This window comes from Lampetra fluviatilis, chromosome 26 (assembly GCF_964198595.1).
Source record: "Lampetra fluviatilis chromosome 26, kcLamFluv1.1, whole genome shotgun sequence".
In the NCBI taxonomy this organism is placed as follows: domain Eukaryota; kingdom Metazoa; phylum Chordata; class Hyperoartia; order Petromyzontiformes; family Petromyzontidae; genus Lampetra; species Lampetra fluviatilis.
The window spans coordinates 11,956,021-12,095,845 of record NC_136300.1 but is presented as its reverse complement, the minus strand read 5'-3'; the positions used below and the strand labels follow the sequence as shown (position 1 = coordinate 12,095,845).

The window sequence follows — 139,825 nt, the reverse complement described above, 5'->3', positions numbered from 1 at the left end:
CGAGATTGGAGCACGGCCGAGATTATAAATCCCGTAAATAAAGTCGAGAAGGCGGTGACCGAGCGGTGGTGGAGCCTTGTCGATACTACGGTCGTGTACTATCAACAAGGCTCGATTATTGCAGCTCACTACAAGGCGAAAAACAAGCATTGCCAAGCTGCAGCGTGTACAACATTCCCTGGCACGTGTCGCGACGGGTACTGCAAGATCCCGCACCGCGTCCGTCCATTGCTCGCTGAGCTGCATTGGTCTCCAGTTGCCGAACGAATACATTGTGAGGTCACACTCATTACACACGAAGTGCTTGGCCACAAATGAAACGCGATATCTTGCTGATCTCCTCAAGCAGCATAAACCATCATCACGCGAATTCCCTTCATCCTCGCTGCGGGTTTTGGCTGGTCATCGAACAAAGACGGTGGTCAACGCATCGCGCGCTTTCAGATGCTCTTCTGCGGCCGTCTGGAACACTCTCCCTTCCGATATTAGGAAGCCACTGGAGCTATGCATTTTTAAATCATCTGGATTGAAAGCTCATTTCTTTATCATAACTTATTGTGTTCAGTTTGTTGCCGATTAACGCGGTATTCTACGTACGGTGCGAAATAATTTCAACATACATATGTAGTGGCATCGGCGGGTGTCAATTAATGTTGTGTGAAGCCGGCCTGTGTGAGGCACGACACACACCGCTCACATCACCTCCAGCACTGCAGTGGGAATGCAGTACCGGCCCGAGCGGGGGCCGGCTGAGATCGCCGATCAAGGATGGATGGCACTGCGCTCCACGTGCAGTGCCAGCCTCTGGGGGTTAGGGGGCGAGAGTGCCAGGGACGGTGCAGGGGTACACAGGGGGTCATGGCACTCCATGTGAACCCGGTGGCCTGGTGACCGGAGGTACCGGTCCGCGGGCCCCAAAGAGGGGGCTGGGGGACCACGGGACCAGGACCAGGTCCCTCTAGAAGGCTCGAGAAGGGGGGCGTGGTTAGGGGCGGAGTCAGCCCCGCCACGGGCAATATCAGCGGGAGCCCTGAACGGGTCCGGCTGGCTGGTGCAAGAATCAAGACCGAGGCCGTCACCTGTAGAAGAGCTGCCCCGACTACAAGACCCGGACTCGAGCCGGCGTCCAGTCCGAGATCGCCACCCCATGTGAGCTGAGGTGAGTCAGGGTGAGCTGGGGTGAGTCGGGGTGAGCTGCGGTGAGCTGGGGTGAGCTGGGGGGAGTCAGGGTGAGCTGGGGTGAGCTGGGGTGAGCTGGGGTGAGCCAGGGTGAGCTAGGGTGAGCTGGGGTGAGCTGGGGGGATTCAGGGTGAGCTGGGGTGAGCCGGGGTGAGCTGGGGTGAGTTGGGGTGAGCTGGGATGAACTGGGGTGAGCTGGGGTGAGCCAGGGTGAGCTGGGGTGAGTTGGGGTGAGCTGGGGTGAGTCAGAGTGAGCTGGGTGAGTTGGGGTGAGCTGGGGTGAGCCGGGGTGAGCTGGGGTGAGTTGGGGTGAGCTGGGATGAACTGGGGTGAGCTGGGGTGAGCCAGGGTGAGCTGGGGTGAGTTGGGGTGAGCTGGGGTGAGTCAGAGTGAGCTGGGTGAGTTGGGGTGAGCTGGGGTGAGCTGAGGTGAGTTGGGGTGAGCTGGGGTGAGCTGGGGTGAGTTGGGGTGAGCTGGGGTGAGCTGGGTGAGTTGGGGTGAGTTGGGGTGAGTGGGGTAAGTGGGGTGAGCTGGGTGAGTTGGGGTGAGTGGGGTGAGTGGGGTGAGTTGGGGTGAGCTGGGGTGAGCTGGGTGAGTTGGGGTGAGCTGGGTGAGTGGGGTAAGTGGGGTGAGCTGGGGTGAGCTGGGGTGAGCTGGGGTGAGTTGGGGTGAGCTGGGGGGATGAGCTGGGTGAGTTGGGGTGAGTTGGGGTGAGTGGGGTGAGTGGGGTGAGTTGGGGTGAGCTGGGGTGAGCTGGGTGAGTGGGGTAAGTGGGGTGAGCTGGGGTGAGCTAGGTTGAGCTGAGGTGAGTTGGGGTGATCTGTGGTGAGTCAGGGTGAGTCGGGGTGAGTTGGGGTGAGCCAGGGTGAGCTAAGGTGAGCTGGGGTGAGTTAGGGTGAGCTGGGTGAGCCAGGGTGAGCCAGGGTGAGCTGGCGTGAGTCGGGGTGAGCTGGGGTGAGTCAGGGTGAGCTGGGGTGAGTCGGGGTGAGTTGGGTGAGTCAGGGTGAGCTGGGTGAGTTGGGGTGAGTTGGGGTGAGTCAGGGTGAGCTGGGTGAGTCGGGGTGAGCTGGGTGAGTCAGGGTGAGCTGGGTGAGTCAGGGTTTTCTGGGTGAGCCGGGGTGAGCTGGGTGAGTCAGGGTGAGCTGGGTGAGTCAGGGTGAGCTGGGTGAGCTGGGTGAGTCAGGGTGAGCTGGGGTGAGTCAGGGTGAGTCGGGGTGAGCTGGGTGAGTCAGGGTGATCTGGGTGAGTCAGGGTGAGTCGGGGTGAGCTGGGTGAGTCAGGGTGATCTGGGTGAGTCAGGGTGAGCTGGGGTGAGTCAGGGTGAGTCGGGGTGAGCTGGGTGAGTCAGGGAGATCTGGGTGAGTCAGGGTGAGTCAGGGTGAGCTGGGGTGAGTCAGGGTGAGTTGGGGTGAGCTGGGTGAGTTGGGGTGAGCTGGGTGAGTCAGGGTGATCTGGGTGAGTCAGGGTGAGTCGGGGTGAGCCAGAGTGAGCTGGGTGAGTCAGGGTGAGCTGGGTGAGTCAGGGTGAGCTGGGTGAGTCAGGGTGAGTCGGGGTGAGCTGGGTAAGTCAGGGTGAGTCAGGGTGAGCTGGGGTGAGTCAGGGTGAGTCGGGGTGAGCTGGGTGAGTCAAGGTGATCAGGGTGAGTCGGGGTGAGCTGGGTGAATCAGGGTGAGCTAGGTGAGTCAGGGTGAGCTGGGGTGAGTCACGGTGAGTCGGGGTGAGCTGGGTGAGTCAGGGTGAGTCAGGGTGAGCTGGGGTGAGTCAGGGTGAGTTGGGGTGAGCTGGGTGAGTCAGGGTGATCTGGGTGAGTCAGGGTGAGCTGGGTGAGCCGGGGTGAGCTGGGTGAGTCAGGCTGAGCGGGGTGAGTCAAGGTGAGCTGGGGTGAGCTGGGTGAGTCAGGGTGAGCTGGGTGAGTCAGGGTGAGTCAGGGGGAGCTGGGTGAGTCAGGGTGAAATGGGGTGAGCCGGGGTGAGTCAGGGTGAGCTGGGTGAGCCGGGGTGAGCTAAGGTGAGCTGGGGTGAGTTGGGGTGAGCTGGGTGAATCAGGGTGAGTCAGGGTGAGTTGGGGTGAGCCAGGGTGAGCTAGGATGAGCTAGGGTGAGCCAGGGTGAGCTGGCGTGAGTCAGGGTGAGCTGGGGTGAGCTGGGGTGAGCTGAGGTGAGTTGGGGTAAGTTGGGGTGAGCTGGGGTGAGCTGGGGTGAGTTGGGGTGAGCTGGGGTGAGTTGGGGTGAGTTGGGGTGAGCTGGGTGAGTTGGGGTGAGTTGGGGTGAGCTGGGGTGAGTCAGGGAGAGTTGGGGTGAGTTGGGGTGAGCCAGGGTGAGCCGGGTGATATGGGTGAGTCAGGGTGAGTCAGGGTGAGCTGAATGAGTCAGGGTGAGTCAGGGTGAGCTGGGGTGAGTCAGGGTGAGCTGGGTGAGCCGGTGTGATCTGGGTGAGTCAGGGTGAGCTGGGTTAGTCAGGGTGAGCTGGGTGAGTCAGGGTGAGCTGGGTGAGTCAGGGTGAGCTGGGTGAGCCAGGGTGAGCCAGGGTGAGCTAGGGTGAGCTAGGGTGAGCTAGGGTGAGTTGGGGTGAGCCAGGGTGAGCCAGGGTTAGTCAGGGTGAGCTGGGTGAGTCAGAGTGAGCTGGGTGAGCTAGGGTTAGTTGGGTGAGCCAGGGTGAGCCAGGGTGAGCTAAGGTGAGCTAGGGTGAGCTAGGGTGAGTTGGGGCGAGCCAGGGTGAGCCAGGGTGAGTTGGGGTGAGCCAGGGTGAGCCAGGGTAAGCTAGGGTGAGTTGGGTGAGCCAGGGTGAGCCAGGGTGAGCCAGGGAGAGTTGGGGTGAGCCAGGGTGAGTTGGGGTGAGCCAGGGTGAGCCAGCGTGAGCTGGGGAGAGTTGGGGTGAGCTAGGGTGAGTTGGGTGAGCCAGGGTGAGTTGGGGTGAGCTAGGGTGAGCTGGGTGAGCTAGGGTGAGCTGGGGTGAGCTGGGGTGAGTTGGGGTGAGTCGGGGTGAGCTGGGGTGAGTCGGGGTGAGCTGGGGTGAGCTGGGGTGAGTTGGGGTGAGCTGGGGTGAGCTGGGGTGAGCTGGGTGAGTTGGGGTGAGTTCGGGTGAGTGGGGTAAGTGGGGTGAGCTGGGTGAGTTGGGGTGAGTGGGGGGAGTGGGGTGAGTTGGGGTGAGCTGGGGTGAGCTGGGTGAGTTGGGGTGAGCTGGGTGAGTGGGGTAAGTGGGGTGAGCTGGGGTGAGATGGGGTGAGTTGGGGTGAGCTGGGGTGATCTGGGTGAGTTGGGAGAGTTGGGGTGAGTGGGGTGAGTTGGAGTGAGCTGGGGTGAGCTGGGTGAGTTGGGGTGAGTTGGGGTGAGCTGGGTGAGTGGGGTAAGTGGGGTGAGCTGGGGTGAGCTGAGGTGAGTTGGGGTGATCTGTGGTGAGTCAGGGTGAGTCGGGGTGAGTTGGGGTGAGCCAGGGTGAGCTAGGGTGAGCTGGGGTGAGCTGGGGTGAGCTAGGGTGAGTTGGGTGAGCCAGGGTGAGCTGGCGTGAGTCAGGGTGAGCTGGGTGAGTTGGGGTGAGTCAGGGTGAGCTGGGTGAGTCGGGGTGAGCTGGGGTGAGTCAGGGTGAGCTGGGGTGAGTTGGGGTGAGTTGCGTGAGTCAGGGTGAGCTGGGTGAGTTGGGGTGAGTTGGGGTGAGTCAGGGTGAGCTGGGTGAGTCGGGGTGAGCTGGGTGAGTCAGGGTGAGCTGGGTGAGTCAGGGTTTGCTGGGTGAGCCGGGGTGAGCTGGGTGAGTCAGGGTGAGCTGGGTGAGTTAGGGTGAGCTGGGTGAGCTGGGTGAGTCAGGGTGAGCTGGGGTGAGTCAGGGTGAGTCGGGGTGAGCTGGGTGAGTCAGGGTGGTCTGGGTGAGTCAGGGTGAGTCGGGGTGAGCTGGGTGAGTCAGGGTGAGCTAGGTGTGTCAGGGTGAGCTGGGGTGAGTCAGGGTGAGTCGGGGTGAGCTGGGTGAGTCAGGGTGAGTCAGGGTGAGCTGGGTGATTTAGGGTGAGCTGGGGTGAGTCAGGGTGAGCTGGGGTGAGTCAGGGTGAGTCAGGGTGAGTCAAGGTGAGTCGGGGTGAGCTGGGTGAATCAGGGTGAGTCAGGGTGAGCTAGGTGAGTCAGGGTGAGCTGGGGTGAGTCAGGGTGAGTCAGTGTGATCTGGGTGAGTCAGGGTGAGCTGGGGTGAGTCAAGGTGAGTCGGGGTGAGCTGAGTGATCTGGGTGAGTCAGGGTGAGTCTGGGTAAGCTGGGTGAGTCAGGGTGAGCTAGGCGAGTCAGGGTGAGCTGGGGTGAGTCAGGGTGAGTCGGGGTGAGCGGGGTGAGTCAGGGTGAGCTGGGGTGAGACAGGGTGAGTTGGGGTGATCTGGGTGAGTCAGGGTGATCTGGGTGAGTCAGGGTGAGTCGGGGTGAGCTGGGTGAGTCAGGGTGAGCTGGGTGAGCCGGGGTGAGCTGGGTGAGTCAGGGTGAGTTGGGTGAGTCAAGGTGAGCTGGGGTGAGCTGGGTGAGTCAGGGTGAGCTGGGTGAGTCAGGGTGAGTCAGGGTGAGCTGGGTGAGTCAGGGTGAGCCGGGGTGAGCCGGGGTGAGTCATGGTGAGCTGAGTGAGCCGGGGTGAGCTAAGGTGAGCTGGGGTGAGTTGGGGTGAGCTGGGTGAATCAGGGTGAGTCAGGGTGAGTTGGGGTGAGCCAAGGTGAGCTAGGATGAGCTAGGGTGAGCCAGTGTGAGCTGGCGTGAGTCAGGGTGAGCTGGGGTGAGTTGGGGTGAGCTGGGGTGAGTCAGAGTGAGCTGGGGTGAGTTGGGGTGAGCTGGGGTGAGCTGAGGTGAGTTGGGGTGAGTTGGGGTGAGTTGGGGTGAGCTGGGGTGAGTTGGGGTGAGCTGGGGTGAGCTGGGTGAGTTGGGGTGAGTTGGGGTGAGGTGGGTGAGTTGGGGTGAGTTGGGGTGAGCTGGGGTGAGTCAGGGTGAGTTGGGGTGAGTTGGGGTGAGCCAGGGTGAGCCGGGGTGATATGGGTGAGTCAGGGTGAGTCAGGGTGAGCTGGGTGAGTCAGGGTGAGCTGGGTGAGTCAGGGTGAGCTGGGTGAGCCAGGGTGAGCTAGGGTGAGCCGGTGTGATCTGGGTGAGTCAGGGTGAGCTGGGTTAGTCAGGGTGAGCTGGGTGAGTCAGGGTGAGCTGGGTGAGTCAGGGTGAGCTGGGTGAGCCAGGGTGAGCTAGGGTGAGCTAGGGTGAGCTAGGGTGAGTTGGGGCGAGCCAGGGTGAGCCAGGGTGAGTTGGGGTGAGCCAGGGTGAGCCAGGGTGAGCTAGGGTGAGCTAGGGTGAGTTGGGTGAGCCAGGGTGAGCTAGGGTGAGCCAAGGAGAGTTGGGGTGAGCCAGGGTGAGTTGGGGTGAGCTGGGGTGAGCTGGGGTGAGCTGGGTGAGTTGGGGTGAGTTCGGGTGAGTGGGGTAAGTGGGGTGAGCTGGGTGAGTTGGGGTGAGTGGGGGGAGTGGGGTGAGTTGGGGTGAGCTGGGGTGAGCTGGGTGAGTTGGGGTGAGCTGGGTGAGTGGGGTAAGTGGGGTGAGCTGGGGTGAGCTGGGGTGAGCTGGGGTGAGTTGGGGTGAGCTGGGGTGATCTGGGTGAGTTGGGAGAGTTGGGGTGAGTGGGGTGAGTTGGAGTGAGCTGGGGTGAGCTGGGTGAGTTGGGGTGAGTTGGGGTGAGCTGGGTGAGTGGGGTAAGTGGGGTGAGCTGGGGTGAGCTAGGGTGAGCTGAGGTGAGTTGGGGTGATCTGTGGTGAGTCAGGGTGAGTCGGGGTGAGTTGGGGTGAGCCAGGGTGAGCTAGGGTGAGCTGGGGTGAGCTAGGGTGAGTTGGGTGAGCCAGGGTGAGCCAGGGTGAGCTGGCATGAGTCAGGGTGAGCTGGGTGAGTTGGGGTGAGTCAGGGTGAGCTGGGTGAGTTGGGGTGAGTTGGGGTGAGTCAGGGTGAGCTGGGTGAGTCGGGGTGAGCTGGGGTGAGTCAGGGTGAGCTGGGGTGAGTTGGGGTGAGTTGCGTGAGTCAGGGTGAGCTGGGTGAGTTGGGGTGAGTTGGGGTGAGTCAGGGTGAGCTGGGTGAGTCGGGGTGAGCTGGGTGAGTCAGGGTGAGCTGGGTGAGTCAGGGTTTGCTGGGTGAGCCGGGGTGAGCTGGGTGAGTTAGGGTGAGCTGGGTGAGCTGGGTGAGTCAGGGTGAGCTGGGGTGAGTCAGGGTTTGCTGGGTGAGCCGGGGTGAGCTGGGTGAGTTAGGGTGAGCTGGGTGAGTCAGGGTTTGCTGGGTGAGCCGGGGTGAGCTGGGTGAGTTAGGGTGAGCTGGGTGAGCTGGGTGAGTCAGGGTGAGCTGGGGTGAGTCAGGGTGAGTCGGGGTGAGCTGGGTGAGTCAGGGTGATCTGGGTGAGTCAGGGTGAGTCGGGGTGAGCTGGGTGAGTCAGGGTGAGCTAGGTGTGTCAGGGTGAGCTGGGGTGAGTCAGGGTGAGTCGGGGTGAGCTGGGTGAGTCAGGGTGAGTCAGGGTGAGCTGGGTGAGTCAGGGTGAGCTGGGGTGAGTCAGGGTGAGCTGGGGTGAGTCAGGGTGAGTCAGAGTGAGTCCGGGTGAGTCGGGGTGAGCTGGGTGAATCAGGGTGAGTCAGGGTGAGCTAGGTGAGTCAGGGTGAGCTGGGGTGAGTCAGGGTGAGTCAGTGTGATCTGGGTGAGTCAGGGTGAGCTGGGGTGAGTCAGGGTGAGTCGGGGTGAGCTGGGTGATCTGGGTGAGTCAGGGTGAGTCTGGGTAAGCTGGGTGAGTCAGGGTGAGCTAGGCGAGTCAGGGTGAGCTGGGGTGAGTCAGGGTGAGTCGGGGTGAGCGGGGTGAGTCAGGGTGAGCTGGGGTGAGACAGGGTGAGTTGGGGTGAGCTGGGTGAGTCAGGGTGATCTGGGTGAGTCAGGGTGAGTCGGGGTGAGCTGGGTGAGTCAGGGTGAGCTGGGTGAGCCGGGGTGAGCTGGGTGAGTCAGGGTGAGCTGGGTGAGTCAAGGTGAGCTGGGGTGAGCTGGGTGAGTCAGGGTGAGCTGGGTGAGTCAGGGTGAGTCAGGGTGAGCTGGGTGAGTCAGGCTGAGCCGGGGTGAGCCGGGGTGAGTCAGGGTGAGCTGGGTGAGCCGGGGTGAGCTAAAGTGAGCTGGGGTGAGTTGGGGTGAGCTGGGTGAATCAGGGTGAGTCAGGGTGAGTTGGGGTGAGCCAAGGTGAGCTAGGATGAGCTAGGGTGAGCCAGGGTGAGCTGGCGTGAGTCAGGGTGAGCTGGGGTGAGTTGGGGTGAGCTGGGGTGAGTCAGAGTGAGCTGGGGTGAGTTGGGGTGAGCTGGGGTGAGCTGAGGTGAGTTAGGGTGAGTTGGGGTGAGCTGGGGTGAGTTGGGGTGAGCTGGGGTGAGCTGGGTGAGTTGGGGTGAGTTGGGGTGAGCTGGGGTGAGCTGGGGTGAGCTGGGGTGAGTTGGGGTGAGTTGGGGTGAGCTGGGTGAGTTGGGGTGAGTTGGGGTGAGCTGGGGTGAGCTGGGGTGAGCTGGGTGAGTTGGGGTGAGTTGGGGCGAGTGGGGTAAGTGGGGTGAGCTGGGGTGAGCTAGGGTGAGCTGAGGTGAGTTGGGGTGAGTTGGGGTGAGTCAGGGTGAGTTGGGGTGAGTTGGGGTGAGCTAGGGTGTGCCGGGGTGATCTGGGTGAGTCAGGGTGAGTCAGGGTGAACTGGGTGAGTCAGGGTGAGTCAGGGTGAGTTGGGGTGAGTCAGGGTGAGCTGGGTGAGCCGGGGTGAGCTGGGTGAGTCAGGGTGAGCTGGGTGAGTCAGGGTGAGCTGGGTGAGCCAGGGTGAGCCAGAGTGAGCTAGGGTGAGCTAGGGTGAGCTAGGGTGAGTTGGGGTGAGCCAGTGTGAGCCAGGGTGAGTTGGGGTGAGCCAGCGTGAGCCAGGGTGAGCTAGGGTGAGCTAGGGTGAGTTGGGTGAGCCAGGGTGAGCTAGGGTGAGCCAGGGTGAGTTGGGGTGAGCCAGGGTGAGTTGGGGTGAGCCAGGGTGAGCCAGGGTGAGCTGGGGAGAGTTGGGGTGAGCTAGGGTGAGTTGGGTCAGCCAGGGTGAGTTGGGGTGAGCTAGGTTGAGCTGGGTGAGCTAGGGTGAGCTGGGGTGAGCTGGGGTGAGTTGGGGTGAGTCGGGGTGAGCTGGGGTGAGTCGGGGTGAGTCAGGGTGAGTCAGGGTGAGCTGGGGTGAGTTGGGGTGAGCTGGGGTGAACTGGGGTGAGCTGAGGTGAGAAGGGGTGAATCAGGGTGAGTCAGGGTGAGTCGGGGTGAGCTGGGGTGAGATGGGGTGAGTTGGGGTGAGCTGGGGTGAGTCGGGTGAGTTGGGGTGAGCTGGGGTGAGCTGGGGTGAGTTGGGGTGAGTCGGGGTGAGTCGGGGTGAGCTGGGGTGAGTCGGGGTGAGTCGGGTTGAGCTGGGGTGAGTCGGGTGAGTTGGGGTGAGCTGGGGTGAGCTGAGGTGATCTGGGGTGAGCTGGGGTGAGTCAGGGTGTGTCGGGGTGAGCCGGGGTGAGTCGGGGTGAGTCGGGTTGAGCTGGGGTGAGCTGGGGTGAGTTGGGGTGAGCTGGGGTGAGTTGGGGTGAGTTGGGGTGAGCTGGGGTGAGCTGGGTGAGCTGGGGTGAGTGGGGTGAGTTGGGGTGAGTTGGGTGAGTTGGGGTGAGTTGGGGTGAGTCAGAGTGAGCTGGGTGAGTTTGGGTGAGTTGGGGTGAGCTGGGTGAGTGGGGTGAGTTGGGGTGAGTCAGAGTGAGCTGGGTGAGTTGGGGTGAGTTGGGGTGAGCTGGGGTGAGTCAGAGTGAGCTGGGTGAGTTGGGGTGAGCTGGGGTGAGCTGGCTGAGTTGGGGTGAGTTGGGGTGACCTGGGGTGAGCTGGGTGAGTTGGGGTGAGCTGGGGTGAGCTGGGTGAGTTGGGGTGAGTGGGGTGAGTTGGGGTGAGCTGGGGTGATTCGGGTGAGTTGGGGTGAGCTGGGGTGAGCTGGCTGAGTTGGGGTGAGTTGGGGTGAGCTGGCTAAGTTGGGGTGAGCTGGGGTGAGCTGGCTGAGTTGGGGTGAGTTGGGGTGAACTGGCTAAGTTGGGGTGAGATGGGGTGAGTGGGGTGAGTGGGGTGAGTGGGGTGAGTTGGGGTGAGCTGGGTGAGTGGGGTAAGTGGGGTGAGTTGGGGTGAGCTGGGGTGAGTTGGGGTGAGCTGGGGTGAGCTGGGTGAGTTGGGGTGAGTTGGGGTGAGTGGGCTGAGTGGGGTGAGTTGGGGTGAGTGGGGTGAGTGGGTGAGTTGGGGTGAGCTGGGTGAGTGGGGTGAGCTGGGGTGAGCTGGGGTGAGTTGGGTTGAGCTGGGGTGAGCTGGGTGAGTTGGGGTGAGTTGGGGTGAGCTGGGTGAGTTGGGTGAGTTGGGGTGAGTTGGGGTGAGCTGGGTGAGTGGGGTGAGTTGGGGTGAGCTGGGTGAGTGGGGTGAGTTGGGGTGAGCTGGGGTGAGCTGGGTGAGTTGGGGTGAGTTGGGGTGAGTTGGGGTGAGTGGGGTGAGTTGGGGTGAGCTGGGGTGAGCTGGGTGAGTTGGGGTGAGCTTGGGTGAGCTAGGGTGAGCTGAGGTGAGTTGGTGTGAGCTGTGGTGAGTCAGGGTGAGTCGGGGTGAGTTAGGGTGAGCCAGGGTGAGCTAGGGTGAGCTGGGGTGAGCTAGGGTGAGTTGGATGAGCCAGGGTGAGCCAGGGTGAGCTGGCGTGAGTCAGGGTGAGCTGGGTGAGTTGGGGTGAGTTGGGGTGAATCAGGGTGAGCTGGGTGAGTTGGGGTGAGCTGGGGTGAGTCAGGGTGAGCTGGGTGAGTCGGGTGAGCTGGAGTGAGTCAGGGTGAACTGGGTGAGTTGGGGTGAGTTGGGGTGAGTCAGGGTGAGCTGGGTGAGTTGGGGTGAGTTGGGGTGAGTCAGGGTGAGCTGGGTGAGTCGGGGTGAGATGGGTGAGCCGGGGTGAGCTGGGTGAGTCAGGGTGAGCTGGGTGAGTCAGGGTGAGCTGGGTGAGCTGGGTGAGTCAGGGTGAGCTGGGGTGAGTCAGGGTGAGTCGGGGTGAGCTGGGTGAGTCAGGGTGATCTGGGTGAGTCATGGTGAGCTGGGGTGAGTCAGGGTGAGTCGGGTGAGCTGGGAGAGTCAGGGTGATCTGGGTGAGTCAGGGTGAGCTGGGGTGAGTCGGGGTGAGCTAGGATGAGCTAGGGTGAGCCAGGGTGAGCTGGCGTGAGTCAGGGTGAGCTGGGGTGAGTTGGGGTGAGCTGGGGTGAGTTGGGGTGAGCTGGGGTGAGCTGAGGTGAGTTGGGGTGAGCTGGGGTGAGCTGGGGTGAGCTGGGTGAGTTGGGGTGAGCTGGGGTGAGCTGGGGTGAGCTGGGTGAGTTGGGGTGAGTTGGGGTGAGTGGGGTAAGTGAGGTGAGCTGCGGTGAGCTAGGGTGAGCTGAGGTGAGTTGGGGTGAGTTGGGGTGAGACAGGGTGAGTTGGGGTGAGCTGTGGTGAGTCAGGGTGAGTCGGGGTGAGTTGGGGTGAGCCAGGGTGAGCCGGGGTGATATGGGTGAATCAGGGTGAGTCAGAGTGAGCTGGGGTGAGTTGGGGTGAGCTGGGGTGAGCTGAGGTGAGTTGGGGTGAGCTGGGGTGAGCTGGGTGAGTTGGGGTGAGCTGGGGTGAGCTGGGGTGAGCTGGGGTGAGCTGGGTGAGTTGGGGTGAGTTGGGGTGAGTGGGGTAAGTGAGGTGAGCTGCGGTGAGCTAGGGTGAGCTGAGGTGAGTTGGGGTGAGCTGGGGTGAGTTGGGGTGAGCTGGGGTGAGCTGGGTGAGTTGGGGTGAGTTGGGGTGAGTGGGCTGAGTGGGGTGAGTTGGGGTGAGTGGGGTGAGCTGGGTGAGTTGGGGTGAGTTGGGGTGAGCTGGGGTGAGTCAGAGTGAGCTGGGTGAGTTGGGGTGAGCTGGGGTGAGCTGGCTGAGTTGGGGTGAGTTGGGGTGACCTGGGGTGAGCTGGGTGAGTTGGGGTGAGCTGGGGTGAGCTGGGTGAGTTGGGGTGAGTGGGGTGAGTTGGGGTGAGCTGGGGTGATTCGGGTGAGTTGGGGTGAGCTGGGGTGAGCTGGCTGAGTTGGGGTGAGTTGGGGTGAGCTGGCTAAGTTGGGGTGAGCTGGGGTGAGCTGGCTGAGTTGGGGTGAGTTGGGGTGAACTGGCTAAGTTGGGGTGAGATGGGGTGAGTGGGGTGAGTGGGGTGAGTGGGGTGAGTTGGGGTGAGCTGGGTGAGTGGGGTAAGTGGGGTGAGTTGGGGTGAGCTGGGGTGAGTTGGGGTGAGCTGGGGTGAGCTGGGTGAGTTGGGGTGAGTTGGGGTGAGTGGGCTGAGTGGGGTGAGTTGGGGTGAGTGGGGTGAGTGGGTGAGTTGGGGTGAGCTGGGTGAGTGGGGTGAGCTGGGGTGAGCTGGGGTGAGTTGGGTTGAGCTGGGGTGAGCTGGGTGAGTTGGGGTGAGTTGGGGTGAGCTGGGTGAGTTGGGTGAGTTGGGGTGAGTTGGGGTGAGCTGGGTGAGTGGGGTGAGTTGGGGTGAGCTGGGTGAGTGGGGTGAGTTGGGGTGAGCTGGGGTGAGCTGGGTGAGTTGGGGTGAGTTGGGGTGAGTGGGGTGAGTTGGGGTGAGCTGGGGTGAGCTGGGTGAGTTGGGGTGAGCTTGGGTGAGCTAGGGTGAGCTGAGGTGAGTTGGTGTGAGCTGTGGTGAGTCAGGGTGAGTCGGGGTGAGTTAGGGTGAGCCAGGGTGAGCTAGGGTGAGCTGGGGTGAGCTAGGGTGAGTTGGATGAGCCAGGGTGAGCCAGGGTGAGCTGGCGTGAGTCAGGGTGAGCTGGGTGAGTTGGGGTGAGTTGGGGTGAATCAGGGTGAGCTGGGTGAGTTGGGGTGAGCTGGGGTGAGTCAGGGTGAGCTGGGTGAGTCGGGTGAGCTGGAGTGAGTCAGGGTGAACTGGGTGAGTTGGGGTGAGTTGGGGTGAGTCAGGGTGAGCTGGGTGAGTTGGGGTGAGTTGGGGTGAGTCAGGGTGAGCTGGGTGAGTCGGGGTGAGATGGGTGAGCCGGGGTGAGCTGGGTGAGTCAGGGTGAGCTGGGTGAGTCAGGGTGAGCTGGGTGAGCTGGGTGAGTCAGGGTGAGCTGGGGTGAGTCAGGGTGAGTCGGGGTGAGCTGGGTGAGTCAGGGTGATCTGGGTGAGTCATGGTGAGCTGGGGTGAGTCAGGGTGAGTCGGGTGAGCTGGGAGAGTCAGGGTGATCTGGGTGAGTCAGGGTGAGCTGGGGTGAGTCGGGGTGAGCTAGGATGAGCTAGGGTGAGCCAGGGTGAGCTGGCGTGAGTCAGGGTGAGCTGGGGTGAGTTGGGGTGAGCTGGGGTGAGTTGGGGTGAGCTGGGGTGAGCTGAGGTGAGTTGGGGTGAGCTGGGGTGAGCTGGGGTGAGCTGGGTGAGTTGGGGTGAGCTGGGGTGAGCTGGGGTGAGCTGGGTGAGTTGGGGTGAGTTGGGGTGAGTGGGGTAAGTGAGGTGAGCTGCGGTGAGCTAGGGTGAGCTGAGGTGAGTTGGGGTGAGTTGGGGTGAGACAGGGTGAGTTGGGGTGAGCTGTGGTGAGTCAGGGTGAGTCGGGGTGAGTTGGGGTGAGCCAGGGTGAGCCGGGGTGATATGGGTGAATCAGGGTGAGTCAGAGTGAGCTGGGGTGAGTTGGGGTGAGCTGGGGTGAGCTGAGGTGAGTTGGGGTGAGCTGGGGTGAGCTGGGTGAGTTGGGGTGAGCTGGGGTGAGCTGGGGTGAGCTGGGGTGAGCTGGGTGAGTTGGGGTGAGTTGGGGTGAGTGGGGTAAGTGAGGTGAGCTGCGGTGAGCTAGGGTGAGCTGAGGTGAGTTGGGGTGAGCTGGGGTGAGTTGGGGTGAGCTGGGGTGAGCTGGGTGAGTTGGGGTGAGTTGGGGTGAGTGGGCTGAGTGGGGTGAGTTGGGGTGAGTGGGGTGAGTGGGTGAGTTGGGGTGAGCTGGGTGAGTGGGGTAAGTGGGGTGAGCTGGGGTGAGCTGGGGTGAGTTGGGTTGAGCTGGGGTGAGCTGGGTGAGTTGGGGTGAGTTGGGGTGAGCTGGGTGAGTGGGGTGAGTTGGGGTGAGTTGGGGTGAGCTGGGTGAGTGGGGTTAGTTGGGGTGAGCTGGGTGAGTGGGGTGAGTTGGGGTGAGCTGGGGTGAGCTGGGTGAGTTGGGGTGAGTTGGGGTGAGTGGGGTGAGTTGGGGTGAGCTGGGGTGAGCTGGGTGAGTTGGGGTGAGCTTGGGTGAGCTAGGGTGAGCTGAGGTGAGTTGGTGTGAGCTGTGGTGAGTCAGGGTGAGTCGGGGTGAGTTAGGGTGAGCCAGGGTGAGCTAGGGTGAGCTGGGGTGAGCTAGGGTGAGTTGGATGAGCCAGGGTGAGCCAGGGTGAGCTGGCGTGAGTCAGGGTGAGCTGGGTGAGTTGGGGTGAGTTGGGGTGAATCAGGGTGAGCTGGGTGGGTTGGGGTGAGCTGGGGTGAGTCAGGGTGAGCTGGGTGAGTCGGGTGAGCTGGAGTGAGTCAGGGTGAACTGGGTGAGTTGGGGTGAGATGGGGTGAGTCAGGGTGAGCTGGGTGAGTTGGGGTGAGTTGGGGTGAGTCAGGGTGAGCTGGGTGAGTCGGGGTGAGATGGGTGAACCGGGGTGAGCTGGGTGAGTCAGGGTGAGCTGGGTGAGTCAGGGTGAGCTGGGTGAGCTGGGTGAGTCAGGGTGAGCTGGGGTGAGTCAGGGTGAGTCGGGGTGAGCTGGGTGAGTCAGGGTGATCTGGGTGAGTCAGGGTGAGCTGGGGTGAGTCAGGGTGAGTCGGGTGAGCTGGGAGAGTCAGGGTGATCTGGGTGAGTCAGGGTGAGCTGGGGTGAGTCGGGGTGAGCTAGGATGAGCTAGGGTGAGCCAGGGTGAGCTGGCGTGAGTCAGGGTGAGCTGGGGTGAGTTGGGGTGAGCTGGGGTGAGTCAGAGTGAGCTGGGGTGAGTTGGGGTGAGCTGGGGTGAGCTGAGGTGAGTTGGGGTGAGCTGGGGTGAGCTGGGGTGAGCTGGGTGAGTTGGGGTGAGCTGGGGTGAGCTGGGGTGAGCTGGGTGAATTGGGGTGAGTTGGGGTGAGTGGGGTAAGTGAGGTGAGCTGCGGTGAGCTAGGGTGAGCTGAGGTGAGTTGGGGTGAGTTAGGGTGAGACAGGGTGAGTTGGGGTGAGCTGTGGTGAGTCAGGGTGAGTCGGGGTGAGTTGGGGTGAGCCAGGGTGAGCCGGGGTGATATGGGTGAGTCAGGGTGAGTCAGGGTGAGCTGGGTGAGTCAGGGTGAGCCAGGGTGAGCTGGGTGAGTCAGGGTGAGCTGGGGTGAGTCAGGGTGAGCTGGGTGAGCCGGGGTGATCTGGGTGAGTCAGGGTGAGCTGGGTGAGTCAGGGTGAGCCAGGGTGAGCCAGGGTGAGTCAGGGTGATCTGGGTGAGTCAGGGTGAGCTGGGTGAGTCAGGGTGAGTCAGGGTGATCTGGGTGAGTCAGGGTGAGCTGGGTGAGTCAGGGTGAGCTGGGTCAGTCAGGGTGAGCTAGGGTGAGCCAGGGTGAGCCAGGGTGAGCTAGGGTGAGCTGGGGTGAGCTAGCGTGAGCTAGGGTGAGCTGGGGTAAGCTATGGTGAGTTGGGGTGACCCAGGGTGAGCCAGGGTGAGTTGGGGTGAGCCAGGTTGAGCCAGGGTGAGCTAGGGTGAGCTAGGGTGAGCTGGGGTGAACTAGGGTGAGTTGGGTGAGCCAGGGTGAGCTAGGGTGAGCCAGGGTGAGTTGGGGTGAGCCAGGGTGAGTTGGGGTGAGCCAGGGTGAGCTGGGCAGAGTTGGGGTGAGCTAGGGTGAGTTGGGTGAGCCAGGGTGAGTTGGGGTGAGCTAGGGTGAGCTAAGGTGAGCTGGGGTAAGCTGGGGTGAGTTGGGGTGAGTTGGGGTGAGTTGGGGTGAGCCAGGGTGAGCCGGGGTGATATGGGTGAGTCAGGGTGAGTCAGGGTGAGCTGGGTGAATCAGGGTCAGTCAGGGTGAGCTGGGTGAGTCAGGGTGAGCTGGGTGAGCCGGGGTGATCTGGGTGAGTCAGGGTGAGCTGGGTGAGCTGGGTGAGTCAGGGTGAGCCAGGGTGAGCCAGAGTGAGCCAGGGTGAGTAAGGGTGATCTGGGTGAGTCAGGGTGAACTGGGTGAGTCAGGGTGAGCTGGGTGAGTCAGGGTGAGCTAGGGTGAGCCAGGGTGAGCCAGGGTAAGCTAGGGTGAGCTGGGGTGAGCTAGGGTGAGCTAGGGTGAGCTGGGGTGAGCTAGGGTGAGCCACGGTGAGCCAGGGTGAGCTAGGGTGAGCTGGGGTGACCCAGGGTGAGCCAGGGTGAGTTGGGGTGAGTCAGGGTGAGCTGGGTGAGTCAGGGTGAGCTGGGGTGAGTGAGAGTGAGTCGGGGTGAGCTGGGTGAGTCAGGGTGATCTGGGGAAGTCAGGGTGAGCTGGGGTGAGTCAGGGTGAGCTGGGTGAGTCAGGGTGAGCTGGGGTGAGTCGGGGTGAGCTGGGTGAGTCAGGGTGATCTGGGTGAGTCAGGGTGAGTCGGGGTGAGCTGGGTGAGTCAGGGTGAGCTGGGTGAGTCAGGGTGAGCTGGGGTGAGTCAGGGTGAGTCGGGGTGAGCAGGGGTGAGTTGGGTGAGCTGGGGTGAGCTGGGGTGAGCTGGGTGAGTTGGGGTGAGCTGGGGTGAGCTGGGGTGAGTTGGGTGAGCTGGGGTGAGCTGGGTGAGTTGGGGTGAGTTGGGGTGAGCTGGGTGAGTTGGGGTGAGCTGGGGTGAGCTGGGTGAGTTGGGGTGAGCTGGGGTGAGCTGGGTGAGTTGGGGTGAGTTGGGGTGAGCTGGGTGAGTTGGGGTGAGTTGGGGTGAGCTGGGGTGAGCTGGGTGAGTTGGGGTGAGCTGGGGTGAGCTGCGATGAGCTGGGGTGAGTTGGGGTGAGTTGGGGTGAGCTGGGGTGAGCTGGGTGAGTTGGGGTGAGCTGGGGTGAGCTGGGGTGAGCTGAGGTGAGTTGGGGTGGGTCAGGGTGAGTTGGGGTGAGCTGTGGCGAGTCAGGGTGAGTCGGGGTAAGCCGGGGTGATATGGGTGAGTCAGGGTGAGTCAGGGTGAGCTAGGATGAGCTAGGGTGAGCCAGGGTGAGCTGGCGTGAGTCAGGGTGAGCTGGGGTGAGTTGGGGTGAGCTGGGGTGAGTCAGAGTGAGCTGGGGTGAGTTGGGGTGAGCTGGGGTGAGCTGAGGTGAGTTGGGGTGAGTTGGGGTGAGCTGGGGTGAGTTGGGTGAGCTGGGGTGAGCTGGGGTGAGCTGGGTGAGTTGGGGTGAGCTGGGGAGAGCTGGGTGAGTTGGGGTGAGTTGGGGTGAGCTGGGTGAGTTGGGGTGAGTTGGGGTGAGCTGGGTGAGTTGGGGTGAGTTGGGGTGAGCTGGGGTGAGCTGGGTGAGTTGGGGTGAGTTGGGGTGAGCTGGGTGAGCTGGGTGAGTTGGGGTGAGTTGGGGTGAGCTGGGGTGAGCTGAGGTGAGTTGGGGTGAGTTGGGGTGAGCTGGGGTGAGTTGGGTGAGCTGGGGTGAGCTGGGGTGAGCTGGGTGAGTTGGGGTGAGCTGGGGAGAGCTGGGTGAGTTTTGGTGAGTTGGGGTGAGCTGGGTGAGTTGGGGTGAGCTGGGTGAGTTGGGGTGAGTTGGGGTGAGCTGGGGTGAGCTGGGTGAGTTGGGGTGAGTTGGGGTGAGCTGGGTGTGCTGGGTGAGTCAGGGTGAGCTGGGTGAGCTGGGTGAGTCAGGGTGAGCTGGGGTGAGTCAGGGTGAGCGGGGTGAGCCGGGGTGTTCTGGGTGAGTCAGGGTGTGCTGGGTGAGTCAGGGTGAGCCAGGGTGAGCCAGGGTGAGCTAGGGTGAGCCAGGGTGAGCCAGGGTGAGTCAGGGTGATCTGGGTGAGTCAGGGTGAGCTGGGTGAGTCAGGGTGAGCTGGGTGAGCTAGGGTGAGCCAGGGTGAGCCAGGGTGAGCTAGGGTGAGCTGGGGTGAGCTGGGGTGAGCTAGGGTGAGCTAGGGTGAGCTGGGGTGAGCTAGGGTGAGTTGGGGTGACCCAGGGTGAGCCAGGGTGAGTTGGGGTGAGTCAGGGTGAGCCAGGGTGAGCTAGGGTGAGCTAGGGTGAGCTGGGGTGAGCTAGGGTGAGTTGGGTGAGCCAGGGTGAGCTAGGGTGAGCCAGGGTGAGTTGGGGTGAGCCAGGGTGAGTTGGGGTGAGCCAGGGTGAGCTGGGGAGAGTTGGGGTGAGCTAGGGTGATTTGGGTGAGCCAGGGTGAGTTGGGGTGAGCTAGGGTGAGATGGGTGAGCTAGGGTGAGCTGGGGTAAGCTGGGGTGAGTTGGGGTGAGTCGGGGTGAGTCAGGGTGAGCCGGGGTGAGCTGGGGTGAGCTGGGTGAGTCAGGGTGAGCTGGGTGGGTCAGGGTGAGCCAGGGTGAGCCAGGGTGAGCTAGGGTGAGCCAGGGTGAGCTAGCGTGAGTCAGGGTGATCTGGGTGAGTCAGGGTGAGCTGGTTGAGTCAGGGTGAGCTGGGTGAGTCAGGGTGAGCTAGGGTGAGCCAGGGTGAGCCAGGGTGAGCTCGGATGAGCTGGCGTGAGCTAGGGTGAGCTAGGGTGAGCTGGGGTGAGCTAGGGTGAGTTGGGGTGACCCAGGGTGAGCCAGGGTGAGTTGGGGTGAGCCAGGGTGAGCCAGGGTGAGCTATGGTGAGCTAGGGTGAGCTGGGGTGAGCTAGGGTGAGTTGCATGAGCCAGGGTGAGCTAGGGCGAGCCAGGGTGAGTTGGGGTGAGCCAGGGTGAGTTGGGGTGAGCTGGGGTAAGCTGGGGTGAGTTGGGGTGAGTCGGGGTGGTTCAGGGTGAGCCGGGGTGAGCTGGGGTGAGCTGGGGCGAGTTGGGGCGAGTTGGGGTGAGCTGGGGTGAGCTGGGGTGAGTTGGGGTGAGTCAGGGTGAGCTGGGGTGAGTTGGGGTGAGCTGGGGTGAGCTGGGGTGAGTAAGGATGAGATGGGGGGAGCTGGGGTGAGCTAGGGTGAGTAAGGGTGAGTCAGGGTGAGCTGGGGTGAGCTGGGGTGAGTTGGGGTGAGCTGGGGTGAGTCAGGGGGAGCTGGGGTGAGCTGGGGTGAGTTGGGGTGAGCTGGGTGAGTCAGGGTGAGTCAGGGTGAGTTGGGGTGAGCCAGGGTGAGCTAGGATGAGCTAGGGTGAGCCAGGGTGAGCTGGCATGAGTCAGGTTGAGCTGGGGTGAGTTGGGGTGAGCTGGGGTGAGTCAGAGTGAGCTGGGTGAGTTGGTGTGAGCTGGGGTGAGCTGAGGTGAGTTGGGGTGAGTTGGGGTGAGCTGGGGTGAGTTGGGGTGAGCTGGGGTGAGCTGGGTGAGTTGGGGTGAGCTGGGGTGAGCTGGGTGAGTTGGGGTGTGTTGGGGTGAGCTGGGGTGAGCTGGGTGAGTTGGGGTGAGTTGGGGTGAGTTTGGTAAGTGGGGTGAGCTGGGGTGAGTCAGGGTGAGTCAGGGTGAGTTGGGGTGAATCAGGGTGAGCTGGGTGAGTCAGGGTGAGTCAGGGTGAGCTGGGTGAGTCAGGGTGAGCTGGGGTGAGTCAGGGTGAGCTGGGTGAGCCGGGGTGATCTGGGTGTGTCAGGGTGAGCTGGGTGAGTCAGGGTGAGCTGGGTGAGTCAGGGTGAGCTGGGTGAGTCAGGGTGAGCTGGGTGAGTCAGGGTGAGCTAGGGTGAGCTAGGGTGAGCTGGGGTGAGCTGGGGTGAGCTAGGATGAGTTGGGGTGAGCCAGGGTGAGCCAGGGTGAGCTAGGGTGAGCTGGGGTGAGCTAGGGTGAGCTAGGGTGAGCTGGGGTGAGCTAGGGTGAGTTGGGTGAGCCAGGGTGAGCTAGGGTGAGCCAGGGTGAGTTGGGGTGAGCCAGGGTGAGTTGGGGTGAGCCAGAGTGAGCCAGGGTGAGCTGGGGAGAGTTGGGGTGAGCTAGGGTGAGTTGGGTGAGCCAGGTTGAGTTGGGGTGAGCTAGGGTGAGCTGGGTGAGCTAGGGTGAGCTGGGGTGAGCTGGGGTGAGTTGGGGTGAGTTGGGGTGAGCTGGGGTGGGCTGGGGTGAGTTGGGGTGAGTCAGGGTGAGCCAGGGTGAGCTGGGGAGAGTTGGGGTGAGCTAGGGTGTGTTGGGTGAGCCAGGTTGAGTTGGGGTGAGCTAGGGTGAGCTGGGTGAGCTAGGGTGAGCTGGGGTGAGCTAGGGTGAGTTGGGGTGAGTTGGTGTGAGTCAGGGTGAGCCGGGGTGAGCTGGGGTGAGCTGGGTTGAGTTGGGGTGAGCTGGGGTGGGCTGGGGTGAGTTGGGGTGAGTCAGGGTGAGCTGGGGTCAGTTGGGGTGAGCTGGGGTGAGTTGGGGTGAGTTGGGGTGAGTCAGGGTGAGTCAGGCTGAGCCGGGGTGAGCTGGGGTGAACTGGGGTGAGCTGGGGTGAGATGGGCTGAGCTGGGGTGAGTTGGGGTGAGCTGGGGTGAGTTGGGGTGAGCTGGGGTGAGTTGGGGTGAGCTGGGGTGAGTCGGGGTGAGCTGGGGTGAGCTAGGGTGAGTTGGGGTGAGCTGGGGTGAGTTGGGGTGAGCTGGGGTGAACTGGGGTGAGCTGGGGTGAGATGGGGTGAGTCAGGGTGAGTCGGGGTGAGTTGAGTTGAGCTGGGGTGAGATGGGTGAGTCAGGGTGAGTCGGGGTGAGTTGGGGTGAGCTGGGGTGAGCTGGGGTGAGCTGGGGTGAGTTGGGTGAGTCTGGGTGAGTCTGGGTGAGTCGGGGTGAGCTGGGGTGAGTTGGGGTGAGTCGGGGTGAGCTGGGGTGAGTCGGCGTGAGTCGGGGTGAGCCGGGGTGAGCTGGGGTGAGTTGGGTGAGTCTGGGTGAGTCGGGGTGAGCTGGGGTGAGATGGGTGAGTCAGGGTGAGTTGGGGTGAGCTGGGGTGAGCTGGGGTGAGCTGGGGTGAGTTGGGTGAGTCTGGGTGAGTCTGGGTGAGTCGGGGTGAGCTGGGGTGAGTTGGGGTGAGTTGGGGTGAGTCGGGGTGAGCTGGGGTGAGTCGGCGTGAGTCGGGGTGAGCCGGGGTGAGCTGGGGTGAGTCGGGGTGAGTCGGGGTGAGTCGGCGTGAGTTGGGGTGAGTTGGGATGAGTCAGGGTGAGTCGGGGTGAGCCAGGGTGAGCTGGAGTGAGCCGGGGTGAGCCGGGGTGAGTCGGGGTGAGTCGGGTTGAGTCGGGTAAGTTGGGGTGAGCTGGGGTGAGCTGGGGTGAGCTGGGGTGAGCTGGGGTGAGTCAGGGTGAGCTGGGGTGAACTGGGGTGAGCTGGGGTGAGATGGGGTGAGTCAGGGTGAGTCGGGGTGAGTTGGGTTGAGCTGGGGTGAGTCAGGGTGAGCTGGGGTGAGCTGGGGTGAGCTGGGGTGAGCTGGGGTGAGCTGGGGTGAGTCAGGGTGAGCTGGGGTGAGTTAGCCCGGAGGAGACACCTCGCTGGAGTAGCTGGTGAAGGGGCAGATATTTCCCTTCGTGTTGAGGGCTTCATTGTTAAATACACGTGTTGCCTCTTTGCCTCCCTGGTGTGAACCACTACACATAACATACAACATACATGCAACATACATACAACATACATACATTTTATCAGCTCGCTTGGAACAGCTGCTGGGATCGCTGTTCCGTGGGCGCAGGACCGAGTGGGGATTTGCGAGAAAATGTATTTTAAAAATGTTATTCATCTTTATGACGCAGCAAAAACCCCTGAACTTTATCCAACTCTCTGTCTCTGTGCAGCCCCACGTGGTGCAGAGCAGCACATGACTGCAGCTTACCGGCGCCCTTGTGGATGGTTCACATCGCAGCAATGTGAGAGATGGCAGCGACCTGGGGAGGCTTTTATCCAGTAGTGAATGTGTAGAGGATGTTCGAGACATCCTCACACACAAACGCCACACAACCACCAGGGGTTAAGGGTCACGGGAGCACTGCCGTGAACGACGCGCGACACGATTATTGAGTGGAGGAACTCTGATCGGGTTGGCCCCAGAAGCATTAACAGAGTGGGGAAAACGCGAGAAGGATTGGCAAAGGGGCGACAACCCCGTAAGGGTTAACAAAGGGCGGAAACCCCGAGTAGGGAATGAGTTTCGATTTAAAGCTTTCGTGATTGCAGGGATTCATCTTCTTGGTTCTTTCGGTAAAGTCACGTAGAAGGGAAGTAATCAAATAATAAAAATAAAACATAATAAAAATAATTCTCACGACGTTTCGGCCACAACGCAAGCAGCCGTCCTCAGGTGAAACCAGGTCTGTCGCCTCGACAGACCTGCGTGACTTTACCGAAAGAACCAAGAAGATAGGGAATGAGTGTGAGAAAGGGGCGAGACGGGTACGTAAGGGAGAGGAGTTGGAGGGTTCGATGTTGGTTTTCGATGATGAGTGCAAGTACGGTGTGAGTTGCTTAACCATCTCAAGTCTCCTCTTCACCTGGTGGCAGCGGTGGGACGTCTCGACTTAGTCGACGCAAACTCCCACGGGGGGAGACTCAAGCCTCGGACCCTCTAGGCGCCCAGGATGAGCGCTGCCCCGAGAAGGACCCGCCGGGTCGGGACTTGTCTCTCGGCTCCTCGACAGGAACAAAAGCAGCCGCTCCCCCGAGATGGGCACCTTCTTCCACCAGCCCAGCGGAGCCGTTTCATTGCCGCCGCTGTAGACCATCCTACAGGGATGGGAGGAGGGAGCAACTACTGGATGCAGTGACATTGCGGCTTCGCCAGCTGGGGGCCGTGAGGGCATGACCGGGGGAAGTCGCAGCGGTCGCCCCACCCCAGCAAGTTGGCGGAAGCCCTGGCCCAGCCCGACAGCCAGCGGCGGGCGAATCTCCATCGACGCCGCCGACGCTGCGTCCAGCGCAGGAGCAGGGAGCGAGTGCTGCCCCGTCTTCCGCAGCCCCGCCGACAGCGGAGCAGCCGAGTGAGCAGGGGCCGTGGGAGAGAGACGGGGCCAGGAACCGAGCTGCGTACCCAACAGAGCGACCCGAAGAGAGTGGACGGGGGTGGGGCCGCCAGTTGGGCCCGGTGGAGAAATTCTCATCCAGAACAGGAGCATGGCGTGCCTTTGTGTGCCGATTTGAGGCCGCGTGCCAGGCACGGAGATGGACAGAGGAGGAGGCGCTGAGGACACTCCCCACCACCCTGGATGACTGGGTGCTGGTGGTGTTCTGCCAAATCCCACTCGTAAAGAGGGGATCCCTGCAAGCGGTCTTCAAGGAGATGGTGGAAGTAGTTTATCCTCCATCCGGGGCTCGTCACAAGTTCAAAAACCGGCAGAGGGACGCGTCCGAGTCGCTCCTGGTTTTTAGAACAGAACTATTGACGCTGGCGGTAGCGGCGTTTCCGCAGCTGGACGAGGCGGCCCCTGGACTCGCTGTTGGAAGAGCGTCTACTCGCCACGGCACAGAAGGTGGCCGGGGCGGAGGAAGAGGCCCGTACCTCCCTTTGGGTTGCACGGCACCTCCGTGCTTCTGAAGAAATGACGGCACCCGCACGAGTTGTGGCACGGGCTGACCGACAAATGAACGACGCCGCCGGATCCCGAGCGGCCGAGACACCGGAAGCCTCTGCGGGGCATGCGCAGCCGACAGAAGTTCAGGAAGGAGAAGCGGTGGCGGTCTTGCGACAACCTACGAGGATGCCCCGGGGGGCCGAGCACCAACGCCGACGTTGGGCACCCAGGGAGGCGGGGGGGGGGGGGCGACGCTCTCGCCCGGGGACGAGGTCATCTTCCATCGCCCGCGGCTGCCGCAGCAGCAGGACGGTGGCGACAGGGATGGCCAACCAAGACCGTCGGTTCTTCCCAGCGGCCGCTCCTCCTCAGGGATGCGAGTGACTGTCGTGCCTGCTCAGAAACGCGACCACAGCCCCGAACGGTCACCCGTCCGAGGCTGGGGGGTCCGTGCACCCGCTCGCAGTCACGCCGCTGTCTTGTCGCAGAATCGGCCCAAGACATTCCTGGGGCTCGCTTGTGTTGGGTTGCGGTCATGGATACTGGACATTTTCGCCAACAGAGGCGGCTCACGGCTTGACAAGGGGGGGGGGGGGATCGGGAAAGTTGTTGTTGTTGTGCCTCCCCCTTGTGCGGTAGACTGCGGAAATTATTGTTACACATGCGCTCGGTTACAACGCTGGATTGTGTGTTGTTCACCAAGTCGGGGAATCATCCGGGCCGAGGACGGCTCCCTCTTCACAGAAAGGGGGGGGGGGGGTGGTGATGTAGAGGATGTTCGGGACATTCTAACACACAAACACCACACAAGCACCAGGGGTCAAGGGTCACGGGAGCGCTGCCGTGTACGACGCGCAAGCCGATTATTGAGTGGAGGACACTCTGCTCCGATTGGCCCCAGAAGGATTAACAGAGTGGGGAAAACCTGGAGAAGGATTGGCAAAGGGGCGACAACCCCGTCAGGGTTAACAGAGGGCGGAAACCCCGAGTAGGGAAAGAGTGTGAGAAAGGGGGGAGACTGACTTTGTAAGGGAGAGGAGTTGGAGGGTTCGAGGTTGCTTTTCGATGACGAGTGCAAGTACGGTGTGAGTTGCGTTGGCAATAAACATCCTGCTTAACCATCTCAAGTCTCGTCTTCAAATGGATGACGTCATCGTGTGTACATTTGTATATCCCCCGTAGTCCAAAGTGGCTTCACAGCAATTATAACAATGCGCATGAGATGATAAGTGGTAGACATACAGTGGGGTTCGTTATTAAAAGTGGAGATGAAGACATGGTGAGAGCAGAAGGGAAAGATTAAAGAGGGTTTAGGATCGGGGTTGTGATAGTGGTTGGGGTAGTGATAGGGGTTGTGATACAGGTTGGGGTAGTGATAGGGGCTGGGGTAGTGATTGGGGTTGGACAGTGATAGGGGTTGGGGTAGTGATAGGGGCTGGGGTAGTGATAGGGGTTGGTGTAGTGATAGGGGTTGGGGTAGTGATAGGGGTTGGGGTAGTGATAGGGGTTGGGGTGGTGATAGGGGTTGGGGTAGCGATAGGGGTTGGGGTAGTGATAGAGGTTGGGGTAGTGATAGGGGTTTGGGTAGTGATAGGGGTTGGGGTAGTGATAGGGGTTGGGGTAGTTCTAGGGGTTGGGGTAGTGATAGGGGTTGGGGTAGTGATAGGGGTTGGGGTAGTGATAGGGGTTGGTGTAGTGATAGGGGTTGGGGTAGTGATAGGGGTTGGGGGAGTGATAGGGGTTGGGGTAGTGATAGGGGTTGGGGTAGTGGTAGGCGTTGGGGTAGTGATAGGAGTTGGGGTAGTGATAGGAGTTGGGGTAGTGATAGGGGTTGGGGTAGTGATAGGGGTTGGGGTAGTGATAGGGGTTGGGGTAGTGATAGGGGTTGTGATAGGATTGGGGTAGTGATAGGGGATGGGGTAGTGATAGGGGTTGGGGTAATGATAGGGGTTGGGGTAGTGATAGGGGTTGGGGTAGTGATAGGGGTTGGGGTAGTGATAGGGGTTGTGATAGGATTGGGGTAGTGATAGGGGTTGGGGTAGTGATCGGGGATGGGGTAGTGATCGGGGATGGGGTAGTGATAGGGGTTGGGGTAGTGATAGGGGTTGGGGTAGTGATCGGGGATGGGGTAGTGATAGGGGTTGGGGTAGTTCTAGGGGTTGGTGTAGTGATAGGGGTTGGGGTAGTGATAGGGGTTGGGGTAGTGATAGGGGTTGGGGTAGTTCTAGGGGTTGGGGTAGTGATGGGGGTTGGGGTAGTGATAGGGGTTGGGGTAGTGATAGGGGTTGGGGTAGTGATAGGGGTTGGGGTAGTGATAGGGGTTGGGGTAGTGATAGGGGTTGGTGTAGTGATAGGGGTTGGGGTAGTGATAGGGGTTGGGGTAGGGATAGGGGTTGGGGTGGTGATAGGGGTTGGGGTAGCAATAGGGGTTGGGGTAGTGATAGAGGTTGGGGTAGTGATAGGGGTTTGGGTAGTGATAGGGGTTGGGGTAGTGATAGGGGTTGGGGTAGTTCTAGGGGTTGGGGTAGTGATAGGGGTTGGGGTAGTGATAGGGGTTGGGGTAGTGATAGGGGTTGGGGTAGTGATAGGGGTTGGTGTAGTGATAGGGGTTGGGGTAGTGATAGGGGTTGGGGTAGTGATAGGGGTTGGGGTAGTGATAGGGGTTGGGGTAGTGGTAGGAGTTGGGGTAGTGATAGGGGTAGTGATAGGGGTAGTGATAGGGGTTGGGGTAGTGATAGGGGTAGTGATAGGGGTTGGGGTAGTGATAGGGGTTGGGGTAGTGATAGGGGTTGGGGTAGTGATAGGGGTTGGGGTAGTGATAGGGGTTGGGGTAGTGATAGGGGTTGGGGTAGTGATAGGGGTTGGGGTAGTGATAGGGGTTGTGATAGTGATAGGGGTTGGGGTAGTGATAGGGGTAGTGATAGGGGTTGGAGTAGTGATAGGGGTTGGGGTAGTGATAGGGGGTGGAGTAGTGGTAGGAGTTGGGGTAGTGATAGGGGTAGTGATAGGGGTAGTGATAGGGGTTGGGGTAGTGATAGGGGTAGTGATAGGGGTTGGGGTAGTGATAGGGGTTGGGGTAGTGAAAGGGGTTGGGGTAGTGATAGGGGTTGGGGTAGTGATAGGGGTTGGGGTAGTGATAGGGGTTGGGGTAGTGATAGGGGTTGGGGTAGTGATAGGGGTTGTGATAGGATTGGGGTAGTGATAGGGGATGGGGTAGTGATAGGGGTTGGGGTAATGATAGGGGTTGGGGTAGTGATGGGGGTTGGGTAGTGATAGGGGTTGGAGTAGTGATGGGGGTTGGAGTAGTGATGGGGGTTGGGGTAGTGATAGGGGTTGAGGTAGTGATAGGGGTTGGGGTAGTGATAGGGGTAGGGGTAGTGATAGGGGTTGGGGTAGTGATAGTGGTTGGGGTAGTGATGGGGGTTGGAGTAGTGATGGGGGTTGGGGTAGTGATGGGGGTTCGGGTAGTGATAGGGGTAGTGATAGGGGTTGGGGTAGTGATGGGGGTTGGGGTAGTGATAGGGGTTGGGGTAGTGATAGGGGATGGGGTAGTGATAGGGGTAGGGGTAGTGATAGGGGTTGGGGTAGTGATAGGGGTTGGGGTAGTGATGGGGGTTGGAGTAGTGATGGGGGTTGGGATAGTGATGGGGGTTGGGGTAGTGATAGGGGTAGTGATAGGGGTTGGGGTAGTGATGGGGGTTGGGGTAGTGATAGGGGTTGGGGTAGTGATAGGGGATGGGGTAGTGATAGGGGTTGGGGTAGTGATAGGGGTTGGGGTAGTGATAGGGATAGTGATAGGGGTAGTGATATGGGTAGTGATAGGGGTAGTGATAGGGGTTGGGGCAGTGATAGGGGTAGTGATAGGGGTTGGGGTAGTGATAGGGGTTGGGGTAGTGATAGGGGTTGGGGTAGTGATAGGGGATGGGGTAGTGATAGGGGGTTGGGCTAGTGGTAGTGATAGGGGTTGGGGTAGTGGTAGTGATAGGGGTTGGGGTAGTGATAGGGGTAGTGATAGGGGTTGGGGTAGTGATAGGGGTTGGGGTTGTGATAGGAGCAGGGGTAGTGATAGGGGTTGGGGTAGTGATAGGGGTTGGGGTAGTGATAGGGGTTGGGGTAGTGATATGGGTTGGGGTAGTGATGGGGGTTGGAGTAGTGATAGGGGTTGGGGTAGTGATAGGGGTTGGGGTAGTGATAGGGGATGGGGTAATGATAGGGGTTGGGGTAATGATAGGGGTTGGGGTAGTGATGGGGGTTGGGGTAGTGATAGGGGTTGGGGTAGTGATAGGGGTTGGGGTAGTGATAGGGGTAGGGAAAGGGGTTGGGGTAGTGATAGGGGTTGGGGTAGTGATGGAGGTTGGAGTAGTGATGGGGGTTGGGGTAGTGATGGGGGTTGGGGTAGTGATAGGGGTAGTGATAGGGGTTGGGGTAGTGATGGGGGTTGGGGTAGTGATAGGGGTTGGGGTAGTGATAGGGGATGAGGTAGTGATAGGGGTTGGGGTAGTGATAGGGGTTGGGGTAATGGTAGTGATAGGGGTTGGGGTAGTGATAGAGGTAGTGAAAGTGGTTGGGGTAGTGATAGGGGTTGGGGTAGTGATAGGGGTTGGGGGAGTGATAGGGGTTGGGGTAGTGATAGGGGTTGGGGTAGTGATGGGGGTTGGGGTAGTGATAGGGGTAGTGATAGGGGTTGGGGTAGTGATAGGGGTTGGGGTAGTGATAGGGGTTGGGGTAGTGATGGGGGTTGGGGTAGTGATAGGGGTTGGGGTAGTGATAGGGGTTGGGGTAGTGATAGGGGTTGGGGTAGTGATAGGGGTTGGGGGAGTGATATGGGTGGGGGTAGTGATAGGGGTGGGGGTAGTGATAGGGGTTGGGGTAGTGATAGGGGTTGGGGTAGTGATAGGGGTGGGGTAGTGATGGGGGTTGGGGTAGTGATAGGGGTGGGGTAGTGATGGGGGTTGGGGTAGTGATAGGGGTGGGAGTAGTGATAGGGGTGGGGGTAGTGATGGGGGTTGGGGTAATGATAGGGGTGGGGGTAGTGATAGGGTTGGGGGTAGTGATGGGGGTTGGGGTAGTGATAGGGGTTGGGGTAGTGATAGTGATAGGGGTAGTGATGGGGGTTGGGGTAGTGATAGGGGTTGGGGTAGTGATAGGGGTAGTGATAGGGGTGGGGGTAGTGATAGGGGTTGGGGTAGTGATGGGGGTTGGGGTAGTGATAGGGGTTGGGGTAGTGATAGGGGTTGGGGTAGTGATGGGGGTTGGGGTAGTGATAGTGATAGGGGTAGTGATAGGGGTGGGGGTAGTGATAGGGGTGGGGGTAGTGATAGGGGTTGGGGTAGTGATAGGGGTTGGGGTAGTGATAGGGGGTTGGGGTAGTGATAGTGATAGGGGTGGGGGTAGTGATAGGGGTGGGGGTAGTGATAGGGGTTGGGGTAGTGATAGGGGTTGGGGTAGTGATGGGGGTTGGGGTAGTGATAGGGGTTGGGGTAGTGATAGGGGTGAGGTAGTGATAGGGGTTGGGGTAGTGATAGGGGTTGGGGTAGTGATGGGGGTTGGGGTAGTGACAGGGGTTGGGGTAGTGATGGGGGTTGGGGTAGTGATGGGGGTTGGGGTAGTGATGGGGGTTGGGGTAGTGATGGGGGTTGGGGTAGTGATGGGGGTTGGGGTAGTGATGGGGGTTGGGGTAGTGATGGGGGTTGGGGTAGTGACGGGGGTTGGGGTAGTGATGGGGGTTGGGGTAGTGATGGGGGTTGGGGTAGTGATAGGGGTTGGGGTAGTGATGGGGGTTGGGGTAGTGATGGGGGTTGGGGTAGTGATGGGGGTTGGGGTAGTGATAGGGGTGGGGGTAGTGATAGGGGTTGGGGTAGTGATAGGGGTAGTGAAAGGGGTTGGGGTAGTGATAGGGGTTGGGGTAGTGATGGAGGTTGGAGTAGTGATGGGGGTTGGGGTAGTGATGGGGGTTGGGGTAGTGATAGGGGTAGTGATAGGGGTTGGGGTAGTGATGGGGGTTGGAGTAGTGATAGGGGTTGGGGTAGTGATAGGGGATGAGGTAGTGATAGGGGTTGGGGTAGTGATAGGGGTTGGGGTAATGGTAGTGATAGGGGTTGGGGTAGTGATAGAGGTAGTGAAAGTGGTTGGGGTAGTGATAGGGGTTGGGGTAGTGATAGGGGTTGGGGGAGTGATAGGGGTTGGGGTAGTGATAGGGGTTGGGGTAGTGATGGGGGTTGGGGTAGTGATAGGGGTAGTGATAGGGGTTGGGGTAGTGATAGGGGTTGGGGTAGTGATAGGGGTTGGGGTAGTGATGGGGGTTGGGGTAGTGATAGGGGTTGGGGTAGTGATAGGGGTTGGGGTAGTGATAGGGGTTGGGGTAGTGATAGGGGTTGGGGGAGTGATATGGGTGGGGGTAGTGATAGGGGTGGGGGTAGTGATAGGGGTTGGGGTAGTGATAGGGGTTGGGGTAGTGATAGGGGTGGGGTAGTGATGGGGGTTGGGGTAGTGATAGGGGTGGGGTAGTGATGGGGGTTGGGGTAGTGATAGGGGTGGGAGTAGTGATAGGGGTGGGGGTAGTGATGGGGGTTGGGGTAATGATAGGGGTGGGGGTAGTGATAGGGTTGGGGGTAGTGATGGGGGTTGGGGTAGTGATAGGGGTTGGGGTAGTGATAGTGATAGGGGTAGTGATGGGGGTTGGGGTTGGGGTAGTGATAGGGGTGGGGGTAGTGATAGGGGTTGGGGTAGTGATAGGGGTGGGGGTAGTGATAGGGGTTGGGGTAGTGATAGGGGTTGGGGTAGTGATGGGGGTTGGGGTAGTGATAGGGGTTGGGGTAGTGATAGGGGTGAGGTAGTGATAGGGGTTGGGGTAGTGATAGGGGTTGGGGTAGTGATGGGGGTTGGGGTAGTGACAGGGGTTGGGGTAGTGATGGGGGTTGGGGTAGTGATGGGGGTTGGGGTAGTGATAGGGGTTGGGGTAGTGATGGGGGTTGGGGTAGTGATGGGGGTTGGGGTAGTGATGGGGGTTGGGGTAGTGACAGGGGTTGGGGTAGTGATGGGGGTTGGGGTAGTGATGGGGGTTGGGGTAGTGATGGGGGTTGGGGTAGTGATGGGGGTTGGGGTAGTGACGGGGGTTGGGGTAGTGATGGGGGTTGGGGTAGTGATGGGGGTTGGGGTAGTGATAGGGGTTGGGGTAGTGATGGGGGTTGGGGTAGTGATGGGGGTTGGGGTAGTGATGGGGGTTGGGGTAGTGATAGGGGTGGGGGTAGTGATAGGGGTTGGGGTAGTGATAGGGGTAGTGAAAGGGGTTGGGGTAGTGATAGGGGTTGGGGTAGTGATGGAGGTTGGAGTAGTGATGGGGGTTGGGGTAGTGATGGGGGTTGGGGTAGTGATAGGGGTAGTGATAGGGGTTGGGGTAGTGATGGAGGTTGGGGTAGTGATAGGGGTTGGGGTAGTGATAGGGGATGAGGTAGTGATAGGGGTTGGGGTAGTGATAGGGGTTGGGGTAATGGTAGTGATAGGGGTTGGGGTAGTGATAGGGGTGGGGTAGTGATGGGGGTTGGGGTAGTGATAGGGGTGGGGTAGTGATGGGGGTTGGGGTAGTGATAGGGGTGGGAGTAGTGATAGGGGTGGGGGTAGTGATGGGGGTTGGGGTAATGATAGGGGTGGGGGTAGTGATAGGGTTGGGGGTAGTGATGGGGGTTGGGGTAGTGATAGGGGTTGGGGTAGTGATAGTGATAGGGGTAGTGATGGGGGTTGGGGTTGGGGTAGTGATAGGGGTGGGGGTAGTGATAGGGGTTGGGGTAGTGATAGGGGTGGGGGTAGTGATAGGGGTTGGGGTAGTGATAGGGGTTGGGGTAGTGATGGGGGTTGGGGTAGTGATAGGGGTTGGGGTAGTGATAGGGGTGAGGTAGTGATAGGGGTTGGGGTAGTGATAGGGGTTGGGGTAGTGATGGGGGTTGGGGTAGTGACAGGGGTTGGGGTAGTGATGGGGGTTGGGGTAGTGATGGGGGTTGGGGTAGTGATAGGGGTTGGGGTAGTGATGGGGGTTGGGGTAGTGATGGGGGTTGGGGTAGTGATGGGGGTTGGGGTAGTGACAGGGGTTGGGGTAGTGATGGGGGTTGGGGTAGTGATGGGGGTTGGGGTAGTGATGGGGGTTGGGGTAGTGATGGGGGTTGGGGTAGTGACGGGGGTTGGGGTAGTGATGGGGGTTGGGGTAGTGATGGGGGTTGGGGTAGTGATAGGGGTTGGGGTAGTGATGGGGGTTGGGGTAGTGATGGGGGTTGGGGTAGTGATGGGGGTTGGGGTAGTGATAGGGGTGGGGGTAGTGATAGGGGTTGGGGTAGTGATAGGGGTAGTGAAAGGGGTTGGGGTAGTGATAGGGGTTGGGGTAGTGATGGAGGTTGGAGTAGTGATGGGGGTTGGGGTAGTGATGGGGGTTGGGGTAGTGATAGGGGTAGTGATAGGGGTTGGGGTAGTGATGGAGGTTGGGGTAGTGATAGGGGTTGGGGTAGTGATAGGGGATGAGGTAGTGATAGGGGTTGGGGTAGTGATAGGGGTTGGGGTAATGGTAGTGATAGGGGTTGGGGTAGTGATAGAGGTAGTGAAAGTGGTTGGGGTAGTGATAGGGGTTGGGGTAGTGATAGGGGTTGGGGGAGTGATAGGGGTTGGGGTAGTGATAGGGGTTGGGGTAGTGATGGGGGTTGGGGTAGTGATAGGGGTAGTGATAGGGGTTGGGGTAGTGATAGGGGTTGGGGTAGTGATAGGGGTTGGGGTAGTGATGGGGGTTGGGGTAGTGATAGGGGTTGGGGTAGTGATAGGGGTTGGGGTAGTGATAGGGGTTGGGGTAGTGATAGGGGTTGGGGGAGTGATATGGGTGGGGGTAGTGATAGGGGTGGGGGTAGTGATAGGGGTTGGGGTAGTGATAGGGGTTGGGGTAGTGATAGGGGTGGGGTAGTGATGGGGGTTGGGGTAGTGATAGGGGTGGGGTAGTGATGGGGGTTGGGGTAGTGATAGGGGTGGGAGTAGTGATAGGGGTGGGGGTAGTGATGGGGGTTGGGGTAATGATAGGGGTGGGGGTAGTGATAGGGTTGGGGGTAGTGATGGGGGTTGGGGTAGTGATAGGGGTTGGGGTAGTGATAGTGATAGGGGTAGTGATGGGGGTTGGGGTAGTGATAGGGGTTGGGGTAGTGATAGGGGTAGTGATAGGGGTGGGGGTAGTGATAGGGGTTGGGGTAGTGATGGGGGTTGGGGTAGTGATAGGGGTTGGGGTAGTGATAGGGGTTGGGGTAGTGATGGGGGTTGGGGTAGTGATAGTGATAGGGGTAGTGATAGGGGTGGGGGTAGTGATAGGGGTGGGGGTAGTGATAGGGGTTGGGGTAGTGATAGGGGTTGGGGTAGTGATAGGGGGTTGGGGTAGTGATAGTGATAGGGGTGGGGGTAGTGATAGGGGTGGGGGTAGTGATAGGGGTTGGGGTAGTGATAGGGGTTGGGGTAGTGATGGGGGTTAGGGTAGTGATAGGGGTTGGGGTAGTGATAGGGGTGAGGTAGTGATAGGGGTTGGGGTAGTGATAGGGGTTGGGGTAGTGATGGGGGTTGGGGTAGTGACAGGGGTTGGGGTAGTGATGGGGGTTGGGGTAGTGATGGGGGTTGGGGTAGTGATGGGGGTTGGGGTAGTGATGGGGGTTGGGGTAGTGATGGGGGTTGGGGTAGTGATGGGGGTTGGGGTAGTGACAGGGGTTGGGGTAGTGATGGGGGTTGGGGTAGTGATGGGGGTTGGGGTAGTGATGGGGGTTGGGGTAGTGATGGGGGTTGGGGTAGTGACGGGGGTTGGGGTAGTGATGGGGGTTGGGGTAGTGATGGGGGTTGGGGTAGTGATAGGGGTTGGGGTAGTGATGGGGGTTGGGGTAGTGATGGGGGTTGGGGTAGTGATGGGGGTTGGGGTAGTGATAGGGGTGGGGGTAGTGATAGGGGTGGGGGTAGTGATAGGGGTTGGGGTAGTGATGGGGGTTGGGGTAGTGATAGGGGTGGGGTAGTGATGGGGGTTGGGGTAGTGATGGGGGTTGGGGTAGTGATGGGGGTTGGGGTAGTGACGGGGGTTGGGGTAGTGATGGGGGTTGGGGTAGTGATGGGGGTTGGGGTAGTGATGGGGGTTGGGGTAGTGATGGGGGTTGGGGTAGTGACGGGGGTTGGGGTAGTGATGGGGGTTGGGGTAGTGATGGGGGTTGGGGTAGTGATAGGGGTTGGGGTAGTGATGGGGGTTGGGGTAGTGATGGGGGTTGGGGTAGTGATGGGGGTTGGGGTAGTGATAGGGGTGGGGGTAGTGATAGGGGTGAGGGTAGTGATAGGGGTTGGGGTAGTGATGGGGGTTGGGGTAGTGATAGGGGTTGGGGTAGTGATGGGGGTTGGGGTAGTGATGGGGGTTGGGGTAGTGACAGGGGTTGGGGTAGTGATAGGGGTTGGGGTAGTGATGGGGGTTGGGGTAGTGATAGGGGTGGGGTAGTGATGGGGGTTGGGGTAGTGACGGGGGTTGGGGTAGTGATGGGGGTTGGGGTAGTGATGGGGGTTGGGGTAGTGATGGGGGTTGGGGTAGTGATGGGGGTTGGGGTAGTGATGGGGGTAGTGATGGGGGTTGGGGTAGTGATGGGGGTGGGGGTAGTGATGGGGGTGGGGGTAGTGATGGGGGTTGGGGTAGTGATGGGGGTGGGGGTAGTGATGGGGGTTGGGGTAGTGATGGGGGTGGGGGTAGTGATGGGGGTGGGGGTAGTGATGGGGGTTGGGGTAGTGATGGGGGTGGGGGTAGTGATGGGGGTTGGGGTAGTGATGGGGGTGGGGGTAGTGATGGGGGTGGGGGTAGTGATGGGGGTTGGGGTAGTGATGGGGGTTGGGGTAGTGATGGGGGTTGGGGTAGTGATGGGGGTGGGGGTAGTGATGGGGGTGGGGGTAGTGATGGGGGTTGGGGTAGTGATGGGGGTGGGGGTAGTGATGGGGGTGGGGGTAGTGATGGGGGTTGGGGTAGTGATGGGGGTGGGGGTAGTGATGGGGGTGGGGGTAGTGATGGGGGTTGGGGTAGTGATGGGGGTGGGGGTAGTGATGGGGGTTGGGGTAGTGATGGGGGTGGGGGTAGTGATGGGGGTGGGGGTAGTGATGGGGGTTGGGGTAGTGATGGGGGTTGGGGTAGTGATGGGGGTTGGGGTAGTGATGGGGGTTGGGGTAAGCCTGGTCCTAGCTGGGGGGAGGGGGAGTGAGCAGCAGTAGCAGGATGGGCCTGGGGAGACGAGATGGGGGTTCATGGGCTGAATGGAGGTAGGTTATTGAAGATGATTGTTTATATATTTGGCTGATTGATGATGACGACGACGACGATGCGGCCAAATAGTCGGCGCTGCATGGAGGAGGGCACTGATGAGCTCCGGAATGATAGCTGATGGACGAGGGCTTCCGAGGCTCCCACGGATGGAGCACCGCGCCCGCGATGATTGCCCCGTAATCACGCGCCGCCTCTTGACTGCGCCTCCTCGCGCTCACTCAACTCCCACTTAAACGACGGCCCGAGCTCAAGTGAGTCGCGCGTGCCCGCCCGTGTCCGCCCTAATGCAGGGCTCTCCGCCTGCAGGCGAGTGCGCCTGGGTTGGGGGTTCTGTTTTGCTCGCCGCCACCACCACGGCGGGGGCGGCGGGGGCGGCGAGAGGAGCTCGTGCGAGGATCTGAAACCGCTCACGGCGAAGTGAGCGGGTCCCGAGCCGGACCCGTGCCGGTCCCAAGCCGGACCCGTGCCGGTCCCGAGCCGGACCCGTGCCGGTCCCAAGCCGGACCCGTGCCGGTCCCGAGCTGGTCCCATGTCCGTCCTGGACTGGTCCCTAGCTGGTCCCGTTGCGATCCTGAGCCGGTCCTGACTCGGTCCCATGTCGGTGTGGGGCGGGGCTGGGCCGATACCGCATCGACTGCAGAAGGTCCGAGAGGTCAAGGGGGTGGGGGCGACGACGACAAGTCACGAGGTAACGTCACGAGGTGACGGCTCGAGGTGACGTCACGAGGTGAGAGCTCGAGGTGACAGCTCGAGGTGATGTCACGAGGTAACGTCACGAGGTGACGGCTCGAGGTGACAGCTCCAGGTGACGTCACGAGGTGACGGCTCGAGGTGACGTCACGAGGTGAGAGCTCGAGGTGACAGCTCGAGGTGATGTCACGAGGTAACGGCTTGAGGTGACGTTACGAGGTGACAGCTCGAGGTGACAGCTCCAGGTGACGTCACGAGGTGACGCCTCGAGGTGACGTCATGAGGTGACGGCTCGAGCTGACAGCTCGAGGTAACGTCACGCGGTTACTGCTTGAGGTGACGTCACGAGGTAACGGCTCGAGGTGACGTCACGAGGTGACGGCTCGAGGTGACGTCACGAGGTGACGGCTAGAGGTGACGTCACGAGGTGACAGCACAAGGTGACGGCTCGAGGTGACGTCATGAGGTGACGGCTCGAGCTGACAGCTCCAGGTGACGTCACGAGGTGACGGCTCGAGGTGACGTCACGAGGTGACAGAACTCTGGCCATTGCCGAGCGCCAGGGGACCAACTCGTGGCTCCCGACGGAGCCGTCTGACACAGTCCGTCCCAAGGGTGTGAAGGCGTCGGCAGGTGACGGGTGAGCGTGGATTCACCGCTGATGGAAACGCGACGGGTGATGTTGAGGGCACCCGAGGATGAGCTCCGCGAGACCGGCGGCTTCAAGTTGCCCCAACGACCCCCCTGTGCGCGTGAACACCTGAGACTGACGGAAAAATAAGAGGCAAATGTTTGACCCTTTCTGGCAATCATCGCCTATTCTTATTTTTGTAATAATTTACAGAAAGGGTAAAACCTATTGGTATTTTGTCATCATTTTTGAAATTGGTAAAAATGTCCCATAGAAACTAAAAAGACAAAAAAAAGGTCCGAGGTGGAGTTCGTGTCTCCGGCTCAGCAGCGAACTCAAGAACGCGGCGCAGCAGGAGGGCAGGACGGGAGAGAAGACGGGACCTTGATCCCTGGCGGCGTCATCCAGCAGTAGAGAGGGGGGGGGAGGCAGCGCGGTGGGGGTGATGGTCGCCCCGGCCGCGTCACCGCGGGAGATATCAGCGCCGCGTCCCTAGGGGGTCGAGGGGGTGGGGGGTACGGGCAAATCGGGACGAGCGCCCTGGGCCCCGCGCTTTGGGGGGGGGGGGCGCTTCGACGACACGGTGTCAGATGTAATACTGACGGTCGAGTTTGAAGGCGTCGAGGAGGGGAGGGGGGTACGCGGTGGAAAGCCCTGGCAGGGATTTCGCGATCTGCTACCGACTTGGCGGAACGCGTCCGGTTCCGCGTTGAGCCGCTGAGCCGGGAGGTGGTGACGGCGCTGCTGCGGCACGCGGCTGCCTCTGACGCAGCACTGTGCTAGGGGCAGCCGCGAGGGTTGCTGGGTCGCACACAGATTGTACAATGTGGTGAGGCTCCCTTCCCGTGGACATCGAGAAGGTGCCATATCCTGGCTCGCCAGCGGGTTGCAGTGCAGAAAAAGTGTGGACTTCTGTACGGAGATAGAGTGTTCCCCCCTCGCACGCGTGGGTTTTCTCCGGGTGCTCCGGTTTCCTACCACGTGCAGTATAAACACCACTCAGCGGATTGGCTGAAAGCCCGCTTGGTGCCGGTTGACCGCCTGGCAGCCTTCGAGCTTGAAAAAGAAACGATTACAACTATTTTATTTTACCAGCTAGGGCCCGCCGAGCTATGTATATTTTTCTTTCAGAAGCGACCTGGCAATCACAAATGATAGCCCAACGAAGTTTCGCTTGTCACGTGGAAATGTATAGCAGCCAAAAATACCCTAAAGCTTGGTCGGTGATGCCGACTCAGCGACTGTGAGAGATGTGATTTGCGCGAACGGCGAGACCGCTGCGATATAAAATTGATCACCGGACTGTGTTTTGTTATTAGCCGAGAGCGGAGGAGCCACCGCTGCGCCTGATCCCCCACTGGCTCCTCCGGTTGCGAGCACACGCGGCACCAAAGGCCGAAAGCGTCATGCGGCCAGCAACACGCAGCACTATCAAAGTTGTACTGCAGAGGCGTGCGACGCCTCTGTGAAGCGCTCGTGGGGAGGGGGGAAGAGACGATGACGGGAGGGGGGGAAAGTCAAAGTGGAGCAGTGCGAGGGCAGAAGCGGAAAAAGAAGGATAGCGACCTGCGGTGTGGGTCAGTGTGTGTGTGTGATGCTGTGTGTGTGTGTGGTGCTGTGTGTGTGTGGTGCTGTGTGTGTGTGGTGCTGTGTGTGTGTGGTGCTGTGTGTGTGTGTGTGTGGTGCTGTGTGTGTGTGTGGTGCTGGGTGTGCGTGTGTGTGGTGCTGGGTGTGTGTGTGTGGTGCTGTGTGTGTGTGTGGTGTTGTGTGTGGTGCTGTGTGTGTGTGGTGCTGTGTGTGTGTGTGGTGCTGTGTGTGTGTGGTGCTGTGTGTGTGTGGTGCTGTGTGTGTGTGTGGTGCTGTGTGTGTGTGGTGCTGTGTGTGTGTGTTTGTGGTGCTGGGTGTGTGTTTGTGGTGCTGGGTGTGTGTGTGTGGTGCTGTGTGTTTGTGGTGCTGGGTGTGTGTGGTGCTGTGGGTGTGTGGTGCTGGGTGTGTGTGGTGCTGGGTGTGTGTGTGTGGTGCTGGGTGTGTGTGTGTGGTGCTGTGTGTGTGTGTGGTGCTGTGTGTGGTGCTGTGTGTGTGTGTGTGTGGTGCTGTGTGTGTGGTGCTGTGTGTGTGGTGCTGTGTGTGTGTGGTGCTGGGTGTGTGTGTGTGGTGCTGGGTGTGTGTGGTGCTGGGTGTGTGTGGTGCTGGGTGTGTGGTGCTGTGTGTTTGTGGTGCTGGGTGTGTGTGTGTGTGGTGCTGTGTGTGTGTGGTGCTGTGTGTGTGTGTGTGGTGCTGTGTGTTTGTGGTGCTGGGTGTGTGTGTGTGTGGTGCTGTGTGTTTGTGGTGCTGAGTGTGTGTGGTGCTGTGTGTGTGTGGTGCTGTGTGTGTGTGGTGCTGTGTGTGTGTGGTGCTGGGTGTGTCTGTGTGGTGCTGGGTGTGTGTGTGGTGCTGAGTGTGTGTGGTGTTGGTGTGGGTGTGTGTGTGTGTGATGCTGGGTGTGTGTGTGTGTGATGCTGGGTGTGTGTGTGGTGCTGTGTGTTTGTGGTGCTGGGTGTGTGTGTGGTGCTGTGTGTGTGTGGTGCTGGGTGTGTGTGTGTGGTGCTGGGTGTGTGTGTGGTGCTGGGTGTGTGTGTGGTGCTGGGTGTGTGTGTAGTGCTGGGTGTGTGTGATGCTGGGTGTGTAGTGTTGGTGTGGGTGTGTGTGTGTGTCTGATGCTGGGTGTGTGTGTGTGGTGTTGGTGTGGGTGTGTGTGTGATGCTGGGTGTGTAGTGTTGGTGTGGGTGTGTGTGTGTGTGGTGCTGGGTGTGTGTGTGTGGTGTTGGTGTGGGTGTGTGTGTGTGTGATGCTGGGTGTGTAGTGTTGGTGTGGGTGTGTGTGTGTGTCTGATGCTGGGTGTGTGTGTGTGGTGTTGGTGTGGGTGTGTGTGTGTGTGGTGCTGGGTGTGTAGTCTTGGTGTGGGTGTGTGTGTGTGGTGCTGGGTGTGTGTGTGTGGTGCTGGCAGGGACGGCCCTAGACGTCAACTGGCGCCCTCGGGCGAGCCGTGCAATCGGCGCCCCCCAAACCCTCAGGGCAGATCTGGGCTGAGGTTTTTGGTAAATTAGGAAATATTTTGCCCCTATTTTCCGTTCAATATGTTTTAAGCGTATTTCTTTTTTAAACAGAGGCATACTTATTCGGTCTGTCCGTCGTTCCGTCTGTACAACCAATATTTCTGAGATTATATAAAATAGAGACGCGACATTTTCAGAATAGATTTTGTACTCGACAACACGGCAATATGTCAGTCCGATTTACGGTATTTATTTCTGCAGCAAATATTCTTTTTTATATTAACACATTCTCAAAAATGTTGAGAAATGAATTATAATTCATATTCCCTCTGTACGCGCACCGGTATTGAAATAATGACATCTTCGTTATTTTATGTGTCTTTGTTTTATTTGAAAATGTTTCCTCGAATTTGGCGCCCCACTTAACTTGTGGTGTGTGTGTGGTGCTAGTGTGGGTGAGTGTGTGTGGTGCTGGTGTGGGTGAGTGTGTGTGGTGCTGGTGTGGGTGAGTGTGTGTGGTGCTGGTGTGGGTGAGTGTGGTGTGTGTGTGGTGCTGGTGTGGGTGAGTGTGTGGTGCTGGTGTGGGTGAGTGTGGGTGAGTGTGGTGCTAGTGTGGGTGAGTGTGTGTGGTGCTGGTGTGGGTGAGTGTGTGGTGCTGTGGGTGAGTGTGGTGTGTGTGTGGTGCTGCGGTGTGGGTGAGTGTGTGGTGCTGGTGTGGGTGAGTGGGTGTGTGTGTGGTGCTGGTGTGGGTGAGTGTGTGGTGTGGAGTGGGTGAGTGTGGTGTGTGTGTGGTGCTGGTGTGGGTGAGTGTGTGTGTGGTGCTGGTGTGGGTGAGTGTGGTGTGTGTGTGGTGCTGGTGTGGGTGTGTGTGTGTGTGGTGCTGGTGTGGGTGAGTGTGTGTGGTGCTGGTGGGGTGAGTGTGTGTGGTGCTGGTGTGGGTGAGTGTGGTGTGTGTGTGGTGCTGGTGTGGGTGAGTGTGGTGTGTGTGTGGTGCTGGTGTGGGTGTGTGTGTGTGGTGTGGAGTGGGTGAGTGTGGTGTGTGTGTGGTGTGGAGTGGGTGAGTGTGTGTGGTGCTGGTGTGGGTGAGTGTGGTGTGTGTGTGGTGCTGGTGTGGGTGAGTGTGGTGTGTGTGTGGTGCTGGTGTGGGTGTGTGTGTGTGGTGCTGGTGTGGGTGAGTGTGGTGTGTGTGATGCTGGTGTGGGTGAGTGTGGTGTGTGTGTGGTGCTGGTGTGGGTGTGTGTGTGTGGTGTGGAGTGGGTGAGTGTGGTGTGTGTGTGGTGCTGGTGTGGGTGAGTGTGGTGTGTGTGATGCTGGTGTGGGTGAGTGTGGTGTGTGTGTGGTGTGGAGTGGGTGAGTGTGGTGTGTGTGTGGTGCTGGTGTGGGTTAGTGTGGTGTGTGTGATGCTGGTGTGGGTGAGTGTGGTGTGTGTGTGGTGCTGGTGTGGGTGTGTGTGTGTGGTGTGGAGTGGGTGAGTGTGGTGTGTGTGTGGTGCTGGTGTGGGTGAGTGTGGTGTGTGTGTGGTGCTGGTGTGGGTGTGTGTGTGTGTGGTGCTGGTGTGTGTGAGTGGGTGTGTGTGTGGTGCTGGTGTGGGTGAGTGTGGTGTGTGTGTGGTGCTGGTGTGTGTGAGTGTGTGTGGTGCTGGAGTGGGTGAGTGGGTGTGTGTGTGGTGCTGGTGTGTGTGAGTGTGTGTGGTGCTGGTGTGGGTGAGTGGGTGTGTGTGTGGTGCTGGTGTGTGTGAGTGTGTGTGGTGCTGGAGTGGGTGAGTGGGTGTGTGTGTGGTGCTGGTGTGGGTGAGTGGGTGTGTGTGTGGTGCTGGTGTGTGTGAGTGTGTGTGGTGCTGGTGTGGGTGAGTGGGTGTGTGTGTGGTGCTGGTGTGGGTGTGTGTGTGTGTGGTGCTGGTGTGTGTGAGTGGGTGTGTGTGTGGTGCTGGTGTGGGTGAGTGTGTGTGGTGCTGGTGTGTGTGAGTGGGTGTGTGTGTGGTGCTGGTGTGGGTGAGTGTGTGTGGTGCTGGTGTGGGTGAGTGTGTGTGGTGCTGGTGTGGGTGAGTGTGGTGTGTGTGTGGTGCTGGTGTGGGTGTGTGTGTGTGTGGTGCTGGTGTGGGTGAGTGTGTGTGGTGCTGGTGGGGTGAGTGTGTGTGGTGCTGGTGTGGGTGAGTGTGGTGTGTGTGTGGTGCTGGTGTGGGTGAGTGTGGTGTGTGTGTGGTGCTGGTGTGGGTGTGTGTGTGTGTGGTGCTGGTGTGTGTGAGTGGGTGTGTGTGTGGTGCTGGTGTGGGTGAGTGGGTGTGTGTGTGGTGCTGGTGTGGGTGAGTGTGGTGTGTGTGTGGTGCTGGTGTGTGTGAGTGGGTGTGTGTGTGGTGCTGGTGTGGGTGAGTGTGTGTGTGGTGCTGGTGTGGGTGAGTGTGTGTGGTGCTGGTGTGGGTGAGTGTGGTGTGTGTGTGGTGCTGGTGTGGGTGTGTGTGTGTGTGGTGCTGGTGGGGTGAGTGTGTGTGGTGCTGGTGTGGGTGAGTGTGGTGTGTGTGTGGTGCTGGTGTGGGTGTGTGTGTGTGTGGTGCTGGTGTGGGTGAGTGTGTGGTGCTGGTGTGGGTGAGTGGGTGTGTGTGTGGTGCTGGAGTGGGTGAGTGTGTGGTGCTGGTGTGGGTGAGTGTGTGTGTGTGTGGTGCTGGTGGGGTGAGTGTGTGTGGTGCTGGTGTGGGTGAGTGGGTGTGTGTGTGGTTCTGCGATGTGGGTGAGTGTGGTGCTGGTGTGGGTGAGTGTGTGTGTGGTACTGGGTCTTCCCTGTGGAGAGCGATGGTGTAGCAGTTAACGGGCTGTGCTAGGAACCCGGCGACCCGAGTTCGATTCCCACTCACGGCCAACGCCAGTACCGGGCCTCCCCTAGGTCGACGCAGCCTTGAATGAGTAGCTTGATAGAGTGTGTGGACATGAACGCTGGGGAAACAGGTGGTCGGAGCGTGGCTTGTCACGCCACCGACTCGTGCGCCAAGTCGACCTTAATAGGTGATCGATAACAGCAATTGCCCCCAAATAGCCTCAAAGGGTGACGGGACGGGGTGGGGGGGGGCTTTGTCTGGGTGGTATCAGTGGATGGTCTCGGTGGTGACCTCACGCGTCTTCATGGCAGGGTCCCCACACCCTCGCGGGCCGCTCTCCGGCTCATTGCGGCTCTGCTGTCATCTCCATTCCTGCGCGTGACGACGGCGTGAGCGCAAGACGCGTTCAGAGCCGAGCGCCAGCGGCGAGCTCCGCTGTTGGCCACGACGAGAGGGCTTGGGCAGAGAGAGAGAGAGGTCGTGTCGCTGTTGCTCCTTCCGCTCTGTTGAAGGAGCGCAGAGCACAGTGGGGTTACCCTGTGGGGTTACCCTGTGGGGTTACCCTGTGGGGTTACCCTGTGGGGTTACCTTGTGGGGTTACCCTGTGGTTCATAGTTTGGGTCGCACCGCCGCAATCGCACGAGTGTGGGCTTGACTCATGGATGTCTGTGTATCTCCTATGGGGTCTCTGTGTGTCTCCATGTATCTCTATGGGTCTCGATGTATCTCTGTGGGTCTCTATGTATCTCTGTGTGTCTCCATGTATCTCTATGGGTCTCTATGTATCTCTGTGTGTCTCCATGTATCTCTATGGGTCTCTATGTATCTCTGTGTGTCTCCATGTATCTCTATGGGTCTCTATGAAATCTCTGTGCGTCTCTATGGGTTTACTGTGTGGTCCGTAGTTTGAGTTGCATGGCCACAACGACCCTGCTCTGGCTTACGTCTTTATTTAATTTTCCCATCGGCCTGCTGTTGATGTTCTCGATACTGTTGATGGCTCCACCACCAGCGTCTTCGAGGAAGAGGAGGGAGAACGTCAAAGCCAGAAGGGGCGATGTTTGGGTCTCGAATGAGGTGTTGATTTTGGACGCCCGCGTTGTTCCGTTCTGTCCGCACAGCAGTAGCGGCGTTCTTCTGGATCTGGGTGACGAGGTCCTCTGCCGTTGACAGCAGCAGCAGCGCAATCCCAGAAGGCACTGGGGTCGGGCTTTGAGTGGGAGGCGATCTATACCCTCATGATCAACTTAGACGCGCGGATTGGCTCAGCGCGTTCGAGTGGCGATTTCCGCTCGCCCACTGCCCCACGTCTCCTGGACTCTGGGGACCCGGAGAGAAACGCTGACTGAGAGAGGATCGGGTGATCGAACTCCATCCAATGTGTCTCGGGGTAGCGCGGGGCCTGAGTGATGCCCCCACCGCGACGAAACGGTCCCCTTCCCGCCACCCTGCGGATCTCGCCGGGCCATGTGAGAGACATCTCCGTGATTAGTGCGGCCGCTCCCGTGCGGCAATTATCGTCATGAACTCATTAGCGACGCGAGTTGTCATGGAAATATCGACCGGGAACAGAAATCAACAACGGAGTAGAGGCGCTCTCAGGTGAAGCCGGCTCCCCGCGGTGTCGGCAGGGAGGGAGATGGGAGGGAGGGACAGGGGGAGGGAGGGACAGGGGAGGGAGGGACAGGGGGAGGGAAGGGCAGGGGAGGGATGGAAGGAGAGGGGAGGGAGGGACAGGGGAGGGAAGGACAGGGGAGGGAGGGACAGGGGGAGGGAAGGGCAGGGGAGGGATGGAAGGAGAGGGGACGGAGGGACAGGGGAGGGAAGGGCAGGGTACGGATGGAAGGACAGGGGAGGGAAGGACAGGGGAGGGATGGACAGGGGAGGGATGGAAGGAGAGGGGAGGGATGGACAGGGGAGGGAAGGACAGGGGAGGGAAGGACAGGGGAGGGAAGGACAGGGAAGGGAAGGACAGGGGAGGGAAGGACAGGGGAAGGAAGGACAGGGGAGGGAAGGACAGGGGAGGGATGGACAGGGGAGGGGAGGACAGGGGAGGGAAGGACAGGGGACGGAGGGACAGGGGGAGGGAAGGGCAGGGGAGGCATGGAAGGAGAGGGGACGGAGGGACAGGGGAGGGAAGGGCAGGGTACGGATGGAAGGGCAGGGGAGGGAAGGACAGGGGAGGGATGGACAGGGGAGGGATGGAAGGAGAGGGGAGGGATGGACAGGGGAGGGAAGGACAGGGGAGGGAAGGACAGGGGAGGGAAGGACAGGGAAGGGAAGGACAGGGGAGGGAAGGACAGGGGAAGGAAGGACAGGGGAGGGAAGGACAGGGGAGGGAGGGAGGGACAGGGGAGGGATGGACAGGGGAGGGGAGGACAGGGGAGGGAAGGACAGGGGACGGAGGGACAGGGGAGGGAAGGACAGGGGAGGGGAGGGAAGGACAGGGGAAGGAAGGACAGGGTAGGGATGGAAGGACAGGGGAGGGAAGGGCAGGGGAGGGAAGGACAGGGGAGGGAAGGACAGGGGAGGGAGGGACAGGGGAGGGAAGGACAGGGGAGGGGAGGGAAGGACAGGGGAGGGAGAGACAGGGGAGGGGAGGGAAGGACAGGGGAGGGAGGGACAGGAGAGGGACGGCCCGAGGAACACGCGCTCCTAATTGGCCGCCGTCCACGGGCCAAAGGTGCGGGGCGTGCAGGGGGTAGTGCAGGGGGTAGTGCAGAGGGTAGTGCAGGGGGTAGGGCAGGGGGTAGTGCAGAGCGTAGTGCAGGGGGTAGGGCAGGGGGCAGTGCAGGGGGTAGGGCAAGGGGTAGTGCAGGGGGTAGTGCAGGGGGTAGGGCAGGGGGCAGTGCAGGGGGTAGTGCAGGGGGTAGGGCAGGGGGTAGTGCAGGGGGTAGGGCAGGGGGTAGGGCAGGGGGCAGTGCAGGGGGTAGTGCAGGAGGTAGTGCAGGGGGTAGGGCAGGGGGTAGTGCAGGGGGTAGGGCAGGGGGTAGTGCAGGGGGTAGGGCAGGGGGCAGTGCAGGGGGTAGGGCAGGGGGTAGGGCAGGGGTAGTGCAGGGGGTAGGGCAGGGGGCAGTGCAGGGGGTAGTGCAGGATGTAGTGCAGGGGGTAGGGCAGGGGGCAGTGCAGGGCGTAGCGCAGGTGGTAGCGCAGGGGGTAGCGCAGGGGGTAGACGTGTGTGGGCGCCGGTCCGCACGTCTCGCGTTTGCGCTGTAAGCCGCCGGCGCTGTGACTCGGGACGCGGCGCGGCGCGGCGCGATGTTCCCCGCGGCATCGATCCTCGTCCCAGAGGCCCCCCCCCCCCCCGCGAGGCGGGGCCGCGTTGCCTGGCGACGGAACGAGGCGCGCGGCGGCGGCGGCCACCCGCGAATCGCGCAGCCGCGCTGGAGCTGTGGAGCACCCCCCCCCCCGCATCCCCCCCCCCCCACGCTCCCCCCCCCGCTCCCCCCCCCCATCTCACCCACCTCACCTCTCTCCCCCCGCACACATCCCATGGCCTCTGAGAAGAGCGCGCCCAGGTCAAAGAAGAGAAAGCGTCTCCGCTCTCGTCCGGCCACACTACAGCGATCTATTTTGAATGTTACCAGGTCAGGCTCACTTGGCTGTGTGGCTCTATCGGAAGCGACCTGGCCACAACTGATAGCTCAACGAAGTGGCTCATCGTGTGGACATTTATAGCAGCCAAATACTCTCAACGCACGTTTCTCAATGTGCAGGGAAAACCCGGAGGACCCTAAGACAAATCCACACGACCACAGAGAGAGAGACACAAACTCCAAATATACAGCAGCAGCAGGCGTCAGGGTCGGGATCAAACCCACGACCTCCTGTAGACCAGGCGAGGTAGTTGACATCTCCCAGCCACTGGGATCACACGAACTCTGACCTTGCCGCCGATGCGCCGTGCAGACGGGCGGGCTCACGCCGCGCCCACGTGACTGGCCTGCTCGCTGCTCCCCAGCGGACTCGCGTCGCCGTGGCAACCACGGTGGTAATTGGACGAGAGTCCGTGCAGGTGAAGCCCCTCCCACTCCCCACCCCCGATTTACTCCCCACACCCTCCCTGCCGACTCTCGCTTCGCGGGGTGTCGCGGGGTTCATCCCCGAGGGACGCCGCTCCCCTCAAATCGCCTCCAACAGCGGGCGCAGCGCTGCAGGTGCGGGTGGTCGCGCTAGGCGAGTGAGCGGGTCACGGTGGGGGCTGGGGTGGTGGCGGGGGGTGAAGAAGGGACACAGGTGAGTTATGCTTTAAGGGTCACGACAGGTGAGGGGTCACGAGAGGTGAGGAGTCAGGGCAGATGTGAGGCTCGGATGATTCATGAGCCTCACGTGAAAATGCCCCCCCCCCATCCCTCCACCGCCTCCACCCCCTCCCGCAGTTCACCACTACGGGTTCAATCGGGCAGCCTGACTGCTGATGAAACACTAAATGGCGAAATGACGTCTCCTCCCAGCAGGCCGCTCGGCTGATGGAATGCGCGACAAGCGACTCTGTGTCATGCACGCGGAGGGACGCACGCGCACGCAGGCGGGCGCGTGCGCGGATCGGCGTTGTGGGAGCGCTCTCGGGATTCGGGACTCCTCGGACCCGGAGCGGGACTTGCGCTGCACAGAGGCGGCGCAACTGTGGACGAGAGAGAGAGAGAGAGAGCGGCGGATCGGGGGATGGGTAGAGGGGACAACAGCGCGCTGGGGGGGGGGGGGAGTCTGCGTGCACCCGAGTGAGTGTGCGTGTCACTGAGTCTGCGTGCACCCGAGTGAGTGTGCGTGTCACTGAGTCTGCGTGCACCCGAGTGAGTGTGCGTGTCACTGAGTCTGCGTGCACCCGAGTGAGTGCGCGTGTCACTGAGTCTGCGTGCACCCGAGTGAGTGCGCGTGTCACTGAGTCTGCGTGCACCCGAGTGAGTGCGCGTGTCACTGAGTCTGCGTGCACCCGAGTGAGTGTGCGTGTCACTGAGTCTGCGTGCACCCGAGTGAGTGCGCGTGTCACTGAGTGCGCGTGTCACGCCTGGCCTGGGGTGCCGTGCACATCGAGACTTGCGAATACTGCTCGCGATTGTGCGTGCTCCTCTGTGTGTGTGTGTGCGTGCTTGTGGCCTTCATAGGTATGCTACTCGCTAACAGCGCTTGCCCCAACACTATGTTCAGGCTACACGGGGGATCTTTGTCTCCGTGGAAGCGATGGTGCAGTGATTCGCGCGCTGCGCTACGAAACCGACGACCCGAGTTCGAATCCCGCTCACGGCCAAAAGCGGTAACGATTATCTGAACCGGTCCTGGGCCTCCCATAGGTCGACTCAGCCTCAAAGGAGTACATGGTGCGGTGTGTAAAGTTCGACACTGGGGAGACAAAGGCGGTCGGGCGTGGTGGCCACCCACCCCCTCGCGTGCAGTCTTAGATTTCATAGATGCTCACTAACAGCACTTGCCCGAATAGTCAGTTGGGGGTTCTTTGTCTTTGTGCGTGTGTGTGTCCTGTGCGTGTGTGTGTGTCCTGTATGTGTGAGTCCTGTGCGTGTGTCCTGTGTGTGTGTGAGTCATGTGTGTGTGTGAGACGTGCGTGTGTGAGACGTGTGTGTGAGACGTGTATGTGTGTGAGTCCTGTGTGCGTGTGTGTCCTGTGTGTGTGTGAGTCCTGTGTGTGTGAGTCATGTGTGTGTGAGTGTGTCTGTGTGAGACGTGTGTGTGAGTCCTGTGCGTGTGTGTCCTGTGCGTGTGTGAGTCATGTGTGTGTGTGCCGTGTATGTGTGTGTCCTGTGTGTGTGTCCTGTATGTGTGTGAGTCATGTGTGTGAGTCCTGTGTGTGTGAGTCATGTATGTGTGTGTGTGACGTGTATGTGTGTGTCCTGTGTGTGAGTCATGTGTGTGTGTCATGTGTGTGTGAGTCCTGTGTGTGTGAGTCATGTGTGTCTGTGAGACGTGTGTGTGTGAGTCCTGTGTGTGAGTCATGTGTGTGTGTGAGACGTGTATGTGTGTGTCCTGTGTGTGTGTCCTGTATGTGTGTGTGAGTCATGTGTGTGTGTCCTGTGTGTGAGACGTGTATGTGTGTGTCCTGTGTGTGAAACGCGATAAACACCGGGAATGCGCGACTCCCAGGAACCGCGCGTTGCCCATGGGGAAGATTCGGGGCGGGCGGGGGGGCGGGGGGGCGGGGGGGGGGCGGGGGGGGCGGGGGGGGGGCGGGGGGGGCGGGGGGATGAAGGAGCGCGGATGGCCGCGACTGCCCGGGAGACAACAATGAGCACGGCCGCCGATTTGCAGGGCAACACAAAGCGCGTTAAATCGCCTCGCGCGACTCCACTCGGCGCCGCTAACCTTGGGGAGGGGGGGGAGGAGCGCATTGAATGCCTTTTGGTTTTCGGTTTCATTTCTACCTGAAAGCTTTGTGCGAGGTCCCAGTTAGGAATCCATTTGCGTGCGACCTTCGCCGGCGCTGATGAAGCCAGCGGCGGCGTCGTTCTCCGGCAGGCGACTCCCGGTCGGCAAAAATGCGCTTCGGATGCAATCAGAGACGTCGCCTTAAAGTCCCCTGCACCACGCACGCTCCATGCTGCTGATGCCTCCCTCCGCTCCCTTCCCCGCCCAGCTCCTCCCCTCCCCCCCAACCCTCCCGCCCCCCCTCGAGTGCCGATGTGCCGAACAAGACCAAGGCTCTGGGATTGCTCGGCTGCTGGCTCCTGGGGAGTCGGGATCGACTCCGATGCGGGGGACGGTGTGGGGGGTGGCCGCGTTTTTAAATTTCGGCACGCGGTCCACCGCAGGTCACGTGCAAGAGAGGAGCGTGGAGCTTTAAAATCTCAATATTTGTTTATTTGACCAGGTAGGGCCCATTGAGCTCTGCAGCTCTTCTCGGAAGCGACCACCAGGCGATCACAAACGACAGCTCGACGAAGTGGCTCATCGTCACGTGGAAACTCACAGCAGCAGACAAATACTCGAAACGCGTGGTGATGTTGATTCTAAATGTGGAGGGGAAAAACCCGGAGGAACCCGGCGAAAAGTCCACGCGACCACGGGCAGAGAGACACACACACTCAAAATATACAGCAGGCGTAAGGGTCGGGATCTAACCCACGTCCTCCTGTATACCGGGCGAGGTAGTTAACAGCTCGCCACCGTGGCGATATGTGAGGAGTGGCATGGGTTGAACATGAAGGGTGAGTGCTGAGTGACGCGGTCAGTCTCTGGGGGGGGTGGGAGGGTGGGAGGGTAATCGAAGTCGAGCGGAAGAGGAAATATCAACCCCCCATCACCCCCACCGCCGCCACCGCCCACCTCCCCCCGTTTCCCGGCGATAAACGAAGAGACCGGCGCCCGAGCCGCGGGCCGACTCGCTGTGCTCTGGGCGCCGCCCCGAGGCTGCCGAGGCCGGCGCAACGGCGTCGTGGGCCCGCGTCACGTGGCCTCTGCAAGGGGACATCACGGAGCTCCGATCTGAGACCCTTTCAATTTCCTCTCGAGATCAAAGCGGCATCGTCTCTCCGGTGACATGGCGCACGGCTGACACCTGGATGCGAGCCCAGGTGTAAGCGAGCGCCGGCTATCGGTGCTCCGACACTGGCTCCGCTGAGCGACGCGGTCTCGCGCACCTTTGATGGAGCAATAGCGGCAGCAACGCGCTGGTGTGTGCGAAGACGTGGGCACGCCTGTGCCGAGACATCCGACGAAAAGCAACATTCGCCATCAGGCGCAAGTGGGCTCGGTATTGCGGCTCAGCCGCGAGCCGTCGCTGAGCGAGGAGCCGCTCTGGCTCACAAAACAGCGGCGCAGAGACGGCAGCGACAGCTCCGCGCGAGCCGCGCGGCCCATTCTGCTCGCACGCTCGCGGGGCGCGCGGAGGCCCACGGCGGCACGGACGTGACATTAGGTGGTGGTGGTGGGTGTTGTATTGCAAGTTCTCTGCAAATACAAATCTCAGGAGGCAAATGTGATGGCAGACACGGGAATGAACAAGACGTACAGCGTGCGCGCAGAGGCACACTCGTAAAACAGCACGTGACGGGACATTAGCAAAAACAAATAAATACCAGACGCCGTAAAGCACGACGGATGGTGGAGAAACGGAATGTTGCGATGGTACGGGGGGAGGGGGTAGGGAGGGGCAGGAGGAGGCGCGGGACACAATGCCTTGTGCTCCCCCCGCCCCCCCAGTGTAAACACGGGGCCGGCTGTAATTGCGGATCTGTGTGCGGCGAATGACGCGGCGAGGGATCGGCGTTGTGTGCGAGCTGCTCGCAGGCTGCGTCTCGCGGGCGATGCGCGCTGAGAGCAGAGACGGGAACCACTCCGCTCTGCGTCCTCAAGGCCACTACGCTCCCCACTCCCCCCCGAGTCTTCCTCCATACCTCGCTCCCGCTCCCTCCCCGGAGGCGCAGACGAGACGCGAATTTCACTCCGCGCTGTTCGCGACCACGGGGAGCAGAATCCTCCGTCATCGCGACATGGAAGCGCGGTTTCACTCACACCCACGTCTCCTCCTCCCGTGTGAGAGTGCGGCACCATTATCACCATCACCCATCACCATCACAGTCACCCATCACCTGTCACAGTCACCCGTCACCCATCAACATCAATCGTGAGTTGCCATCACTCTTCAACCATAACCATCGCACGCCGCCCACTCGCGACCACTCTTCACTCATCGCCACGGAGATGTCGCGCAGCGGCCTGCTGATGTCCCGATGCGAGTGGTGTGGAAGGGAGGGCGCACGGGCCGAGGATGCTGGAGGGGGTTTCGGTTGGTGTTGGGGGTTAGGGGTTAGAGCAGGGGTAGGGGTTGGGGGTACGGGGTTAGCGCAGCAATCGGCCGTGCAAACACGCGGCTGCTTTGCACAGCGCGGCAGCGCAATCTCTGTGCGGGAGTCGCGGGGTCACCGCACGGAGCCCTCCCACTCCCGTGAACGGATTTCATCAGAGGAGCACGAAGACGGAAATACGCGGAATCTCTCCCTGGACGGTGTGGGGGGGGGGGGTGCGTCACGCTGCGGAGAATCTGAACCGTGCGCACTTGCATTGGCGACAGCGTCGCTTGTGGAGCAGCGTGCGCGGCGCGTCTCGACACAGACCCCACTCATCATGGCCGCGTACCGACGAGATGAGTGGTGCAGGGGTGGGGTTTACACACTCTCACACTCACACACTCACACTAACACACTCACTCACACACTAGCACTCACTCACACACTCACACACACACCCTCACTCACACACTCACTCTCACACACACACTCACACACACACACACTCACACACTCACTCTCACACACACACTCACACACACTCACACACTCACACACACTCACACACACTCACACTCTCACACACAAAGACAAAGACACTCGTATAGGCGTGACAGGTTGTTGGGGCAAGTCCTGCGAGTGAACACCTATGGAGGTCGGCACGGCACACCAGGGAATGAATGCACATCGCACCAGGTACTCATTTGAGGATGAGTCGACTTCGGGGAAGTCCAGGGCTGGTTCAGATAAACGTCACTGGTGTTGGTCGCGAGCCAGATTCGAACTCGGCTGGCCGAGCTTGTAGGGCAGTGCACGAATCACCGCACTACCGCTCCCCGTCTCTGATTCTAACAGCAACACAACCGCCGTTCACCACTAAGTGGTGGTTCTGTACACACGCCGTGTGTAGACATACACGGATACAAACACAATCATGAACTTCATAACCAAGGACGAAGCTTCTCCCAACTCGTAACTCAGCGCCTCGCCTGCCCCCCCCCCCCCCCCCAATGGCCACGCAATCGCGTGGCTCACGCGGTGTTGAGCTGCCCAAATCAAGGCGGGTCAGACGCGGCGAGTAAAACACACAAACAGCCGCAGCCCACAACGACGTCGAGTCGCGCGAGGTCCACGCGATCCGCCAGCACAGCACAGCAAAGTGTGACCACACCACCACCACGCCACCACCACACCACACCCCACCAACACCACCACCACACCCACCACCCCACCACACCACCACCCCACCACACCACCCAACCCCACCACCACCCCACCACACCACAACACCACCCAACCCCACTACCACACCATCACCACACCACCCACCACAAAACCACCCCGCCACACCACCACCACACCACCACCACCAACCCACCACCCCACCCACCACACCACCACACCACCACCACCCACCACCACCTCACCCACCACCCCACCACACCACCACACCCACCACAACACCACCCAACACCCACCACCCCACCCACCACACCACACCACAACACCACCCCACCCCACCACCACACCACCACACCATCACCCCACCACCACCACACCACCACCACCCCACTACCACCCCACCACACCACCCCACCCACCATACCACACCACCACCACCCCACCACCCCACCCACCATACCACACCACCACCACCCCACCCACCATACCACACCACCTCACCCACCACACCACCACACCCACCACCACACCCACCACACCACCCCACCACAACACCACCCAACACCCACCACCCCACCCACCATACCACACCACCACCACACCACCCCACCCACCATACCACACCACACCACCACCACCCCACAGACGCATCGGCACCATCGTCAGTTTTCCACGAGGCGTTTAACTCCGCTGGAGGTGGCGCGCCACGGAGGCGAGGAGATGTTAACTACCTCGCCTGGTATACAGGAGGTTGTGTGTTCGACCCTGACTGTGCCCGCGGTATATTTTGAATTTGCGTGTCTCTCTCTCCTGGTGGTCGCGTGGATGTTTTCTCTGTGTCCTCAGGTTCTCCCCACCACGTGTATCACCCACATCACGTGTTGGCTGCGACATTTCAACACCATAAGCCACCTCGTCGAGCTATCATTTGTGGTCAGTCGCTTCTGAAGAGTCGCTTTACAGCTCCGTGGGCTTTACCTGACGAACGAAAATAGCTTCGTTTAGGCGCGGGGACTCTCGGCCGACCGCAACAGTTGCGCTTCCGCAGATTTCTGTGACGACGCGACTCGAACAACGGACGAACGCGCAAGGCCATCACATGATCACAGCCGCCCTCGTTTCGTCAGCGCGGGGAATCGAGCCTCAGCTGCAGCCCGCGAGAGGATGGCGCCGCCGCCACGTGCGTGACGCAGTGCGTGCGATCATTCTGTGCCGAGCTGCCGCGCCGATCCAAGCACCCCCCCCCCCCCCCAGGGCGCATCCCGGGAGGGGGAGGGCTCAGCAAGCCAACGCCGGCACGAGGGGTTTTATTTCTCTGAACAAACACTGCTCGCACAGCAGCGCTGATCCTAATAGCCACAGGCCGAGGGAATGAAATGTGTTGCCTGCGCTTCACGCGAAACGCAAGTTTGGCCTCACACAGAGATCGAGATGAGCGAGGAGACGCCGATTTCTCCGCACGTGGGGTCCACAGCAGCGATACCTGGACGCCCCCTGCTGGAGGAGAGGCGCCACGAGTGACAAGATCGCCTCTCCACCCCCTCGGCCCGTCTCTATCTCTCAAAGCATCGGTGACGATCTGGTTATCGCTGCTCAATCTGAGGAGTTGTAGGCTGCTACTGAACCTGGAGCGTGCGACCTACCGGGATGGGGCCTTAGCTTCAGCCCCACAAAAACAAAGCATCTGCCTGGGTATTTTATGTAATAAAATTCTCAACTCCATTCACTCTCAATGATTGATGGGAAAGTTGTGAAGTTCGCGTGCATGGGCAGTGTGCTTATGACCAGCAGCGGTTTGACAGTGGAGGTCTCCCTCCGAATGAGTCGAGCGGCATGGTCGTTTCATCAGCTGTGTAACGTTGTGTGGAAGCTACCTGGCCTGTCACTCTGTACGAAGCTCCGGGTCTTCATTGCCAGAGGTATACACTCCCCTCTCTATGTCTGCGGAACGTAGAGCCCTTTAAATGAATATCCGCGCCGGTTTGAATCATTTAGGCTGGCCTGCCGTCTAGGGTTGAATCCATCCTGGGTTTAACTAGCCTGGATTGGGTTTGGCGCTCACAATCCTTGAAATATCTGGAGACAAGTCCCATCAGTGATCTCCGGCAGGCGATGCTGCGTTGGCTGGGTCATGTCACCCGTATGCCAAGCCACCGCATGCCCAAGCTGCTTGTTTGGCCGGATAGAAGGGGGTCAAGAGCAGTGTTCTTCACTCATTTTCAGGGGGGGCGGGGCTACATTTGCCGATAAGACATCAGTCTGAGGGCCGCCACACATTTGAAACCATTGGGTTTGGCAGCACGATGGGGGGGGGGCGGTGTTTTCAGATTTGTGCATTGTCAGGGGCCGCACAAAAGGGCCACTAGGGGCCGCCAATGAAGAACACTTGGCTCGAGAAATGGGCTGACGCGGTCAAAAGTGGAGCCGATTGGGCTTGCCAAAGACTGGCACCAGCGGTGTGTAAAAGATCGGCCTCTGTGTCGGAGGCTCGTGAAGGACGCTACTGGTAAGTTGCAGGCAGTCGCCCTCCAAAAGCAGAGGGCAGAGAAGCGACGCTCACAACAACGAGCTGAACGCCGGCCGGATAAAACGCTGCAAGTCAGCACAGAAGGGACAGCAGGTGGTGCATCTGCCAGTCACCGCAGTCGACCCACGGCTTCTGGGTATGGTCACTTGGGAGACAAAGGCGGCCGGCCGTGGTGCTGGCCACCAACCCCTCATGCGCCGTGCCTGCAATCGTGGATGCTCGCGAACCGGTCTTGGCCAGCCTGTGAAGTCTTTATGGGGTATATGTCTTTGCAGTGTTAGCGCGATGCTGTAGCGTGTCGTGAGATATGGAGGGTGTAGTGTTTGGGCTAGAGGGTGTTGGTCAACCTCCAGCCTTGTGTGCCGTGCAGGCCTTCACAGGTGCTCGCTAACAGCACTTGCCCCGACAGTCTGTTAAAGCTGTTTGGGCAAAAACATCACGCAAACTCCGGTCATCCACGCAAGTGGCTTTTGGCTAACCATCGAACAAAGACAGTTACCGCATCGCGGGCTTTCAGATGCGCTTTTGTGGCCGTCTGGAACGCTCTTCCTTAGGAAGCCACCAGAGCTATGCACTTTTAAGTCATCTAGATTGAAAACTAGTATCCTTAGAACGTCTTTTTGTGTTTAGTCTGTTGTCCTTCTCCTGCACCTCCGAATATCACGTTTGGCTACATACGTACGGTACGAAAAAAGATCAAAATACAAGGCTCCCCGGGGGGTATTTGTAGTTTGAGCTGAGCCCAATGAGACTTGCTCCAGCCTCACCTAGTGCCGGAGTTTTGTCACCCTTAATGAGGCGTCTCCCGCACCTGCATTCTCACATGCAACTCATTATCGCTTCCAATGATCGTCCCCCCACGCCCCCCCCCCCCTTTACAAACACCCCCCACTCCACCCCCCGCGCCCCCACTCCCCCACGGCGCAAATCTTTGCAGTGAGGAGGCTTCTGGAGCAATCGTGAGACATTTTTGGCGATGCTCCTGCGTTGGCAGTGGTAACAAACAAAAAAAACTCAGCACATTCGGCAATAACACCGCCGCCTTAAAAAAAAGGCCAGATCGTGGATGAAAAAGAGTTAGAGACAGCACTTAGAACTATTTTAATTTTAGCTACATAGCTCTTATAAGCAACGACCTCCTGCATACCAGGCGAGGTATTTAACATCTCCTCGCCACCGTGGCGTTAACCGAGGGGGCGTCTTTGCCCATATGGTCGTTGTGGATATTGAATGGCGGTTAATTGATCGATTCCAATCAGACGTTCTGGCACCAAATTCAGTCGGTCGGGCAGAAATCTTTAAAATGTACGATTTTATCTTAAATTTAATTCCACGGTTCACAGATACAAAACAAAGGTATTGATGTCCGATTTTACTTAACTTTTTATAGTAGTCGATCAAAGTGCTGTTTTCAACCGCTGTGTAAAAATACCCTTTTTATACTTTAAAATAAATGTTATGCTAATGTATTCTGATGTCCTACTTCATTTTAAACTTCATTCTGAGTGTCAGACTTTGTGTTCAAATTCATTCAATGAGTAATAGCGCCGGCTGGTAGACAGCTCACACTCCGGTGAGCGTGTGCACGGTGCGTGTTGGCAGAGCGGAGGAACCAGGGCAAGGGTCACAGAGGACCCCGTCTGGAGGCCCCTGGGACCTACTCGTGGGTTCGAGAAGGGAGGCGTGGCCAGGGCGGGGCCAGACCGCGCAGGGAGCATAAAAGGAGCCGAGAGTGGGAGCTCGAGGCTGCCGGTTCTGGGATTAGACTCGTCTCGTCGCCGTCTTTGCTGCCGTCTCCGCGAGATATTGCGCTGCAGGATAGTTGTTGGCTGTCTCAGCCAGCGCCGTCAGTGTTAGACGGCTGATGTTGGGGACAGGCTAGGCTAAGCGACTGTGGAGAGAGTGTGGACGAGACCGTGAACGTTTCTAATCAAGGTGCATCCTACAAACCTTGTCTCCAGATCACTGACACAACACATACAAAACCATTGAATTCTGATGTCCTACTTCATCTTAAACTTGATTCTGTGGGTGTCAGATTTTGTATTAAACTTCATTCAGTGAGTGCAAACAATAGCACCTCAAACGGTGCCACACACCCCAGAGAAATAGAACCGCAAAGCCACATGCATAAGGTGTAAAGTCAAAACTTAATTCACGCCTGTGGCCCGATGCAATCCTGACACACGCATACAGTCCACCGACCGAATCCATGTTTTACAGCACATCTGCTCCACTGAACTTCAGCTGGCAGTAGTCTTAGTGAGGGTAGAGGCACGAGCTGCGCCCTCTCCGATCTCGACAAGACGCCGCTCCATGCGCGTTGCATCCGGCTGCTGTGGCTACCCGGTCTGTTTTTGAAATCTGTTGAGTTACAGGTGATTGATGGAGAAGATGTGGTGGTAATGGGACCAGGATTTGTTTCAACACCCCACCTCAGCGTATTTGTAAAAGAGTGCTGTCCAAAATGATGTTTTCTGGCATGTCGAGATACAGGTCTGCAAGTAACCTTTAAGCTGTATAGGTTACAAGTGGAGACCTATGCAACAAAAACTAGAACACTGGAGAACATTGTACACGGGATGAAAATAACGAATGTGAGGTGCCATTGATAAACTGATTTTTGTGTTTCGTTTCACGCGGTTCTGTGAACTTGCACATCACGTGATGAAGAGCAGCAGCCCCGCTTCCTTTGCCAAAGGCCACTCACTAGTGTCAGTGGTGGCCGTGAGTGGAGCCCAGTGCATTGACCGTCGTGGTGAAGCATGGCTAATCAGCCAGCAGAGGCTAGATCATGGCTGCTGCCGATGTATTACTCATTTTATATGGCTGATGTAGATGCAGAGCGACAACTACAATTTCACATTCAGTTGGTCAAGCCAGACAGCTGCGTTAGAAGCAGCGGAGTGTATCGTGGTCACGTCTCCTTCGTATTTGTGGATGGGACATTGCTTCGTCATGTTGTATGGATGACCAGTCGCACACCGGAGAGTTGTTTTATTTTCCACATTATGTGCATCAGGTATCCGCATCTGCCATGGTTTGTGGAGTGGATGCGGTTTAGGGTAAACCATGAGTTTCGTGGAAGATCAAACCCAGGAATTGTAAATTAATGACAGATTAGAAGTTTTCGTGACTGCAAGGATCCATACTCCTTTGTTTTATCGGTAAAGTCACGGAGGTGAAAAATAAACAAAAAATAAATGTTTCACCTACGTGACTTTACCGACAAAAACAAAGAGTATGTTTGCAAGCTCTTTAGAACTCAATTCAGCTCACCAGACTTCATCGGGGTTGCATTTGCATGGTTTAAGGTTAAAGCGCATGGATCCAAACGGGATTGCGTGACTAAGTAATAATTAGGGATGTTATTGAGGTCCTGTATGTATTAGTGAAGGCTTGGGGAGGCATTCATCCAGCAGTGGAGCGGACCCCGGATGATGATGCCGATGGTGCATTAGAAGGGGAGGGGGAAGGGAGGGCTGGGTGAGGCCTTCATCCGGCAGTAGATTAACAAAAAGGTCTGTGTAAACAGAAAAGGCATATCAAGCAGAGGTGGGACAAAGTCATTGTTATGCAAGTCCAAGTCGAGTCGCAAGTCATCAAATTCATGACTCGAGTCTGACTCGAGTCCAAGTCACATGACTCGAGTCCACATCTCATAGGTGGGACAAAGTCATTGTTATGCAAGTCCAAGTCGAGTCGCAAGTCATCAAATTCATGACTCGAGTCTGACTCGAGTCCAAGTCACATGACTCGAGTCCACACCTCTGATATCAAGAACTACAAGTTCTGGAGAGAGTAAATCCCTTACCCCGCAAGTTGTTCTGTATACCCTCACAATCAATATTAATATACAATCAAACGTAAAAATAGCACTGCTTTGTATGCACTCATTGAATGAAGTTTAAGATGAAAACGAAAATCATAATCCAATGTTCATCATTAATATAGAAACGGACGTAATAGAACATCAAAAATACCGGCTTCATCGTAATTTGTGAGTTAATCGCTGTCTATTTTATGCCAATCGATCCATGGATCGAGTAATGATGTGACACGCCCCTTAATTTGATTCGCTAACATCAGCAAGATCGGCGATTCCGTCGCAGTCCGCTTTAATGATATCAGTGCCACTTGATATACCATTGGGCCCTGATGAGAATTGCATTTCATTCAATGTTTATTGACGACCAGTTTTTTAATTGGGATATGAAGTTACCAAATAGCTATTGAATAGAATTAGAATCGTTATTTATTCTGGAGGAATCCTTTGAACTATGAAGAACTTTTTCACAGATGTCCAGGCAGAGCCGATAACTCTTAAATAATCAAGAAGTATTACTACTCAATGATAAACTAATGTATGTTAAAAGTCAAATGAGAAAGTTGTTTGCACAGTGCATTGTGGGAAGATTTGTTCTTGTCAGCACAAGGCACGATCCACGTAGGAATGCATTCCTGGGCCCGATTACCACCATCACCGAATGGGCACAGATGGTAAAGACGCCACATGGCCCAGCATGTCGCATCGTTGCATATTCAGGCAAGTGTTATTTGGGCGTTTTGTGCTGTGTGCGCCAACGCACTTGTGTATAAGCGCCAAGAGATCAAGAAAACATTTCAGGAAATAACGCAGCCCGGGACGACGAATCCCCGTGGTGATGACCAACAGCAGCAAGTCCACTGCGTGGTTTTCAACCACCCACCGTGCTCAACCACCCACTCCAGCTGAGGTCTCGGGAGAAGTGGGAGACCGGAGCGATGCAGGTCGGGCCACTGACAGAACTACCTCCCGCAAACGTGGCGACCCCTTCACGGGCAGCAGGCGCTTCACCCTGGGCTTCTCAGCTCCACCCGGCGGCCCGCCAGCCCCTCGCCACACGCCTTCAGTGGGCAACGCGGCCCCGGCGGTGTCCCCCATCGCGATTTCATTTCACTCCCCCATCTCACGCGCGGCCCTTGCCTCGCCCCCCTCTCCCCACCTCACCCCGACCCCCAGGGCCGTTCATAGGGGGAGGGCATGGGGGGTATGGGGCCCGGGGCAAATCACAGCGCGTGGGTCCCCCCTCCCCAATGACTTCAAACTAAACCAGAAGTATTACATCTGACACCCTGACGTTCAGACGCGCCCCCTCCGCCCGCCCCAAAGCGTGGGGGACGGGGCGATCGCCCCAATTCGCCATCGCCCTAAGAACGGCTCTGCCAACCCGCACAGCGATCTCAACGCCGTCGTCCCACCACTCGCGAAGACATCGCGGTCGTACCTCAGCCGATCTCCGAATCTATTTGTATTCTGTGAAGGCCTCACCATCTGCTGTTGCCGTTGCATTCCGAGGATTATCCGGTGTTTGGTCATCCCGGCCGCTTCCCCGCTCGCGCCGCTCAACGTGAAATCGTTCAGAGTCGTGGTCGATCAACGGAGAGTGGGGGAGGGGGGCAGATGGGTATGGGAACCGACTCATTCAGGATGTCCGAGAACACACATCAGTCCTTGACGCGATTACACTTTACTTGCGTAATAAAAGAAAACAACTCAACTGTGCAGATATTTGAACCCAAACGCAAAATCAGTGGTAACAGAGCACTACGTGTTTTCAAACTGCGACTAACTTATAAAACAAAACAAGAAACGTATGCAGCACTCGCCAGCTCGTACGTGAGCGACTGTATAAAACTGGGGTGGTGGCTTCCTGTCGCTCAAAAACGCTCAAGACTTAACCACTAAGACTAAAATAAATGCCACAGCCAACGAGAGCTCAAGGCTGGGGGGGGGGCGGACGGAAGGGGGGGGGGTCTGAATGTAGTTTGACGTGACGCACGTGGGACCTGGAACTCTGGCTCGACTACCGCTAGAAGTCGCCCACCCAACCATTCGACTTTTGAGCGAGCGATCGCCGACCGCCCCCGAACGCTCCTACATGCGGCGATGCACACATCCTGCCAAGCCGGCTGACCTATCCAGCACTTCGGCTGTTTTCACAGCAGAGTAAGATGCTCAATTTTTTTAACGGTGTTCCCAACCAGACGCGACTGCATTTTCGGCAATGAAACTCAACGTTAAGGCTTCCATGGAACCTAGGCAATGTTTTTACCCCTGGTAACCACCCGATTGTAACCTCATCAGGTATAGACACCTACATGAACGGCATCAACAACATTCACATCTTCCACAAACAAAGGAAAACTGGCTGATTAGCGACACTCACCAACACGTGCTGCTGTGAAGACAAGGGCGTGCGAGTCCGCCCATGGTAGTTCAACCATCTCAACTATTTTATTTCACCAGGTAAGGCCCAGTGAGCTATGTAGCTCTTTTTTAGAAGAAACCTGGCCACAAATGATAGCTCAACGAAGTCCCTTATCACGTGGAAATGTATAGCAACCGAATACTCTAAACGCACGTCTCGAAATGTGGAGGGATAAAACTGGAGGACCCGGAGAAAAATCCACGCAAGCACGGCGAGACAGCCATGCAAACTCCAAATATACAGCAGGCGTCAAAAGTCGGGATCGAACCCAAATACCAGGCGAGGGAGTAAACATCTCGCCACCACGGACTTTGAGGAAGCCCTTTGGTCGTCGCGTGAGGCCGTGCTCTCTCAATCCAAAAGAATCTTTAGGTCACATCAGGCCGGTGAGCCATGAAAATTGGACACGGAGCCACTCAAAACATTCTTTTGACACAGCCACCCCCTGGGTAATGGACGGCAGGACGCTGCTCAGGACACTCTTGCGAGAGAGAGACTCTGACCCTGGTCTCTCTCGAGTTCTTACCCGGGTTAAACAAAACGTGACCAAACCCGACCTTGCTCGTGAGCAGAACTACGTTTCGTTAACCGCAGTCGGGTGGGACCGCAGGAGGAAGAAAGGAGTGAGTGAGCCGGGTTGTGTGCGGGGCGTGGTGAGGCGGGAAGGCGGTGGTGAGGGTGGTGGGGTGGGAGGGTGGCGGTAAGGGGGGTGGGGGTCAGGAGTGGCGGTTGAGCAGGGAGCCGACGGCCATGAGCAGGATGCGCGCCTGCTTGGAGAACTGTCCGCGCTGGTCGGCGGCGAGGAAGGCGTGCATCTTCTGCTGCACGGGCACCAGCACGGTGGCCGAGTGCTCGCGCGTGATCGAGTGCTGGGGGTCCAGAGACATCACCGCCTCCTCCAGGAACCTGGACGCGGACGCAGAAAGAGATCAGAATTATTATTATCGTTGTGCGTGTTTGCCTAGGAACGCTTCACTGAGTGTCAACTCTTTCTCATGAGAGCCCTGATAGAGGGTGAGGTTGCTGCGTTTATCAATCGAGTAATTTGCAGTCGATTTTTTGTTTTACTATTTACCGAGTTAAAGCAGCTCCTTTATTTTTGCATACCGTATGCCTCTTACACGGGGTGTCATGCACGAAAAAATACTGCTTCTAAATCCTTTCTGAGAGCAAACAATTGATGATATACAGAGGTGTGAGGCTTAATTGCAATGATGAATTTTGCAGAATCGAGTGATATATTTTAACTGTGGCCGTGACTTCAGTATGCCACGGCCTATAGTCTTGCTGCTTCACTGCACGCCGCACCACAACCTCCGTTGTTGCACATTCGCCGGCTAAGGCTGTGTTACAAGCACTGTAGAGAGCAGCGCCCTTCAGAGCAGTAGCAACAGCCAACAGGCAGGCGTGGAGACAGGACGAAGAGCCGGAGGGGGGTGGGGGGGGGAGTCGGGGGGGTTGGAGGGTGGGCAGCGCACACCCACCGGAGTTTGGTCTTGGTGTGTACGGCGAGGTCCATCGACAGCTGTTGCACCAGCGACAGAAGCACAGGCTGCGTGAGGGGGCACGACCCAGGTATGAACACCTGCGCCGGGTCCACCGTCTCGCACACAAACAGCACCAGCTCCAGATCTGCGGCCGTCAGAGCCTGAGCGCGGGAGAGAGACGCAGCAGGGGTGAGAGCTGCCTGCGAGGGCGTGACACGCACAAACGTACAAAGATCCCCTCCTCCCCCGCCATAGCTTTGATCGACTGTTGGGGCAAGTGCTGTTAAGCGAGCAACTATAAAGGTCGGCACAGCACACAGAGAGGGTGGGGGGCCAGCACCACGTCGCGCCACATTTGTCTCCCCAGTAGCGATGTTTACGACACACCACACCAGGTGCTCATTTGGGTCGGAGTTGATTACTCACGCACACCCACGGGCACACTGTGTGCTGTGCGATCAATTTTTATTGCACCGTTTTCGATTTGAACCTCTGTAACGCGGTTGTTTTTCCTCCTTGATTGCTTTCGTCATTTTGGTGACGCGGGTCACTCTTGTAAATGAGACTATCTATCCCCGCGTCTTGCGTTCTCGCACCGAGTTACGCAAAAACGAACTTGAAACTTACGACCCAATCAAAATTTGTCTTTTCCCACAGATTACCGACACTGCAAATTGGCATCGAGGGCGAGAATCGCACAGCAAATAAATCGTCGTCGCGGGCAGTGGCCGGTCGGTCGGTTGTCCTCACCTGCTGGAACGCCTGGTTAATCTGTCCCTGCTGCAACAGCTGCATGATGTGCTCCTGCTGCACACGGAAGTCGATGGGGGGGTGGTGCGCGGACGGCACGGGCGTGCTCGCCGCGGAGCGCACAGCCTGCATGATGCTGTTGGTCACGGTCGCGTGCTGCTCCTTCAGCGCCAACGCCATTTCCTCGCGCACCACCCGGCGCACCGTCCCTGTTAGGCCCTCCTGCAGGCTGCACGCACGCACATGGTTACACGCACACACGCACACATGGTTACACACTAGTGCATGCACACTGGTACACACACATGGTTACACACACGGGTCGGGTGCATGCACACACATGGTTACACAAACAAGGTTACACAGTACACACACGGTTACACGCACACACACACGGTTACACGCGCACACACACGGTTACACGCACACACACACGGTTACACGCGCACACACACCCACAGTTACACACACACACACGGGTACAGGCACATAGACAAAGATCCCGTATAGCCTGAAACAGACTTTTGGGGCAAGTGCTGTTATAGCAAGCACCTATGAAGGCTGGCATGGCACTCAAGGGGCGGGTGGCCAACACCATGGCCAGCCGAGTGTTTCCCCAGTGGCGATGTTTACACACCGCACCAGGTACTCATTTGAGGCCGAGTCGACCTATGGGAGGCCCAGGACCGGTTCAGATAATCGTCACTGGTGCTGGCCATGAGCGGAAATCGAACTCGGGTCGCCGGGTTCGTAGCGCAGCGTGTTAACCGCTACACTACCACTCCCCGCAGTTACACACACGCGGGTACACGCACATATGGGGTTACTGGCACACCATCGGAGTATACACGCATGGGTAGGCACACACACAGAATACACAAGGCTTCATATCAGTATACATACAAAGGGGCACACACAGGAGACCATACACAGAATTCATTCCACATGAGCCACAGATTGGGGTACAGATACATACAAGAAAAAGATCCCCCATACAGCCTTAACAGAGATCTGGGCCAAGTGCTGTTAGCGAGTAGCACCTATGAAGGCCGGCACGGCACACGAGGGAGTGAGTGGCCAGCACCACGCCCGGCCGCCTTTGTCTCCCCCAGTGGCGATGTTTACACACAGCACCAGGTACTCTTTTGTGGCCGAGATGACCAATGAACACCAAGGCACACGCGCACGGGAACATCGTCGAACTTGACAATTCATGGTGAAACGCACCGACCTATTTGATTGTCTGTAGCCACCTACCTGCACGATACGTCACGCATCTGCGCCTGTATATCCGTATGCACGCTGGCAGACAGCGCTGGTGCCAGCTGCTGCGTGGAGGCTTGCATGGCCATCAGGGCCTGCTGCAGCTGCGTGCCCATGCCCTCCAACGCACCTTGGTCCGCCTGCCTCCGCGCCGCCAGGTGGCTCTCCAGCTGCTGCACATCTGAAACCGTGACGACGAGCAGGCACATATTGTAAGGAACAAGAACGAAGCTCACGGGTGATCGGACCTTGGCTTCTGTAGAACCCGGTCTGTGGGACTATATGGGCCTTCGTTTCCATGGTACCCGGACCGTGGAATTCTCTGGACCTTTGTTTCTGTAGTACCCGGATTGTGGAATGGTCTCCTGAAGGTTGTTTCAGGGAGTCTGGTTAAGTTGGGATCTTCAAGTCCTTCTGCCAAAAATTATTCCTCTCCCTGAAGGTATTGCTTATTTTAATTGAGCCACTTCTTACCAAAACACCCCTTAATGTAGAGTGCCTTGCGGTTTTAGGAAAGGTTCTCGATACAAGCTGTAATTATTATTCACGCTTGAGAATATTTTATCACGCGAGTACAGCGTCGTTCAAATGACGTTGAAAAAAATTTCCGCCGAATTTCCAACGCGCGCACTGTCCGTTTTTCGCAGAGGCTCCACGACAATAGCCAGAAGCAGTGCCAACAAAGGCTCAAGCTCTGTGGGCCTATCGTGGATGTTGATTTTATTCTATTAACGAACGGTTAAATAATGCATGGGAGGAAAAGAGAATAACTAGAGAAGAACTCACGAGTGCAGGGGATTGGGGCGGACTCAATCCCTGTACACGAAAGTAGACTTCGATTATCCACGCTAATGACGGGGAGGCCAGCCACGGATAATTCAAAATCGCGGATAAACTAAGAATATAACATTTTCCTCGGATCTCTATGCCAAGAACCACAAATATAGGGAAAATTAAGTTTCAGTAAAGAAAATAATTTCTTAATGAACAAAACAAAGAATAGGAGAGCCATGCCAATCAAAATCAATCAAACTCCGCCCACTGTTTTATAAATATGCAACTACTGTACTGTAGAGGTGATCACGTGGATTTCGGATTAAACACATTCCTGCGGAGGGAGCTGGTAGGAACGTTGGGTTGCTCGGTCAATGGCCAGTGTCAACGGCGGCGTGGTGTATTCCGCAAATATGGCCGACTGTGAGGGCGGGCACAAGCCGGCGTGAGTAGGTTAAACGCTGAGTTTTATAAGGGCACCACGGGGTGACCAGCCCCTCCCCACCAAGCCCCACCCCTCCCACCCAGCACCACCCGCCCCACCCAGTCCCTCTCCACCCAGCCCCACCCCTCCCATTTTTGGATACACGACGGACGGACACAATAATCCCCTGTGGGCTGGTGGAACCAGGTGATTCCTACCAGTACCAGAGCACATATTTGTACGGTTTAAGCACGTGATTTGTACTATACATTTCCAAGAATAAAAATGTACAACTATTTTTAGATTGTTAAATCGGCTTTCAGGGAAAATCCATGAGTTATTAATTCATGTCAAAATCTCAGGTGCGCGGTTAATCCGCAAAATGGGTAAACCGCATAGGTTATGCAGCATGCAGTTACTGTATTTTCCCGCATATGCATATAACCCGCAGACGCATATACCCCGCAAAAAAAGCTTTTTGTGTAAAACAAATTTCAGATAGCCCGCGCCTCCATATACCCCGCATGCATTCATATCTTTAACGTCGTTACCGCAGCTTAATTCCATCATATTAATACGAAGTTTACATTTGTAATACATTCCACTATCAACTGTTAACGTTAAAATCATAACGTGCACAAAGAAAACAAACTAACTGGAAACGAGTGAACGTAAAACAGTAAATAAGTAACAAAGGTAAATATCCAATAAATAAGTAACACATAACTGGTAGATAAGTAAGTACAGTTTTAGCACTGGTAGATTGCGCACTGCGCAGACAATAGCGGCACTACGGTAACGCCGTTGCCTCGCCCCCAACCCCCCTATACGGGGAACCTTTGTCTTGTCTTTGCGTGTGGGTGCGTGTGTCTGCGAGTGTGCGTCTGCGTGTGTAACGAGGGCCACTGACATTCATGGGTGCCGCGGTGGAACACTTCGTTGATCTGCTGCATCAGGGCCTGGCAAGCGCGGTCGAACACCGGGGCGGCCGAGCCCTGGAAGGCCTCCCTGAAGGCGACCTGCATGGGGCCCTGGAGGCACTCCGCTGCTGCCTTGCCGATGGCATCCGAAGTTGCCTGGGAGATTCACGCGCATGGAAAAACAAGGGCGGAATTCACAGTCAAGTTCACGAGCTTCGTGCTTTCGGCTTAATTTCCTCCTCATTCCCTGACCAATTTAAACTCCTTCCTTGATCGAAGTTCTCTCAGATGCCGACGTGCGAGTTTGTGCTATATCTGTGTTAGCTGCCAGTGTTACTTGAGTGGTGCAGGGGCCAAATGTTGTTCTCCTCCTCGAAAGTGTCTGCTACTGTGTGTCCGCAGCTCCGATGAGCACGGTTGGCTACGTACGGTGCGAAACAAGTTAAATATACGTTATGATTTATTCGCTGGTGTAACTTCCTGTCTTTTCACTGCGGTAACGCCACAGGGCCACTCGTAAAACCGCTCAGGGACGAATATTTCTCTCCCACGTAAAAGAATAAAATCAATAAATTCACTGAAAAAAGATTCATGTTTAAGTCACCGTAGTGCTTGTACAGCCACCCCTCCTGTATCCCTTAACCATGAGTGCACCCGTTGGCGCTAAAATACAATATCACACACCTGACAACATCATTGATGAGAGATTTGCCCATGTATGAAAGTAGGTGTGGTGTTTGCCAAGATATGGTACTGTGGATCATGAATCAAGGTGAATTTGTATTGATTCAGCTCAGTCGATCCGGCACCCAGTTCAAAGTTGATCGGACAGCCATCTTGAAACGGTCGATTCACAACAATTCATGGGCAATAGAATCACTGGCAATTTAAATAATTGGCAATCGATTCATTGGCAAGCAATACTTTGATAAAGTAGTTGTGTGACATGCCCCCTTTATTCGCTGAGCTAACATCAGCAAGATTGGCGATTCCGTCGCAGTCTGCTTTTATTGTACCAGAGCGCCCATCAGGATGGAGGAGGTACACACCTTGGCCTTGACCATCTTGGCGATGCCATCTCTCGTGGAGACCTCTGCTGCCGTCAGCTTGGCTGCCATCGTGCTCGTCAGCTGCGCTGCCAACGGCTCCACCGCTTTTGCGATCGCTGAGATAGAGAGGCATTTTTACTCGCCAATCGCACATCCCTCCACCCCACACCTTAAAAAAAGTCCAAGCGAACATTCAACAGCGAGGGCATGAATAACACGTGAAGCGATACCAGACCCTGGTTTTGGCTTCAAAAGGCTCCCAGAGCCCAGGATCAGTCATCGCCCAGAGACGTGGCCGTGCCGAGGCAGCGCGGTCGTGCGAGTGGACGAACGACGCTCACCCTGGGGGAAGAGCTTCTTGACTTCATCACGCATTCCCTTATCGAGGCGGGCTGCCACCACGCCGGACATGGCCTGCGTCAGGTTGTGCTGCAGCTGCTGCTGCAGCGCTCGCTCGCGGTCCTCGTGCTGCTGCAGCTTCGTGGTGAACCAGGCCTCTGGGTCACACGTCAAGGGAGCAACTTCTCCAGCAGGGACGTCCTGCCTCCGCACGACAATTCACTCCCTCGCCTGGTAAGCAGGAGGTTGTGGATTCGATGCCGACCCCTGATGTACATTTGGAGTTTGCGTGTTCTATCTCTCGGTGGTCGCGTGGATTTTTATCCGGATCCTCCGGGTTTACCCTCCACATTTAGAAATATCCATTGAGTATATAGCCTTAACAGACTGTTGAGGAAAGTGCTGTTAGTGAGCACCTATGAAGACTGGCTCGGCACAGGAGGAGGTGGGTGGCCAACACCACGCCCGGTTGGCTTTGTCTCCCCAGTAGCGACATTTACACATCAGACCAGGTACTTATTTGAGGCCGAGTCGACCGAAAAGAGGCTCGGGATGGGTTCAAATATTTGCCCCTGCTATTGGTCGTGAGCGAGAATCGAATCGGGTCATCGGGTTCAAAGCGCAACGCTTTAACCGCGACAGTCACACTCTCCAAATCACTCACTCACCCACTCGTCTACTCAACCACACCACTGCAGGTAAAAAAACGTCTCTTTCTGCTTATTCCCATCAACTGCTGGCCTCTTTTCCCAAACTCCTGTATAAACTTGGGTCACTTCAACAAATGGGTCAACTCCCAGCTCATAAAAAACTAGCAATCGGCCCAACTCCCGTACATGAGGATTAGAATCACGACCATCGGTCCCCGTCACCCTGATGAAGCAAACGCAGGCGAGAATGAATCGACGCTCGAGGCATGGCTACGCGTTCATTGTCTGAGGACTAAACGAACGGTGTGCGCTTGAAGCGGACGTGACGTGGCAGCACCCCGACGCAGGATACGGTCCTGCTCTCGAGACTTGGCCAGCGAGGCCTCCATGCGGCTCAAGAGGGCGTTGTTCAGCGCCTCCCCTCGCGCCTCCATCCCGCGAACCATCTCCTCCTGCCGGCTCCAGATGGCCGCCAGCTTGGTCTGCAGCGTCGTGAAGCACGCCAGCATGGCCGCCTGCCCATCCTCCCTCGCCTGGAATCACCACACGGCAGGGACGAATTACACCCATGGGTGTTCGGGAAAAAAAGCATTTGTAATGCAGCCTCCGAGCGTCAACGGTGCTACCGGCACCTAGAGGAGGCCGCTCTCCCCTGAATTTGCCCTCGCTTTTTTGTATTGTTTATTATTGCAACTTTCTAACCTACCCCCACAATGGACATCTGTGAAAAAGAGCTTCATAGCTCATCGGATTCCTCCAGGATAAGTAAAGATGCAGATTCTCATCGACTAATCCCGAGTACTGAATGCGCGCACCCTTCAATGCGTCAGTGCCAAGAGGCGATCAGCGACTTAACAAACGATGAGATGTATGCACCCACCTGGTCAGAAGCTGATGGATGAGATGCTCTTTCACTGCAAAGTACAAAAAGAAACACAAAACACACACTTTTAGATGGAGACCATCGTCCTATTCAAGTGAATGTGTTTCTCTGGTGCGTGGCTCCGCTTGGTCGCGCTGCTCAAGGAGCTGGGGCGGCACCTCTCTTCGCGGGTGGCCCTGCGTCGCGACTTTGGAGACAGGCGAGGGGACACGCGGCCCTTCTGGTCGCGGAAGCCCGGCTGAGACGGAGGCCCCCGGTGCGGCCCCGCAATGACGGCCGCCCCCGCGCCGGCCACAACGCCCGCGGGCGATGACAGGAAGGCAACCTCCTCATCCTGATCACTGATGACGGGGAGAGGAAAGACTTTGTTTCGTCATCATCATCACGATCCATGGGCAGATGGCCCACAGGTGTCCACTGCACATGTTGTCATTTGTTTCCACTTTCCTCTGCCTTGTGCCATTATGCTCAAGCAGTGCCACATCTTTCTGGCACAAATCTCTTGTCCTCAAGCCATTCTGTTAGGTCTTCCTCGACTTTCCAGTTCCTTCCATTTTTCCTAACAACAAACTTTGAATTTCCTGTTGTTATCCATCCTACATGTGTCTAAACAGTGCCAGTTTCCTTCTCATCACTGCCTACATCAGGTCTTGATGCAGGCAGTGCATCATGTTTAGCGATGTTGACCTTCTACCGTACACACCAGGCCCTTTGTGTCCTCGCCGCACGGCGGGATGACGAGAGCTCTCAGTACCAGTGCGTTTGGCGCAGCACGAGTTTACTACCGTGTCCAGGCATCACAGCACGAATAGCGGGGATTCTCACAGGGGCTGCCATACATTAAACAAATATATGTTACAAGAAAACACCACATACTGAACATATGTTAGACCTGCAGCAGCAAGTACTGCAAGCTATGCAGCACTTTGGTCAGGCTGGAGTGAAAAGTGACCGGTAAGCATGTAGCACAGTGCTAACCAAAAGAAAAAGCAAGATTTGTTTTTTTTACCGGGTAAGTCCCACTGAGCTGTGTAGCTCTTTTTCAGAAGTGACCTGGCCACAAATGACAGCTCAACGAAGTGGCTCGTCATGTGGAAATTTACAGCGGCCAAATACCCTAAATGCACGTTGATTCTAAATGTGGAAGGAAAATCCAGAAGACCCGGAGAAAAATCCACGCTACAAATATATAGGCGTAAAATATACAAAATGTGGGGATAGAGCGTTGCACCCTCACGTGCCACGGTAAAGACTCATCAGTAAATTGGCTGAAAACTTCTGAAAATAAAATCCCCAGGGAGCAGAAACCTCCTGAAAAAAGAGAGTCCTACGACTCAGCGTGGTTCTCCTGGATAAACAAGTCAACTATTATAAATTATAATAACCGACTGGCCCGCACGGTAAATAATAAAGCGTTATTAAAACGGCAGCGCGACACGCGGCTGCTGGCGGGGCGTCTGCGCGGAGGCACCTGTGCTCCGAGCTCGCGTCCTGACTCTCCTGCTGCTCCGCCGTGAGGTGCTGGCGCTCGCGCGATGGCGACGCTCGCTGCCGGCGCATCGCCAAGTCCTCGTCCGAGCTGAAGCGACAAAAAGCACAAACGGCCGTGGAGCCGACCTTGTTTCCTCCGCGAACGATCCGCCAGCTCTAGCGCGGCCCCGAAAGCCACCGCAGCCGGGCCAGTGGGCGGGCGTCACACCGACGAGGAATGGTTCGCGTCTTATTTTCCCTAGTTACACCGTGCAACGCAAAGCTCGCTGCACTCATTATGACAACTTTTGACTTTTACCGGCGGTGGTGGGGGCAGATGCGATATTTGTTGAGTGTTCGTACGTGTCGTTTGGGAGGTAGGAGGGAAGAGGACTTGGATCTGGGGAGTTCCTGCCAAATGGCCGTTTGAACTCTGGAGCCTTCCGATGGTGCGGTGCCGACTTACCTGACTTTGACTCCACCCCGGGTCTCTCGCGTGAGGTCAGGAGCCGCCGGCCACGCGGGGCTGGTGGACGCGGCGTTCTGCTGCTGCTGCTGCTCCTGCTGCTGCTGCTGCTCCTGCTGCTGCTGCTGCTGCCCGTAGAGCTGCCGCGGAGGATCCTCCTTCTCGGCTGCCCGCTGCGGCCCGACCACCTGGCCCGGGGCGGCCTGCCTGGCCAAGGGAGCGAGGTGCCCCCCTGCCTCAGATGGAGAATGCCGACCGAGGCTGTAGGTGCCCCTGAGCACGTTGTCGGGCATCTGACGCTGGCCGGCGACGGTCCCCAAGCTGCTCTGCCCGAGTGGGGAGACCAGGCGAGGTCCGGCATCCAACGGGGGTACTTCCATGGAGCCAAACGACCCCCTGCTAGGGGCGTCGGGGGACCGAGGACGGCTGCCCGCCTGCCCAAGAAGGCCGCTCTGCTCACGCGGGGAGCCCAGGCGGGCGCCCGGCTCGGCCGAGTCCCGCATGCCCCTCTGCACAGCTTCGGACGCCACCTCGGGGATGACCTGGGGCAGGGTGGAATTGGACGAGGCCGAGGAGATGACGTCGGGCGAGCGGAGCTCTCGCGGAGGAGACGCGTTGGTCAAGTCGGCCATGGCGAGGGGAGAGGCCTGCGAGGGGGGGGCGGGGAAGAGGCACACGGCGCGCCAGCGCGATCATCACGCGCTGTCATCGCGTGCACGAGGCCGACGGTGCGCGGGAAAACAAGAAAGCAACGGCGGCGTCACTCACCCCGCAGTGTGAGCCCCCCCCCGGAGGCATGCTGAGGGAGCTGTGCAGGCTGCTGCCAGGGGTGAGCGTCATGCTGCTCACCGGTGACATGAGGGGGCTCTGAGAAAGGCTGCAAGACAAGGATGATGACGTCAGCCGACCACGTGCCGAGCGATGCACCGCGTCCTTACCTCAAAAAACCTTTATTGTGATTATTGGTCGCGAAAGCCTACGTGTTAAACTCCCCCAAAGTTGTCGTTACTTTAGACTGTGAGCACTTTCGGTACAGCGTGTCACAAAAAATGACAAATATCAAGCCGCCTCCTACAGCCAGTGCCGTGAAGTCTGTTAGACAAAATGTGTGTCACAAGCGAGAGCTGCACACAGGCACTACTCACACATTGCTTCCAATCACCGTCACTGCAGTCAGAGAACTGCCACTGCCCGTTGGAGAGCCAAGCCCCAGCTGTAACACAAGGAGTGCGTTTGTTGGAATTGTAAAACAGAAAACATTCAGATCTACCCATCATCTTTCTAAAACATGCTTTGTAAACCCAGTAGAGTCTTAATTTTTTGGTTGATCTCACGTTTGTTATGCCACAAGTATTTTTTTTATAGATTTTAATTTTATAATGTTACCATCATCACAGGAGTAAAACTCATTTACATATGGTTTGGCACTCTTGAGCTGGCTTTGTGCTTTTTGCCAAACTAATCTATTTATTTCACGAATGCTTTTGGATGTGGCTTTCACACGGAGCACCAAATACACGAGGAAATTCATAATTTAAATAAGCAGGTATATCAATGTTACGTGAGTAGACATCAGCCAACGTAGCCACAGAGGCAAACTACAGCCAACTAATCTATAAACAACACAGCCAGAGAGAGTCGGCGGTGGCTCGCTGGTGGTTATTGTGAACCAGGGCAGCACCTGCTTGGGGACCAAGCTGCTCATGAAGTCGTCGGGGGTCTTGAGCTGCAGCTTGGCGTCGTCGGGCAGGGCCCCCGCCGGCGTGAGTGGAGACATGAAGTCCTCGGGGCGGGCGAGCTCTCCCGCGCTGCCTCCGAGTCCGGGACTCAGCAGGGCAGCGCCCCCACCCAGGTCCACCCTTCCCAGGATGTCCTCCCTGTACCCACGAGCCATCGACGGAGTCAAGATTGTGTATTGATCCCGGAGGAATCCGCTGAGCTGTTAAGCTCTTTTTCACGGCTGTCCAGTTGAGGGCGGGTCAGCAAAAGTTACGACAAACAATACAACAAACGATAGGAGTGTAAAATAGAGAAAAGGTAAGCAAGTCATGGTAAATAAATATGTATGTAAATAGAAATTGCATAAGTAAATACATTTTTGCTGATCTGTCAACACCCAATGCAAGCTTTGGGCAAGGGAGCAAAACAACAACAAAAACAGTCCCAGACTATACCAAGGCAACACAAGAACTATCAAAGTTACAAATCACAAATATGGCTGTAATACTGGATCCCTTGCAATAGGTGTCCATACGTCGTGTCTGCACAGGTTAACACCTCCTGTATTAATTTTTAATTTAAAGCTTTCGTGACTGCAGGGATTCATATGCTTGGTTATTTCGGTAAAGTCACGTAGAAGGGAAATAATAAGATAATAAAAATATAAAACAATAAAAAATCTCACGACGTTTCGACTGTAACACAAGCAATCGTCATCAGGTGTGAAATCCACAGCAAGAAAATTTGAAAAAAGTGGCGGTTTTTCCTGTCAGCACCACAGACAGCGATTTGGCAGTTGGCCAGATGGACGAGTCCATCTATGTTCAGAAAAGAGGAGGGGGGGGGAAAGAAAATGGAATGCGGTCTGAAAGTCACCGTAAGCGTGAACACAATCAATTAAGACCCAAAATGATTTTATCAAATCCTTCCAATGATTGCTAAGCCAGAATCCATCTTCTCGGTTGAAATTGTCTCTGTGTTGTATATATGTGAATAGCCTCACATGACATTGACTTCTCCAAGACAGAGGTTCTCTGCAAGCCATCTGGCTACCATGAGATTCGTTCATGAGGCTATCCACATATACAAACACAGAGACTATTTCAACCGAGAAGATGGATTCTGGCTTAGCAATCATTGGAAGGATTTGATAAACCATTTCGGGTCTTAATTGTGTTCACGCTTAAGGTGACTTTCAGACCGCATTCAATTTTCTTTTCCCCCCTCCTCTTTTCCGAACATAGATGGACTCGTCCATCTGGCCAACTGCCAAATCGCTGTCTGTGGTCCTGACGTTAGGAAAAACCGCCACTTTTTCAAATTTTCTTGCTGTGGATATCACACCTGATGATGATTGCTTGTGTTACAGTCGAAACGTCATGAGAATTTTTATTGTTTTATATATTTTTTATTTTATTATTTCCCTTCTACGTGACTTTACCGAAAGAACCAAGAATATACCTCCTGTATTACTGCCGAGAAGGGTAAAACATCTTTTTTATCATCTTGAAACCGGCAAAAAGGGTCTCATAGATATACCAACAGCACAGTCCAAAAGTTAATTTTGCCAGCTATGAGCTGGAGTCGACATAGGCCTCGGCAAGGTAAGGTAATTTACCCTTTTTACCAGGTAAAAGGGTAAAGGTGTTGACATTCCAAAGGGGTAAGGTAAAGGGTAGGGTAAAGGTAGCACGAAGTATTACCCGGTAAATACCGTTTACCGCTTGCTAAAAGCTCCGTGGCGCAGTCCGTGGCCTCCATTTAGAATTGGAATCATCGAGAGTATTCTATATGAATAAAGCACTCTACCTAGCATTTACCTGTTATAAACCTTTTTCATGTATAGTACCCCAGTAATTACCCTGTAATTGGGTAATTTGTATGGGGTAAGGGTAAAAGTTAGGGTAAAGGTAGGCTCTCATTGTTTTTACCTTTTACCTTACCTTGCCGAGGCCTAAGTCGACATCAGCGAGTTATCATGAACGCAAATGCACGGTACAATGAGGTGAATAAAGATGCACAATATAGCTGGCGATGCAAGAAAACGAACACATGGAAATGACAATAACAGTAAATTTGCTGAGGGCATTGCTTGAGGACTACTACTGCCACACTTGCAAATGCCATCAGCGAATACATTTGTGACTGCAGCTTTATAAACGCCACTTTTATAACAACTTAATTCAAAACAGGACATGCAAATGTTAATTCGTGCCGTTATTAACGCCACATGAGAGCTCATCTCACTTATGTCATGCATAATGTTACATTTGAATCGCTCGCTGGATATCCATTGTACATAGTTCTGGTTGTTCATTATTATTTAAATTTTCTTAGTCATGTTTATAAAATGTCCCTGCTTTTGTCTGATGCTATCTTTGTAAACCCTCCCTTCCCATGTAACATGCTGGCTACCGTTGTTATCAGCCGTGCGATGCAGTCCTCTCTAAGCCCTCCCTTCCCATGTAACGTGCTCATCCGTTGTGGCCGGGTCGTCATTGAAAGAGAGCTTCTTGGCTGAAATGACTGCTAATGGACCGCAAAGGATGGAAGTTTTACAATTACAAAAATCGAAAGGAATGTATGTTTAACTTCTTTCGCACTGTATGCAGCCAACCATGCTAATCTGAGGTGCGGGAGAAGGGCATAAGTCTAGTAAACCCTTATTAATTCGACACATATGGGGCTTTGGCCTTGCCGAATTATCCAATATTCTGAATAATGTGCAATGGAACCCACCAGTGCCTCTCCTGCCCCAATAAAAACAAATCCTAATTTGTTTTCCAGAAATTATTCTCCCAAAAAAGTAACATCAGTAACCAGCACTGCAGGGGAAAACTAAGGGATTTGTCTCCAAGACTAAGGGGTTTATACTTCATTATATTTCTATTACTTCTTGATGTAGGTGTAGACGACATTTCTGAGAGGGTTGGCTTGTACAGAGTGCATAAACAAGGTAAAGTCCAAAGCAACAACAGGTCTGCACTAACGCTCACCACACTCACCAAGCTCACCACGCTCACCACGCTCACCACGCTCACCAGGCTCACCACGCTCACCACGCCCACCACGCCCACCACGCTCACCACGCTCACCAGGCTCACCACGCTCACCACGCTCACCACGCTCACCACGCTCACCACGCTCACCACGCTCACCAGACGGAGTCATTGTTTTGGTCGTGGTGCGTGGCGTCGCACAACGTGCATGCCGAAATTAGACCATTCGGTACGGCAATACGGCTCATGGCGAATTACTAATACTGCATATATTCCGTTCCGAATTATCCCAATTACGATTGATCAAATAGCAAAATAACGAGGTTTTACTGCATAGACTTTATTTCTATTCAATTACATTTAGTGATTTTCATGCCTTTTCTCTATTTTGCACTCCTATAGTTTTTGTATCGCTTGTTATTGTAACTTGCTGACCCGCCCCTACAGGACATCTGCGAGAAAGAACTTCATAGCTCATCGGATTCCTCCAGGATAAATTACAATTCTGATTCTGAACAGCCGAAGTTAACGGTGAAAGTAACGAAGCCACAAGCACGAGCAAAATATTTTTTTCTCAAAAACTGTACCAAATCATACAACAAAAGCAGAGAACAGAAAACGCTTGCTATTTTCAAGCTGCAATTCAGTGGTGCTGTTGTTGTCGTCGGCGTTATATTCGCTTATTTTACCTGCGGTTGTCATCAAATGTGCGCTGGAAGTCAGATGACTGGGAGCTGGTCTCTTCGATGGGAACGTCAGAGCTGATGTCCGAGAGCCGGTCCCGCAGAACTGGAGCAGCCACGGGGGAAGACGTTGCATTTGCAAAAAATCCCAAGCACTCACGGAATGGACAAAATCTCAGCCGGTCGCCCTTGCGTCCCTCACATTGTTATGGGCAGCTCAGAAGACACATTGCCGACGTTAACCACAAATGGCTCGGTAAAAGTCAAGCTCGGCCCTCACTCTTGTTTGCTGTGTAATGCCCAAGCAGTTGGAAAGACGTTTGAGTAGAGGTGTCTAGAGAGACAGTTTTCTGGGATTTCATGGCAAGACAGTCAACAATGCACGAGTCTGGAAGAGAACGTGGCCAGGGAGTTTTGTAGATATGACCGATTTCTGAGACAGGAATTGGAACAGTCTCTACGAGTCCAGCGACCTAGGGGAAGAGAAGGCCAAAGGGCAGATGGTGGGAGACTTGTTAGGGCAGATCGATGGGTCTCCGTGTGAGTCTATAGCTCTCTGTGATTCTATGCCTCTCTGTGAGTCTATGGATCTGTGTGCAAGTCTATGGCTCTATGTGTGAGTGTATGCGAGTCTATGCGTCTCTGTGTGAGTCTATACAAGAGCAGATGATGAGAGATCAGGGCAGATGTTGGAGGTGGCTGCAGGTTTTCTGTGCAGCAGCTGTAGGATCTAGCGCTGGTGAAGTGTGGTGGCATCAACGGCTTTCTTTGACCACAATGACCTCTTGACAGCGAGTGCCGAAATGACTGACGGTGCAAGCCCTACCCATGTCTTCGTGCGAAGCAGAGCTGGAGACCGAGAGCGCCGGAGGAGCGGCTCCAGACGTGGAGGGAGGGCAGAAGAGAATCTGCACGTTCTCCAGGGCTCTGACACAAAGACAAACATCCCCCATGTAGCCTTTAACAGACTGTTGGGGCAATTGCTGTTCGCGAGCACCTATGAAGGCCAGCATGGCACACGAGTGGGTGGGTGGACAGCACCACGCCTGACCGCCTTAGTCTCCAGAATAGCGATGTTTACACATCGCACCAGGTAATCATTTGAGGCGACTTAGGGAAGGCCAAAGACTGGTTGAGATAATCGTCACTGTTTGACCGTGAGTGGGAATCGAACCCAGGTCGCCGTGTTCGTAGCGTGGCGAGCGACACTACCTCTCCTCGCTCTAACAGTCACACACAGCGAATCATCTTGGAGTTCTACTAAGCATACCCCCAATTAAGGTTGGTCAATGAGTTGAATATAATCTCCACAAAAGGTAATCCATCCATCCAACTCAACCGATCTGCTAAAGATGTGGTCGTGAAAAAGCCACGCAGTCCACACTCATGCCAACTGTGGCTGACATTAACCTTCAGAATTAAATCTTAACAATAAAATACCAAATCTTGACTTAAAGCTTTCGTGACTGCAGGAATTAATATTCCTTGGGTCTTTCGGTAAAGTCACGTAGATAGGTTCAACCGATCTACGTGACTTTACCGAAAGACCCAAAGAATATAAATAAAACACCACATTAGATTATTCACCAAGACTGTAAATGGTTTTGCTTGAGGACGATAAGTTCACACTTTGTGACTGTTACCTTGTGTGTACACAGTTGATCTTAATGAGCACGCCGCCAGTGACCTCTGCCTCATCTTCCACACCATCTGGCAGAGGATATAAAGCACAGCTTGGTCACAAGTTATACATCGTCCAGGTCAACCAAGGTTCGTGGATCACCGCACAGGTGAGGCCATCGAGGAGATGCTCACCAGGAGAAGGCTGTACAACAAGTGTACTAATTGCCATCTGTTTCCATCTGTACAGAGATAGAGCGTTGTCCCCTTTGCACACGTGGGTTTTCTCCGGGTGCTCCAGTTTCCTCCCACATTTTTAAAGACTGATGAATTGACTGCAAACATCTTAGAACAAAAAAACCCATGTAGCAGGACCCTCCTGAGAAAGTCATACGACTCAGGGTGGCTCTGGTGGACAAGTAAATAATTTTGACCGCTGAAACCCACTCGTACCACTATTTGTAATTTTCAGTAGCAGAGTAGAATTATGCTTATACACCTGCTTACGACAAACCGCACCTTACTGACGTCATGCCTAACCAGACAAATATGTGCAGCACCATCCCGTGACGCTCTACAAAAGTGTGCAAGATAATCACGTTACAAACAAGTAAGAAGCATTGTTTTGTAGTCAGGTGCCTCTCCAAAATTCAGTGGGATCGAAAATTCTCATAGCTACAGTCCTGTCTAAGTTGTGAAGGCTCCAAGGGATCGTCATTTAGAGATTGTAATGGGCACAACTTTGCTCTCTGCGAGTAGGAACGATCCAAAGAGGACTTCAGATGCACGATAAACTACGGACGAATGGGAAGCCAGAATCGGCACGAACACAAATTGTCAAGCTCTGTGGTCCCATATTGGGTTGTTGTCCAACTCCACTGATGAGTGTTTATACACGAGGAAGGAAACTGGAGTATCTGGAGAAAACCCACAGGTGTAGGGGAGGGGGTTGGTAACACTCAATCCACGTACAGATGGAAACGAACCCACTTGCCATCATACCCTGGGCAAGCCAGGAGATGGTGAGCTCAACGCCCATGGAGAGAGGGGGAGTTTAATGAATGTGTGTGAACCACCAACCCTCAATGCCTCCAAGGCGTTGCATTACAGACGTGTAGCATAGCCACCAGTACCTGGTTGTGGGTACGACCAGGCCTACCCCCCCTCATGTCACCATAATCACACCACCACTTTTCATGACCCACTCTTTATTTTAACCACTATCATCTTATGTATAATTTTTGAATTGTTGTAAAGTGCCTTACGATAAGGCACGATATAAGATCCCCCGATACAAGATCCCCCCCAAACAGCTTTAACAGACTGTTGGGGGCAAGTGCTGTTAGCGAGCACCTATAAAGGCCAGCACGGCATATAAAGGAGTGGATGGCCAGTATCTTGCCCAACCGCCTTTGTCTCCCCAGTGGCAATATTTACACTCCACACCAGGTACTAATTTGAGGTTAAGTCGACCTACGGGAGGCGATCCAGGAACGGTTCAGATAACCATCACTGGTGTTGGCCATGAGCGGGAATCGAATTCGGGTCGCAAGATTCGTAGAAAGGCGCGCTCACCGCGACACTCCTGCTCCGCACACACACACCGGTGCACACACACACACACCGGTGCACACACACACACACACACCAGCGGCGTCCACCTCCCCATCCTCCTGGTGCTCGCTCTGCCGGCCGGCACGATGCGGCGTCACTTCCCGGATGCCGAAGCTCAGCATGGGGTGCGTGAGCAGGTACTCAGCCAGCGAACTGAAGTACGCGTGTCCATCCTTGTTCTGGATCAGCTCGAGTACATACAGCACCTGCACAACATCAACAGCAGCAAATAACACTGCTTCATCATAACCACACATAGATAACTAGTGGCAGTGGAAACTTACGTGCTAAACAACACATTAACCCTTTCCCATTCCAAGGACGTACGTGATAACGATTACGTATGTATATGTTATTGGAACAGAATGAGAAGAACGGAACGTCTTCAGGTCAGAAGATGTAGTACCGAGGCTCCCACTAGGCCATGTAGGAGGGCGTGTGGCACAGTTTGGCGCCAGCTAACAGAGTGCGGTCGTGTCGCTACAGTTCTCTGCGGTGAGTACAATGTCTTTGAAAACAGCAGCGCTACGCCTCTCTAAATAAGACTAACGTGAACTGTTTGCGCGTTCTGAGATTCAGCGGAGAACGGGACACACCCTGCAACTTGCAGACGTCTCGGAACGGAAAAGGGTCAACACTGCACACCACGGTAAAATTATTAAAATGGGAAAAAACCCACATCATTGTATAAAAGTTACCACATTGTTATAAAGCTTGTGCACGTGTTGGACTTACCTTGCGCTGCACGTCTGAAAGAACCAGATACTGGGCGGTGATATCAAGGCTCAGTTTTATTGCCGAGTCTGGTGAGAATCTGCAACACAGAGATCCAAGGCATCACCATTATACTTCCAGTTACGTTTGGTGAAACAATTCGGCAAAAATCAGTATTTGTTTAACACGTACTAGGCTTTCACGACCAATATCATCCATAAGAGGCTTTTTGGGTTCAATCGCTTAAATATAAATGTGTCATTAAATCCGCCATTACTAATTAGTAAGGTTTGTCATGTAAAACATTCATTACTAGTTGAGCACAACGGGGTGTTGGAGAATTGTAAATGCTGTGGGTTTACTCTCCCACAGCATTCCCCTCTTGTTTTGGATATTAATACATGTTTTACTTGAGGTTAAGTACCCTGATCCTAAGATCTAAATGTCCCCCATATAAAAAAAAATCTGATAGCGCCATTGACATGTTTTTTTTTATGTTACGGTAATATAAATCATGTTGTGGTATTACTGGTATTTATATAAAAGTAAATGCGTCTTGTCGCCAGGGGCAGGGGGGGCTGTGTGGTCCACGGAAACGTTTGCAATGGCCGAGTGGTCCGCGGGACACAAACGTTTGAGAAACACTGCTCTAGAGGATTGAAAATTATCCGATTGAACAGAAGGAATGCTGTGAGCGCTTTGTAGAAACAGCGCAAACTCTTAGCACCGTTAGTTTCCGTACGACAGGGAAAGGACGCTCGGGTCAGGAAGGTCACTGACCGCAGCGTCTGCAGGCACGTCCACGTCACGGTGCACCAGACCTTCAGCTCCTGGTTCTGATTGGTGCCCGTCAAGACGAACCGCCAGTACTGTTCACTAAAAATGGCAAGCATCATCATCATCAGAGAAGAGTGTATGGAAATAACTCAGGCTCTCTTCCTGAATCCTTCTAAACACATTACATCGACCATGTCTAGCCTTATCAAGTAGTAGTACCTCTACAGTGCACTGGGGGCACTGCTGCGTTTTATTTGATCTCGCTGAATGGAATGTGCAAAAATGTTGAAGTGAAATGCCGCCACGACGTACCCTCCCTCTTTCTTCTTGTAGTTGTCACAAAAGACCAGGCACGAGACGGGCATGCCATTGTGTGGCTCCCACTTGTGCAGACAGCTGTACAGGAAAGACAGCGGGGAAACACGACAATTTCAACCGCCCGTCACACACGGGCAATGTACGCCATCAATCGATCAAACTTTACTTACATAACACAACTCGTGCAAAGAACTAAATGAAGAGGCTGACACGATGTAAACAACAATAAAATAAATAAAATAACATCACATTATAATGAACTAAAAGTATTATAAAATGCATGATTAAAGCATCTTAATTAAAAGCCAATCTAAAAAGGTATGTTTTAAGATTTCGTTTAAAAACATTCACTGATTCTGATGCCATGAAATCTTCATGCAAGCTCTTCTAAAGGTGAGAACCATCGCAGCTGAAGGCTGCCTCCTCATAAGTTTTGGTCCTGGCCTTTGGCACAACCAAGAGACCAGTGCCAGAGGACCTGAGGGATCTACTAGGTTCATACCTTAAACACATCAGTGAGCTGCACTCCCTAATTAACCCATGCGATGAGGGCGGGCGACTGATATCTGGGCGAATGAGAAATGGAACTCCCTGGGCGAAAGGGCACATGGCGGGCGGGGGCGTGCGTGCGCACCTGGGTGTGTCCTGAGACTCTGCATACATCTGCCAGAACTTGACCAGCCCATCTTGGCCGGCGGTGGCCAAGATAGCTCCGTCAGGAGACAAGGCGCCCGTATTCACAGCCTGGCCGCACACAACCACGGGGGGGGCAGGGGGGGGGGGGGTTGCCGTCACCTCCATGTTCACCAAGAGCACCAACCACATCACGACTTGTCACGTGACAAAAAAGCGCAGGGCAGCAGGTTTATGTCAGAGATCGCCCCGAACAAGCGAGTGTAACTTTTCGGTTGGTGCTGCTGTGGTGAAAATGTTTTCACTCACCCCCTGGTGCCCTCTCACAGTGGTGATGCGATTTTTGATGTCGGTGACGGCCACCGGTTTGAAAGGACCAGAAGTAGGGACGATCACGTCCTGATCCCACGCTTCCGCCTGTGAACAAAAAAAACTCTTTGTCAACAACAACTCTGGTTAACAACCAAAACTCTTGCTCGCATTACATCGACTGTCTGCAACGCAAAACGGTGCAGACGTCCATTCTTATCACTGTTGATCTTGCAAGAGCAATAATAGCTCGGTTTTCCACAAAACACAGAGACGAAGCTATTCCTAGTAGAGGCTAATTCTTTTTCGTTTCTACATTAAGACTCATATTTTTACGACTTGCTGTCCTTGTCCTGAGAACATTAACCATCCTCCCACTACCCCTTCTGTAACCTCGCCCCTCCCTTTCTCTATTATCACCCTTCCTTGCCATCCCTTCCCCTCCCCAACACTCAAACCCCATCCCTTTTTCCCCATCAACCAATACTAATGTACAATTTTCAATTCTTGTAAATATGGGAAAGGTCAATGAATGGAGTGCTCCGTCAAAACATGAGCACACTACAGGCGTTTGAAGCCCATTTTGTACAAGCAACTTTGTCACAAGGCAACCTTAGTTAAACCTTAGTTAAAACTGTTAAGTTCACCAAATTTTAATATATTTTTAACACCATTGCTAAGCACAGGCACATAACGTTCAGCGACAAACAACATGATAAAAGTTGCAATAAAAGAGCACGTTGCTTGAATTTATAGGAAAGGCTTAAAAAATATCGTGATCACCATAACATTGAGAAAGTTATAATGGCTCCCAATGAGCAAATTTGTTCTTGCCTTGCATGCGCTAGGGTAGCAGAACATTGACAAGTCGGAAACATTCATTCGAAGACGTCACCAGACAACCGAGCCATCAACACTTCGGATAGAGCGCGCAGGCCTCACCCTGTCGGGGTGGAAGAGCGCGAGCATCTTTCCCACGTCCTCCTCGCCGTCGCTCTCCGACTCGCGATCGCTGTTCCCGTAGATGAAGGGACACCACTGGATGCGGCGCAGCTCCGACAGTGGCGTCCCCACGGGCCGCATCGCCTGTAACAGCTGCTTCGTTCTGACAGCCAGTTAAGGGACAACGCCAGTGGGATGCGGTGAGCCGACCCCAACACATGAAAACGAGCGTAAAGTGTGGCGCGAGCGACGATATGCACACGCCCGGTTTTCCAGGTTGGACTGCGTAGTGAGCGATGATTGTCAAGCTCCTGAAGATACCCGTGGGAGTGCAGCCCAAACCCACACAACTGCATTTGGATCACAAGCAGCTGTGAAAACATACGTGAACCGAGCGAGTAATGTAATTGACTGATGCAATACGATTACAGCGACATGTCCTGAGTAACAAAATAACTAAGCAGAAAACACACCCCCTTCCCATATTTGTCCCTCCAGATAAATATTTAAAGTATTTATTTGACATGCCATCAGCCGTATGACCCTTCTGGGAATGCATAATTTCAGCAGAAATGGTTCAACACAAGCAAACTCTGGACCGGTTTCAACATTCAATGTTTCGTCAGCACACTCAGGGTCGTCAAAAGCATACTCAGGGTCGGTTAAAACAATGCCGGTGAACTGCCAAATGTATATAGGCAAGGATCCTCTGTCATTTTAGGGTCCTAGTGAATAGGTAGTGTTTACTTTGAAACACAAATTGAAAACTAAGAGGTGAACGATTTCCAAGGCCGGTGCCAGCAAGGATACGCTATCTTCCCGCAGGAGTCCTGTGAGAACTGCCACACAAAGAGGTTCCCGGCCTCGTCCACGCACGCGAGGCGGCTGGAGCCCAGGTGGGCGAAGGCGAGGTCCGTGACGGCGCCCGTGAAGCCCTTCAGGAGGGTGCGCTCGGCCGTGGGCGCGTGCAGCACCCGCACCATCGCCTGGGGCTCTGCTCCAAAACACAAACGCGGTGCAGAGGCGTACAGAGCAAACGCAATCGTGATTCGATCTTAATCTTGTGCGTGATGGCAGAAATGTGTTTCAGGAGCTAAATGTCAATGCTGAGGTCTGCCAGCCAACGAGAGAGCAAGAAAAAGTTAATTCTAGATTTGAAGCTTTCGTGACTGCAAGGATTCATATTCTTGGGTTTTTTCGGTAAAGTCACGTAGGTAAAAAATTTAAATTAATAAAAGTAAAATAAAAATCACGACATTTCGGAGGCAACACAAGCTTCCGTCTTCAGGTGGAACTGTCACAGCACGCTTGCTGTATCAAGTAAAAACCCAAGAATATGAGAGAGTTAGTGTAGCTTTGCTATTCCTCTATTTGCGATGAGCAAAATAAATGAGCGGACAACCTTCCTCCACAACTGTGTAGTTTTGGTAAAAAAAAGTCCAAGCCACTGGTAGAGTATCTAGATTTAATTATTCAGATTTCATTATTATGGTTGATGTCAGAATGAGCCGCGGGGTTCTTTCACAACCACAACTTTCGCAGAAACTCAAAATATTCATTAGTGCCGTTGTGGAGACCATAAGTAACACATATAATAAAGCAGACAAATCGCCTCCTTCCCATATCTGTCCAACAACATGAAGATATTGTACACATGCTATCGGCCACACAGCCTTCGGGGAGTGTTTTTTTTTAGCAGGATTGGTTTAACGTAAGCAAACTCCGGATTGGTTCCAACATTCAGTGTCGCAGCAGCAGAGTAAGCCAAGCTTAACCCAATGCCGGTCCATAAGTCACTCGTATTCAACTAATGCTGCTGAAAAAAAATCACTTCCATAAACTGAACTATTTTAATTTCATCAGGTAAGCTATATAGCTCTTTTTCGGGAATACCCGGAGAGAAAAAAATAATTCAACCACAGGGAGAGCATGCAAACTAATATACAGGCGTCATGGTCGGGATCGAACCCATGACCTCCTGAAACCACAGGCAAGGGAGTTCACATCTTCGCTACCACGCCACCACATTTGGCCAATGAAATGTGTAAAAATAAATATTTCTTACTATTGTGTTAAGTACAATGCTTAAGTGACCCGTCATGCAAGCCTGTTCTCCTGATTGGTAATGAATCGTGTTTTTTACATTAAATTCGTAGAATGCATCAATGCATGTGTTTATAAAAATATATATTGTTTACTGAGTAAAAAGGGTGTTGTGACTCACTGGGGATGATGTAAGCGAGGTAGGTGGAGGAAACAGCAATCATGTTGCCAGGGTAATAGCGATGCTCCCAGTCATAGCGCGTCACTGGCTGAATCTTGACCTGGCCAAACAGCCACACCCACATAAGTCATCACATGTAGCATTGAGCACGCACTTTCAATTATAGGTTATTATTTTAATAATAACAAGACATTTTAAACTTTGCTATCATTCCGAACAGTAATGACAAGTGAAGCGATTGAACCCCTAATGCAATCAATGATATTTAACAGCTACATGGACTCCAGAGAACAGCAAAGTAGTTGGTCTGCAAAAGGACCAAAGCACACTGAATACATCCAGGTGAGTGACAGCTGGAGACATTTTTATTGGAATTGAAATTCATAGCATAAAGTAAGCTAGCAAGGTGTCTAAAGAAGTGTTAACTCAGTGTAGATAACCTCTTTAAAAAAAAGGATTAGAATGTGGAGTGGCAACTAAAATGCAACCAAATCTAAAAAAGTTCTCAGACAAGCAGACAGATGCATGCTGGGATTAACGCTGAGAAACAGAAAGACCACACGGACCAGAGAGCAATCTTAAATCAGAGTGATGTCATAACGACCGTGAAGAAGCGTAAGTGTGGCTGGGCAGGTATACTGCTGATGGATGACACTGATGACAGAACGACAGCCAGAGGAACGAACAAGCCCAAGAGGATGAACACTGAGGAGAAATTATCTCGAGTGAGATGGATCCCGGGATCTCAAGACCATGACATATGACCGCACCGGTTGATTTTTGACATCACTGAGGCTTTCGTGGTTAAATGAGGGACATCACTTTTGACAGCAGCGAGCCCACACCTGGTTGCTGCCAGAGGATGGACTGGAGAGGCTTGAGGCATCGCTGGAAATCACCACGACGTCACACGCATTCACCGGCACCGCACCCGCCTTGTCGTCCCCTGTCAGGGTGCTACACACACACAGAAGTCGTGCCCGCCATCGACACATGCCTTGCACACTCGCCTAATCACATGGCACAATAAAGCATATTTAATACAGGGAGTCGGTGTTGTCCATTAATATGGGCAAAGTGCAATGAGCACAGTTGGCTACGTGCGGTGCGAAAGAAGTTCAACATACATATGTTGTCTGCCGTCCAAGTCGCCCTTGAAAAGGAGCTTCTTAGCTCAATGGGCTTTACTCGAGAAATAAACTTCCGATTATATTTATTTTCGTGTCACGTTCCACGGTAGGCGAATCATTCATTATTCATGAATGATTGTATATTTAAAGTGCTCCGCACAAACTTTAGAGCAACGTAGGCTGACCGTTCCACAGGGGAAAAAAACAATCAACCTCCAGACCATAACAATTTAAATAAAAATAGTTTCAAATGTTTGCATTTACGAGCATAAACTCAATTATATGGCAGATTTCTACCCCGTGCGGAATATTATGAAACGGTTACTAATTCATGATCGTCAAAAAGTGCCGCATGGCGCTGTATCAATGACATTTCTGCACCACGGTCTGCATTTATTCTCTAATGTATCTTCTCATAACACTCATTACTGAAGCTGTAAAGACTCATGCACAACCATTTCAAATGAAAAGGCCAGAAGCAAAACTTTATAAGCAACCAAAATAGCCAGGGCAGTCCATGCGGCACACAATGTGCAACACCAACAGTGACACCGGCTAGCAATCAAGTGAATCAAATGAAATGGGCTCACTGAAACTGCACTTGTGAATAAACTGCACTGATTACAGTGACTAGCAATATTCACTTACAATTAACGATAGTTGCAGAGGTGTTGTAGAATCTTCTTACAAGTTACTTCCCCTTAAATCGTTTGGCAACAGATTTTTTACCGAATGGTTTGGTGTAACATCGTCATCGTGTGTGCCCACAAAACACGAGTAATGCCCGGACCTTGCTTACAGTTGCCTAGCACGCAGACCCCCAACATTTAAAGTGCTCAGCAACAAACAGCAATGGCAACGTTGTAAAAGGTAACATAGAAACACACACACACATCGCATTTCTTCAATAGAGCAGGGTAATAATACCTTCTTGGATAAACAGAGAGGAACGACGGTAGAGAATCCGTGGACAACGAGAGAAAGACGAGAACTTACATCTGCTGCGAGTCGACGAGGTGCGGAGCGGGGCCCGGTAAGACCACAGCCGCGTCCACTGCGCCTCCAGACGTGGCGCACGCAGGTTCCGCCCCGGCACCCTCGCTCATGGCTGTCGCTGCCATCCCATTCAACTGCCCATTGTAGGAGACTACGGCAGGGTCAGCCGCGTTCATTGACGGATCTGTAAAAAAATTTGGTGAAAGTAAACGCGCGCTTAATTGTTGCGGGGTCAGACGGTGAATCGGTGGTACGCATCAACAAGTCGGCACAATGCTAATGAGAGGCTGCTGGTCAAGGGGACACACACACGAACCAGAGATCAGCAGAAGTATACACCAACAGTACACACGAACAGATGAAGCGAGACGACCAAATGTATGAGAAATTACCCAACGATCAACTACATTGTAACATCGCAATGGGTGGTTACACTTTGACGCGATAAGCAGGTGAAAGGTGCAGAGGCGGGGGAGAAATCGGCGGCTCATCTTGCCGACGAAATGAGAAGTGAGAGGCGAGTCGTCTAGTAAAGAAATCGCGGCCAGCAGGGGCATGGACGGTCATCAAATCGTATCGACGGCAATACACACAGACGATGCACGTGCACAGTGCCCATTGACACCTATACACATCAAAAATAAGGATGAACAGCGGTACACGCAGTGCGTACGAACAGTGCACCGGAGCAGATGAACGTGTTAGTGGTAGACACGGGACGTCTGGAACGCTCCTCATTCCGATATTAGGAAGCCACTGGAGCTGTGCACTTGTAAATCATTCAGATCGAAAACGAATTCCTTTAAAACCGCTCGCCGTGTTTAGTTTCTTGTCCTTCACCCGCCCCCACCACCTCCGATTAGCGCGGTTGGCAACGTACGGTGAGAAAGAAGTTCAACAAACGTCCACACCGACGAGTTGCGACTCGGCGCGAGTGATGCATCACGCCGAGCGCACACGAAGCGGCGCTGCACGCCTCGCTATTTAAAACCTCGCGCGCCTCAACCCCACGGCAGGAGCGAGCCGCAACATCCCTCGGGGAAGGCCTAGCGCCGGGCATGGCGGCCCGCCCGCCCGCCTGACACCGCAGCCGCAGCCACTCACCGCGCTGCTCGGGCTGGCGGTCGAGCTTGAGGAGGTCGCGCAGCTGCTGCGTCGCGTCGCTCGCGTTCACTCCGCCGCGCGTGGCCATCGTCCCCCCGTGGGCCGCCGCCTCCTCCTCCTCCTCGGCCTCTGCGTTTCCCCGCTTCGTGAGCTCCGCTGCCTCCTCTACCGACGCCTCTGCGCGAGTCTCGAGACACCAGCAACGCGCCACGCGATTGGCCGAGAGGGGGATTGGGGGGAGGGGCAACCGACCCGCGCTGAGTAAGAGCGCGCGCGATTGGCCGTGAGGGAGCAGGGCGCGCACGCGCGAGCCCTGGAATGCGATGCAGCGCGCGCGGACCTCGTGACGTCACGCGGAAAGCTGAGTGCGTGACGTCATGTCCTCGAGCGCGCTCCATTGCGTCATGCGAAACGCTTGTGGACGTGACGTCACCGCCGTGAGAGAAATTGGATATCTTTTAAATTTATCTCGGAGAAATCCGATGAGCTTTGAAGCTGTTTTTTTTTACAGATGTCCAGTAGGTGCAGGTCATGTTACAGCGAAAACAACTATAGGAGTGTAAAGTGTGTGAAAGGCACTCAAGTTACGAAAAATGACAAAATAACTTTTTTTGAGCGCATAACATGTGAAACATTACTATTTAATTAAGTCTTGATTTGAAGCGTTTTTAAATCTCAGTAAAAATGTCGACTTAATGTTTGGGACACATTACAACCGGTTTACGACGGTCCAATTTGCGACACATGCTTACGACGTCTGTATAAGGCCCAGCATTGTTCGTTGTATTGACCTGGTAAAGGTCTATGACACTATCAACAGCCCGGGGCTGTGGCCAGTTCTTCGTGCTTTCGGAGTCCCTGACTCTGCTCACAATCATTAAGGGCCTTCATTATACTGGTAGGAACGAAGTGGACCAGACCACCAATAGATTATATCGTCCGTCCGTCCGTGTATCAACATCGACCCCTACTGCAAACACTTGGCAGGACCCTACAAAAACCTTTTGACTCAGTGGGGCTTTCCTGGCTTAACAAGTGTAATAATACATTATGTTTATATTCTTTGGTTATTCGTTCCTACCAGCCCACCCCGCAGGGTCCTGTTGGTGGGCAGGCCCAGGTAAAGCTATGTGGCCAGGAATCGGAGCCATTCCCTGTTCACCTTGGGGTACGACAGGGATGTCCTCTGGCTCCCACATTATTTAACACCATATTTGACCACGTAGTTCGAGAAGCTTTCGATGGCTGTACCGGAGGAATTTCCATCTGGTACAGATACAACGGGAGGCAGATCCATACCCGGGTGCGGCCGAGGGATGGCTCCCTATTTGGCCAACCATGTTACGTATCCTGGTGATTGTTGCTCACTCCGAGGAGGAGGAGTTAGAGGCGCTGCTGCTGAACCTGGAGTGTGCCACTACGAGGGGGTCTTATCATCAGCCCCACTAAAACTAATCACCTGCCTGGGTATTTTGTGCCACCAAACACTCCACCCCCTCAGCTCCCTATTGGTGATGGAGCAGTTGTGGAGAGTTTCCCATACCTGGGCAGTGTGCTTATGACCAGCTCCGGTTTGACAGCAGAGGTCTTACTCCGAATCAGTCATGCTCCCCCTTCTCTATGCTTGTGAAACGTGGACCCCCCTTAATGGAACATCTGCGCCAGTTAGAAACATTCAGACTGGCATGCCTACGATCCATCCTGGGTTTAACCAGGTTGGATTGTGTGAGGAGCCCACAAATCCTTGAAAGATCTGGACACATTTCAATCAGTGAGCTCTTCCGGCAAGCAAGGCTGCGCTGCCTGGGTCATGTAGCCCGCATGCTCAGCCACCGCATGCCCAAGCAGCTTGTTTTGCCGCATAGAGGGGGCTAAACGGGCACAACATGAGCTGGAGAAGAGATGGAGTGATGCGGTACGGGAGGATGTGGAGCTGAGTGGACTTTCCCACGACTGGTATCAGCGGTGTCAAGATCGACCTCTGTGGAGGAGGCTCGTGAAGGACGCTACGGGGGAGTTGGAGGCAGTCACCCTCCAGCAACAACGGAGGGCGGAGGAGCGACTCTCACAACAACGAGCGGGGCGCCGGGTGGCTAGAATACAGCGAGTTGGCACAGTAGGGGGCGCAGCTGGTGCATATGTCGTGGGTTCCACGGAGGCACACACTTGAACTGGGAAGCAAAACGTTTATTCTAACACCCCAACAGGGTAACTGCGTAGACGTGCGGGATAAAGACATCGGTGGTGACTACCACGAGTAACTCAGACCACAACGGGTAACTGCATAACCTTGTCAGTCAGTAACGCACTCAGACCACAACGGGCAACTAGGTTGTCAGCAGGAAAATGAAGCATTGTGCTGTTGCTCCCTCTACCGACCCGACGTGGACCGGCGTGGTGAAGTATGGTCAAATAATCCCCACGAACCCGCATCATCCAGTAGATTTCTGCTCCCGGCACCACACGTCCAGTGCAGGGACTCCTTACGAACTTTCAGAGATACGAACAAACCTGTCCCGTACGTCCAGTTGCCTGTTCGGATCGAGAATCGTAAGTTCAACCGCCGCCCAATAGATGGCGGTAGTGTCATCGGCATCTGCAGAACGTAAAGAATCAGTGGCGTCTACATATGCAGACCGTGAAGAACCAGTGGTATCTGCAGGAGATTATACAACTTTTAAAGCCAGTCCCCGTCTTTAGTGTGCATGCCGTTCAACATGTTATGGAATCGACAGGAGTAATGTGAACAAATCGACTTATGAACAGACCTCTGGAACCTAACTCGTTCGTAAGTAGAGCAGCCCCTGTATGCCTCTCTCTACGCTGTGGCTGCAATCACGTGCCAGCACCCGGGGTCACGCGTGACAGAGATTGGTATCGAACTGGGACTCGTATTTAACCAAGAGTCCTCACCTATAAACATCTGGCAGTTCACCAGAATTGGTTCAAACGAGCAGCCTGACTGCTGATGAGACGTTGAAATATCGAATCCGGCTCAGAGTTTTGCTTGTGTGTTGAACAAATGATGATGTAACTCTCCACTCCCAGAAGACTGTGCGGCTGATGGGATGTGTTAAAATATATACTTTGTTTTGTGTGGGGACATATATGAAGGTGGCGAATATCCTGCTTATTTGCATCCATAATACAGAAATAAAGCATAACGCTACTTTGGTAAAGCTGCAACAGATAGACGGGGCGCCGCAGTAGCGAGATGTTAACTACCTCGCCTGGTATACAGGAGGTCGTCTGCTTCGATCCCGACCCTGGTGCCTGTATATTTGGAGTTTGCGCTTTCTCTCAGTGGTCGCGTGGATTTTTCTCCGGGTCCTCCTGTTTTTCCCTCCGCATTTAGAATCAACAGGCATTTAGAGTATTTGGCTGCTATAAATTTCCACGCGATAAACCATTTCGTTGAGCTATAATTTGTGATAGCCAGGTCGTTTCTGAAAAAAGAGCTCTACTGTATCGCTCAGTGGGCCTTACCTGATTAAATAAAAGAAAATTAGTTTAAAGATTTTAATGTATTTTGTTACGGAAGATATTCTTTCAGAAATGGAGCCCCGTGTGTATGGCTCTGTGCATTAACTTTCACAACGCCGTGTAACGCATACGTTGGTGAGAGCTCGCGGACACAGGGGGAAAACTCCTCCGTTTATTAAGCATTGAGCAATCGTCACATCATCACAGAGGCCCGCAGCAGGTGAGCGTGTCGAGGGGCCGCGGCTGCCGGGGAGACGGAACGTTTGACGTCTGCTCCTCCAGCGCCGACCCCGCTCCCGCCCAAAAAAAACACACCCGACACGCCATTAGAATCATTCAACGTTTCACCAATCCGATACGATGTGGATTCCACGAGAGAGATGCAATGCGAAAGCTCGATAGAAACTCGATCGTGGAGACTAAGACACATTACGCAATGCGATTATTGTTATTTTTGTAACATTTTGCCATTTTAATGTGCATCCATAATACAGAAATAAAGCGTGAAGCTACTTTGGTAAAGCTGAAACAGATAATAGTGTATGGCCCAACACAGATATAGAATACGACCCAACACAGATATAGTATATGTCCCATCATAGATACAGTGTATGTCCTAGCACAGATAATAGTATTTGGCCAATCACAGATATAGTATATGGCCCATCACAAAGTGATAGCAGATGACAACAGAGTTATTATTCCATTATAGTTTTAGAGAACCCCATGCTTGCATGTTATAGTTGCACAAGAACATGATAGGATGCTCACAAGCCACAATGTCAACGGAGAAAAACGAATCTCATGAGTGCTGTAGGGATGGACTTTCACAAAGTTCTAATGTCAACTGGGCCGCCACCTACTGTAAACCCGTCAACCCCTTATCAGCGCCTACCGTATTAAAGACTCATTCGGGCCTTATAGGTCACCCCGTGCCCTTATAAATCTCAACGTTCATCCTACAAAGTCCCATCACAAGGGAGATACACAAACAAATAGACAATTTTTTTTGCCCGTATTGAAACGACTGTACGCCGTATGGACCTGAAGGCTCAATTTCCCTGCTCAAAAAGACGGGGGGTGAACCGTGCGGGTTGACACGGCGTGTACCTGGCTCTGCGTCGCCAACTCGGCGACTTGACCGCTACACGTGGCGGAGACTCTGTTGGGTTTATCTCGCGACAAAATGTCAAAACGAACACCCGACACTTCGAGCCAACCTGGGAGGAGAACGGATGGACGCAGCGGCGATGCCCGCTAAGTTTTACGAATTCCGGATCAGTCGACTGTAATCAATTTGATAGTGACATCTTTGGTGACTGGAGGTTCCAGCGAGTGGCTTCTGGGGACTTTTTCGAGGTTTGTTTGTCAGCTTATTTTCTCCTTTGAGGACTTGGCACCACCGGGGTGGATGTGGCCACGAGTGATATTGGGACAGCGCCGCACGACTGCCGGTTTTAAGTGCGTGTGGCTGTCCTTAGTTGCCCTGCGCCTCCCGGCATCGTGTTACGCGTTAAAGAGTTCGTCCGAAAGTGGAAAATACATGCGGGTAAAATATTAATACGGTAGCCGTCTGCTGTCGCACGTGACTGCCATGTCACCGTTGCACGACAACTGCAAGTACGGGGGGGGGGCGCCTCTGCGCCCACGGCAATGCGGTGCTGGGCGGATGCTGCACTTGGTGAACCTCACACGCATCACATTGTCACGTTGGGTGAAATAATCACACTTTTGCAAAGTGGACACGTGACTGCAATGTGCTGTATATATATACAAAAGTTTCTACCCTAAATTAATATGATGCACACACGTCCCCCCGGTTAGCGCCCCCCCCCCTCCCCCCTGAGACCCTTGCCTGCCTGGTCAGGCAGTGTTCCCTTCCGTTGTGAGAGTAAGCTCCCCAGGGCCCTGGTGTACTCCCCTCTTGTGATGCCACCCACCCCGCAGAACTCTCCTGGATGCCCACAGCTCTGGCATTAACGAGGGAAATGAATGCACTGTAAGAGAAAAAGCCACGTAAAACATTCCGGGACGGCCGTCATGTAAAAGGAAGCATCTGCCGAGGATTTTGCCGAGCGTCTGCCGCGCTGCGTCTTTGCTGCTCGGTGTGCCGTGCGCTGTTGTGTCCGGTTCGCGTGCGGTCGTGAGTCGGTGTGAGGCATGGCAATACGGCCAATGACCACTGCAAAAGGGACATTCGGAGTGGCTCCCTGCAAGTGCTGGTAAATTACACGCGAAAACGATCATCTGCACTGCGGTTGGATGAACCGTCATGACGGACAGATTCGGCAAGAGTGGCCACATTGTCAGGAGCACGTGATCCCAGTTGAAGTCACGATGGGATATTCTGATCGCTGGCGCCTTTACGATGTCCACGCAGATAGACAACACGAGCTCACGACAATATGGACGTGACGTAATGACAGCGGCGAAACCTTATCTAGTGTCAAAATGTTGGCTGTGAGCCCCCACCCCCCAACCCCCGTGAGCGGGGGGTGCTCACGGGCCCGCTCAGTCCTGGCCGCTGGAGTACATGTCGGCGAGCTTGTTGAAGCGAGGCCCCCAGTCGGACAGGTGGTCGTAGTCCTGGTCCCCGTTGGTGGAGGACGACTGCAGCGAGCTGAGCGAGCCGGCCGTGGATCCCTCTCCCTCGTAGTCGTAGAGGAGGTACGAGTCGTAGGGGGGCGCCGTGGGGTCCCCGTCTGCCGTGTCCAGGCTCTGGAGACGTTAAAACCTCCGCGTCAAGGCGTCTCCCGCTCGACTGAGCATCGAGGCGGTGTCATTTCACAGGCGCGGCGGTCGCCAGATGTTAACTACCTCGCCTGGTATGCAGGAGGTCGTGGGTTCGATCCCGATCCCGACCCTGACTCCTGTTTTCTCTCCACATTTAGAAACAACGTGCGTTTAGAGTATTTGGCTGCAATAAATGTTCACGTGATAAGCCACTTCGTTGAGCTATCATTTGTGGCCAGGTCGTTTCCGAAAAAGAGCTATATAGCTCAGTAGGCCTTACCTGGTAAAATGAAATAAAATAAATCATAGTTTTAATAGTTCATAGTTTTAATGCGTTTATTCTTTTCTCCTGACCGTGCCACCACCCCGTCCTCTGCCAGCATTACAGCCAGCGTGTTCAGTGTGAGGTCGTGAGGGCTCCAGGTGCCACAGTGCTGAGCTGGTGGTTCCTGTGGTGCTGGGCAATTCTACCCGTAGGACAGCGACAGTCCGCTTCGCCACAAATTAGTGCCGGAGAGCTGATGGGTTGAGTCAACCCCTCGACCAAGATTTGAACTCGGACACTTCTGACTGCGAGCCGCTCGCTCTACCGCTGAGCCATCTGGCTGGGTATGTTTGGCCGCGCCGATTACGGGCCGTGACTCGTCTGTTTACATACGAAGGGCAGTCATCACCGGGGACCCATGTTGATGTTTATGTAAATGTAATATGGCAGTTAAAAAAGTTATGAAAAACTTTCAAAAGTAATTTATCCAATCTAAATTTCGTGATAAGAAAATAAATTTACTCTAAATTGATGAATGTTTGTCCACTGTTTTTTTAATGTCTTCTGTAACGCAGTTGCTTTTGTGCTGATTTATATTTGGTAGTTTGCTGCCCTGATCTCTATTTGGTTCATTGCTATACTTTGTGTTTACGTAATTTTGGTGATCGTGGTCACTCATGCATGAGACTCTATTCTGTTTTCTAAAGCTCTCAGTTCGTTAAAGAAATAAAACTTGAATATTGACCGCAATACCACATATTTCTCCCTTAGTTAAAACTCGTTTTTTTTTGTTTTACAAGTTTGTAAAGCACAACAGACCACAAGACGCAGTACAAAAATTGGGAAAGCGGGGAGATGCACGCTTGGCCAAAATACACGCGAGGGATGATGGTCACGGGAAGACACGGAGAAGCAATTAGTGTGGAGCCTGCACTTTAAAGGAAACGGGGGGGGGGGGCAGCATTGATGTGTGGGGCACAGGGTTCCACACGCTCGGGACATTAGCAGCAGAGAAGGAGCAACCTCCCATTGGGAGGATTTACACAGAGGGGAGGAGAGTGAGATCAGAGGGGAGAGGTAGGAGCGTGATTGGGGGTGAGTAGACTGAGATGAGAGGTAGGAGAGTGCGTGGAGGGGAGTAGAGTGGGATGAGAGGTAGGAGAGTGCGTGGAGGGGAGTAGAGTGAGATGAGAGGTAGGAGAGTGTGTGGAGGGGAGTAGAGTGAGATGAGAGGTAGGAGAGTGCGTGGAGGGGAGTAGAGTGAGATGAGAGGTAGGAGAGTGCGTGGAGGGGAGTAGAGTGAGATGAGAGGTAGGAGAGTGCGTGGAGGGGAGTAGAGTGGGATGAGAGGTAGGAGAGTGTGTGGAGGGGAGTAGAGTGAGATGAGAGGTAGGAGAGTGCGTAGAGGGGAGTAGAGTGAGATGAGAGGTAGGAGAGTGCGTGGAGGGGAGTAGAGTGGGATGAGAGGTAGGAGAGTGCGTGGAGGGGAGTAGAGTCAGATGAGAGGTAGGAGAGTGCGTGGAGGGGAGTAGAGTGAGATGAGAGGTAGGAGAGTGCGTGGAGGGGAGTAGAGTGAGATGAGAGGTAGGAGAGTGTGTGGAGGGGAGTAGAGTGAGATGAGAGGTAGGAGAGTGCGTGGAGGGGAGTAGAGTGAGATGAGAGGTAGGAGAGTGCGTGGAGGGGAGTAGAGTGAGATGAGAGGTAGGAGAGTGCGTGGAGGGGAGTAGAGTGGGATGAGAGGTAGGAGAGTGTGTGGAGGGGAGTAGAGTGAGATGAGAGGTAGGAGAGTGCGTAGAGGGGAGTAGAGTGAGATGAGAGGTAGGAGAGTGCGTGGAGGGGAGTAGAGTGGGATGAGAGGTAGGAGAGTGCGTGGAGGGGAGTAGAGTCAGATGAGAGGTAGGAGAGTGCGTGGAGGGGAGTAGAGTGAGATGAGAGGTAGGAGAGTGCGTGGAGGGGAGTAGAGTGAGATGAGAGGTAGGAGAATGCGTGGAGGGGAGTAGAGTGAGATGAGAGGTAGGAGAGTGTGTGGAGGGGAGTAGAGTTAGATGAGAGGTAGGAGAGTGCATGGAGGGGGTAGAGTGAGATGAGAGGAAGGAGAGTGCGTGGAAGGGAGTAGAGTGAGATGAGAGGTAGGAGCGTGATTGGGGGTGAGTAGACTGAGATGAGAGGTAGGAGAGTGGGTGGAGGTGAGTAGAGTGGGATGAGAGGTAGGAGAGTGGGTGGAGGGGATTAGAGTGAGATAAGAGGTAGGAGAGTGGATGGAGGGGATTAGAGTGGGATGAGAGGTAGGGGAGTGTGTGGAGGGGAGTAGTGATATGAGAGGTAGGAGAGTGTGTGGAGGGGAGTAGAGTGAGATGAGAGGGGAGGGGTAGAAGAGTTGGTGGAGGGGAGTAGAGTGAGATGAGAGGTAGGAGAGTGCGTGGAGGGGAGTAGTGATATGAGAGGTAGGAGAGTGTGTGGAGGGGAGTAGAGTGAGATAAGAGGGGAGGGGTAGGAGAGTGGGTGGAGGGGAGTAGAGTGAGATGAGAGGTAGGAGAGTGCGTGGAGGGGATTAGAGTGAGATGAGAGGTAGGAGAGTGCATGGAGGTGAGTAGAGTGGGATGAGAGGTAGGAGAATGCGTGGAAGGGAGTAGAGTGGGATGAGAGGTAGGAGAGTGCGTGGAGGGGAGTAGAGTGAGATGAGAGGTAGGAGAGTGCGTGGAGGTGAGTAGAGCGAGATGAGAGGGGAGGGGTAGGAGAGTGCGTGGAGGGGAGTAGAGTGAGATGAGAGGTAGGAGAGTGCGTGGAGGGGAGTAGAGTGAGATGAGAGGGGAGGGGTAGGAGAGTGGGTGGAGGGGAGTAGAGTGAGATGAGAGGTAGGAGAGTGCGTGGAGGTGAGTAGAGCGAGATGAGAGGTAGGAGAGTGCGTGGAGGTGAGTAGAGTGAGATGAGAGGTAGGAGAGTGCGTGGAGGGGAGTAGAGTGAGATGAAAGGTAGGAGAGTGCGTGGAGGGGAGTAGAGTGAGATGAGAGGTAGGAGAGTGCGTGGAGGGGAGTAGAGTGAGATGAGAGGTAGGAGAGTGTGTGGAGGGGAGTAGAGTTAGATGAGAGGTAGGAGAGTGCATGGAGGGGAGTAGAGTTAGATGAGAGGTAGGAGAGTGCGTGGAAGGGAGTAGAGTCAAATGAGAGGTAGGAGAATGCGTGGAGGGGAGTAGAGTCAAATGAGAGGTAGGAGAGTGCGTGGAGGGGATTAGAGTGAGATGAGAGGTAGGAGGGTGCGTGGAGGGGAGTAGAGTGAGATGAGAGGTAGGAGAGTGCGTGGAGGGGAGTAGAGTTAGATGAGAGGTAGGAGAGTGCGTGGAGGGGAGTAGAGTGAGATGAGAGGTAGGAGAGTGCGTGGAGGGGAGTAGAGTTAGATGAGAGGTAGGAGAGTGCGTGGAGGGGAGTAGAGTGAGATGAGAGGTAGGAGAGTGCGTGGAGGGGAGTAGAGTGAGATGAGAGGTAGGAGAGTGCGTGGAGGGGAGTAGAGTGAGATGAGAGGTAGGAGAGTGCGTGGAGGGGAGTAGAGTCAAATGAGAGGTAGGAGAGTGCGTGGAGGGGATTAGAGTGAGATGAGAGGTAGGAGAGTGCGTGGAGGGGAGTAGAGTTAGATGAGAGGTAGGAGAGTGCGTGGAGGGGAGTAGAGTGAGATGAGAGGTAGGAGAGTGCGTGGAGGGGAGTAGAGTGACATGAGAGGTAGGAGAGTGCGTGGAGGGGAGTAGAGTGAGATGAGAGGTAGGAGAGTGCGTGGAGGGGAGTAGAGTCAAATGAGAGGTAGGAGAGTGCGTGGAGGGGATTAGAGTGAGATGAGAGGTAGGAGAGTGCGTGGAGGGGAGTAGAGTGAGATGAGAGGTAGGAGAGTGTGTGGAGGGGAGTAGAGTGAGATGAGAGGTAGGAGAGTGCGTAGAGGGGAGTAGAGTGAGATGAGAGGTAGGAGAGTGCGTGGAGGGGAGTAGAGTGAGATGAAAGGTAGGAGAGTGCGTGGAGGGGAGTAGAGTGAGATGAGAGGTAGGAGAGTGCGTGGAGGGGAGTAGAGTCAAATGAGAGGTAGGAGAGTGCGTGGAGGGGAGTAGAGTGAGATGAGAGGTAGGAGAGTGCGTGGAGGGGAGTAGAGTGAGATGAGAGGTAGGAGAGTGCGTGGAGGGGAGTAGAGTGAGATGAGAGGTAGGAGAGTGCGTGGAGGGGAGTAGAGTGAGATGAGAGGTAGGAGAGTGCGTGGAGGGGAGTAGAGTGAGATGAGAGGTAGGAGAGTGCGTGGAGGGGAGTAGAGTGAGATGAGAGGTAGGAGAGTGCGTGGAGGGGAGTAGAGTGAGATGAGAGGTAGGAGAGTGCGTGGAGGGGAGTAGAGTCAAATGAGAGGTAGGAGAGTGCGTGGAGGGGAGTAGAGTGAGATGAGAGGTAGGAGAGTGCGTGGAGGTGAGTAGAGCGAGATGAGAGGGGAGGGGTAGGAGAGTGCGTGGAGGGGAGCAGAGTGAGATGAGAGGTAGGAGAGTGCGTGGAGGTGAGTAGAGCGAGATGAGATGTAGGAGAGTGCGTGGAGGGGAGTAGAGTGAGATGAGAGGTAGGAGAGTGCGTGGAGGTGAGTAGAGTGAGATGAGAGGTAGGAGAGTGCGTGGAGGGGAGTAGAGTGAGATGAAAGGTAGGAGAGTGCGTGGAGGGGAGTAGAGTGAGATGAGAGGGGAGGGGTAGGAGAGTGGGTGGAGGGGAGTAGAGTGAGATGAGAGGTAGGAGAGTGCGTGGAGGTGAGTAGAGCGAGATGAGATGTAGGAGAGTGCGTGGAGGGGAGTAGAGTGAGATGAGAGGTAGGAGAGTGCGTGGAGGGGAGTAGAGTGAGATGAGAGGTAGGAGAGTGCGTGTAGGGGAGTAGAGTGAGATGAGAGGTAGGAGAGTGCGTGGAGGGGAGTAGAGTGAGATGAGAGGTAGGAGAGTGCGTGGAGGGGAGTAGAGTGAGATGAGAGGTAGGAGAGTGCGTGGAGGGGAGTAGAGTCAAATGAGAGGTAGGAGAGTGCGTGGAGGGGATTAGAGTGAGATGAGAGGTAGGAGAGTGCGTGGAGGGGAGTAGAGTGAGATGAGAGGTAGGAGAGTGTGTGGAGGGGAGTAGAGTTAGATGAGAGGTAGGAGAGTGCATGGAGGGGAGTAGAGTGAGATGAGAGGTAGGAAAGTGCATGGAAGGGAGTAGAGTGAGATGAGAGGTAGGAGCGTGATTGGGGGTGAGTAGACTGAGATGAGAGGTAGGAGAGTGGGTGGAGGTGAGTAGAGTGGGATGAGAGGTAGGAAAGTGGGTGGAGGGGATTAGAGTGAGATAAGAGGTAGGAGAGTGGATGGAGGGGATTAGAGTGGGATGAGAGGTAGGGGAGTGTGTGGAGGGGAGTAGTGATATGAGAGGTAGGAGAGTGTGTGGAGGGGAGTAGAGTGAGATGAGAGGGGAGGGGTAGGAGAGTGGGTGGAGGGGAGTAGAGTGAGATGAGAGGTAGGAGAGTGCGTGGAGGGGATTAGAGTGAGATGAGAGGTAGGAGAGTGCATGGAGGTGAGTAGAGTGGGATGAGAGGTAGGAGAATGCGTGGAAGGGAGTAGAGTGGGATGAGAGGTAGGAGAGTGCGTGGAGGGGAGTAGAGTGAGATGAGAGGTAGGAGAGTGCGTGGAGGTGAGTAGAGCGAGATGAGAGGGGAGGGGTAGGAGAGTGCGTGGAGGGGAGTAGAGTGAGATGAGAGGTAGGAGAGTGCGTGGAGGGGAGTAGAGTGAGATGAGAGGGGAGGGGTAGGAGAGTGGGTGGAGCGGAGTAGAGTGAGATGAGAGGTAGGAGAGTGCGTGGAGGTGAGTAGAGCGAGATGAGAGGTAGGAGAGTGCGTGGAGGGGAGTAGAGTGAGATGAGAGGTAGGAGAGTGCGTGGAGGGGAGTAGAGTCAAATGAGAGGTAGGAGAGTGCGTGGAGGGGAGTAGAGTTAGATGAGAGGTAGGAGAGTGCGTGGAGGGGAGTAGAGTGAGACAAGGGGGAGAGGGAGGCAGGGGAAGTCCTAGAAGATCTCAAAGACGGTGATGATGATGATGACGACGAGGGGGGCTGGGAGTCACCTGGTTGATGAAGTCCTCCATGTCCGAGGGGTCGGAGGGCGGCCGCCGTGGGTGCTGCGGCGGGGGCGCCGTGCTCGGGGTGTCCTTGCGCTGACGCGGTTGCCCCGGCATGGGGGCGTCGGGGGCCACCGCATCCGGGTTGCGCAGCTGGTCCACGTCAAACGCGTCCTGGCGGGTCGGGGTCAGGGTCGGGGTCAGGGTCGGGGTCAGGGTCGGGGTCAGGGTCGGGGTCAGGGTCGGGGTCAGCGCTTCCGAGTTTCGCACAAGTGCAGCGGTCTGCCGGTCGAGGCTCGTAGACACGCGATGAGCGTTTCACGGCTCCTTCACCCTCAGGGATGACGCGTGCAGAGGGTGCGACTAAAGAGAGACAATGCACCCTGTGAACCTTGCAATGCCCCCCCCCTCATCCCATCCCTCTCTTCCGCTGCCTCCCTTCCTCTCGTGCGTCGCCAACCCCTCCCCGCGCTCACCTGGTCCTCCTCGCCTCCGCCCTGCTCGTTGTAATTGAGGATGTTGTCACGGATGTCATCGTCCGACGCGCCGAAGAGACGGCTCTTGCCCAGGGGCAGCCGGTCCCGGAGGCCGTCCACAATGAAGATGCAGAGCACGAGCACTGCGGAGGGGGGCGTGGGGCGGTGACACGGAGCGGGCACGCGGCACGCGGCACGCGGCACGCGCAGATGCGGCGAGATCATCGGAACGAAACAACAGAATCACAAGCGCGGCTCGTAAATGCCTCACTGTTTTACTGTTGCCCAGGGCAGCCTACGCGACGATTCGAGCTTCCTCGTCAGCAGGGTGCTGCTGAATGTCCACGGCAAGCGGGGAGACGACGCTCTGCTGTCGCTTCCCGACTCAGTAAATCTGGACGGTGGAGGCGGCACACAGGGGCCTCGTCCTCGTCGAATGACGTCACACGATCTTTGGACACCCACCACCGTGGAGGGTGACGTATTGCACGGTTAAAACACACAGTGCAGTGTTAACCAGGGCCGCCTGCCGGATTCGAACCTCTGCAACAACAAGCCGGGTGACTGCGGCTACCTGTGGGCCACCGTGTCTCACCTCCACCCCGGCCGCCAACCCCCCCCCCCCAGCTCCCCAGGGTGGTCTGAGTGGAGGTTGTTCGTCAACAATCGAGGCTGCAAACTCACGCAGCAGGGCGATGATGGAGAAAATGATGGCGAGGATGGCGGGAGTGCTGAGGCCCATGGCCGGCCCCCCCACGATGAAGGCCTTGACCACGCAGTCGCCGAACGCGTCGCAGGTGCACACGGTGAGGTTGAGTGTCGGCGAGTCGGCCAGGGCGGGCGAGCCCGAGTCGGAGAGGACGAGCGGCAGCTCGTAGTCGCCCTCCCTCACCTGCTCCACCCGCAGCTGCAGCAGCGCGTGGGTGCCTGTGCGGACACGACGCGGTGGCGCGGCCACCCACGGGCGCAGCCACCCACAGACGCAACCACTTGTCAGGGGAGACGACGCAGTCACCCACAGACGCAACCACTTGTCAGGGGAGACGACGCAGTCACCCACAGGCGCCACACGCAGACACAATCACCCACAGGACCCCGCGTTCACACTGCAGTAGGCTAACCACTCTGCCACCTCTCCATCTCCTACGTAATAATAACAATGTTGTTATTTTATTCAGTGTCATTCATGAAAATTACAGCGCCAAAATGAGCAAATGTTTTCGCATGGAGGTGGGAATACATCCAGCACCGGTGTCACAAGGCGGTCTTCGAATCATCGCCATCATCGCGATCATCGTCACCGTTCCGCTCGTTTACCCAGAAAAGCCTCGCCCAGTCTCATGACTCTTTTTGGCGAGTTGTCCTGCATGTATACAAGGGGAGCCGCGGTGGCGACATGTTGACTCCCTCGCCTAGTATACAGGGGGTCGTGGGTTCATTTCCGACCCTGACGCCTGCTGTGTGTGTGGAGTCTCCATGCTCTCACTTTTGGTCGCGTGGATTTTGCTCCGGGTCCTCCGGTTTTTCCCTCCACATTGAGAATCAACATGCACAGTGTCTGCGGATCGTTTTTGTTGTTGTTGTTTAATTGACTGGTCTGTGACGCCGAAACAAAACGGACAACTCTTGCGAATAATAATAATCCTCAGACAGCGCGTAGTATTATTATTAAAATAGTTAATACTCTCAGCCGCAGTATTAACAAGGGCGGCCGCTTGAACCGAACCGTGAACCTCTGCAACAGCGCGTGGCGCTACCGCCGGGCCTCCCTATTTTGGGACGTTTGGCCATCTCTGTTCGTGAGTGCTCACAGCTGCACGTGGGGACAGGAAGCCGGAGTAGCGGCATGAAACTGCACGTGTTCGAGGGAGGTGAAATTACACTCAATCCCCCGTACAGATGGAAATGCATCCACTTGCCGTCTGAGCCATGCACGAGTCAGGAAACGGTGACAGACATCGAGCAGGGAGGGAGCATCGTGATGTAGAGATGTTAACGACCTCGCCTGGTATACAGGACGTCGCGGGATCGATCCCGACCCTGACGCCTGCTGCTGTATATTTGGAGTTTGCGTGTCTCTCTCATCATCCTCACGGTGGCTGGGAGATGTTAACGACCTCGCCTGGTATACAGGACGTCGCGGGTTCGATCCCGACCCTGACGCTTGCTGCTGTATATTTGGAGTTTGCATGTCTTTACCCCGTGGTCGTGTGGATTTTTCTCCTAGTCCTCTGGTTTTTCCTTTCCAAGTTGAGAATCAACGTGCGTTTAGTGTATTTGGCTGCTATAATTTTCCACAAGGTAAGCCCATTACTACGTTGGGCTATCATTTGCGAGCGCCAGGTCGCTTCTGAAACAACAGAGCTACGTGGCTGAGTAGTGGGCCTTACCTGGTAAAATAAAAATAAAGTTGTTTAGCTTTTTCAGTTGTAAAATTTTGACTTAAAACTTTCGTGACTGCAGGAATTCATATTCTTTGGTTTTTTTCGGTAAAGTCGCGTAGATAGAAAATAAAATAAAAATACCAATGAAAAATAAAATGAAAAACTCGATCGCAACACAAGCGGCCGTCATCAGGCGCAGAGAAAAACAAATATTATTTCAGTTGTATTTGCGCCATCTACCACAACCCTCGCTGCCTTTCGCGGTTTCGGATCGCGGTGGCGCGAGCCCGGCGTCGGCACCCCACCGTTGACGGGCGTGATGGTGAAGTTGTCGGCGAACTCGGGGAAGTCCGGGTGGAAGGCGAAGTGGAAGGGTGCGGCCTGTGGCGCCAGGTCTGCGTCCCAGCCCTGCAGCAGCAGCCCCTCGCCCTTGGCCCGCTCGTGGCACAGCACGCCGGCGCGCGGGGACAGCGCGGGCGCGAAGTCGTTCTGCTCCAGCAGCGTCACGTGCAGCGTGCCCGTGGCCGTGTGCGGCGGGATGCCTGCGCCGCCGCGGGGACAGAGCGCGCCGGGCAGCAGCGGCGTCACCAGGGGGGAGGGGGGTGATAGCGCACGGCGTGGTGCAGGCGGAGATGTTGTCACGTCCAACAAGATCGTGCGTGCGCGTGCCTCTCCGTGTGTATGTGTGTGTGTGCAAATGTAAAGATCCCCCCAAAAGCCTTAGCAGACTGTTGGGCAAGTGCTGTTAGCGAGCACCAGAACAAGCACGCGATCGTTGTCTTTCTATGTATGTATGTGGAGGCGCTCGCGATCAGCACTTGCCCCAACAGTCTGTTAAGGCGACACGGGGGATCTTTGTATGCGGAGCTGGAGTGCAGCGGTTGACGCACTGCGCAACGAACCCGGCGACCCGAGCTCGATTCCCGCTCGCGGCCACCAACACCAGTGACGATTATCTGGACCATTTATGGTCGATCTCAGCCTCAAAATTAGTACCTTGTGTGGTGTGAAAATATCGCCACTGGGGAGACAAAGGCGGCCGGGCGTGGTGCTGGCCACCCACCCATTTGTGTGCCATTCCGGCCTGCATAGGCGCTGCTGCTTGCTAACAGCACTTGACCCAAAAGTCTGTTAAGGCTATACAGGGGGGGGGGCATATTTTTCTTTGTGTGTGTCACTCACCATCGTCCTCTGCCATGATCACAGCGGAGTAGACGCCTCCCTCCAGGAATCCCGACATCTTGTCGAAGTCCCGCTTGGCGGCGATGTCGCCCGTGTCCACGTCCACGTCCAGCCAGCCCGCCGGGTCCCACGCCACCGAGTAGCTGCAGGCAGGGCCGTCGGGTGGTGCGGGACACAAACACAAAGATCCCCCCGTGTAGCCTTAGCAGACTGTTGGGGCAAGTGCCGTTTGCGAGGAGCGCCTATGAAGGCCGGCACGTCACGCGTGAAGGGGTGGGTGGCCAACACCACGACCGACCACATTCATCTCCCCAGTGGCGGTCTTTTGTATACACCATAACAAGGGTCTCATTTGACACTGAGTCGACCTAGGGGAAGCCCAGGGACCGGTTCAGATAATCGTCACCGGTGTTGGCCGTGAGCGGGAATCAAACTCGGGTCGCCGGGTTCGTAGCGCTAGCCGCGACACGCACGCACATCCCCGTCTGTCCACACGCTTGCGCAGTCATCGCCGTGAACCGAATTTACTGTTTCAGATTCATAGTTAGTTTCCTGTGGGTTGGATCGTCATGTGGGTACAATAATAATAATACAATAATAATGCCAATGTTCAGTTATAATCGCCGCCACCCAGTGACAGATCCAATCAAATCACGTGGTCAAGTGGGCAATGTTGCTTGCTTTTCAACATCCCTCCAGGATACAGCTGAACGTTGGCACTGTAGCTACGCGATGATGGAACCCACATTTAATTATGAATCATAATTTTGGTCGTGGAAGCCTACGTATAAAATGTAGCGTTTCCAGGACTACATTTTTATGGAAGAGTATTTTAAGAAATGTGTTCTCCGCCAACGTTTTGTCACAGGAAGCTTATGTACGTGTGTGCGTAAAGTATGTGTGCGTACGTGCACCATATATAACACACTTTGTGCATATGTAGAGCATGTGTGTGCGTGGGGAGCGGTGGAGCATTGCTTAGCACACTGCACCACGAAACCGGCGATCCGAATTCGATTCTCGCTCGCGACCAATAAAATCGGCATATAAAACCCATGAAAAAATAGGTCCTCCGCTCGGTCGACTCAAACTTAAATGATTCCCGCTCACGGCCAACACCAGCGACGATTATTCGTTCCGGTCCTGGGCCTCTCCTAGGTCGACTCAGCCTCAAAATAATACCTATTGCGGTGTGTAAACAACGCCACTGGGGAGACAAAGGCGGTCGGTCGTGGTGCTGGCCACCCACTCCCTCGTGTGCCGTGCCGGCCTTCATAGGTGCTCGCTAACAGCACTTGCCCCAACAGTCGGTTAAGGATATACGGTGGATCTTTGTCTTTGGTGCAGCGGTTCGCGCGTTGCACTACGAACCCAGCGACCCGAGTTCGATTCCCGCTCACGGCCAAAAAACACCAGTGACGACTATCTCAACCGGCCCTGGGCCTCCTCCCCTAGGTCGACTCAGCCTCAAATGAGTACGCGGTTGCGGTGTGTAGAAAGCATCGGCACCGGGACGTGGTGCTGACCACCCACCCCCTGCGTACGCCACTCAGTGCCGGCCTTCGTAGGCGCTGCCCGCCGCCAGCACTTGGCCCCGACAGCCTGTCACAGGCTACGCCGGGGTGGATGGGGCAAGGGCGGGCGGGGAACCTATCATCTGCGCGCGCGTGTGTGGGCGCTCACGTGATCTTCTGGTTGGCGATGTGGTCGGGGTCGGTGACCGCGTAGCGCGCGACGGCGTCGCCGCGCCGCGTGTGCTCCCCGAGCGCCACGCGGCGCGGGCTCTCGGGGAAGGCGGGCGCCTCGTTGCGGTCCTGCACGTAGACGGTGACCGTCGCCGCCGACGACGCCGCCGCCGACGCCCCCTCCTCCTGGTCCCCGACGGCAGCGGCCGTCTCCAGCGGCGCTTCGTTCTCGGCGACCACCGTGAGCACGTAGCGCGTGCTCGTCTCGTAGTCCAGCGGCTGTCGGCGCAGACGGGGGGGGGGGGGGGGGTCCACCGCACGCACGTGAACGTGTCGCAGTGACGGACAGAAGAACGAACGCTGAGTTGTTGATGATGCTGGCGATGATGGACTCGTGGTATACTTGACTGTCACTTTATATTTCACACACGCTGCCCCACATCCTTCCTCTAGTGCATTTCAAACTTTCCAAACGTCTGGATAAACTTGCGTCTCACGAGTGAACCAAAGCCCCGTTAGGCTATTCTCTCGTCTCCCCCGTGCTGTATTGAAGTCCTGGCCAACCACAAAGACGACACGCAGACACACAACACTACACACTCTACAGGAATAATGCATTGATACGTTTCAGCCTGGGATAGTGATACTCGCTGGCCGGGCGGCGGTGGCTACGCTGCTGCACGCGACTGCCTGTGCTAGCCCAGCGCTGTGGAAGCAGCAGCAGCAGCAGCAGCGAGGGTTGGTGGATCACGCACGGATGGGCTGTGGAACTTCCTTCCCGTGGGCGTCAAGGAGATGGTCGCCAGGAGAAGGCGGCACAGATAAGTGCGAACTAATCGCCTGCTCCCACCTGTTTCCATCTGATTGTAACTAAGCTCTCTATAACATCTGCGCCATCGCAGAGTGTCGATGGAACAAAGTCCAGCTGCTGAAGTAAATCAAATCTAAATAAGAATAAATAATCTCAATCTGTGCAGGGCTAGAGCGTTGACCCCTCGCTTTCGTGGATTTTCTCCAGTGCTCCAGTTTCCTTAAAATGAGAACCCAATGCAGGAGCCTCATGAAGAAGAGGCCTACTTTAGCGTGGCTCCCCTGGAAAAATAAATACACTTATAATTATCATCGCATCGATGATTGTCTTTGTATGTCCAGTATGTTGAACTTCTTTCGCACAGTACATAGCCAACCGTGCTGGGATCAAAGCTCATAGTGGCGGTGGTGGTAGTGGTGGTGGTAGTGGTGGTAGTGGTGGTGGTAGTGGTGGTGACGGCGGTGGTGGTAGTGGTGGTGGTGGCGGTAGTGGCGGTAGTGGTGGTAGTGGTGGTGGTAGTGGCGGCAGTGGTGGCGGTAGTGATGGTAGTGGTGGCGGTAGTGGTGGTAGTGGTGGTAGTAGTGGTGGTGGCGGTGGTAGTGGCGGTGGTGGTGGCGGTAGTGGCGGTGGTAGTGGTGGTGACGGCGGTGGTGGTAGTGGTGGTGGTGGCGGTAGTGGTGGTAGTTGTGGTGGTAGTGGCGGCAGTGGTGGCGGTAGTGGTGGTAGTGGTGGAGATGACGGCGGTGGTGGTAGTGGTAGTGGTGGTAGTCGTGGTGGTAGTGGTGGTGGTAGTGGTGGTGGTTGTGGCGGTTGTGGCGGTGGTGGTGGTGGTGGCGGCACCTGAGTGATGGTGAGGATGCCGGCGTTGGTCTCGGGGTCGGTGTCCACGGTGAAGAGGCCGCCCGGGTCCCCGGCCGCGATGCGGTAGCGGGCGCGCCACGCCGGCGTGCCGGGCACGTCCTCGTCGCGCACGGCGAGCACCGCGGCGCGGCCCACGTCCCCCTCGCCCACCACCGCCATGAACTACACAGACAAAGATCCCCCCCCCACCGCGTAGCCTCAACAGACTGTTGGGGCAAGGGCCGTTGGCGAGTAGCAGCGCCTACGAAAGCCGGCACGTCACACGCGAGAGGGGCGGGTGGTCGGCGCCACGGCTGGCCGCCTTTGTCTCCCGAGATGTTTACACACCGCACCAGGTACTCATTTGAGGCTGAATCGACCTAGGGAATCCCAGAATCTGTTCAAATTATCGCCATTGGTGTTGGCCGTGAGCGGGAATCGAACTCGGGTGACCGGGTTCGAAGCTCAGCGCGCCAACTGATGCTCCACCGCTCCTCCCATACACACACACGCGATCTTCTTCGTCGTGTTCCCTGTGCAACCTCCACGGGTCTTTTCTCAACATGTTTGCACAGGCCACCGCTTCTGGCGTTGGCATTGCCAAATATTGAGGAGTGGTGCATTGTGGCGCTGCGGGGCATCTCAGGAGATGATCCACGTGGTTTGTTTCTCCTGACGAGCACCATTGTTCGGTTGATTTCACGAGTGAGTTGCGTCTGTCGCAACCCACTCTGAGCCTGTGTAGGCTCCGCCATGTGAGCCATTTGGAATTGGAGCCAAATGCGAGCTCCTCAGTGCCATGCACGACAATCGCTGCTCGCTCTGAGAATGAGCTGGAGTCCCGCTACGAAAGCCATTGTTCCCGCAGTTCCACGCTCACTGCCGCTTCCCCTCTGCAGAAGCACACAGCGGCGTCGGCATGGGAGCCGTGATGAGAAGGTGGTGGCTACGCTGCTGCACGTGGCCGTCTGTGAGCCGGCGCTGTGGAGGCAGCAGCGAGGGTTGGTGGATCACCACTCACACACACACATCACAGCACACACACACACAGGTTGCGAAACTCCCTCCCACGTGGGCATCGAGAAGGTGTCCCTACACTCGCTCTGCCAGGAGAAGGCGGTACAGCAATGCCGTGGAGCTCACCTGCTCCGTCTGTTCGGGGATAGGTGTTGCCCCCTCGCACGCGTGGGGGTTTCTCTGGATCCTCCGGTTTCCTCCCACGGGTAAACTCGCCCATTAATTGGCCGATAAGGTATGGCGAGTACTGCAAGTGGACTAATCGCCACCTGAGTCCATCTGTACGGGGGCTAAGCGTTGCCATCTCGCGCAAGGCGTGGACTTTCTCAGGGTGCTCTGGTTTCCTCTACCCACGTGTATAATAATAAACACAAGTCATGCCTCATCGGCTGACAACATCTGAAAATAAAAACTCAACGTCCTAGCAGCAACAGCAGGACCCTCCTAAAAAAAAGTAATTCTACTCAGTGTGGATTTCCTTGGATGAATAAATAATAATACATCTCTATGGGACCGTTTTGCCGGTATCAAAATGATTTAAAAAAATAAGTAGAGCTTGTACCCTTTCTGGCAATCAAACAGGTGTTAAGATGTTCAAACTCCAACAAGATACCTTTAAATAATATTTTCTATTAGGCGCTCGCTAACAGCACTTGCCCTGACTGTCTGCTAAGGCTATACGGGGCGAAGGATCTTTGTCTTTGTGTGTGCGTGCAGTGAGCCGCGGGATGAGGAGGAGGAGGAGGAGGCTGAGGCCACGTGGTGGTACCGAGCTCTGCGTGAACCGAGGGCCGTTGTCGTTGACGTCGTCCACGTGAACGATGGCCGTCGCCGTGGTGACCAGGCCCGCGGGGCCCCCAGCCATGTCCGACACCTGGAGGGTCAGGTTGTAGCTCGCCACCGCCTGGTGTGAGCGTGTGTGTGAGCGTGTGTGTGAGCGTGTGTGTGCGTATTTGTGTGAGCGTGTGTGTGCGTATTTGTGTGAGCAAGTGTGTGTGCGTATTTGTGTGAGCGAGTGTGTGCGCGTGTGTGTGTTTGAGCGTGTGTGTGTCCGCGTGTTTGTGCGCGAGTGAGCGTGTGTGTTTGTGTGCACATGCGTGTGAATGAGTGTGAGTAAACGCGCGCACAGACATACGTGGGGACGATGAGATGATGTTCTCAGCGGCATCCTGGACACAGCATCAATGTTACGGAAGCACGCACAGACAAAGATCCCCCGTGTAGCCTTAACAGACTGCTGGGGCAAGGGCTGTTCGCGCAGCAGCGCCAGTGAAGGCCGGCACGGCACACGAAGGCCGTGGGGCGACCAGCGCCACGTGCCGGCGCTGATGTTGACGCATCGCCACGCGGACTCGCGCGAGCGGTGACCTCTCACCTCTCGGTCGAGGCCGACGGTCACGGTGCGAATGTCTCCCGTGTGGGGGTCGATGCTGAACATGGAGGCTTCGGGCTGCTCCGGGGACTGGTCCGAGATGGAGAAGCGCAGGTCGCCGTTGTCCGTGTTGGGGTCGTCCGCGTCGAACGCGCCGACGCGCATCACGAGAGCCCCTGCGGGCCCGGCGAGCCGGACAGCGGAGCGGGGGGGGGAGGCACCGTCACGGGCGCAGCGACGCATCCGTTGCTGCGTCCGGCCGCTTTTGTCTCCCCACTATGTACTGTATGCATGTTGAATTTCTTTCGTACCATACGTAGCTAACCGTGCTAATTGGAGGTGCTAATCCCCAGTGGGCAGACCCTCCTCCCGGACCCAACCCCAGCCACCTCCACCTCGGTAGGCAACCAAAATGTCCCCGTTTCCATACTTAATGAATCAATCAACTCGAACATATTTTCACCTGCGTCGACAATCCCTTGTGAGATGGCACGGCCCGAGAGATAATCTCGGTGAAATGTGTTAATTTGAAAGAACAAAAATAAAATGTTGAATAAAAACGGGAGCACAACTTTGACCCCCGCAGCCCTCGGCAGACGGCGCGCTTTCATGGCGGACAGATGTCTTCTTGGTTCTTTCGGTAAAGTCACGTAGAATGGAAATGATAAAATAATAAAAATAAAACATAATAAAATATTATATTTATTTTATTATTTCCATTCTACGTGACTTTACCGAAAGAACCAAGAAGATAAATCCCTGCAGTCACGAAAGCTTTAAATCGAAAGGCGGACAGATAATTGAAATGCCTCGTGAACAGTTGGCCACGCGGCTGCTGTTCTTGATGCGTGCACCCTCCCAGCCCCCCCACGGCGCTGTCAGTGGCCTCCCCTGCTATGTTTAACTCGTCATGGGCCTGTGTGTGTCCTGTGGGTGTCTGCGCGTGTGTGGGCCGCTGGGCCGCCGCTGCTCCGTGGCGAATGGGGTGCGCGCCGCGCGTGCCTCGCGCACCAACCAGGCGCATGCCGGAGACTCGTCATCGCGTGACCCCAGGAGGTTCGTGTTGGGCCACATGGCGAGGGGTGCGCGCATCGCGGAGATGCCGCGGCGGTAACGCTCCGTCCCGAAAATACGATTAAACCTAAACGACTATTTTTATTTCACCAGATAAAGCCCACTGAGCTATACATCCCTTTTCTCTTAAGTGACCTGGCCGCAAACGATAGCTCGACAAAGTGGTTTATCGTCACGTGGAAATATATAGCAGCCAAAGACTCTAAAACGCACGTTTCTAAATATGGAGGGAAAACCCCGGGGGACCCGGAGAAAAATTCACGCGACCACGGGGAGAGAGACATGCAAATTCCAAACATGCCGGCGTGAGAGCAGGGGTCGAACCTCCAACCTCCTTACCCCAACCTCCTGTATACCAGGCGAGGTAGTTGACATCTCGCCACCGTACCAGGCGAGACCGAGCTCGCCTCGACGAATGAATACCCACGCGCGCGCAAATCCATGCGTGTAATAGAACTATTGCAAACATTCCCAAATGTCCCAGATGAATTGATGTTTGAGTCTTTCGTGGATATTCCTCCTCCCCGAGTCACACGCCAAGCACTCGTATCTCCGTCTCGTCATCTGCATCGCTTTGCTCCTGGGGTTTTATGTTTAAGACGCCTCGCTGGCGTCCTTGTTGCTGTACTGCTGTTGCATTGAAGTGTCACGTAAGTTTGTGTGATGGGAGTGAGTGCGATGGGAGTGAGCGGGCGAGTTGAGAGAGGGCGAGTTGGCAACGGGCGAGGTGGCAGGAGGGAGTCACCGGGTTCCGAGTTCTCCCTGACGTGCCCCACGAAGACGCTGCTGTTGAAGACGGGACGGTTGTCGTTCATGTCCACCACGATGATGTCCAGGTCCACGGCTTCCTCCACGGACTTGCCGGCCGCGTCCAGCGCGTACGCCTTGATCTGGGAACGGACACGCACGCGCACCATCACCGCACTACACACACACACACACCTCGCACGCACACGCTGCACTACACACACCTTGCACACACACACTGCTACTGCACTACACACAGCCTGCACACACACACTGTTACTGCACTACACACACCCTGCACACACACACTATTACTGCACTACACACACCTTGCACACACACACTGCTACTGCACTACACACAGCCTGCACACACACACTGCTACTGCACTACACACACCCTGCACACACACTGTTACTGCACTACACACACCTCGCACCCACACACTATTACTGCACTACACACACCCTGCACACACACACTATTACTGCACTACACACACCCTGCACACACACACTATTACTGCACTACACACAGCCTGCACCCACACACCGTTACTGCACTACACACACCCTGCACACACACACTATTACTGCAATACATACACCCTGCACACACACTATTACTGCACTACACACACCCTGCACACACACACTATTACTGCACTACACACACCCTGCACACACACACTGTTACTGCACTACACACACCCTGCACACACACACTGTTACTGCACTACACACACCCTGCACACACACACTATTACTGCACTACACACACCCTGCACACACACACTGTTACTGCACTACACACACCCTGCACACACACACTATTACTGCACTACACACACCCTGCACACACACACTATTACTGCACTACACACACCCTGCACACACACACTGTTACTGCACTACACACACCCTGCACACACACACTGTTACTGTGTTTGTCTTCGTCATTCTCTACGCCGGAATGGAGCATCGTGGCGAGGGGAGCATCAGAGGGAGGTGAGGTGAGAGGCGATGCGAGACGAGGGGGGTAGGACGAGGTGGGGGGGGGGGAGACGAGGGGGTGTCAGAAGCAGACACAGATGCAGCTGTCAGAGGAGACCGCTTCCACCGGGCCGGACCCCATATCATCGTCACCTGCTGCTGCACGTGCAGCTGCACGGCGCTGGATACCTGGAGCCCTCCCGGCCTCACACGCAACGCGCTGTCTGTAAAGCTGGCAGAGGGCGGGCGGTGGCACGGTCCAGAGGCAAGTGGTGGGTTTGCCTGTCGCTGCATAATTTCGAGTTGGAATGCTCAAAGGCGGCCCTGGTTAATACAGCGGCAGTAGTTTCGGTCAATCACTGCACGCGCGCGCGGCCCACTCCACAGATGACGTTTCGGGCAATGGACCTTCTTCATAGGCCAGATAGTCGATGGAAAGAGTTGGAGACTTCCGTAAAACTATTTTTAAACTGTTTTCTTTATACCAGCTGAGGCCCGCTGAGCTCGATAACTCTTTTTCAGAAGCGACCTTGCCACAAACGATAGCTCAACGAAGTGGCTTATCATGTGGACATTTATATTAGCCAAGTACTCTAAACTCACGTTGATTATAAATGTGGAGGGGTAAAACCGGAGGACCCGGAGAAAAATCCACGCGACCACCGGTAGAGAGAGAGACGCAAACTCCAATTAGACAGCAAGCGTCAAGGTCGGGATCGAACCCACGGCCTCCTGTAAAGCAGGCGAGGTAGTTCACATCTCCTAAACCACCGCGGCGCCCCCACATCAACTAGTGATGCCCCTGCTTCTGCATTGGCAGCGGTGCACAGGCATAGCTAACAAAATAAAATCAAACACTTTCGTCAATAACAGCACTGCGTGCCATTAAATATACGCACTCAACACATTTATATATATATAACTGGTGACGTTACGGCAAATGCCTTTTACTGAAATGGTGATTAGGCCCAGGAATGTGAATCATCGTCACTTGTGCTCACCAGAACAACTATTCCCACAATGCAAAGTGCCAGGGACATTGATAATTTACCTGTGAATATAAATGAGTTTATTGAGTTAGTGATACTTTGTGATTATTGAAGGGTCTGTCTGTTACTCAATCCTGTTTATAGTATGACTATTCATATGCCAATTTAAATAATCAGGATTTTTTAATTTGCAATTTCCATCAGGGCCTCATGGTGTAAACAAGTGGTCGTCTCCACCTTGTCTCATAGACTCTGCCTCTCTGTGTATGGGCTACGAAGAAGATGCCGTTACCCGAAACGTCACCCGGTTGATATTTTTTGTTAGCGAGCTGCACTACGAAACCAGTGACCCGAATTCAATTTTCGTTCAGGGTCAACACCACTGACGATTATCTGCACCGGTTCTGGGTTTCCCCTAGGTCGATTCAGCCTTAAATGAGTACTTGGTGCGGTATGCAAACATCGCCACTGGGGAGACAAAGACGACCGGGCGTGGTGCTGGCCACCCACCCCCCTCGTGTGCCGTTCGGGCCTTCATAAGTGCTGCTCAATTACAGCACTTGCCCCAACAGTCTGTTCAGGCTATACAGGGGATCTTTGCCGTTGTATAGCACATATATATGTGTGTGTGGGGAGTGGTGGTGCAGCGGTTAGCGCGCTGCGCTACGAACCCAGCGGACCCAAGTTCGTTTCCCGCTCACGGCCACCAACACCAGTGATGAAAATCTCACCCAGTCCTGGGCCTCCTCCCCTAGGTCGACTCAGCCTCAAATGAGTACTCGGTGCTGGCCACCCACCCCCTCGTGCGCCATAGTGCCGGCCTTCCTAGGCGCTGCTCGCTCACAGCACTTGGCTCGACAGTCGATGAAGGCTACACGGGGGACCTCTGTCTTGTTTTGTGGTGGTGGTCTCCCTGCAAGGGTTCGTGCCGCGTGTGTTTTGGTGGGGGCTGGCGCGAGGTCACGGAGATCAACGCGCCGGCTAATTCGGGCCCTCGGGAGAACCGCGTAGCAACAGACTCTGCCGGTGCCCGTTTATAGAGGTACCAAAACGGGAGGTTGCCCCCCCCCCCCCCCCGTGCCACGAAGGTGATCACCGCACGTCTGGCGCGACACTCTCCACCCTCTCTAAGCCAACCGCCCCACCCCCTCCATCTACCCCCCCCTCCATCTACCCCCCCTCCCCCCGATGACCGCGAGCGCCTGGCGCACCGATTCAGTCACGGCCACTGGCCGGTGCCGGCGCGTTGGGCGGCACCGTCACGCACAGCCGCTCAGCACGGAGGGGCGCGCTCTGCTGTCCCAGCTGCTGCTGCTTCTGCTGTCCCAGCTGCTGCTGATGATGCTGTCCCAGCTGCTGCTGCTGTTCTATGAGCGCGCAGCGCGATCTCCAAACTCTTCCGAACACACCGAAGGCCCCGAGCACGTTAGCTGTGCATCATGCGCCATCACCCCCTCTCATGGATGATGATGTTGCTGATGTTGCTGATGATGTTGCTGATGATGTTAACGTGATTTCGTGCTCAAATGTGCAGAGAGCCAATCATACAAATTTCACATTCCCATCGCGGTGATCTGTCTATGCAAAAGACAACCACTGGCAGCCTTCCCCACACGATGGTACTAATTTTAAACCACCCGGACGGATGATGGGCTGAGTCAGCCACCCAACCAGGATGGAACTCGTAGCAGTGCGAGCCGCTCGCGCTATCGCTGAGCCACGGTGTGGACATCTACCTCGCCTGGTGTGCAGGAGGTTCCCGGTTGGATCCCGATCCTGACACCTGCATATTTATTTGGAGTTTGTGCGTCTCATCTCCCCGTGGGTCCTCCACATTAATAAACGTGCGTTTAGAGTATTTGGCTGCTTTAAATTTCCACACGATGATGAGCCACTTCGTTGAGCTGTCATTTGTGATAGCCAGGTCGCTTCTGAAAAATGGGCCTTATCTGGTAAAATAAACCAAAAACATTGTTTATTTTAATAATTTAGTTTAGAGCCGCGTGCTCCGATTGATGATGACGATGCGATGACCGTGATTGACGATGGTGCGACGTGCGCTGGAAAACGGACGGTGCGGACGGGAGCCGCTGCCTTCACTTACGCGGAATTGGGGCCTCTCCTCCCGGTCGAGCGGCTTCTCCAGGTAGATGTTGCCAGACGCCTTGTCGATGCGGAACACGCCCGTGGGCGGCAGGTCGACGCCCACGCCCTTGACGCTGTAGATGATGGTGGTGTTCGCCTGCTTGTCCGACTTGATCTGCGTGCACCAAGCGGACGCGAGCGCGATGAGAAAACTCGCACACCCAGAGCCGCGGGAAGCTTCTGCGCACAGCCTGCTGCTGTAGCCGCTGCTGTAGCCGCTGCTCAGACTCTGTGGGTGCAGACTGCGTTCGCAACGGTGTTTGCGGGGTTGAGCAGCGCGATCGGAGAGCCGGCGCGCGCTCAGTCTACGGACTCGCCCTCGCGTCACGAGCTGGACGCTTTCTCGCCGTCCCAGCGACGACTTCTCGCGGCCGGCCTCTGTGCGCCACGTTCTGCGGCCCTGTCTGCGGGCGCTCTGTAACACCTCGGCGTTTCGCGAGCGGCATGCGTGCGTCTGTCTGTCAGTGTGCTCGGTGCGCTGCTGTCGGGGAGCGGTGGTGTGGCGGTCGGCGCGCTACGAACCCGGGTTCGATTCTCGCTCACGGCCACCACCGGTGACGATTATTTGAACCGGTACTGGCCCTCCCCTAGATCGACTCAGCACTTAAATGAGTACTTGGTGCGGTGTGTAAAATAATCGCTACTAGGGAGGCAAAGGCGGTAGGGCATGGTGCTGGCCATCCACCACCTCGTGTGCCGTGCCGGTCTTCACAGGTGCTCGCTAACAGCACTTGCCCCAACAGTCTGTTCAGGCTATTCGGGGGAATCTTTGTCTTTGGTGGCTGTGTGGTACTACGGGAGGTCGCCTCCCGCATGGGGGCATCACGGCGATGCCCCGTGCCGCGATCCCAGCGCTACAGGAGGGGCCCTGAGCGAGCGGCGTCTCTGTGAGCGTCCTGTCCCTCTGTGTGCGTTTGCGTTGAACTTCTTTCGCACCGTACGTAGCCAACCGTGAGCGAACGCCCCCCCTCAACCCCCCTACCTGCACCAGGAACTTGGGGAGGCTGCGCTGGGGCAGGTTCTCGGCGACGCTGATGGGCGGGATGACCCAGGCTCTCTTCACGCGACCCCCGCCGCTCACCGACGTGGCCGCCACCACGACATCTTGGGAGTAGCGCAGCCACCACCCGTCTACGCCGGACTGCAGCCACTCATCGGAGGCTCCGGCCTTCAGCGCGAAGCCCTGGCGGGAGGGGTGGGAGGTGAAGAGACACGCGAGAGGCAGACGTAGCTTGTGTAACCCCCCCCCCCCCATTGAGTGACGGACGGGGAGTAAACACAACAGCGGCCGAGGCGTTTGTAAACACGCGGCCCCCAAGTTGCAGTGCGATTATCCGCATTTTGGGGGGCCGGGTCCGACAGAGATTAAAGGGGCAGGTGAGGAATCATCTTTGGGATTTCACGCCAACTGTGAGCTTTCATATAAGCAATGAAACGTACACGTTTGAGGTGCAATAACATTTTAATTACAAACAAAATTTATACAATAAATATATAAATGCAAAAAATATTTTACAAAATAAATGATATATGATATGAGATATTTTAATATATGTTTTTATATAACATTTTACTGGTAGGAACCTCCTGGTTACACCAGCCCACAGGGGATTATTGTGTCCGTCGTGCAGGGAGGGGCTGGGTGGGGAGGGGCTGGGTGGGGAGGAGAGAGGCTGGGTGGGGAGGGTGGGGAGGGGCTGGGTGGGGAGGGGCTGGGTGGGGGGTGGGAGGGGTGGGGCTGGGTGGGGAGGGGCTGGTCACCTCGTGGTGCCCTTATAAGACTCAACGTTTAACCTACTCACGCCGACTTGTGCCCGTCCTCACAGTTGGGCATATTTGCGGAATACACCACGCCGCCATTAACCCTGGTCATTGACCGAGCAACCCAACGTTCTTACCAGCTCGCTCCGCAGGAATGTGTTAATATATTTGTTTTACTCTGATCACATTTGCAATTTCCCCACACAGACCGGCCCACCGGGCATTTGCCCTATTGACTGCTGCCCTATGGACTGCTGCCCCCATGGCCAGTCCGGGCCTGCCCCCATTGACCCCCCCCGCCGGCCCCCACTGCCCGGGATAGAAGTTCAGTGCGAGCGGTGGCTGTGACCACGTGATCCGGCAGCGGTCACCTGCAGCGTCGCCGCTATTGTGTTTTTTAAAATCACAACAGTGAGGGCGATGTAAATGTGAACTTGTAACGCCACAAACTACCCGCTCGCTCCCGAAGAGAGGAGACGACTCAGAGACGCCAGGAGGAGGAACCACGACAGACGAGCGGGAAGGCGGCAGCGGCCACGCGGCGAGGCGGCGCTACGAGCCACTCGCTCTACCCACCGCTGAGCTCTCTGGCCACTCAGAATCCACGCATGGTGACCGGTGAACGATGGCTTCACAGTCTCGATTTGAAGTTTTCGTGACTGCAGGGATCCATACTCTTTGGTTCTTTCGGTAAAGTCACGTGGGTATAAAATACAATAAATAAAATCACGACGTTTCGGGCGCAACACAAGCGTCCGTCATCAGCTTCACAGCTCATCGGATTTCTCCAGTACAAATACAGATTCAGAATCCGAGGAAGAGGTCCGCACGCTGCCCCCGTACGCGCCGAGCTGCAGAGCGCGTGCCACGTGGCTATTATGAAATACGCGCCCCTTGAGATACAGGTCCAGTCCACGACGGCACTGTTCGGGGGAATTGAAATGTGGTTTTGTTTTCAACACACGGGGATGTGGAGAGAGGCGAGGTGCCGGCACGAGTGCGCTCTGCATCGCCCTCGTCTGGACTGGGGCCCTGCGCTGGGGTCTGTCTGCAGTGGCCACGACCAATCGCACCGCGACTGATGCTCTAAGGGTCGATAGCGCAAGCGAGGGATTGCGTTTTCCTTCAGCAGAGACATTTCGCGCAGGGTCCTCACTACTGAGTGAGCCGTAATAGGAAAGCGAGAGACTCCTCGCGACCGATGTCGAGATCCTGAACGAAGTTAAGGATGAGGTTGTCACCACCACCTTGTTATTAACACGTTAACATTGTTACTATTAACACTATTATCGCTGCTGTGACCAGTGTCCTTCTGTGCAAGAGCCGTGGCGACGCCCTGCGCCGAGAGCTGTTGTCGCGATGGCCTGGGAGGCCAGCTGTGCGTGCAGAATCACCAGGCGGGCGGGCGGGGGGGGGCTGCAGGGGTGGGGGGGGGGCACGGGGGTGGGGGTTGCGGCGCGGGCCCAGCGAACAGATTTGAGACAGGAGCACGATTTGGCAGCGTACGGCTGCGGTGGGGTGCGGGGTGGGGGTGTCCGTGCGTGGCATGGCACCCACCTTGTCCAACGTGATTAAGGACAGTGACGAGGGGTGAGGTTTGTTGTTAGTTTGCTGAGAGCAATAAGATTTTAAAAAACTCACTGCCCTGCCAGAGATTAAAGCCCCCAGACCCAGAGCCCCGCACTTGCATGGCCCGCGCGTTCTCACCACCCTGACCCTCCCTGCGCCGTGGGAACGCAACCCCGTGGCGCCCACGGGATCTCTGCACCTCGCTTGGAGCTGCTGCTGCTGCTGCTGCCGTCGTGGGACATGAGCTGGAGGGGACGCGTGCTGCTATATTTAGATGCTGTCGCAAGGCACGAGTGAACGCGCTGCAATGTTTCTACATTCGCGATGGCGCAGCCATCACTACCTGGCCTTGTGTCACCTCCTCCGGATCCCCTCCGGCGACACCTCGCCAGCTGTTGCGCGCAGCACGCCGCATCGCGCTCGGCGCGCCGATGCATTTTGCACGAACTCGGAGGGCCGAGAGCACACGCGTCCACGGCCAGCCTTCCTCGCAAGTTCAGTTTCGGTTTCATGAAAATAAATGTAATCTCGGGTAATATTTCAAGGCGACTATGTGTTTCCGTGTGTTTATTGTCACAAAAGAAAATGTGTCGGAGAAGCGCTGCATGTTTGGTGTTTCAGACGCACTCGGGGGAATATGTATGCCCTCCCCTCTGTGTCCCTGCAATCTCCAGCCCTCCCACGAATCTCTCCTTCCCATCAGTCAGCAAACCTCCGAGACAAACCACGAGTGTGGCAGCAGTCGCCCACCACCACCACCACTACCCTCCCTCGCACAATACTCGTCCGCCTTAACGGCCATCTCACGAGCCATTAGCTGCTGTCGGCATCGTGATTCCGCCGCGTGCCATCACTCCGGCAGGAAGCGCACGCGGCTAAAGCGCCGCTCGGGGGCTTCGATCCCGCCGGCAGTGGTGATCACGCTGAGCGCATTCGCGCGTCGCGTTCCACACACGGAACTCGCGCCCGCCCGCAAGACGCGACGGGGCGTCCTGAATGTAACGGCCTCTGTCCGCCTAGAGAGGTGGGACGTCCACGTGGAGAGGCGGGGCAACTCCTTTTCTGCTGAACCCGCGCGCTTCCCAGGTTGTAAAGGCGCGCGGCGGGCAATGCCCCAGAGCCACCTCACACCCCGCAAGCCCCTCCTCCTCCACCGCCCCCCATCCCCGCCCTGAGCCGGTGGGTGGCAATTCCACTTTACTATGATGGGGGTCGGGGGGTGGTGGCGGGTCCATCTGCGCGACTTTTCCTCCCTTATAGATGACATTTTTTATCAGATGTTTTTAATTTCGGTCAGACGGACCGTTCGGAACGCGAGAGATGAATGTCACCGCTATCGTGAGCAGCGCGCGCTGCCCCCTAAACGAGGTGCTGTTGTGACAGGCAATGGCTGTTCTTCTTATGATGGGAATTATTTTTGAATTACCCATTTGCATGTCGCTCGAAAATCCTCGGCATCACCTCGGGCTGCACATTTTGAGAATGTGAATCTGTTTTTATCCTGGAAACATCCGATGAGCTTTGACGATATTTTTCACAGGTGCACGGGGTCAGGACTTTACAACAACAAACAACCAACAGTACACGAACACGATAGGAGTGCAAAGTATAGGAAAGGTAAACAAATCACTTCAAAAATATACAAATAATAATTCACTATTTTTTTATTTACCAGGCAAAAGCCACTGAGCTATGAGATCCTGTGTGACCTGATCACAAATGATAGCTCAACGAAATGGCGGCTTATCACGTGGAAATGTATAACAGCCAAATACTCTAAACGCGTGACGTTGATTCTAAATGTGGAAGGAAAAACTGGAGGTACCTTAGACAAATCCACGTGACCTCGGGGAGAGAGACACGCAAACTCCAAACATACAGCAGGCGCCCAGGTCGGGATCGAACCACGGACCTCCTGCATACCAGGCGAGGTAGTTAACATCTACGAACCATCGTGGCGTCCTCCCTCTGGGTACCTTGGCTCCGCTAGGGCCCTGGCTCCCCCTGACGTCACCCTTCCCACTCCACTGACCTCAGCAGAACCGACCTGCGGAGCTCGTCTAGCAACCTGCTCGTCGCACTCAGAACCAGCACCGTCCTGGCTGAGTGGGGGTTTCTGTAGCTGCATCGGAAGTCGTCTGCACCTCTCTCTCCCACTGCACACGCAGCAGCGACCAAGCAACATCCACCTTCAAGCAACAGCTCAAGGCTCTCACCTGTCTCGGCTCTCACCTGTCCAGGCTCTCACCTGTCCAGGCTCTCACCTGTCCAGGCTCTCACCTGTCCAGGCTCTCACCTGTCCAGGCTCTCACCTGTCCAAGCTCTCACCTCTCCAAGCTCTCACCTGTTCAGGATTTCATCTGTCCAGGATTAACCTATTCCTGTTCTCATCTGTCCAGGCTATCTTCTATTCATGCTCTCACCTGTCTCGGCTCTCACCTGTCCAGGCTCTCACCTGTCCCGATCTGTGTATTGTGGCGTTAGTAACCTTAATTTTGTGTGTGGGGGGGGGGGGGGGGGGGCACGGGACACAGGGCGGAGAACATCTCGTCTGGAGCCACAGTCGGACGCTGCGGTGGCTAGGAGATGTTAACTCCCTCGCCTGGTCTACAGGAGGTCGTGGGTTCGATCCCGACCCTGACGCCTGCTGCTGTATATTTGGAGTTTGCGTGTCTATCCCCGTGATCGCGTGGATTTTTCTCCGGGTCCTCCGGCTTTCCCCCTGCACGTTCAGAATTAACATCGCCACGCGTTTGCAATATTTGTCTGCGGCTAAACATTTCCACGTGATGATTAGCCACTTAGTGGGGCTATCATTTGTGGCCAGGTCGCTTTTGAAAAAAGTGCTAAATAGCTCAATGGGGCCTTTCCTGGTAAAATGAAAAAAAATATTTTAAAATACAGGGTGCTTCTAAACATGTTCAGCACTTATATGGGAATATTGTTTTTATTAGAAAGAGAACGGATGATACACTGTAACATGATAACAAATGTAATGATGTGCGCCATCATCGTCAACGCGTGCCTGGAATCTTCTCCGGGCGGTCTCTAGAGCCGGGAGGCGGCACGTGTCTCGTGCTTGTGTCGTGGGTTCAATTCCGGCGCACACTGGGACTCTGGGAGGCAACACTTTTCATTATTAACACAACGGGTGACTCTTAACATCGGGTGGTGACCACCGACCCATCCTCGCTAACACACACAACGTCACTCGCTAACACTCGCCAACACTGACGCCCTGGTACGACTGGCGTGGCCAAGCCAGGAGGGCTCCTGCTTGGCCACGCTGACTCGAGGCTTGACTCATCTTCTTCTTCACGAGGCGTCTTCATCCCGGACCCGAGCAGCTTCGCACCAGGTGCGGAGGCCGCTTATATCCGCCTCCGCGTGCATGCGACGCAAACAAGGGGTCGGTAATTCGGTAAATCAGCAGAGGAAGCGTCCGAGAGCCGTGTCCTCTCCACCCCCTTCTCTCCCTCCCGGAGACTTGGGGGTCATCATCCAGCTCGGTGCGTCTGGGTGGTGGAGGGAGCGTGCGGGCCGCTGAAACTCAAGATGGACACTATTTTAAAACCGAATGCCTCCGATTTCACGGGGAGCTGGAGGGGTGAGCGGGGTCGCCGCTGCTTCGTCTGTTTTTACCAGAACTGTAGGAGGCAGTGCCAGGCAGCGTTAGTCACCGGGCCGAGTGAAGGGCGGAGGCGCTGCTCCTGGGCAGGGTTTACCTGTGTCAATCTGGCAAGTTGATGGGTTCGTGGCGTTGGATGGTGGTGGGAGCACGATTGAATTTGGGGGTCCGGATGTATGAGACTCCTGGGTCAGAGCCGTCCCTTGGGTGTACGGCGAGTCGGGGTGACTGTCCCGGGCCCCGCGCTTTGGGGGATCCCGCGCGTAGACGTCACGGCGTCAGATGTAATACTTCGGTTTACATTTGAAAGCGTCGGGGTGGGGGGTGCCCACACGGTGTAGTTTGCCCCGGGCCCCGCATCCCCTCTATGGACGACCTTGGGCCTGCTTTTTAAAAAGAAAATCATCTGTTCGTGATATCCCACTTTGACTGCACGGTAACACGGTGACGCTCACCTCACTGATCTCACTCTCAAACACCGATCGGCCTCTCACCCAGTAATCTCGCTGTCGCTCCCATCGCGTACGTTATGTTTATAATCGCATTGTAAATACTGAGACGAAAAGGGGAAGCAGTGTAACTTTAAACGGCAGCAGACGCGTCTATAAATGTTGCCACAAATCACAACTGTGGCGTGTGTCTAGGCCGGCCGGCACCCAGCAGGGAGTGTGGTGAGTGTGGTGTGTGTGGTGTGGGTTGTGTGGTGTGTGTGGTGAGTATGGTGTGAGTTGTGTGGTGAGTGTGGTTTGGGTTGTGTGGTGAGTGTGGTGTGGGTTGTGTGGTGTGTGTGGTGTGTGAGGTGAGTGTGGTTAGGGTGGTGTGGGTTGTGTGGTGTGTGTGGTGTGTGTGGTGAGTGTGGTTTGGGTTGTGTGGTGTGTGTGGTGAGTGTGGTGTGTGTGGTGAGTGTGGTTTGGGTTCTGTGGTGTGTGTGGTGAGTGTGGTTTGGGTTGTGTGGTGTGTGTGGTGAGTGTGGTGTGTGTGGTGAGTGTGGTTTGGGTTGTGTGGTGTGTGTGGTGTGTGTGGTGAGTGTGGTGTGGGTTGTGTGGTGTGTGTGGTGTGTGAGGTGAGTGTGGTGTGGGTTGTGTGGTGTGTGTGGTGTGTATGGTGAGTGTGGTGTGGGTTGTGTGGTGTGTGTGGTGTGTGTGTGGTGAGTGTGGCGTGGGTTGTGTGGTGTGGGTTGTGTGGTGTGTGTGGTGAGTGTGGTGTGTGTGGGTTGTGTGGTGTGTGTGGTGAGTGTGGCGTGGTGTTTGTGGTGTGTGTGGTGTGTGTGGTGAGTGTGGTGTGTGTGGTGTGTGTGGTGAGTGTGGTGTGTGTGGGTTGTGTGGTGAGTGTGGCGTGGGTTGTGTGGTGTGTGTGGTGTGTGTGGTGTGTGTGGTGAGTGTGGTGTGTGTGGTGAGTGTGGTGTGTGTGGGTTGTGTGGTGAGTGTGGTGTGTGTGGGTTGTGTGGTGTGTTGCGTGCTATGTGGAGCGTGTTGTGTGGTGTGTGAGTCTATTGTGTGAAGTATTGTGCAGGCTGTGTGTATTGTGTGGTGTGTGCTGTGCAGCGTGTGTATTGTGTGATGCGTGTGTGTTGTGTGATATGGGTGTGTGTTGTGTGATGCGTGTGTACTGTGTGATATGGGTGTGTGTTATGTGATGCGTGTGTACTGTGTGATATGCGTGTGCTATTCGCCTCTGAAAAAAAAATAACTTTTCAGTTTAAATTGGGCGCTGTGTAAAGAATGTAGCGTGCTCTGTGTGGTGTGTATTGTGTGGGTGTGTATTGTGTGGGGTGGCAGTGGGTGTATTGTGTGGGGTGGCGGTGCTGTGTGTATTGTGTGGGGTGGCGGTGGTGTGTATTGTGTGGGGTGGCGGTGCTGTGTGTATTGTGTTGGGGTGGTGGTGTTGTGTGTATTGTGTTGGGGTGGCAGTGGGTGTATTGTGTGGGGTGGTGGTGCTTTGTGTATTGTGTTGGGGTGGCGGTGCTGTGTGTATTGTGTTGGGGTGGTGGTGTTGTGTGTATTGTGTTGGGGTGGCAGTGGGTGTATTGTGTGGGGTGGTGGTGCTTTGTGTATTGTGTTGGGGTGGTGGTGCTGTGTGTATTGTGTTGGGGTGGCAGTGGGTGTATTGTGTGGGGTGGTGGTGCTGTGTGTATTGTGTTGGGGTGGCAGTGGGTGTATTGTGTGGGGTGGTGGTGCTGTGTGTATTGTGTGGGGTGGCAGTGGGTGTATTGTGTGGGGTGGTGGTGCTGTGTGTATTGTGTGGGGTGGCGGTGGTGTGTATTGTGTGAGGTGGCGGTGGTGTGTATTGTGTGAGGTGGCGGTGGTGTGTATTGTGTGAGGTGGCAGTGGGTGTATTGTGTGGGGTGGTGCTGCTGTGTGTGGTGTGTATTGTGTTCTGTGGGGTGTGAGTGAGTATTGTGTGTGGTGCGAGTGTGGGAATCCACCACCGTGTGAGTGGTGAAAGAAGGAAGCCAACAATCATTGCCTCTGATGGGTGAGCTAATAGGGCACAGCAGCGAGAGGCAATCACATTCTCATTAGGAGCGCTCACAATTATTCCCAACGACGCCTCGAATAATAAAGCCACGGCGTTCTCCCCCCTCCCCCGCCGTCACAAATGGCTCTGTGAGTCTCTACGCCCGGAGGGAGAAGTTGCTGCTCGTGCCACTGAGCCGCACGTCCTCTGCTGCTCGTGTCTCATCGCCTACAGCTGAGCCGGGGACCGTTCCGTCTGCGGTGGCTAGGAGATGTTAACTCTCTCGCCCGACATGCAGGATGTGGTTCAGAGTATATCTGGCTGCTATACATTCCCACGTGATAAGCCACTTCGTTCAGCTATGATGTGTGGCCAGGTGGCTTCTTCAATATAGCTACGTAGCTCAGTGGGCCTTGCCTGGTAACATCCAAAAAAAAAATACTTGCAACGTTTCGTTCCGTCCGCACGGCTGTGGTAGCTGCCGCTCTTTCGCACGCTCGTTACATCGTCGCGGGCGTGGAGGCTGCGCTGCTGATGAGCGGGGCGAACGGCGAAGGCCACGCGAGCCATCGAGAAGTGGCCTCTACATTAGTACGGGAGTTGCACCGAGCCAGGATCTGAATCTTTTGGCGGGGGTCTTTTTGAATCCTGGAGGAATCTGATGAGCTATGAAGCTCTTCGGTTTTTTTTGTTTACAGATATCCAGTTCCACGGCACGCCAGCCGGTGTATCTGGCCGACTGAATGAGTGGCAGCAGCCCCAGTGGCTCGGCGGTAGGCGAGCCGCTCGCGATCGGAGTCGTGCGAGTTCTAATCCTGGTCGGGACTTGACTCAGCGACCCTCCGGAGTCAACAGCAGCAGCAACGCGCTTTGAAATACCACCGGTGGGTGGTCCCGCCCATAGGAATGTGGAATTTCCACCACCGACTCAGGTCTGTGAGCACCAATGCTGCAGTGTTCGCTTGAGTGGCAGATCACTGCGGCTCTCGCTCTTGCCGTGCTCATGGCGGCTATGAATAGCCGCGGGTAAGGCGGACGAGGAGTTTGTTTGCGTGAGATGGACGGGACGTCTGGATCACGCCTCATCCAAAGGCAAAGATCCCCCGTACAGCCTCGACAAACTGTGCTGTTAGCGAGCACCTATGAAGGCCGGCACGGTACACGAGGGGTAGGGTCGCCAGCACCACCCCCGGCCGCCTTTGTCTCCCCAGTGGCGATGTTTACTACACACCGCACCAGGTGCTCATTTGAGGCTGAGTCGACCTACGGGGAGGGCACAGGGACCGGTTCAAATGATCGTCGCTGGTGTTGACTGTGAGCGGGAATCGAACTAGTCTCTCTCGGATCGTAGTGCGAGGCGCTAACCGCTGCACCACCGCTCCCGACACGGGTACGGCACGAAGACAAAATCCACCACGACCATCATCTCGGCGGAAAGCTGCTGCCACCCCCCAGTCATGGGAGATCACGTGTCGAGCGGAAACTACTCGGGGCTACGGCGACGGTCGCTACGGGTTGGATTCCTCCGCTCCCCCCCCCACTCCGCCCCCCCCCACTCCTCTTCCCAGCGAGCGCTGTGAGAATCCGACCCCGGCCCCCAGCCCGGCTGCTCCAGGGTATCAGCTGTTGCGCATCAACAATGGATGTAGACATTGCGTTCATTCCTCTTTCTCGCTCGCGTCAATCCACATACTCATCGATTGCTTTCTCGTCTACTTTTTGTGTTTAGCAGCCCTCAGCCAAAAGTCGTGGGAATTCCACATTCCTATGGCCGGGGTATCGTCCATTGCTTTTGCATGTCCTGAAGCAATAAGAAGGTGGCGGGTGGGGGGGGGAGGTTGGGTAGCGAATCTCTGTCCATGGCACAGCCACTGTTGTCGTCCCCAAAAAGTGGTATCAATTTTAGCGACCGCAAAGAGACGATGGGCTGAGCCCCCCCCCACCCCACCACGACCAAGGATTTGAACCCGCAACGCTGCCGACTGCGAGCCCCTGTCGCCCCCGTGGCGGCCACAGCGAGACCACGCGCGCTGCTTCTCTTCGCGAATAAAACCGCCGACGAGGGGCACCGCGAGGGAGGCTGATCTCAGTGCAAGCGGCTCTGGGCAGCTGGCGAGTTGCAACCGGCGCACGTTGAGCGAGAAGCTCCAGGATTGATTGCGCCACTTGTGCGCTCGGAATTGAATGTGGGAACAGGAGGGGGGGGGGGCAACTCAGCTGCCCTCGGCCGCTGCCCCGCGCGTGCCCCGCGTGCTACCCGCGCGCCGTGGAGGGGAGGCGGTGGTGGAATGCGCCGCCAAACCGCGCCACCCCCCCGCTCCCCCGCGCGCCTCCGTCATCCGCGGCTGCTCCTCCTCGTCTCGTGCTGCTGCTGCTGCTGCGACAATAGCCGCCGCTTGACGCGCGACGACGTCGACCAAAAGCCTCGCGGCTGAAACGCGTCGACGTTTGACGGGCAGAGAGCATCACGACGACTGAGCTCGCCAGAGACGGGACGAGCGGCGTCCTGGCTGAGCGGGGCGTTCTCTGTAGCTGCATCGGCAGCAGTCGTCTGCACCTCTCGCTCGCTCGCTCTCACTGCACTCGCAGCAGCCACCAAGCAACAGTTCAAGGCTCAACAATGTCACCGACACCTTCCCGGGCACCACGCGGCCTGGCCTGGTCAAACAACGGCGGCGCTTCTGGTTGTCCACACGGTGGACCCGGTGGTGGCCACAGGGCGACGAGAGGCGGAGCGAGGGAGGAGAGCGAGAGAGGCAACCGCCCCCCCCCCCAACAGATGATCGGCACGCAAAATAACAAGAAGCGAATTTTTTTTGTTCGAATTCCGCGAAATAACTCAATGTTCAAAGAGCCGCAGTGCCACGTGAATAACGGCCACGAAGCAGTCCTTCAAGAGCCGCATGCGGCTCCGGAGCCGCTGGATCGAGCTAGTTATTTATTTATTTATTATACCTTGGGGGGGGGGGGGGCGCGGCTGCGAGCCAAAGTGCGCGCGCGCGTGTGCAACAGAACGTCGTGGAACTGTGCGTCCCACACGTGGCACCCGTCTGACCCTGAGCGGGGTCCCACGTCCGTCCGTCCCCAGGGCAGAGCACACCTCTAGAGCGGTGGCATCCCTCGGGGGGGGACGGCGGGGGGGGGCTGTGCCCTTGGGGCAGGGCGCGTCTGGCGGCTGAGTGGCACTTAAGAACGAGCTTCTAAGCTCAATGGCCTTTTCTTGGGAAGTAAACTTCTTCTGAACTTCTGCTCACACGAGGACGTCGTGGTCAGAGTGATCTCCTGCTGCTCAGATGATCAGTGCAGCGGTTCTCATCTCTCGTCCACAGACCTCAGCCTGTGCTGGACATATGGCGGGGGTTACAATCAGTTCTACAGGACCACTCCTGATTACTTTCCCCGCAAAGTGGCGCTCATTTTTACAGACCCAGAAGGAACGGTGGGCCGAGTGACCCCCCAACCAGGATTTTTATTTTATTTTCAACCTTCCGAGTATGAGCCACTCGCTGTACCGGCGAGGCGCCTGACCGGTTCGATGTGGAGGGTGCAGTCCCCTCCACATCAAACCGGCACCCCTGCTGCTTCAACCAAAGTTGCTGGGATAAATCATCCCTCCCAGAAGGGGTCGTGTGGCTGATGGGACGTGTCAATTATTATTGTTTTCACTTACGTACAGGGATATGCGTTTGTTTTACACTCGGACGATCATCAATGTTTCGTGCTGCGCACAATCATGACGAGGCAGCCCTCCATCCACCCCTTCACGAAAGGCCTCCTGAGTCTCACGGCTCTGGTTCAGAAAGGGGGGAGAGGTGTTGCATGGCGGTGTTCGGCCATTCCCATTCACGAATGTTTGGCGGGTGCGGTAAAAAAAAAATCGGAATCATCATTTTCATTCCCGTCATCATCATCAGGCGCCGCCATGGTCAATCCACTGCTGGACGAAGCGCCTCTCTCAGCTGTCGCCATCCGTCACGGCGGAGCGATGTAATAATTAATCACGCGGCAGCTGTGGACGCAAACTACATTCGCCGTTCTGTCTCCTGCTCGGGCGGCCCCCTCCGGCGCGCCGCGCGGCTGCCGCTCCGTGACTCACCCCCGTGAGCGACCGCTCCGTTTGGCTCCGTCACGACTTGTGTCTGTGTCGCCGTTCCATGTTTGGCAACGTTTTTTTTTATTGTTACTCGTATGTTGTTGTTGTTGTTGTAATTAGGCCTTCGGTTTTGTAGCGCTTGAATGACTGAATCGAATCCCGCTGCGTCGCGTGCCTCCTCAGTCCAGGTCGGGGCACAGCGGCACCTCAACTGATGTTGTCTTCATCAGAATCAAAATATCGGGAACGCGCGCGTGTGGTGGATGATTGAGAAAGTGGGGAGCGGTAAAACAATTGGCATTATTATTGTCGTATTGTTGTTGTTGTATTTTCTATTGTACCCACATGACGATCCAACGCGCAGGAAACTCACTGTGAATCTGAAACGTCGAAGTGGGTGCAGGGCGATGGCATCGCGCGAGTGCGAGGACTGGCAGCGGTCGCGGGCGTGGAGAGCGGTCAGCGCGCTGCGCTACGAACCCGACGGCCCCGAGTTCGATTCCCACCCACGGCCACCGAACATCGGTGACGATTCACCTGAAACCGGTCCTGAGCATCCCCGTGAGTCGACTCGCACCTCAGACGGGTACCCGCGGTCGGTGCGGTCGTCTAAGCATCGCCACCGGCGAGACGAAAGGGGCGCACGGGCGTGGTGAGATTTTGTTTTTTTCCCCGGCGCATTCACTCGGCGTGATTTGCGGAGCGGACAGTTGTGCGGCGAGGAACGGTCGAACGGCGCTGCGTATTCGGATACGGGAGCGTTGCCGCATTCGCACGGCGAGACAGCCCTTCGTCGTGAGCAGCAGGCCGACGTGCGGCACGCCGGCATCGTTCGCGGCCAAGGCATTCGTCTGTCACGGGCCATTAAACCGCAGGGCGCTTCATTAAAATGTTTAATGCCCCTTTTAAATATAAACGTTTTGGCAAATGGCCCAAGACAAGAAAATCAACAGGAGCAGATGTGAACGCTTGTTTTTGGATCGACGCACACACACACACACACAATATCACCGCTTAAAAATCTCACCGATATAATGACAAAATCTCGCGGTAACCCGCGTGGCTGGAGTGCCACTCGGTTACCACTCGAGCTCGCCGAGCGCGTGCACGAGCTCGCCGAGCGCGTGCACGCGCGCCTCGAGAGTGCGGCGTCCAGAAGCGGAATCTTCATCTGATCCGGACAAATCCGATGAGCTTCGAAGCTCTTGTTCACGGATGTTCGGTGGGGGCGGCCACGGTGGTCACGTGGGTCACGGTGGTCACGTGGGTCACGGTGGTCATGGTGGTCACGTTGGTCACGGTAGGGGCGGCCACGGTGGGACTCTGTCTGTACTCGCGGACGCGGAGTGAACCGCTGTTGTTCTGTGCTCCTGCGACAGAGGAGGAGGAGGAATAGCAAAACTACTCACATTGTTTAATGTTGTAGGTTTACTCCCCAACACTAATTGACACGTTTTGTTGTACGTGACAAACCTTACTAATTGGCTGCGTCGTGTGGTGGTGGTGGGTTGATGGCACATTTATATTTACGCGATGTTTACCCAACAAACCCTTTATTATGGAAAACTACACCAACTCCCTCCCTCCCTCTCTCTCACGTGCAGCCCGCTCGCGTGGCCAGCAGCCCGACCTCGACATTGGCTTCGACCTCCCTAGGAACTCATTGCTGCTGCTGCTGCTGCTGCTGCGACCATCGGCGCAAGGGGTGGAACGCACGCAGAGCCTCTGCGGTGCTGAAGGATGCGTCGATACTTCACTGCTCTGTTCTCTCCCCCCCACCCCGCCATCGCCGATAATTATTTCCGCGTCTAAGCGATGTTTGCCGTGCGAAAGCGTTTATCGTCAGTAGCGAATAATCAGCTGCGCCGTCTCGCTCAAAGTGTTCGCTCTGCGCAGAGCAGGTTGAGCCACCGCGGTGGGCAAGTCTGAAAACTGACCCACGGCGCTGCGCAACGGTGCCAGGTCATCTGCCCCAGGGTCGTCATCTGACACAAAGGTGGACTCCGCATGGGATTGTCACGATCGCGTGATGCGACGCAGATAAAAAACAACGGAATGGAATTAACAAAAACAACTTTAAAAAGAATGTACCGGGTGAGGCCCCACTGAGCTACGCAGCTCTTTTTCAGTAGCGACCTCGCCATCACGAATGAGAGCTCAACGAAGTGGGACGTCATCACGTGGACATTGAATGCAGCCAAATACTCTAATATAGCGTGATGTTCATTTTAAATGTGGAGGGAAAATTTTGAGGACCCGGAGAAAAATCCACGCGACCACGGAAAGAGAGAGAGACACGCAAACTCCAAATATACAGCAGGCGTCAGGGTGGGGATCGAACCCACGACTTCCTGCATACGAGGTGAGGCAGTTAACTTATCGCCACGCAGCGCCCCTGAAGTAAAACGCAAATGCAGAGGCGCATTTCGATAACCAACCACAAGCGACTGGCCAGAGCCTTGGCACTGAAGGGCTGGGGGGGTCTCCCAGGGGGCCTCACAACGAGATTCCAGCGTCGTCGCTCATTAATGACCCCCCCACCCCCCTCCACGTGGGATTCGTTCTGCCCCGGGGCCCCCGGGAACCGCTGGGCGGCCTTGGCCTTGGGGCCACGCGGCTGCTCGCGGGGCCAAAGCGACGGGGGGAGTTGAGCCGCGCTCAACCCAGCGTGGAGCGGCCCCCGCGGGGTGACTCAGAGACACCGGCAACTTCGCTGTCCACCCACCCCTGAAGGCGCAGTGACCACGCGTGACGCGACACACGGGGAGGGGGGGGGGGGGTCATCGTCCGTGTGAACACGGCGCGCTGCGGGACACTAAACGCTGCGTGTTCAAGTCGACGTCTTGTTGTGCTATTGTTCTTTTTTTGTTACAATGTGTCGTTTCTTCATTCATAGCAAACGGCACCCACGTGTTTTACCTTACCGTGCAGAAAACACGTGGTCGATGACGAGAGATACGGAGCACAAAGTGTCAGGCGCGCAAAGAGGCACGGGGGGGGGGGGGCGGGGGAGCGATGCACGCTGGGAACGGCATTGGGAGTCAGGAAGAGGAGCACGTGGATGAGAGAACGTTCGCACGTTAGCGACGCGTCCGAGAGACGAACCCCCACCGAGGAGACGGAGCGATGAAATCGGCTCACGTGCAGGTGCTGAGCGGATCGTTGCATCGAGAGATTATAACAAGAATTGGCGGCGGTTTGAAAAGGGTCTCATCCATCAGTGGATCGATCGTAGCTGATGATGATGATAGCAGGCAAACAAATGTTCACTCCTCACGGAGTGCTTCGTCGCACACCAGAGGCACGCGTGAGCACGTGCCCTTCATCCTGCGTCGAGTAACCGCGATTGTGACGCAGCGATGACGTATGGGGTCGACAGCTATCACATGACGGTTCGCAGCCAATCACAGGCGGCTATTCCTGACGCGCCACGGGAACCACAGCGCGTGAGTCACGGAGCGCGACGCGAGCGGTGGCCGCTGCATGGAACCGACTCGGTGTTGGGGCACGTGCTGGGGTGGCTCGACTTAGAGGAGGGGAACACTGCGGGTGACACGAGCGGCATTACCGGCAAACCCCAGCGGAACCCAGTAGAACCCAGTAGAACCCAGAGGAACCCAACGTAACCCAGTGGAACCCAGTAGAACCCAGAGGAACCCAACGTAACCCAGAGGAACCCAGTAGAACCCAGAGGAACCCAACGTAACCCAGTGGAACCCAGAGGAACCCAGTAGAACCCAGCGGAACCCAACGTAACCCAGTGGAACCCAGTAGAACCCAGCGGAACCCAACGTAACCCAGTGGAACCCAGTAGAACCCAGAGGAACCCAACGTAACCCAGAGGAACCCAGTAGAACCCAGAGGAACCCAACGTAACCCAGTGGAACCCAGAGGAACCCAGTAGAACCCAGCGGAACCCAACGTAACCCAGTGGAACCCAGTAGAACCCAGAGGAACCCAACGTAACCCAGTGGAACCCAGTAGAACCCAGCGGAACCCAACGTAACCCAGAGGAACCCAGTAGAACCCAGCGGAACCCAACGTAACCCAGTGGAACCCAGTAGAACCCAGCGGAACCCAACGTAACCCAGTGGAACCCAGTAGAACCCAGCGGAACCCGGACGAACCCAGAGGGGCCCAGCAGAACCCAGCGGTGTATTCTGCAAACTCTTTATACACACACACACATATATATGATATCGTAAACTTGGACGTTGCTTTATATCCAAGGCAGACTGCGCGTGAACACGCGTCATTAACTAAGCGGAGCGAGGGAGGCGGCTGTCGAATGACCGAGGCGACCGCGCGCTCCGGGGTTACCTGCCCCGCCACGACGGCGAGAAGGACACAGACGCTGGGCAGCATGGCGAGGGTGGTGGCGATGATGGTGGCGGTGGTGGTGGTCGCCTTCTGCGCCACGCAGCAGCAGCAGCAGCAGCAGCCGCCGCGCACTCGGCAGAGTTGCGAAGCGCTCGAAGCCGCGCTCCTCCGCGCGAAGCGAGGCTGGAAGGTGGCGGCGGTGGCGGTGACGACGACGACGAGGAGCAGGAGGAGGAGCAGGAGGAGCAGGCGGAGTGAGCGAGTGATCGAGATGGCACCGGGGCTGGCACTGCGCTGGGCGTGGAGTGGGGGGGGGGCACGCTGCTCGCGGAGCGCGCGGCTCTCTGCTCGTGTGAAGGGGAGGGACGGACGAGGGTATTATTCGAGGTATTTTTAGTCTCCCGACAGCGGGCTAAACGGACAGTGCCAGCTGTTCCGCGAGTCACCCGCGCGCCCACCACAGCTGCCCCCCCCCCCCCTGTAGCCACCGCCCACGGGGCGCGAACCCGCGCCACCGGCTGGGTGCGCGGGCGGGCGATGCGTGGCCGCCGACCGCGGCTTTGCTGAGCGCTGGGACCTCGGTGGGAGAGCTCCCTCCGCGCTGGGACGGCGATCCCGAGCTGAGCGGCGGCTTTCTGCGCCGTCGGAGACGCAGCGGGAAGCGGCAGTGCAGCACGCGAGACAATAGCAACACGGACAGGGGGGGGGGGGGCGCGTGCCTCGGGCGGCCACCGACCATTGTACAACACGCACAACACGTGCACGCGTCGCTTATAATTGGCCTTTAATAGTTAACGACGAATGCAGAGTACACGCACCGTGGATAATAGCGCACTGTATTACAGGCGTTACTGACATCTTCGCTGCGAACATAAGAGGGGGGGGGCACCTAAGCCAGAATGTGTCACAACGACGACGATGATGATGATGACGATCGTTGTCACGGCCACGCACATGAGCGCGCTAACGTGGCTAGCAGGAGGACGGCCCGGACACGGCGTGCCGTGGTGGAGGCCCCGTGCTCTCTGCAGCTTCAGGAGCCGACTCCAACACGAGGGTGACTTTTGCCGCCCCGAGTTATAAATTCCCGCCGTGCCGAGAGAGAGAGCGGGGGGCAGTCGGCGTCGTGCCGAGAGAGAGAGAGTGGGGGGGGGGGAAGTCGGCGTGGTGCCGCGCACGCGGGGGGCGCACAACGGGGGGGGGCGGGGGGGGGGTACAACGGGGGAGGGGGTGCCCCTAACGCGTGCCACGTGCAGCGTCTGCGTCAGTTCAAATTCACGCCCCGACGTGAGAGTGAATGTCACTCATCTTGGCAATGCGCTTATTTATCCAGCGGAGCCACACTGCTGAGTCGTGTGGCTCTTTTTCAGGAGGGGCCTGCTACATTGGGGTTTTTTAAACTTAATTTAAGAACAAATGTTTCCAGCAAACGAATGAAGCGAGAGGAAACCCGAGCAACCCGGATAAATCGCACGCGCGCGAGGGGGCAACACGCAATCCCCGCACAGAGAGAACAGGCGGTGTCCACACCTTGCGCTGTACCACATTCTCCTGGCGAGCCACGGAGAGAGGAAGAGTTTCGCGACGTGTATGCATGTACGTACGTTGCACTTCTTTCGCACCGTACGTAGCCAACCGTGCTAATCGGAGGTGGGGATCCGCGTGTGATCCACCAACCAGCGCTGCTGCCTGCACGCTGCAGGATGATCACGGGCCGCGTGGAGCGTGCCCACCACTCAACTCCCGACTCCGTGCCCAGGCGGTGACGCGACCTCGGACTCGAACCGGCGTCTCGCGCCTGCAGGGCGGCGCTTCGCGGCCGGGCTGGTGGATCGCGCAGAGATCGCGCGAGACTGCCCGCCCGTCCGTCCGTGTGTGCGGCGTTGCCGTGCTTGCGCGCGCTTTCTCCTCCTGCCACTCCGATGAGTCCTCCGGGTTTTTTATTTTAACCTCCGCATTTAGAATCAACGTGCGCTTCGAGTGTTTGGTTGCTCTACATTTCCACGTGATGATGATGATGATGAGCCACTTCGTTGAGCTGTCATTTGTGGTAGCCCAGGTCGCTTCTGAACAAGAGCGATGTAGCTCTTGGGGCCTTCTTACCTGGTCCCAAAAAAAAATAGTTACAAAATAAATACCTCGTTAACTCCGACAGGCGAGACGCATATTCTTTGGGTCTTTCGGTAAAGCCACGTAGACAGAAAAATAATACATTCAATTGTCATTCTTTTTTTATTAATTGTATTATTTTTCTATCTAGGTGGCTTTGCCGAAAGACCCAAAGAATATGAATTATCGCAGTCACAAAAGCTTCAAGTCAGGCGAGACGCACTCGGCACGTTGCCGAAGATGTCCCACAGCACCTTTGGCTTCCTCCGGGAGCGTAACGCGCGACAGTGGCCCCCTCAGTCCCTCCCCCGCCCATCCCCGCCCCGGTTCGCCCCACGGTGTCCTGGGGCCTCTCCCGGGCCCGTGCAGCGGCGTCTGGGCCGTGAACGCATGGCGATGGAGGCAGCGCGAATGGGCGAGCCGCTTGATTTCGAAGTCTTTGCTGAGCTCATTCTAAAGGGGTGGCGTGGGGATGGTGACCTCGTCCCTTCTACAAACTCACATATTATTTGTTGACGTGTATAATTTAACAGGTAAGGCTCCACTGAGCTATGTAGCTCTTTTTCGGAAGCGACCCGGCCACAACTGACAGCTCAACGAAGTGGCGGCTGATCGTGTGGACATTGATAGCAGCCAAGTCCTCTCTGAACCCGTAATGATTCTAAATGTTGAAGGAAAACCGGACGATCCGGAGAAAAATCCACGCGACCACGGGGAGAGAGACACGCAGACTCCACATATACAGCAGGCGTTAGGGTCGGGATCAAACCCACGACCTCCCGTATACCAGGCGAGGGAGTTAACTTCTCCTAGCCACCACGGAGCCCTACGACTGCGTGCATCGCGCCCATCGACCCGAGCGTTAGCGGAGAGCGCAGAGGCACTGGCGGCGCTGATTCTGATACTCAGCGGCTGAAACGCGTCAAATAAACAAGTCCTGCCGAGACGCAGCGTGATCATTCTCCTAACGATATGAGATGTGCAATAACAACAACACATCAAGTTACTTAAAACGGCAAATGCTCCGCGGTGCAAATTGTGACTCGTGGCTATGCGCGTGGCTGCCTGCACCTCATCACTGTGCCGGCAGCAGCGAGGGTTGGCGGGTCACCGCACGCACAGATGTTGTTGCGAGACTGCCCTGTTGGATGTGCGACTCGAGGAGGTGCACCTAGCCTGGCTCTGCAAGGCGAAGGCGGCACAGCAATGATGTGGAGCTCACCTGCTCCGTCTGTACGGGGATCGGGTGTTGCCCCCTCGCACTCGTGGGGGTTTCTCCGGGTGCTCCGGTTTCCTCCCACGTGTAGACACGCCCATGAATTGGCCGACAACAATTTAATATGTCGAGGAGCGCAGAGCTTGGGGAATGGTTTGGGAGAGTCGGTTCGTCGCCGCGTGGGCTACTGCTGCTGCCTTGCTGCTCGACTGCGGCTCCTCCTCGCGCCTCTGAGTCGTCGTCGCTCTCTCTCTCTCTCTCCTGCGAGAGCGGCCCGTTACAAGATGACATTGTTCGTGTTATTATTAACTTGGGTCAACTTCGCCACTACTTTGTTGTTGTTGTTATCACAACAGGATCCAGCAGCCACCTCGATTACATGAGGTATCCTCATTAGACTCAATCGTGTCTTGGCCACCCCAACTACTTTCACGTTACACATCTCACGGCCTTGACGTCTCAGATAACCGTGCATTTTTTTTGTAGACATCAGATAGAACATCGGATAGAATTTTAAGCCACGAAAATCCACGGTCACATACAGTATTCAGATATCGCATACCACTTGGATTAAAAAATAAAAGCACTTAACGTTGCTGCCTCAAAGTGTTTGAAACCACCTCGTTTCGTCTCTTGCCATCGCTGCCCTCATTTTAACTGACTTATTATTAATGACACCAACGTTTAAGTGTGAACGTAATCTTACAACATACTTGCCAGTATAATTAGTTGTTGTTGTAAACCTATAATTGTGGAATGCTTTGACGCTGTTCTGCGGGCCGTGTGGCCCTTCAGAAAGAGCTTCTTAGCTCTGCGGGCTTTACTCGGTGGGAGATAAACTCCTGCTTGTGAATGCACAGGGCGCGGGACTTCTTCAACAGAGCAGCAGCAGCAGCAGGAGGTACAGCCGCGACACGAACTCTCCTCTCTCCTCCCTCTCTGCTGAAGCCCTCTCGTCGTGGCAATCAGCAGCAGCATCAGCAGCAAACATCGGCATTGGCATCCGAGCTTCTTGAACGTTTTGCTGCTGCCATCATCACGCGCAAGGATGGAATCGAACAACAACAAGAACAGCAGCAGCAGCTGCAGCAGCAGCAGCAGCAACAGCAGCACGGTGTCTCGAACATGGAGAATCTGTCACGAGCGTGAGCGCCGCGCAGGATTTAGCCTTCTTTCATTTATTTATTTGTTGGCTTTAGCGTCGCACTCCTCCAAGTGAGGAGCTGAGCGTGATGCCTCTTGGAGACGGCACATGTCACGTTATTTTGTCAGAAGACTTCAGCAGCTCCATCTGCACCGGTCATTAACCTGACGTCTAACGAAAATAAACACAACATTCCTTGAATACTTTGTGAGCGCC

General features: G+C 56.1%; 2 protein-coding genes across 2 annotated transcripts; both read right to left on the bottom strand.

Annotated features, from left to right (window-relative positions):
* Positions 1-60,017: 60,017 nt before the first annotated feature.
* Positions 60,018-89,230, bottom strand: EDC4 (enhancer of mRNA decapping 4). The gene is made up of 30 exons (XM_078868790.1): positions 89,036-89,230; positions 87,932-88,115; positions 86,651-86,762; positions 85,806-85,905; positions 84,392-84,575; positions 83,582-83,744; positions 82,640-82,747; positions 82,332-82,441; positions 81,692-81,775; positions 81,383-81,478; positions 80,624-80,702; positions 79,923-80,094; positions 78,298-78,364; positions 77,481-77,581; positions 76,661-76,760; positions 72,935-73,130; positions 72,399-72,466; positions 72,022-72,130; positions 71,254-71,900; positions 70,789-70,896; positions 69,476-69,658; positions 69,315-69,348; positions 68,787-68,967; positions 67,787-67,942; positions 67,446-67,561; positions 66,387-66,552; positions 64,273-64,459; positions 63,016-63,244; positions 62,263-62,426; positions 60,018-61,684 (listed from the first exon to the last, which is right to left on the bottom strand). The coding sequence occupies exons 1-30, from the start codon at positions 89,121-89,123 to the stop codon at positions 61,495-61,497; spliced, it is 4,482 nt and encodes a 1,493-aa protein (XP_078724916.1). The 5' UTR covers positions 89,124-89,230; the 3' UTR covers positions 60,018-61,494.
* Positions 89,231-94,969: 5,739 nt separating this feature from the next.
* LOC144942102 (cadherin-15-like) lies at positions 94,970-135,574 on the bottom strand. Its single transcript, XM_078868789.1, has 14 exons — positions 135,141-135,574; positions 118,295-118,495; positions 117,272-117,427; positions 113,185-113,329; positions 111,369-111,541; positions 110,763-110,897; positions 108,977-109,159; positions 107,324-107,604; positions 105,641-105,783; positions 104,764-105,000; positions 102,759-103,001; positions 102,075-102,217; positions 101,605-101,772; positions 94,970-95,236 (listed from the first exon to the last, which is right to left on the bottom strand). Exons 1-14 carry the CDS (start codon positions 135,183-135,185, stop codon positions 95,030-95,032), a joined length of 2,460 nt encoding a protein of 819 aa, XP_078724915.1. The 5' UTR covers positions 135,186-135,574; the 3' UTR covers positions 94,970-95,029.
* Positions 135,575-139,825: the final 4,251 nt, after the last annotated feature.

Excerpts from the sequence above, each read along its gene's own strand:
- EDC4 (XM_078868790.1), bottom strand. The coding sequence starts at position 89,123 with ATGGCCACGCGCGGCGGAGTGAACGCGAGCGACGCGACGCAGCAGCTG. Across the intron at positions 82,748-83,581 it reads CGCTCTTCCACCCCGACAGG|GCGGAAGCGTGGGATCAGGA; the intron begins GTGAGGCCTGCG and ends TTTTGTTCACAG. Across the intron at positions 71,901-72,021 it reads GGGGGGGCTCACACTGCGGG|GCCTCTCCCCTCGCCATGGC; the intron begins GTGAGTGACGCC and ends CCCCCCTCGCAG.
- LOC144942102 (XM_078868789.1), bottom strand. The coding sequence starts at position 135,185 with ATGCTGCCCAGCGTCTGTGTCCTTCTCGCCGTCGTGGCGGGGCAG. Across the intron at positions 111,542-113,184 it reads CAGGGAGAACTCGGAACCCG|GGGCTCTCGTGATGCGCGTC; the intron begins GTGACTCCCTCC and ends CCGGGCCCGCAG. Across the intron at positions 95,237-101,604 it reads TGGAGGACTTCATCAACCAG|AGCCTGGACACGGCAGACGG; the intron begins GTGACTCCCAGC and ends TAACGTCTCCAG.